This window comes from Engystomops pustulosus, chromosome 1, assembly GCF_040894005.1.
Source record: "Engystomops pustulosus chromosome 1, aEngPut4.maternal, whole genome shotgun sequence".
NCBI lineage: Eukaryota > Metazoa > Chordata > Amphibia > Anura > Leptodactylidae > Engystomops > Engystomops pustulosus.
In genome coordinates this window covers 264,347,227-264,491,405 of record NC_092411.1, presented here as the reverse complement: position 1 = coordinate 264,491,405, position 144,179 = coordinate 264,347,227, and the positions used below count along the sequence as shown (strand labels likewise).

Here is a 144,179-nt window from a genome sequence, read left to right as displayed (position 1 = left end):
TGCTTGTGTCTGTAGCACAAGGAGATTGGGTGACAGGCTCCCTATACACACAGGTCAGATGACTGGCCATTGTTCAGTAGCCGCTGTGCGAGGGAAACATGAGATGATCGCTCTTTCCACTATTTCGCAACGTTTTATAAAGTGTTGAGTAAGACATTGCTACATACAGAGTTCTACTAATCTGTTAGATGACTTGTACGACGGGAAGGGAAGAATAACAAATCACTTGTTTTGGTTTTATAAAGTGATGACACCAAGTCATGGGAGGAGGGAGCATGGGAAGGTCCTTATACAAGGAGATGATGGAAGTGGTAGACAGGAAAGGGTTACAGCTGCAGAGCAGAAAGGGTCTAGAGCAGTGGTGGCGAACCTATGGCACGGGTGCCAGAGGTGGCACTCAGAGCCATTTCTGTGGGCACTCAGGCCATCAGCCCAGGACAGAGTTCACCAAATAGGATCAAATCCACCAAATCTTCTTGCAGTCCCAGGCAACTTAAGAAATACTGTTCTCAGCGCTATTTTACAGCGACACTTGGCTGTCTGGAACTTCAGGAAAAGTGAGAACTGTTGAAAGAGCTGCAATATCTTTGCAGGTCCTCCTGCTGGACCAACCATTCTTCCTCTACAGAGAGGAAAGCCCAATACAGTTGAAATATGTTGAAGAACAGGTAGCAATAAGTTTCTAATTAAAATTCCATGTTGGCACTTCACGGTAAATCATGGAATTTGTCTGTAGTTTGGGCACTCGGTCTCATAAAGGTTCGCCATCACTGGTCTAGAGCATACAAGCCAAGCACAATAAGAAGAGAATCTGCACAGTCCTCACACTGCTGTGCTCTAAGTGACTGTAGTAAGCAGGCTTGTGGTTGAATACTACAGCAGACACTCCAGCAGTGTGAGGACAACCCCCCTGTGTGTATGGTGAAGCTACAATCCCGAAATATAATCCAATGTTTACAGTCCTCCTCCTGCTAACAACATGCTCAAATATGTGATTAAACCATAAGTTGTGGATCAGATTTCAGCCCAGATTTCCCTTTGGTGTAACATGGATTTGCTAAAATCCACCGCAAAAAAAAAAAGCATCATAATTGTCTTTCTGCTTATATTGCATAATTTTCTCCAGCCACATCAAACTTTCCACCAGGTAGGGGATAACTTGCTGACAGTGCACCACAGGGACCCCCAGCTATAAAGAGAATTGGGGTCATTGTACCACAAAAGAATGGCGTTGCAGGTAGGGCTGCTCCATTCTCTGAAGTATCTGAGTACTGCACTTGGCCATATCCGTAGAAATGAAAAGAGCGACAGCAAATATATTCAACCAGCTGCGCTATTCCCTTGGGGGTGCAAAGTGTCCCCATTCTTGTGATCTGTGGAAGTCGCAGCAATAATTAGCAAGTTATCCCCTAACTGGGGCACTTGACAAGGCCAGAGGACCCCTTTAATAAACCCTATAATAAGCCTTACCGTCCTCCGACTTTTCGTCCACAGAATACTTGAGCACCTTCTGGAGCTCCTCAGCCTCGGTCCAGAGACTCAGCCCTCTGAGAAGCTCGGTGGGGTCTTTCTGAGAGCAGTGCTGGGCGATCACCATCTTTTTAATGTCCTTGAGCTCATCGTATGTAAAGTATTCCATCAACATGGGCTGAAACACCTAAGAAAAGACTCCATTACTCTACACGTATACACATCATCGGGATACATAGTGATAGAAGAGAACCTCAGCGGCGAATGAGAAGTCGTAGTGACCAATAGCAAGATCATTAAGTCCATCCATCTATAGCAGGCGGATCACTTACCTCCTCCTCTTCCTTCATATGAGGGATGAAGTCACTGGTGAAAGCCTCCAACCTCTCCTTCAGTTGTTGGGCATAGTTCAGCTGTTCATATTCATCCTGCGAGTGCGGAATAAAAAGTGAGTGGCGGCGATTTATATATGTGGCACATAAACAGTTAAACCTTTAAAAGGACAAGGTTAGGAATCTTGTCAGCGAAGCAAAAAGTAGTTAACTTTTACAAGTGACACTTGCCCTCAGCAGATTTATTGTGAGGAAATCTCTTCCAGGATGACGGCGGCATCACATAATCTCTGTTCCTCAAAATGCTCCAGGAACAAGTAATGGCAATAACCCCTCGCTGCCCAGGCCGACTGGGAGGAAATTTACTTCTATTTTATCACAAAGTTCACATGCCCACAGCTCCAGATACTTTCCATGTTTTGTTTCTTTCAAATTCCATCTTGGAGATCCATAGCACACCCTCCATAGATGTCTATGGTGATCTGTCTAGGAGGTCCTGTACCTGGGTTTCTGTAAAGGCGAAAACACCCGCCTGTGTTTCACAGACTGATCACTGCGGAACATCAGCACCGCCATACCGAGATCACAATTACAGTTTGGCTCTGTTTTTGTATCGAGAAGCAGGGGCTCCTTGCATCATATTTAACTATGATGCTTGTAGTCCAGTCCTCTGCAATGTGCTCGGCCTATGACAGAACACAGTGGTGCGTTTTAGCCCTTAGGCCAGTTTCCCACTTACAGAATGTCAAATTATAAGATTTTAATCAGCATTTGGTCAGATTTCAGCCCTAGTTCTTTCCTAGTGCTATCTGACCATTTGCTTTTTTGTCACCCGAGAGTCAGATTATCACAAATCATTTGTGGCGAGTTTCATGGACAACTCGTAACATAGTAGTGTTTGATACGTTTTCCTCTAATAGGACGAGATCAATGGACTGTGAAATGACATCTGACATGTGCAGAGCACAATAGGCTATGAGTGCTAGGAGTTCTGTTCCTAGAACATTTTTAGGAACAGAGATTAGGTGCGAGTCGAGTTTGATTCTCAGGGAAATCCTTCATAGACAAGGTATAAAGGGGGTAAGTTGCTTATCTCTGGCAGAAAATTATGTGCATGGAATGAAAATGTGAATTGTAGGGGCAACGTTATGTGTTGCTACAAGGCTCTGAAGCATCAAGGGAATCATTCTTATAATTGAAGGGGGACAGATATCTGCATTGGGGGTCAGGAGCTTTAGAGGAAATCAACCATCAAAAACCATCATGATAAACCAGAGACACTTGCTCATAGATCCAGGCACCGTGACTGTGGTAATCTTCTTATACAGGCAGTCCCCGGGTTACATACAAGATAGGGTCCGGAGGTTTGTTCTTAAAATGAATTTGTATGTAAGTCGAAACTGTATATTTTATAATTGTAGATCCAGACAAAAAGATTTTTGGCCCCAGTGACAATTGGAGTTTAAACATTTTTGCTGTAATTGGACCAAGGATTATCTATAAAGCTTCATTACAGACACCTTACAGCTGATTACTGCAGTCTAGGACTATAGTAAAGCATCCAGAGAGCTTCACCAGAGGTTACAGTGGGCAGAGGGGTCCGTCTGTAACTATGGGTCGTCTGTAAGTCGGGTGTCCTTAAGTAGGGGACCGCCTGTATTTCTTATCTATAGACTCCTTACTTCTAAAAATTTACTTAAAAAATTATGATAATGAGCCAGAAGGGGCATTACCAGAGCCAATTTGTGCTGTAGCTTCACATGTTGTTACACTGTCTCCCCCCCCCCCAATGTAATTACACACAGTGGGAGGGGGAAGGGCTCATGCAAAGTGTAACAGCATGTGAAGCTATAGCACCGAGGGGCTCTGGTAACACTCCCCAGTAGCTCTTCTGGCTCATTAGCATAATTTTAAAGCTTGATTCTAGAAGGAACGAGGCCATGGATAACAAAAATAAGAATATTACCACAGTCATGGTGCCTGAGTCTATGAGTAAGTGTCATTTTGATTTCCTTTTAGCTACATCTCTGCTTATTTGAGGGAGAAATCCAATAGGTCAGCCATGATTTCTGCCATGATTTAAAATTCTACCCATTTAAAGAAAAGGTTACCTTTATTTGAAATTGTGGAACAAGCATCCTGTCCCATCGATGACACAGGATTGACACCCACCTTTACGTTTTTTAGCCCCTTTTCAAAGAGGACGAGCATCTCGGAGAGCTTGTTGTCTGAGTGCACGTTGTACACGGTCCGGCTGCGTTGCTGGAGAAGGCCGATGATGCATTCGTTCTCGATCTGCTCGTGCATCTTGAACTCCTTGAAGGTCTCGTACAGGGACTGCAGCAGTGCACGGAAGTCATTGTTATTGGAAAAGTTGGTCTTGGAAAGCTGGGGGGGGGGGAAACAGAGGCGACAGGTCAGAACAAAAACATTTAGAAAGACAAGACAAAAGAAGAATATGTAACTTATTTCCAGTATGCAAAACAGACCGGGGAACGCGAATGAAGGAAATATTCCAGAATCACAATCTATGGCACAGATAAATGGCCGCACGCTTCCTATGAGAAGAGCCAAGTCACCCTGAAGTGGCAGTCTGATGAAATGGAGGATTGCATCAGCCATATAACCAGTGACCTCCCAGGTCTGGGATCTGGAGCAGTCAGTGATCTGCTGCTATGGCCGCAGGGGGCACAGTCTTCTGTGTATGTGAATGGCATCTAACACACGGATGTAATAGTGATGGATACTTCCAGTCCCTCAATGGCCCCATCCCTCTCCATGTCCACCTGAGTGCACAGTCTGTGTGCCAGTAGATAGGATGAGGAGGACGCCAAGCTTAGAGATGTTACCTGCGCTGGCAGAGGTTTTCTTTCCGCTATTAAAGGTTTGGTGTTGCCTTTAGTCCATGCCCATATACAGCTGACATACCTGTATGCAGTGTGCCCGCGCTGGTCACATGTGGCATGCACTAATATGACAGGACACACCTGTAATTGCTTTTGTTTTATATAGCGGGTACAGGTGTGTCCCTGTAATTACTTTAATAGGACCATCATCATCATCATACCTGAATGGACACAGACAGATGGGTAGATAAAATTATACTTGGGTGTTGTCGAATTGGCCCAAATACCTCATAAAACATTGCCTGGCGTTGCCCCTTGCCCTGGGATTGATACCCCCAAACTATGCTGACAATTTCCATTCAACATAAAATTGAAAACAATCTGAATAATCTCCTTTCTGCCACTTCTTTATAGTCGGGCCACCAGGCTCCAGAGGGAATGTACCAGACCTGTTAATCCCCGGCGGTGACCACTGCTGAGTCAGACAGGTAATGGGTTACTACCTTTAGCACCTAGATGCACGCTATCATAAGCACACGGACACATCTGAGCCTGGAGGCTTTTCCACTATTTACGTGCTGCCATAAAGAAAGGCTCCTAACCTTGCAGCTTATGTAAAGGAAAGATTAATAGGTCACGTAGCAAACTAACTTTCTTATCTTTTTACTCATAAAAACCACAAACTGTAACTCGGTCCCTTTATCCTCTTAAAGGAATAGAGATACCTGGAGCCTAGAAGTAGTAGTACCTTGGCAAGGCGTCTGCTTTCACGTGGAAGACAGATTCCCTCCGTCTGGTTAGAAAGAGCCCCATGGGTGCAAAAACTGGCTCCTACATTATGTTCCATCCATGGATTTGCCTAAAGCATGTTGGGATGTTAAGTTATCCACATATAAGGTTCCACCAAAAAGAATCTAAAAAGTTGGGAGCACCATGGGGCACCCTCTCTTCTTTCACCCTTGATTAACTGGGGAAGCAGGAACCTGCCAATCTAAACAAGAAAGGGTGCGCCCATAATGCACCAAAATTCTGACTTTCATTCAACAAGGAAAGTATTCTTACAACGTAGTGGACTTTACCTACAAGGCCATAGGTTAAGCTTGTGTCTGACAGAGATGACAGACGTGCTGATTCAAGTATTTGGGAAAGTAATTTAGGAAACCAAAGCAAACACTGTGTGAAGAAAAACCCTTACAGATGTCGCCCTCGGTTGAACCCAGGTCCTAAACCCTGCAGGGTAACATTGCTTACCTGTTAGTCATGGAGATACACAGATCTGAAAACCTAAAGTACTAAGGTGTAAGAAGAACATACTGTATATTGCTAGTAATGGCACAGCTGGCTGCTGCCCACCTGGCTGCACAGAGATGTACAGATCATCATTATATCAGATAGGGGTGAGCCTGAGCACCCCCATGCACCCAGGTATAGTGTGCACCTAGTATGTGCGCTCATCACCCAACACGTCCATATTGGGATTTGTACAGACAATGCACCATGGACTCACACACTGAGGAGTCTTAAGAGCCGCATTTACAGGATCACAAGATGACGGCGTCTTCCTACCTGGAGGGCAAAAGCTGGAGCTATATTACACTGTATGAAAAGTCAGGGAGGTTTACTAGCAGCCAACCTCCGGCGTGTGAGGGAGAAGCGGCGCCTGCTTGTATACTTTATATGATGTATACACATAACATTTACTGCAGAGAAATCTCTGTGATTGCATCATCCGAGGAACGGGGTTAGTAAAATCCAAGGGAAGTGCACAATTACCGTGGCTATGTCAGGGTACTGCAGTTCACCTCCCAAATTAAAGGGAATCTGTCGTCTCAATAACCCCCTTTAATCCCACAAACAGTACCTTGTCCTGCTGTATGCAAGTCCACTAGAGGGTTTTTTATCTATTAAAAATCTACTTTTATTGCTGCCTAACATGCAGTCAGGGAGGTGAGGTAAAAGGACCAAGCAGTCAAGCTATCCCACCTCCTGACTATTGATCGCTCTGCCCACTCCACCTCCTGCTGGCATCTTCCTGCCCCTGCCTCCTATCACAATGGTCACTCTCCAGGTATCTGGAGGTATCACACATGGGCAGTGCACCTACTCTGCCAGCTTCACAATAGGCGCTCAGTGCAGTGCGCCAGCGCGACTCTCAGCTAGCCAGCCGTGCTCCCTCATGTACAAGCACACATACAGCTAGCATTACCGAGGAGCCTCTCCTGCTATTACAGCAAGGAGGTAATATAATGAGGTGGCAGGTTCCATGTAAACAAATAACAATAGCCTGACATTACCAGAGTCTTGTACAATGTGTAGCTTCTGCTGATATAAGATGATTAATGGGGGTACCAGGTATGAGACCCCCCACTAATGACTTGTTATGGAGGAAGCCATTTTTATCTAGTTGGTTGTGCTTGGTATTGGGACTATGAGTCACATGACAACTAACCTAAAGATGTGCTCTAACAAGTGCGTTACTGTCACCTTGAGCGTCTGATCAGTGGGGGGTACTGACAATTGTACAAGCAGAGGACGAATACCTTTACACGTCTCACTAATACCAGATAATCAGAGCCGCCAAACATGGGATCTGTGGATACATGACCATCGCTGAGCTGAACATCTGCAGTCACTACACTGGAGGCAGTGACATAAACATACACAGGAATGGGGGGTAGGGTGCGCTGCTGACAGGGGGATGGGTGCCCGGATTCTATTCACAAGCCTCACTGCAAGCAATGGCGGACAATGAAGTCCATTATCTAAACAGCAGCTCCATACAGAGCTCTCAGTATTCAAGGGGTTGTTTGACATCCTTAGTTTAGGTCATCAATATCAAATTAATGGGGGCGCAAAACCCCATCACCCCACCAATCAGATGCTTAGACATTATCACGGCTTCATCCTCTGTGTAGTGGCCGAGCCAGGTAACTGCAGCCCACTTCTCATGTACTTCGGGTATCAATCAGGCAGGGACACCAGATCTGATACCAATAAACTGTACTGCACTGTAAATGTATGGGGGCTTGTTTTTTGCGAGACAAAGATGTATTGTTGAATGACACCACTTTTTGTAATACAATGTTGTTTTCTATCTTTGCACTCCCATTTGCTCTCATGGTAACATGATGTATGTGTAATCTTGTGGTTTAGCCACTGATAAACATATCATTTCAGACTATGAGACTAAGAAAATATCACATTACATATGATAGAAAACAAATTGGGTGTTACTGGGATGCGATACAGACAAGAGTAACAATGTGACACTGTGTGGGTGACAACCAGCTGTCAATGGATCCGTAGATTTCTATACCTGGTACAATCACCGGGGACATTACTTTATAGCTTTCCCTGGGCCAAACAGAAAACCCTCCCCCCTACACTGCACACAGATGTAAAGCAGATCCCCCTTATGTATATACAATATAACACATTCCATATAATATTATGTGACAAATCAATCCCAGATGAATGTATATCACATATAAATATACACTAAAAACTAAGCGCATATGTAATTTACACAGTGCATTGTAACCTGTATGTAATATATCTATAAACTGTACCACACTGTCATTGATTTATGCAATAACACAGCTATAACACACTGTAGCACATAACCTACATGATATAAAATAACCTGTACATGTAATATAACAATCCGATTTATTGTAAAGTATGTTTTATAGCAAACAATGCTGGACACTCTAATATATAAAACAAATAATAATGTATATAACCTACGTGATAAATAACCAATGTATAGTAATATAGTACATCTATAAGCAATGCACAGTTATTAACCTATATGAAACCTCTGTATGTTATATCACCTGTATATGGTTATAGAACAAAGCAATGTAGTGTATACCATGTATCTATATGACGACAGGTTTTCTGTAATGTCTTTTATAGGATTGTGTGTGGTGTAATACAAAGTATCTATATACTATATAATGTGAGGATATAGGAGAAGGTGTAAAGAGTCTTATAACTTCAACATACTGTACAATATATGGCAATACCATTATGCAAAATAACGTATGAAAATGAAAGAACCTGTAGTTGGTGTAACACACAGTATACGGTGATGTGTTAATAACACTTTACTAATGTATACTGCATATAGGTGATCTTTACTGTATATAATAGTACACATATACTCTACATGGAATAACATCTAAAACAGTTCATTATATGTGATAACGGTGTGATATATAGTAGTATTCATATATTGTTATACAATTTATAGCGCAGAACATGCAATATAGATGTATAACTATATTGCATTGCGATACTATAGTTTATATATACACTGTATATAATACATAACAGCCTTTATATAATGGTACACGTTGTGCATATTATATGCCATACATTACATATCACTGCCCTATTTACTGTTATAGCTTTTATATTACACATCTACGGTACATAACACATTTTACATGTTATATACAGCACATTATATACTGTGCACTATACATTAGAGTGTATCCACATAATGCACAGGACATTCTATATAACACACCATAGCCTGTATATAGTTATATACATTTACTGTACATGGTAACGTAACTATTCTTACATATTACATACAAATAACACTGCCCTGTACACTATACATTAGTGTATCCATATAATAGAGTACATTATATGTATATACAGTGTACGGGTAGTGTAATGTATATCACATCAAGGCTTTTAGTTATATACATGCACTGGACACACAACATACATTACATTATATAACACATCACAGCTTTTATATAATAGTATAGTGTGCCCATGTAGTATCCACATTATATATGACACTACCTGTACACTGTATACATATCATAGTCTACATATCTTACATGGTATATACATGGCCCTGTACACTGTATATTATACATTACAGTGTATATAGCTGTACACATATACTGTACATTGTATACAACACACCATAGCCTGTATACATATACCATACACATAATAAAGAATGCAATATATATCTATATATATACATACACACACACACACGTGCTGTTTATGGCTGTATACTCAGTACATACAATATACAGCCCATTAAATATACCACATAACAGCCGGTAAATAGCTGTATAGCTATACAGTGCATATAATATAGAATACATGACATCACATCCTGTATACACAGTGACATTCTCCTGTACACCGGTATATGCAGCCTGCGGCCCGGTCACACCGTGCGGTCGGGCTATAATAACGCACCTTATCGCAGTAACGCCCCACCAGCTGCTTCATCCGCCAGTGCGGCCCTGTGAACACATCCACCTCGTCCGGGAAAGGAGCCATTCTCCCCTCTCCATACAGGAGCAGACTACCGCCAGCGCAAGCCTCCCGCACCAACAACACACCTCCTCATTACAAGTGCGCAACTCCGGCCTACCCCGCACTGCGCCTGCGCAACTCACTCCCCGGCAGCTGCTGAGCCTCCCGCGCGTGCGCGTTCCCCTCGGAGAGCAACCAGGGACGACGCGCATGCGCGCATTTGTGCTGTAATTGCTGTCGGCATTGTTGTTATGTCATGCAGGCTACTGATGCATGCTGGGAGTTGTAGTCCCACCAAACAATTCCTCCCTTACACAATCATGGGTCACTGTTCTTGATTTTTCTAACTGTGCACTTTTTTAATTTGAGTACAGGATCCCTGCAAGTAGTCTGGAAGTCTGGATGGCGGATATCATAGTCATTGGTCCATAGCCTCTTCTTGTAGGGCCACACGGCGACTCTAGTAGCCACACGTACCGTGGGTTAAAAGTCGCAATGTTGATATGTGAGGTCACAACTATTGCTCATAAATGGGGGTCACCTTCTATTCCAATGATTGTAGCGACCCTAAGAGGCGCAGCGCCATTCACTTTTATTAGGTGTGACTTACCCTAGCCTTCGTGTGTGTTCACACGGCTGATTTTGTCACCGATTTTCTGAAGGGGAAAATGTACGCCAAGAATATTGGGCATATTTAGGGGCGTAACAAGGAGAAGCAAGGTCCCATAGCAGACTTCTGAATGGGGCCCCCGCTCCCTCAGGAAATATACATATTTGTATACGCACATATTTGTACACTTATACACATTTATGTACTGATATATACAGTTATACACTTACACAGATCTGTCCCAGTAGCTGCTGACCACATGAGGGAGGTACACCGCCTGTCCTTCTGCTGTCTTCTCTCTCTCCCCTGACATTTCTTATCTGAGCTGCTGATTCATGCTGTGTACTGCGGAAGATGTGACCTATTATTTACATATTATGTTTATACACTCACCGGCCACTTTATTAGGTCCACCACGCTAGTAACGGGTTGGACCCCCTTTTGCCTTCAGAACTGCCTCAATTCTTCGTGGCATAGATTCAACAAGGTGCTGGAAGCTCCTCAGAGATTTTGGTCCATATTGACATGATGGCATCACACAGTTGCCGCAGATTTGTCGGCTGCACATCCATGATGCGAATCTCCCGTTCCACCACATCCCAAAGATGCTCTATTGTATTGAGATCTGGTGACTGTGGAGGCCATTTGAGTACAGTGAACTCATTGTCATGTTCAAGAAACCAGTCTGAGATGATTCCAGCTTTATGACATGGCGCATTATCCTGCTGAAAGTAGCCATCAGATGTTACAGGGTACATTGTGCTCATAAAGGGATGGACATGGTCAGCAACAATACTCAGGTAGGCTGTGGCGTTGCAACGATGCTCAATTGGTACCAAGGGGCCCAAAGAGTGCCAAGAAAATATTCCCCACACCATGACACCACCACCACCAGCCTGAACCGTTGATACAAGGCAGGATGGATCCATGCTTTCATATTGTTGACGCCAAATTCTGACCCTACCATCCGAATGTCGCAGCAGAAATCGAGACTCATCAGACCAGGCAACGTTTTTCCAATCTTCTACTGTGCAATTTCGATGAGCTTGTGCAAATTGTAGCCTCAGTTTCCTGTTCTTAGCTGAAAGGAGTGGCACCCGGTGTGGTCTTCTGCTGCTGTAGCCCATCTGCCTCAAAGTTCGACGTACTGTGCGTTCAGAGATGCTCTTCTGCCTACCTTGGTTGTAACGGGTGGCGATTTGAGTCACTGTTGCCTTTCTATCAGCTTGAACCAGTCTGCCCATTCTCCTCTGACCTCTGGCATTAACAAGGCATTTCCGCCCACAGAACTGCCGCTCACTGGATGTTTTTTCATTTTCGGACCATTCTCTGTAAACCCTAGAGATGGTTGTGCGTGAAAATCCCAGTAGATCAGCAGTTTCTGAAATACTTAGACCAGCCTTTCTGGCACCAACAACCATGCCACGTTCAAAGGCCTCAAATCACCTTTCTTCCCCATACTGATGCTCGGTTTGAACTGCAGGAGATTGTCTTGACCATGTCTACATGCCTAAATGCACTGAGTTTCCGCCATGTGATTGGCTGATTAGAAATTAAGTGTTAACGAGCAGTTGGACAGGTGTACCTAATAAAGGTACATAGTGTGTGAGGTCGGATGTCGGGGCCCAATGACATTGCAGCCCCCATAGCAGCTGCTATGTCTGCTACCCTTATAATGACATGAAATTTGGATGGAAATTTACACCCATGTCAAATTCCACAGTGCCAATGTACCCTTAGACTCCATTTCAATTAAATGCCTCCCACATTTAATACTGGAAAGATGATGGAACATCACGTTCGTGGTGGCATCTTCTGGGGAAAGGGGTTGCCAATTGACAAGTATATTCCCAGCCAGGTTTAAAAAACAGAAAACTTATACCTCCTCCAGCACTCCCATTCTCCATGTGGAGTTCACTTGCCTTATTATCACGGGCGCCTCTGCGATCCATGTCACGGATCACGGGCAAACCCGTACCCCTCTCTGTGGCGCTGCTCCCCCTGGCCCGCACTCACCTCTCCGCGCTCCTGCTCCCCTCCCGGCTAGGCCACACCTTCCTGCTACCTAGGGTGCGCGTGATGATTTAAAGGGCCAGCGCACCGCTTATTGCCGGTGGCACTTTTGGGTTTCCCATAAAGACCGTCGTCTCCCATCACTGCCCGACAGATCTTTGAGCTTATTAGCAATAAGAGAAAGCTTCCTATTCCTTGCTCCGTGTTCCTGTTTCCTATTCCCGTGCCGTTCCCTGTTTCTGCCCCGTGATCTCCTGTTCCTGACCCCGGACCCGAACTCTGACCGCTGTATCTCTGCCGCCAGCCCTGACAACCAGCCTGTCCCTTTACAAGACTGCCCGCTGAATCCATACCTCGATCTTGGCTGCCACCGCAGGCTAGTCGCATCTGTGGAACAACCTGGTGGTACCATACCGCAGGAAGACCATCCCGCTTTGCGGCGGGCTCTAGTGAAGACCAGGTGCCACTTAGATTCTGGTCCCAGGTGTCGGCTAGTACAATCTCCCGCGGTGGCCTGAACTCCTGTTTTATCAGGTGCTTGGCAGTGGTTGGGATTGCACCGCCAGCCTTTGTATATGCAACATCCTCACCAGGGGCCAACATTGTATGGGGAACAACTAAAGACTAGGAATGGAGTGAAGAGGGGGAGGTCATGTGACAGTAAGGCCGAATTCACACGTATGCGCCCCCCCCCCCCATGCGTAGCCGGGCGAGCTTATGTCCGCATTGCTGGAGAGCAGGAGGGGTGACTCCTCTTTATAGAGATGCACGACGCTCGGCCGTGCATACAATAAGACATGTTCTATCACTCTGTTTGGCCATTGCCCTCTATGGGGGACGTATGTACCCCCATACACTCGTGTGAATATGGCCTAAGGGTTCACCCTGGAGTATTTTCCGGTGTAGGTGACAGATCCCCTGCAGATGGTAAAAGGTAGACTTGAGGTGGTAGCGGATAACCAGGGATGCACACAGAAAGATGGAGATGCTGTAAACTCACGGTTACTTTACTAGGAAAACTTGATGAAACAGTCCGTCAGCAGCATGTAACATGCTGGTAGAACTCCTTTCTCTGAGGGAAAGCAGAGGTCTTGGGGTTATGAGCAGACTTCATGCTCAATACACCTTTGCTATGTATTTTTTGCTGGATACTTAATATATTGTAAAAGTTACGTTTTCAAAAGCTTATCAAGATAAACACATGTCACCAGCACCAGCCGACAGACTATAGGATGACTGAATCTACTGCGAACAATGGTATTCAGAATTTGCTTTTAAGGGAAAAATTGTATACAATCATGAACAAACATATATATTGACTAATTCCTTTGTATGTCTCGTTACTGTATACAAAACAACACAAAAGGGCATAAAAACGACAAAAAGGAAACAAACAAGACGGCCAGAATGGAATAGAGTATCATAGAGTAAATCAACCAAATTTGCCAGTTGTTTAGGTTTTTTTGTGCATACTGCTTGCACGTGTATTTATAACGTATCATATACATATCATATATCATATGCAACACATTTGTCTACTTTGCCCAATGCAACGCAAAATTTTGCACTGCGTCCCGCTGCACAGTCGGACTGTGCGCCACATCATTATCATGCTGTGTCCGATGGAAGTGTGTGACACGCTCTGTGTTAAAGGTGTATCAAAAAAAGGTTGGTGCACTCTGTCGGGGCAGATCCACGAAGATCGTGCAACACATTACATGAATCTGGCGCCCCCTGCGCACTACACAGGCAAACTGCCCCTATTACAGAGTGCTTTTTTCTTCGATAAATGAGGGCCAATGTGTGCAATAATCTTTTCGTAAAAAACGTTTTTCATTACTTTGTTGTGCATTTGCTATTTTTGCTGATGTTAGTACACCATAAATAGCATTTTCCAAATGATTAATACATTCAGATTCCTTAGAAGATATTGTGAAAGCTGAGAACCATTGGTTTTCTTTTATTTTTACTTTTAAAATACATTTACTGATAGACTGCCCTTACTCACTTGCTTGTTATGTCTGCTAAGGAGTGGAACAGCTTTTTTTATATCCTCGAACAGCAGAAACCTTCTGGAAAAAAGGTGTTTATGAAATTATGTAAATGAATCAGAGGTGCTTTGGACTTCCTCACTGGAGCGCCCACAGGTCATTTGCATAATTGTATAAACCCTGTTTTCAGAAGATTTCTGCCCTTCCAGGATATAATAAAGTGAATGAGTGCCAGCGTTTCCTTCAAAGCTGTTCTCCTGCTATCACCCCAGGCTCGGACTGCGTCTCCTGATCCCCTAGCTTGGCTGCCACCGCGGGCCTAGTCGCACCCATGGAACAACCTGATGGCACCCCGCCACAGCAAGACCATCCCGCTTTGCAGCAGGCTCTGGGGAAGACCAGGTGCCACTTAGACTCTGGTCCCGGGTGTCGGCTAGTACAATCATCTCCCGCGGTGGTCCACAGACTCCTCCTTACAGACTCTCCAGAGAGACCCCGATCTCGTGCGCCCTGACAGTCGTCCCAATGAACTGTGACAGTGCCCTAATGAGCCAGTGAGTCTCTGCAATCTACAATCAGTTAATTTGATGTTAGATTTCCTTTAAAGATGGCCTTTCAGGTCAATTTGAGAATTACCTGTGGTTTAGGGTCCCAAATTGACCTGTATGAGTTCTATCTGTCACTGTTAAAAAACAAACATTTATACTCACCTAGATGTGAGTCTGATGAGGTACATCACATCACATCTGAAGATCCTGGTGCCTGTGCTTCCTCTCACATTGCTTCAATAAAGCCAGGCTAATACCGCCGCTTCATTGTGCATGCACCATAACATGCATTTGCACATTGGACTTCCTGGTGCTTTCTTTGGCATCAGTCGGCATACATTTCATTATATTGTATGCTAATATCTGGCATAGTGTGTTTTTGTCACTTTTTAAAGGGTCTGTCCTGGTCTACCAGAAAGCACATCTGACCATGGTTACTGTGTGGTATTGCAGCTTGGTGTAGCTCCATTCATTTCTATACAGCTGAACTGCAATACTACCATAAACCACGCTCAGATGTGGTGCTGTTTTTGAAAGAAGCTGCCGTGTTTCTTAAACCCAAGACAAACCCTTTAATGCCATAAAACTGAAACAAAGCCCTTGATATTTGCCCCTGTTGACTCTGTTTAGAGAGAGCACATTGCTGATAGGTTTGGAGGTCATCCATTGGCCATTTTATGGCTGTTTCTTCCCTTTTTCTTTGCACCCGACAATGGGATCAAAGTGCAATGATAGTGGACGCAGACAGTAGCAGGAACCTAGTGAATATTAACCGCAAGGAGCTATCTGGAAAGGAGCCCGCTAAATAAGGAGTATAGTCGTCTGCTATCGGTCCTGTGGTCCGTCTGGAATCACAGACTCTACGAGGTAGGGATCGTCATTTCTGATCATCTATTCTGTATAGAAGACAGCGAGGTGTAATATTCCCATTCTGGATATCAGGCACGGCTCACATTTACACCTCAGCTTGGATGTCAGATAAGACTTAGGGACAAAACTAGAGGGAGATGAATAAGCAGAATGTGTTCAATAATGTATGACGGGGATGAGCTTGACACAATTAAACACTTGTTTACACTAAAACGCTTGCGATCTGGTAAGAGAACTACGTGTTTTGCCTGTAAACAATGGAAAATTTGTGGTGCTAGTTCTTGAAATTTATTTGATTGGGCCAAGCCTTTCTGGTTTTGAATTACATTTTCTTAGATTATATATTTAAAGGGTTCTGGTAAACATTAAAGGGAGGTTACTATTTGCTGTACCTCCTTTTATGTTCCCAAACTCCCTACTACTCCGGTGTCATGCCTCCGTTTCCTCCATACAAGATGTACTCCTGCGCATTCACTTTGTGATACATACACATGGTTCATCTCTGGACCTGCATCGCTATATACAACAACCTCTTTGGCTGTCAAAGATGGCAGTAAGTATGGCCCAGTGCAAACCCGCACATATGCAGTACAAACTAAATCGGACAGTGAGCGGAAGGCCCTTGCGGATTTCCATGGAGGATAGTGTAGTGCCCTATAATGTTCATTAGCATAAATAATAATTTTTAATAATAACATTTTTACCAAAGTGAAAAAAAAAAATTGTATGGATGGCATGAACATTCTTACCAACAATGGGGCTCATTTACTAAGGGTCCGAATCGCGCCGATTTGCCCCAGGATTTTGGAGCACGTGATCGGATTTTGGTGCATCAGCGCCGGCTTTCACGTGACAGAAATTGGAATGATGGGCCGTCGGAAAACCCGAGGGATTCGGAAAAACCACAGAATTCAAAAAAGAATTTATGTTGCAAGATCAGCACTCACATGCACTCCGGCGGACCTCGGCGCAGCAGCGACACCTGGTGGATATCGGGCGCAGGGACCTTAGTGAATCCTCGTCGGAGTTCCATAACTCAGACATGGTAGTAGGCTCCCTTTAATATTAATCATCAATTCTTATGAGATAAGAGGGGTTGTCCAGAGATTGAAAAACATGGCTGACTTCTTTCCAAAATAGCGTCACACTTGACCATGGTAAATGTGTGGTAATGCAACTTAGCTCCATTCATCTCTATACAGCTGAGATACAATAGCAGCACACACCACGGTCAGGTGTGGTGCTGTTTTTGGTAGATGAAGAATACGTGTTTTTGAACATCCAGACAACCCATTTAAGTATCTCCGATATGATATTTCATAGACACATTAAAAGATTGCGTCCAATATAGCAATTTAATGATGCCAAGGAGGGGAACTTTGTTAGATACCTGTCTGCCATTGGAACAGGGTGTCAGATGATACATGTAGACTGGATACTCCTGGATACATTTCACAGTGAGTAGCAGGAAGCGGGTGTAGACATGATGTGGCGCCTGCCGTGAGGCCAGGGGTGCAGCTGGTGTTTTCTGTCAACATTGTTAACCACTGTTCAGTCGACAATCCGTAATTTGTTTGAGTGCTCCTCTATCACCCTGTGTAATCTGAGCATCAATGACTGAGATATTAAATCATGGACACTCCTGGTTTTCCGGTGGTGGGGCAACAGGGAAGTGCGATTCGCACCATCTTAGAAGACTCTATAACTCCTATGGAACCATTGGAGAGAGACAATAAGTATCTGACACTTCTATACTGCACAACTAAGTGATTGCTACATGGAAGGATTGAGTCATCACAAGGAAAATTCTCATCATGTTGGAAAACTTGCTTGTGCAATATCTCCTAAACACCCATTAGGTCAAAAATATCTTTCTCAAGCAGAGGAGATTGTTGGCCAGTTATTAGACTGGGGCAGGGGAGTGTAAGCATTCATCATTGTGTTGGATCAGCAAAAGCAGTGTTTATTCAGTAGGTGTGAGAAGATAACAGGCACCGAATATACAAAGGTGGTAACAGCTAGCATGAAAGACCAGTGATTGTAGTGTTATAGTCTCTTACTTTACCCCTTGTTAATATCAGTAACTACAAGGAGCATAGCATAGAGCACTAAAGTCTACATGAGGAACCAGAACTGACATAGACTCATATCAAAAGATTGTACCATCAAAGCAAACTCTATGGTGTCCTCTGACCACAGGACATCAGAGGAAATGTCATCCAGTGGGCCATGGAGGCCACGTGGTATGTATGGCAATTAGTTGATGTTTCCAGGCACTTCCTTAACGCTTGGGATTCAGGGGGGCACAGGAAGTCAGAGTTGTCCACAAAAAACCCAACTATGGCACAACACTTGCCCAAAACCCTGCACTTCCCCCAGTAAAACAAGGCAATGTTAGCATGGTACTCTGCCACCCACATTCATTACATATAAGCCCGTTCAGTAACAGTTTTTATCGGGCCCGAAGTCAATCCAGGTAGAGTTTATATAACTGAGACACAGGCGTGGAAATTCATGGATAAAGAACAAACCAAGTTAAATATATATTTGTAATTGCCTACACACAGGAGAATATATGTACAGTTGACAGAGTACAAGTTACAAGTGGAATACAACAAGCAATCAAGTAAAATTGAATTACTGTGTGCAGCACCATTGGGGAGGGATTCTTCCTGATTTTTATTGTTGCAGCCAGTACTCCCCACAGAAAAAATACAATAGCCAAGGGTCTCATGTGCTTTTAAGGGTTGTATAAATACCTACACCCATCCCTTGGCTACTGCAGTAACCCCACCTTCCTGGACCAGATCCATAACCTCGAATGAGGTTCTTAATCGGAGGTCATAGGACTACAGTTTCAGCAGATCTGTAATGCTTGGGATCTAGGGGGCAAAGGAAGTGAGACAGAGTCGTCCACAAAACCCCAACTATGGCACAACACTTGCCCAAAACCTGCACTTCCCCCAGTAAAACAAGACCCTGTTGGCACGGTACTCTGCCACCAACATTCATTACATATAAGCCTGATCCGTAATAGTTTTTATCGGGCCAGAAGTCAATCCAGGTAGAGTTTATATAACTGAGACACAGGCGTGGGGATTCATGGATAAAGTACAAACCAAGTTAAATATATCTATTTGTAATTGCCTAAATGGCACACTAGACAATACAATACACACAGGAGAATATATGTACAGTTGACAGAGTACAAGTTACAAGTGGAATACAACAAGCAATCAAGTAAAATTGAATTACTGTGTGCAGCACCATTGGGGAGAGATTCTTCCTGATTTTTATTGTTGCAGCCAGTACTCCCCACAGAAAAAATACAATGGCCAGGGGGCTCAAGTGCTTTTAAGGGTTGTGTAAATACCTACACCCATCCCTAGGCTAGGGCAGTAACCCCACCTTCCTTGACCTCGGATGAGGTTCTTAATCGGAGGTCATAGGAGTACAGTTTCAGCAGATCCGTCCGGTTCTAGGAGCCCGTCCGGTTTTACAACTAGCTAGTAACCATTACATAGCATTATGGTGTGGCTACAGTGAATCAATACCTTGTATACAGTTAGTATGGCTTCTGTTTTTTTTTAGCTATTTCTTTTTCATTTTAATTTGGACTGAAAATCTGCAACAAACCCATGTCAAATGCCAGATATTGGGATCTGTCCATTTTCCACTGACCTCAGGTTTTTATTTTAGGCTGTATGTATACTATTTGTTACAGCTCCTTAGGTCAGTTCACATAGCAGTATTTTGTATCTGTATGTGTAACCCAAATTCAGATACATATCCTATGCACATACATGTAAGATGCACACATCTCTCCATTCTTGTTTCCTTCTCTACAGAATACACACCTGAATAGAGGTGGACAGATATTATGTAATGTTTTTGAGGCGAGGATACATCGCTTCTTCTGCCAACCTCTTGACTACACACAACATATCAGTTTTCTTAAGTAAGCTCGAAGGATCCTCAGATTACAAGCTGCAGCTTTGTCAGTGATTTGTAGACGCTCCTCGATGCAATTACATTTTTATACCTTAATTCCGCTTCATGATCAATTGTAATGTGCATAAAATCATTTTATCCAGATGAACACAGCTGAGCAGGAACTAACATGTCAATGATAGAAAATCCTCCCTGAGTCTCGGAACAAGAGCACGTCTGTTGTGATCATCCACGTAGTTGTTAGAAAGATGAAGACTATTTTTTTGTCATAGCTCTTACATTGCTCGGGCATGGTTTTGCATAAAAGCCCCTTCTATGATATCCCAAGTGTAGCTTCACAACAAATAATAGGATTACCGGCATTCCTGGGGATTAACCTCGGCTGAACTGCTGCCTCTTCCGACATTTGTTGTCTTTGCCGGTAAAGTACATGATTTCATTAGCGAAACCGACAATGTTTATTATGTTTAATCATCATTTCCGATAATAAAGTTGGGATGAGCGTCGTAAACCTTAACAAAATGAATTCTACAATGACTTGTCAAGATATTATGAGAACGCCTAGGGGTTTCGCTGGTTACAGTGCCAGACTGAAGAGCGTACAGAAAGGGTGGGTGTCACATTCTTCAGGATGTGGGTGTCACTTGTTCCTGGAGTAGGGCCTATGGAGCAGGCGTGTAACTTAACAGGACACTTGGTATTTTCTATAACTAAATCATCTCATAGTGATTAGAATGCCACATTATTAGTTTAGATCTCACTACTAACGATGTGAGATATTAAAAATTTTAAACTGTGCCCTTAGGAAAACGTAAAGATGTTTTAAAACAGGAAGTATCTTTAAATCCACCCTCCATAATCGGAGGGTTAAGTCAAAAACCAAGTCTCCTTGGATATGCAATGAAAGACCAATGAACAGGGTGTAAATTGGAGGGAATATATCAAAAATGCATTCCTAACAAGATGTTTTTTTGCAGGACTGTCCCACTTAGACCTTTAAGGGGCATGGTTTATCCTACTATTCCCCAAATTGGTAATTTATGGGAGGAATTATGAGCATTACCTCAAAAATGATTGTTTAGAGAAGTCCTGTTACTGTCCTGCCATGACCTTTCTCTTCAATGCAGTTACCACCCAACAAACACTTCCCTTCTTTCTTCTCCTTGACCTTCTCTACATACAATAAAGAACTGCAAACCAAATACAAAAGAGACAGGATGAACCATAAGCTGGAGCACAGCCTTACAAAAGATATTGGGATATTTGAGAAAGGAGGCCATGCCTAATGTGACTCTCCACTTCCTGGTGTCATTCACCATTTTGGATGAAGAAAGGATGAGGTTTGAAGGAAAACCTTTGTCCCATTTACTATACAAATTGATTAAAACTGAAAGTATTTAGAGGGAATATCTTTTTCTACAAGAAGATGGTTAACCAGGGTCATGGTCATGTCCCCGGACTTTAACTCCCAAGCTCTGTAGGGTTCAAAGATGATGGAGAGTACTAGGACATTGACTCTAAAGTTCCTTCATTGTTGACTCTAGACTTCCCAGTGTCGTTCACCTTTCTGGAAGAAGAAATAATGAACTTTGGAGGAAAGCTCTTGTCCCATTTACTGTACAAATTGATTCAAACTGAAGGTATTTAGAGGGAATAGCTTTTTGTAAAAGAAGAAGGTTGACCAGGGTCATGGTGACGACACCCAACTTTGACTCTCGTGCAATGTAAGATTCATAGGTGATGGAGAATACTAGGATATTGGGGCTTTGCACCGCTTTGTGCCGCACTTTAGTGGCTAAAGCGGCTGGCACAGGTATTTAAGAAGTGTCTGCGCTGCGATTGAGTCGCACACAACCCTTTTGTGGTGCAGCTGTGCTGGCTTCCATGCGACACAAATAAGGGGTCGTGCCGTTGGACAGTCAAACTGATTCGGAGTGTGCGCCATATTTAACTTTCATGTGCACCATAAAAAAGATGGTGAACTCTGTCGGACCAGTGCTGGACAGAGACACATTCGTGATTTCAGGCGCACGATCTTAGTGAATCACCACACACAGCATTATAGACGGACAATGCACTTTCAGTGAACTCGAGTGACGTAAGCAGGGCCAGATTAAGGGTCCCAGCGGTATGGAGCACCTCATTTAGGATGGGGCCCCCCCCAGCTCGGCAGCCAATGCGGGGCCCCCTCCCACAACAACATAAGTAAAAAAGGTACCACATAGTTATACTGTTAAAAAGCTCTAGAGATATTAGAAACCAAAAAATACTCCTGCCATACTATTATAAAATAATGATACCACAATACTGTTACCAATTAAAACTACCATAAGACCAATATTCCAAACAATAGCGCTACAATTTATAAATGATCCCTCCAAAATGCAGCACACAGCATCACCACAACATAAAGATAATACCAACATCCTGATAATGAAGACAAGCCTCTACACACAGACCAGAATTACCAATAATTTACCAAGTATGTACTCCATTTACTGATGATCTTTACCGCCATATTGTTATTATACAAACCCCAACCAGCACAGGACAATATCACTAACGACACCTCTGTACCAGGCCCATATAATAACATTACATCATGATTATCACCACTACATAATGACTGGATAATACTGCAATACTTTATGATAACCTACACACACAGACCAGTATGTACCAGCATATAGTAACCGTATAGTAGTAGATACCAGTCCTGCACAGAGGCCGCAGTGTAATATAATGACTTACCTATTGACGTCCCTCATGATGTCTCTTCCCTCCTGTCTGATCTTTCAGGAGACTTCTTCCATCCATGACTCTATCTCTGCAGGTTTATAAAACAAACATGGTTGACATCATCCTATGTACTCCTCACACCTGACGGTCACACCACAACTGACAACTTTGTGCCCCCACATATATCATATATACCCCTCACACCACAACTGACCACACTGTGCCCCCACATATATCATATATACCCCTCACACCACAACTGATCACAATGTACCCCACATATATCATATATACCCCTCACACCACAACTGACAACACTGTGCCCCCATATATATCATATACACCCCTGACACCACAACTGTCCACACTGTACCCCACATAAATCATATATACCCCTCACACCACAACTGCCCACACTGTGCCCCCACATATATCATATATATACCCCTCATACCACAACTGTCCACACTGTACCCCCACATATATCATATATACCCCTCACACCATAACTGACCACACTGTGCCCTCATATATCATATATACCCCTCACACCACAACTGATCACAATGTACCCCACATATATCATATATACCCCTCACACCACAACTGCCCACACTGTGCCCCCACATATATCATATATACCCCTCACACCACAACTGACCACACTGTGCCCCCACATATATCATATATACCCCTCAAATCACAACTGAGCACACTGTGCCCCCACATATATCATATATACCCCTCACACCACAACTGACCACACTGTGCCCTCATATATCATATATACCCCTCACACCACAACTGACCACACTGTGCGCTCACATATATCATATATACCCCTCACACCACAACTGACCACACTGTACCCCACATATACCATATATACCCCTCACACCACAACTGACCACACTGTACCCCTACATATATCATATATACCCCTCACACCACAACTGATCACAATGTACCCCACATATATCATATATACCCCTCACACCACAACTGCCCACACTGTGCCCCCACATATATCATATATACCCATCACACCACAACTGACCACACTGTGCCCCAACATATATCATATATACCCCTCACACCACAACTGACCACACTGTGCCCTCATATATCATATATACCCCTCACACCACAACTGATCACAATGTACCCCACATATATCATATATACCCCTCACACCACAACTGCCCACACTGTGCCCCCCACATATATCATATATACCCCTCACACCACAACTGCCCACACTGTGCCCCAACATATATCATATATACCCCTCACACAACTGACCACATTGTGCCCCCACATATATCATATATACCCCACACACCAAAACTGACCACACTGTACCCCCACATATATCATATATACCCCTCACACCACAACTGCCCACACTGTGCCCCCACATATATCATATATATACCCCTCATACCACAACTGTCCACACTGTACCCCCACATATATCATATATACCCCTCACACCACAACTGACCACACTGTGCCCTCATATATCATATATACCCCTCACACCACAACTGATCACAATGTACCCCACATATATCATATATACCCCTCACACCACAACTGCCCACACTGTGCCCCCACATATATCATATATACCCCTCACACCACAACTGACCACACTGTGCCCCCACATATATCATATATACCCCTCAAATCACAACTGAGCACACTGTGCCCCCACATATATCATATATACCCCTCACACCACAACTGACCACACTGTGCCCTCATATATCATATATACCCCTCACACCACAACTGACCACACTGTACCCCACATATACCATATATACCCCTCACACCACAACTGACCACACTGTACCCCTACATATATCATATATACCCCTCACACCACAACTGATCACAATGTACCCCACATATATCATATATACCCCTCACACCACAACTGCCCACACTGTGCCCCCACATATATCATATATACCCATCACACCACAACTGACCACACTGTGCCCCAACATATATCATATATACCCCTCACACCACAACTAACCACACTGTGCCCTCATATATCATATATACCCCTCACACCACAACTGATCACAATGTACCCCACATATATCATATATACCCCTCACACCACAACTGCCCACACTGTGCCCCCCACATATATCATATATACCCCTCACACCACAACTGCCCACACTGTGCCCCAACATATATCATATATACCCCTCACACAACTGACCACATTGTGCCCCCACATATATCATATATACCCCACACACCAAAACTGACCACACTGTACCCCCACATATATCATATATACCCCTCACACCACAACTGCCCACACTGTGCACCCACATATATCATATATACCCCTCACACCACAACTGACCACACTGTGCCCCAACATATATCATATATATCCCTCACATCACAACTGACCACATTGTGCACCCACATATATCATATATACCCCTCACACCACAACTGCCCACACTGTGCCCCCACATATATCATATATACCCCTCACACCACAACTGACTGCACTGTGCCCCCACATATATCATATATACCCCCAACATATATCATATATACCCCTCACACCACGACTGACCACACTGTACCCCCCACATATATCAAATATACCCCTCACACAAGTGATCACACTGTACCCCCCACATATATCATATATACCCCTCACACCACAACTGTCCACACTGTGCCCCCACATATATCATATATACCCCTCACACCACAACTGTCCACACTGTGCACCTATAATGCTACACAAAGAGTTCCCCATAGAGCTTCATTAGGTAGGTCTCTCACTTAGAAACAGCTCCATGCCGTAATGGTACAGCGTGGAGAGTTAAGAATTTAATATACCAGAATGACTGTTGGAATACTAATAATACATTATTTGATATGCTGCCCCCACACAATTAACCGGTTAAGGACCCTTTCCGGTATTTTTCATTTCCATTTTCCACTCCCCACCTTCAAAAATGTATAACTTTTTTTATTTTTACACGTAAACAGCTGTGTGACGGCTTGTTTTCTGCGTAACAAATTGCACTTCATGGTGATGGTATTTAATATTCCATGCCATGTACTCGGAAGCGGGAAAAAAATTCCAAATGCAGTGAAAATGGTGAAAACACGCATTTGTGCCGTATTCTTGTGGGCTTGGAAATTACAGCTGTGGGTGGTGTCATTTTTTGCGACATTTGATAATATTTTCAATTATATCATTTTTAGGACTGTGCGACCTTTTGATCACTTTTTATAGATTTTTTAAAATGTTTTTCAAAATGGAAAAAAGTGACATTTTCAATTTTGGGCACTATTTTCCGTTACGGGTTAAGCGCAGTGAAAAACCGTTAATATATTTTGATAGATCGGGCATTTTCTATATGTATATGATTTTTACTGTTTATATTTATATCAGTTCTAGGGAAAGCGGGGTGATTCGAATTTTTAGGGATTTTTGTTATAATTTTTTTAAAACTTTTTTTATTTTTACTATTTTTCAGACTCCCTAGGGTACTTTAACCCTAGGTTGTCTGATCGATCCTATCATATACTACCATAGGTGGGGATTTTCCTCCTCATTCATTACAATGTGCTATCAGCACATTGCAATGAAGGGGTTAAAACGAAACAGCCTCTTCATTCTTCGGAAGACCCGAGGCTGGCGACGGATCGCCGCTCCTCGATGGCGTCACGGGGAGCGACGATCCTAGGCATGGGCGCCGCCATCTTTTTGAAGCTGCTGGTTGCTTTGCCGGCAGCGATCACTGTGAAAACACCCACGATTGGTGTTAGCACAGATTGCGGGTGTTACTGGGAAGGGTGATGTCAGACGTGGCGCTTTGTCTGCGCTTGCAAACGCAGACAAAGCCGTGCCCTCCAGGGGCGGCCTGCGGCCCAATCGCATCTGCGTTTCTATTAAATTAACGCAAACCACCGGCGACTCATTCCCGATCGCATAGAAACGCCAATGCGATTGGTCCGCAGGCCGCCCCGGGGGGCACGGCTTTGTCTGCGTTTGCAAGCGCAGACAAAGCGCTACGTCTGACATCACCCTAAGTCTTTGCTGCAATATGCAGCAAAGACTTACCGGCTATGGAGAGGGTTCAGCCCGTAAGCCCTCTCCATGCAGTGGGACCAAGTTAATTATTTCATATGCTTCCCCCCCACAATGAATTATATACCCCTCACACCACAACTGACCACTTTGTGCCCCCACATATATCATATATACCCCCTCACACCACAACTGACCACTTTGTGCCCCCACAAATATCATATATACCCCCCACACAACTGACCACACTGTCCCCCACATATATCATATATATTTTATTATATCCTCCCCCACAATAAATTATATAATATGCTGCCCCCCACAATGAATTATATTACATCCCCCCCCCACAATGAATTATATTACATTCCCCCCCACAATGAATTATATTACACCCCCCCCCACAATGAATTATATATCCCCCCCACAATGAATTATATGATATACTCCCCCACAATGAATTATATAATATCCCCCCCACAATGAATTATATAATATGCTGCCCCCCACAATAAATTACTTCATGTTCTGCCCACCGATCCCCTCTCTCCACCAATGAATGATTTTATACAATAAGCCCCCACCATGTTTTTACTGCTGTTTGATGAAAAAAAAAAAAAAACCTCATACTCACCTCTGGCTCCCGCGCCTTCTTTCTTCGTCCTGCGTCCGGACAGGAAAGGGTGCGCAGCCGCGTGATGACGTCATCGCGCGGCCGCGCATCCTAGTGCATGGAGCGATGTGCGCCGGGGTGGTTTTCCGGCCACATCGCTCCAGTATTAGTGCTCGAGCGGCCGTTTCCGGCCGCACCGAGCACTATACAGTGACGGACAGGAGCTTCCTGTCCTGACGGACGGAGGCCCCTGCCCGACTGCCGAGGCGAGGTTCGGGGCCTGTCGGTGGGCCCAGCTGGATACTAAGCATTAGCGCTATTGGAGCGCCAGCCCGGGGCCCCTAACCTATAAATCCCGATCCGGGGACCCGGCGCTAGCGCTCCAATAGCGCCAATGATGATACGGCTCTGGACGTAAGTAAACGTGCCCCATTGACTCTAGACATACATGATCCACTGTAATGATTAAATCCACCTGTCTGATACTATCTTATACTGTCCTCATCATGGAAAATGCCATAACCAAGAAAAAAATTGACTAAGGGCATGGTCATGTCACCCAACTTTAACCCCCATGCGCTGAAGGGTTTATAGACGATGGAGAATGCGCTACAGATCCTTAATCGCTGACTCTAGACTTCCCTGTGACATTCACTATTCTAGACGAAGAAAGGATGAGCTTTGAAAGAAAGCCCTTGTCCCATTTACTATACATAATGATTCTAGGATGCTCTGTAATTTTTTATTTGGTAGCTAAGGGTCTTCAGGGGAAATAGTTTTTTTTACAAGAAGAAGGTTAACCAAGGTCATGGTGATGACACCCAACTTTGACTCTTTTGCACTGTAGGGTTTAAAGCTGATGGAGAATACTAGGACATTGGGGCACATTTACTAAGGGTTCATGGACTGCATTTCCATCGGGTTTCCCGACTATTTCCGCTTTGCGATGCAAAAACAGGGGTCTTTGGCGCACGCAATCAGATTTTGGCGCAATCGCACCAGCTGACCTCAGCGGAAAAGCGACACATGCAGGGAAATCGGCCGCACAATCTTAGTGAATCACTCCGAACTTCATCCTTGTCGGACTACGCAACTCAAGGATCACTACAGGACCGGGTAAGTAAATGTGCCCAATTGTCTCTAGACCTATATGATCCACTATAATAATTAAATCCACCTGTCTGATATTGTCCACATCGTGCCTTTAAAAATGCCATAACCCTACTGAACTATGGACTCTACAAGACCTTGTAAGATACAAGGTGGAGCCTCTAGAAATAAAATTGTTCTTCCAGCACATTTTGAAGTAGAGATTGAGAATTGATGATTTGAAGGCCAGGTTAAAGATTTTGCACCCCCTGCGATGTTCCTCAAACCAGTCCTGTAAAGATTTTTCATTTCGTTGGGACATGATCCTTCTGAATAGGTTGCTGTTTTTAGGGAACTCCTCTGCCATGAAACCATGACGAACTACGTATTAGATGGTTGGAATTTACAATGCTGAGCTATTGGGTTAGTATCAACATTTGATATTTTCTATAAGCAATGAATTTCTGCTTATGGGTCCTACCATGGATCATTTTCCCACTGTTTTTCTGTTTTGTTATTCCTTTGCCACGAAGATGATATCTAGGTAGATGGTATACATGAAGTAACCTCTACATTACTTGTCCCAGCATAGCATTACAATACCTCTGCTGGCTTGCCCTGTACCTATAGCATATTTCTGCATCAGGTAACAATAATTCCTGCTCCTAGCCATCCACATGTAACACTATACAACCAATCATCCACATTACTGCAACTTCTTACAGGTGAAGTAAGTTATTTATCTTGTAACTATGAAAACTGATTCTTAATGATTGATCTGGAACCTTATCCAAATGGAAATATACAATATGACAACTGACATGATAAAAAGTTCCTATAACAGATGAACTCTTTGACCGTTGATATGTGGACTTTTTGCCTCAAGCTATATACCAACAATACTATATAGCGTTTGCTAATGACAACTAGTTTGTGAATGCACTCAAAATACATATATAGAAAACTTGTATATTTATGGCAAACATCATTATTAAAATGTATCTATGGAGCAGTATCTATTCCATGGTGTTGTACATTTGATTGAGGGTTCACGCTCACTGCATTAATATCACAATCTATTAGGGGGGGGGGGGTAGATGGAGACACAAGGGAGAATACCAGTGCAGTTATTGCTTGTTGTAGGTGATCCTAAACAGATGGGTTTTCAGGTTACATTTGATGGTTTGGAAGGTGGAGGACACATTTTGGTATAAAATTCCAGAGAACTGGGGAAGCACTGGAGAAGTCCTAGAAATGTTTGTTAGAAGAACAAAGCATGTTTTTTTCTTTTTTCTAAATTTTAAAGGGAGCCTTGTTCTTCAAGACTATATTTCATCATCCTTAGGGTTATTAAGCTGATAGTGGTGATGAGGAATATACCTCTGTGATCTTAGTTATCATGTTACAAAAATCATCTCAGTTTGCAAATCTGTACCTTGATGCTGCCTGAACAACCCCATCATCCACCAGCACCACCCACTTCGTTCTAGAGTAGATCTGCCTTATTCTCTTTTCGTAAATCTGTAACCTAATAACGGGCATGGCCATGGCTCTGCGGCAGGCCCGGGCATACACTATGGAGAAGCCAGGTGGGTCTAGTAGACTAGACTTCGATAGAAGATAACTTCTCTACAGAAGTTGTCTCTTGGTGCTATGAGGCTATGAGGCTGCTGTAAAGCATATCACTAAATGCTGTCAAAAGAGAAGAGGAGGAGCTCAGGCAAGATGGCTGTAATTATGTAAGATAAAATACAATCCAAAACCAGCCTAAAATAAAATAGTACTCAATCTTCTGTTCCCCTGGCAATGCAGCACTGACTTGATTCGATGGCAGTCACAGCTTATTACCACACTAGTCACCTGCAGTCATGAGGTCAGTAGTATGGCACTTCATTGTATTTTTTTATTTGCACCCTTTTAGGGGTGTAGAAAATGCTTCCCTGGTGCACAGCAGACTAGTAAGGTGAATACATTGACATGCTCCCATGTAACAAGGGTGGAGAATCTTTCGTCAGTAGAATCCAAATCTAAATGGGAGGGTAAATAGCTAAAGTGAATATGACATCAGGAAGTCCACGCATGTCTGAACTAGCAGATGGCAGAAACGATGATCACCCGGCGCAGCCACCATGGATGATGTGACTGCCAAAGAAACGCAGATGCCAGCTAAACAGCAGAAGTAGGATCATTCAAGTGACGCTGTTGTATGCTGATTATAGAGGAGGTTACTAATAACTAGGGGTTATTAACATTACAGAAGGTGAGTGTGGCACTTAATATGTCAGAAGGTGACACTTCCTGGACTGAACAGGGCATAGCTCCTCCTCAGTGGATTGTCATTCTCATATATGGATGGGGAAACATATATTTATATCGAGGGCCTGAAATATTCAAACTATACCATATGGAAGACTTAGAATAGAGTAGGTGTGGAGTGGCTCGTGGTTTGGAAAACTAGATAACAATAGTTTAGAATAAAATCTGATATCCCCAGGAAATCCAGAATATACTACAAGTCAAGGTAAAGGAATGTAATTGTTAAATAAAAAGGGTTATAAAAGGGAAGAAGGGAGGTAAAAGAAAAGACAACAAAGGATTGACTGTATAGGATGTTATTGGGGAGATACATCAATACTGTCTTAGCTGAGAACTTCTTCCTTAACCAACAGTCCTTATCAGGGCTGGATAACAGGAGGGCTCCAGGGGCACGTGTCCTAGGGCCCCTACCACTTTACTCACAAGGGGGTCCTCACCATAAATGTTTGCTCTGTGAGTGGAGGAAAGAGAATTCTCAGGGAAACGGTAGTGCGTGGAACTGGCATGGCGACTAGGGCTAGTAGTCAGTACTACTGCCACTTTGCCAGCTATGTCGGCAGCTAGGATAACATATAAGGGGGAGAAAGTTTAGAATATTAATGATTATTTAGAATAGTAATGTGTACCAGTGTTTGGGTGACATTCAGTGGTCCACACCAGATTTTATGCCCAGGGTCCTCCACCTACCTTAATCCGGCACTGGTTCTTATTGTACCCTGCCTAGCTTCTCATATAGGGTTGTTAGTGATATATTTCTCTACAGTGGCCATTTTGGACCAAGCAAACCAAACAGATGCCATTTTGGAGATCAAGCGGACATTTTAGTTTTAGCCGGGGTGATATTGAGCTGTGTACAGACATGTCAGGATTCAGACTTCATTTTTGTGTAAAATTGTTTACAAATTACTGAGTCATCATTATAGCTCTTATCTTTTCAGTTTCTCTGCGTGAGGGCCTTGTTGTGACTTATACTGAGCTAACACAAGGGCGATTAGTACAAAAATGTTGTCTCCCTGGAGACGGTGCCCTGTGTGAGAAATAATATGTAAAGTTCACCTACATGTTTTGGGAAAGTGAATTTATGGGGATATATTCTTTATGGCCAATAGCATTGCAGTATTCTATCACCTTTTCACGCCCCCTTGAGCTGATGATGTTATGTGTTTGATATATGCTGCTGTGCACTAATAAACAGGGTAGTTTCTGCATTTTCTAAGAGACTGGTGTGTCTTACTTTGTGCTCTTGTCCCGGTACCGGGAGCCATGAAAGGGTTAATATGAAAGTCACCTTGCAGCTGAAGTAAGGGTGATTTAAGCCCTAGATAAAAATCTCTATCAAATGTAAACACTGAGGGATCAGTTTGATAATGCCCTGCACATTGTAAGTTTAGTGGCAGAGGGGGTCTATGCCTGCTGCATTACCACCATTACCACGCTACAGTTTCCTTAGTGTCTATTTATGTCAGGATTGGTGGTCCCACTGTACCGCGGCAAGCAGGGCCGGTTCTAGACATAGGGGGGCCCTGGGAAAACAAAAAGTGGGGACCCAAAATAAAACTATTTTATGACTAGTAACAGTCAGTAAGAGGCTCCCTTTAGTGTGGTAAAATAAACTAATATGGGAGAATTTTATAGGAGATAGATAGATGATAGGGAGATTGATGGTCAGCACGGTGACTCAGTGGTTAAAACTACAGCCTGGCAGCACTGGTCAACATCTGCAAAGAGTTTGTATGTTCTCTCCGTGTTTGCGTGGGTTTCCTCTGTTTCCTCCGATTTCTTCCCACACTCCAAAAAATGACTGGTAGGTTGAATAGATTGTGAGCCCCATTGGAGACAGGGACTGATGTGACAAGCTCTGTGCAGCGCTGTGTAATCTGTGTGCACTATATAAATAAAGGAATTATTATTATGATAGAAGATAAATATGAAATATGAAGAGAAATAGAAGATTGATTAATAAATAGAGAAAAAGTGAGATACATAAAAGGTCAGATTATATGAGATAGATAACTAGACACATAGATATGTAGACAGCAGATGGATGATAAGCATCTTCACCCGGGAATTCAACCTAGGGGTATTAACCCTTTCACCCCCGGCATTTCTGGATATTTTGACGCATTATTGACCAGAGAAATTTTTATAATTTTGACGTTTAAAAATAAAATCGCAAAAAAAATTAAAAGAAAGACCCAACAAATCACATAATTTCTGAAAGCAGACACTTGCCCCATTTTCAAAATTGCATTAAAGAGTTTATAGACATAGGCGCCTTCATGCAATTTTGATTCACACTGAAACATTTTATAAAAAATACATAAAATTTGACTTTGATGGCAGGAAATATTTACCTGCACGTCTCCTAAATGTAATAGATGGACACGTGTAGAGTTCACAAATGCCTCATATTGATATGTTCAAATGAATAAATCCACATAATATCACTAAAATTGTAATAACTAGATAACTGATTTTCAGCTAGACATTTTAAGACAGTCACAACCTGCAAAATATAGCAATAAAACAAATTAAAAAGTAAAGGCACACGTAAAAACCGATATAACTTTGAATGCAGACAACCAGGTGATGCATTTGGCAATTAACATTTAAAATATGTACAAATCCAGAATACTACTATTTTTTGCTGAGAATTGCACTGAGCATCACACAGATGTATCATTGTATGCTCCTTACACAATGGTAACCCAAATAATAACTACATATCCATAACCCAAGCTAATGAAATAACAAAAGTCACGTTTAGATGTGCGACAATGTATTAGCTGCACAATAACACAACCCTCCGTGAACCCTCATGAAATAAAAAATGAATATTAGTTGATATTATAGGTTATCACAATATAATAACATATATAGTGAATATTTCCATCATCTGGGAGGTGCAGCAGCTCCTATGTGCAGCAAATTCTCCCTGTAGCTGAGAATCAGGAGGAGGGGGGGTACATTTCAGGGGGCTGTATCTATGGCTCTATGACACATAGAACCTCATTTCTTTTTTCCTATGAAAGAAGAGAGTCTCCTCTTTTATATGAATATAAAGTTTTTCTAAGTCTCAGGAAAATGGAGATATTAACTGTTAAACTGCCGTCAGGAGTAATTTTTATATATTAAAATGGAACCTGATATTCTCACTTTAAACCTGAATATCTCTGGATCCATGGCACCTAGAAACACAATTCAAGATTCATTTGAAAGAAGAGATTCTTCCCTTTCAGGGGGCCTGGGCAATTGCCCACTTTGCCTACCCATAGCGCCGGCCCTGGCCGCAAGCGATGACACCTGGGAGCAGAGTCTAAATGGCACGTGGTGTCCACCAGAGCCCCCATCAGGTTGGACTTTCTGTGGCGGGATACCATCAGGTCACTCCGCTTGCGCGACTTGCTTGCGGTAGTGGCCAATGCGAGGTTCAGAGACAGCAGGCAGAGTCAGAGTTAAGGTCCGGCAGGAGGTCAGGACAGGCGGCACGGGATCGGAGTTGGAAACGTAGCACACAGTCAAGGCAGCCGGGAGAGAATCGAGGTCAGAAGACGAAGCAGAGGTCACAACAGATAAATCATAAGAGTGTTAATAACAATGATTTCTCGAAGGAAACTGAGCACAAAGATAGGAAGAGGCAAGCAATATAGCAGGATAGTGGCCGGTCAATGCCAATTAGTGGAGCACTGGCCCTTTAACCCCATACCGCAATAAGACGTACCCTTACGTCTTGTTGCACATGGGGGAGTATGAAGAGGGCTCAGCGTCTTCATACTTACGGGATGTTTGCTTCACATTGAAGCAAACGCTTGTCACTAACAACTAGCACCGATCGCAGGTGTTAACCCTTTGATCGCTCCTGGCAAAGCTGCCGGTGGCATTAACCAGCCAGCGGCGCATGAGTGCTCCATCTTGGCTCCGACCGCCTCTCCCCGTGGCGTCATCGGCGAGCGGCGATCCATTGCCATGACTGCCTCAGGTCACACAAAGATCCGGGGCTATCTATTACAATGTGCGATTTGCACATTATAATAGATGGCGTGTAAAATCCCCATATACTGCTATACTGTAGTATGACAGTATATGGTACGATCAATCAGACAACCTAGGGTTAAAGTACCCTAAGGAGTCTGAAAAATAGTAAAAAACTAAAATAAAAAAAGTTAAAGTGAAAAAAATATATTTATATATAAAAAACCCTAAAAATTCAAATCACCCCCATTTCTCAAAAGTCAAATAAATATAAATAAACAGTAAAAATCATAAACACATTAGGTATCGCTATGTTCGAAAATGCCCGATCTATCAAAATATAATAACTGTTTTTCACTGTGTTTAACTCCGTAACGGAAAATAGTGCCCAAATGGCTTTTTTGCCATTTTGAAAAACATAAAAATTCTATAAAAAGTGATCAAAAGGTCACACAGTCCTAAAAATAGAAGCATTAAAAATGTCATCAAAAGTTGCAAAAAAAAGACACCACCCACAGCTCTGTACACCAAAGTATGAAAAAGTTATTACCGTGCAAGAAGACGGCAAAATGAAGAATTTTTTTGTGTACAGGAGGTTTTAATTTTTGGAAATGTATGAAAACATTATAAAACCTATACAAATTTGGTATCTCCTTAATTGTACTGATCCAATAAACGAAGTAGACATTTCATTTGGGCTGCACAGTGAAAGCTGTAAAATCCAAGCACACAAGAAATGGCGCAAATGTGTTTTTTCATCATTTTCACTGCATTCAGAATTTTTTTCCCGCTTCCCAGTATACGGCATAGAATATTAAATACCGGCGCTATGAAGTATAAGTTGTTATGTAGAAAACAAACCCATACACAGCTCTCTACATGGAAAAATACAAAAGTTTTATGATAACATTTGAGTGCAATTTATATTTTTCAATCTGTGTCTCTAGGTTTTTTTTTATAATCCATAACACCTATATTTTTCAATATTTCTGGTAAAAATCAACGAAAGTTTGTATCCGCACTAGTACACATATACCTACTCTATGTAACCTGCATTTCCTCAGTCTTTGCAGTGCACACTTGGGGAGGTCTATTTGTAGCGCAATGTAATTCTAGCACACTATGCCAACACCGGAGTGGAGTGTTTTTGCAGTAAAAATTGGGACAACCCACAGAGTTGTAGTTGATGAAACAACCACAGTCACAGCATAACATCTGTGGGATAAATGGTCTTCAAAAGTAAAAAAGTCGTGTGTCACAAGTATGAGGTCCAGTTGCAATTGAGTTATAAAAATGCATATAAGGCCAAAAAAGCAGTAAAAAAGAGTACAAACCGTATATACTCAAGTATAAACCGAGGCACCTAATTCTACCACAAAAAACTGGGAAAACCGATTGTCTATAAGCCTAGGATGAGAAACGCATTGGTCACAGCCTTCCCCCAGTATATAGCCAGCCCCTAGCCCCAGTATATAGCCAGTCATCCCCATACAATATAGCCAGCCAGTCTTCAGTATATAGCAAGCCCTCAGTATATAGTCAGCCAGTCCCCAATATATGGCCAGCTAGTCTGCCCCCCTAGTATATAGCCAGTCCCAGAAAGCCCAGTACATCAAAAAAAGAAAGTCAATACTCACCTTTCCAAAGTGCAACCACTCGCCCCGCAGGTCCTGCAACGTTGTGGCGCACAGGCTCTGAAGTCAGCCGCTGCTGCTGGACGTAAAAAGAGAAAGGTGATTATCGACTTTCTTCTTTTTTTTACTCAAGTATAAACCGACTTTGGGGTTTTCAGCACATTTTTTGTATTTTAAAATACAAAGTCAGTGGTGGAGAACAGTGGTGTAACCAAGAGAGACAGGGCCCCCTAGCAGGCTACTGCATGGGGCCCCCGTTCCCACTTAAAAAATATCCATATTAGTATACTCACACATGCGAGTTACAATCACATATAAATACACTCATATGCATATACACACACATACAGTGCCATATGCAACATACTCACATACAGTGTAAACAGACACTGTATACACATCACAGATAATGCATATATACATCACAGTATATGTTATATACATATCATGCTGGACATGTGCAGTACAATATAGATATAATGGTGCACATCCTCCATTCTTTATTGTGTCAGGTCGGATGACGGGGCCCCCTGACACCCCCTGCTATGGCTGCTACCACTGTAGTTACGCCCCTGGTGGAGAAGAGATAAGCCCCTTCTATCTACTACATCATCCGTGAATTTGGGGCAGTACCAATATAAAGATGATACATTAATGAACATGAAGTTTGTATGTACCAGCCTGTCACAATAATGTTCACAGCTTCTCAGATACTTGTATAATATGCTAATAGGATTATTGTCTATGGCTTGGTTTTCGCATAAATGCAGTGAAATCCCTTTATGGTGCAAAAGCTTTCATGGTGTGTACTGTGCATATTGTAAATTCAAGAAGGAGGTCAGTTAGATCATCTTGACTGATGTCAAACAAGATGAACATCGGTGTTCACATGTGAGTTGGTGGCACTTTTTGGCTTTTCTATAATTCTATCTATATTCCATAATATTTTTGGGTAGGATTCACTGATATCTGTTGTTCAGAAGCCATAAACAGATCCTAAAGAAAATTGTACAGTAATGTGTGTATAAGCCATGTAGTACCTGCATTCAGCCTCTAGATGTCACTGTGTATACATATACTAGATGTACATTCAGCAAAGCATAAGACATAGGAATGACACTCACTGGCCAATAAAAGTTACTATAAACTGCCGCAGGTTATAGCCGAGATCTACACCAGGTGAGACCCACAAGTACCTTGCAAGAATCACTAGGAGCACGAAAGGTCTTAGTAATTCTGGCATGTCGCCAATGATTAAGATTGGATCACTACTCATACTACTACTACTAATTCTTTATTTATATAGTGCACACGGATTACACAGCGATGCACAGAGCTTGTCACATCAGTCCCTGTCCCCAATGGGACTCACAATCTAATCAACCTACCAGTATGATTGGAGTGTGGGAGGAAACCAGAGGAAACCCACGCAAGAGAACATATGAACTCTTTGCAGATGTTGACCCTGGGATGTGAACCCAGGACCCCAGCGCTGCAAGGCTGTAATGCTAACCATTAAGCCACCGTGCCACCCTAATACTCAAGTCTTAATACATTTGGCAAGCTCTGTGCTGTGCTGCGCAATCTGTGTGCGCTATATAAATAAAGGAATTATTATTAATACATTGGCCCCATAGACTTTAAACATCAGGCGATCTGGGAACATCATCTGCTGCTTCTGTTCTACATCGAAATCTACTTATCCTACATAGACACCAGGGTCTATGAAAATGAACCCTAAGACCGACATGTGTAGTCTCAGGCCAGGTGATTCCTGCCATAATAAAGGGTCTAAAGTCATGTGGGTGGTCCTGCCTAGGATAGATGTAAAGTTGAAGGTTCCTGGTCCTATATAGTAACTTGTGTTATTAATCTACATTGATGTGATGATTTATGTCCACTGGTAGTGAACAGAGAAGCTTTCTATAGAATGACAGCAAGCAGAGATCTAGAAAACCGTGAGGAATAGATACAGAAAGTATATTGGAGACTTATATAACTTTTTAAAATACAAAGAATAACCTTAATTTGTTGAAATCGAAACACCCCTTTAAGTTTTCCTGACATGTGAATGTATATTTCTTCCATTCTGCAGGGATACAAGCTTGGAATATACTTGGACTCATTATGCGACCCTCTCGTGTGACCCTGGATGGCCTGCTCTTTGCCTTGATTACTATAATAAATTTACAAAGGACCGATCAGTGGAGAGGTCCAGGCACAACCCCCAACTTGGAGGATATTGTAATTGGCAGATGTTATGACTACATAGAAACAGTGAATCCCTCTGTGGGGTAAGTGCCTGGATAATCAGTTTGACTATTAGGATATCCCATTAGGTTATGGCCACACCTTGCATTTAGAAGCGCAATTCAACCGCTCTTTTTTTTTTTTACGTAAACACAATGTTAACGAAATGAAAAAGCAATGCATTGACTTTGCATTAATGTTAATGCAATACAATTAGGCAAAGCTCTCCTCCGCTGTTCAATTGTGTTTCAAAACTCCATGTAAACGCCACGTGTGACCAGAAACTAGGGCCTGGTGGCATAAAGGGATTGGTGACTGTAACACATGTTTTTGTAAAGTGTGTGTTGGGGGGTATTATGTAATTTACCATTATACATCTATTACTAGTTCTGTACCACTTTCTTCATATGTAGAGTAAAGTCTCCTGTCTTTTCCCTCATCAGCCAGAGATTCCTGTTTATAAAATGGCCGCAGGTGGAGGATCATGTGATCTCTATCTGTCCATGAACAATCGCCCTGCCAGGACCTTATGATAGTATTCATGAATATAAGATCAAGGCCCTGGCAGGGTGATTGGTCAGGACAGGAGGCTTCACTTTACATATACAGAACTAGTAATAGATGTACAGGCGGTCCCCTACTTAAGGACACCCGACTTACAGACAACCCATATTTACAGACAGACCCCTCTGACCTCTGGTGAAGCTCTCTGAATGCTTTACTATAGACCCAGACTGCAATAATCATCTGTAATATGTCTGTAATGAAGCTTTATTGATAATCCTTGGTCCCATTACAGCAAAATATGTTTAAACTCCAATTGTCACTGGGGCCAAAATTCTTTTTGTCTGGATCTACAATTATAAAATATACAGTTTCGACTTACATACAAATTCAACTTAAGAACAAACCACCGGACCCTATCTTGTACGTAACCTGGGGACTGCCTGTATATTGGTCAATTATCTAATATCCTGCTCCTCGCATTACAAAATACATGGGGTAGAGTGGCAAACTCTTTTTAACGCAATGCCAATCACTTGTTACAAGCTGCCCAGAGAGATATAAGATCAGATATTTGTTGACCAAGTTTGCACCACAAGACCTTCTTCATTTTTCAATACTTGATATACTTAATTCTCCACCTTATGAGCTACATGCATATAATACTAACATTATCCATATCTTTGTATCATTACTGCAGGAAGAAGAACTGTACCGCTATATGGGAAGCCTTTCAAGGTGCTTTTATCAGCAAAGACCCTTGTTCTGTATTCCCATCTGATTACGAGCGCTATATCAACCTGACTCTCCATGACATCCCCATGAATAAGGTTCTGTATCAGATTTATTTTGTATGATGATACAATGGGGGTCATTTACTAAGGGCCCGATTCGCGGTTTCCCGACGTGTTACCCGAATATTTCCGATTTGCGTTGATTTTCCCTGTATTGCCCCTGGGTTTTTGGCGCAAGCGATCGGATTGTGGGGCATCAGCGCTGGCATTCACGCAACCGTACGAAACGGTCGTGGCTGTACGAAAACCCGACGGATTCGGAGAAACCGCCGCATCTTTTAAAAAAAATGTCGCGGGGCACGCACTTACCTTCACCAAGTATAGGATCGTGAACTCCGGCGGGCCTCGGCGGACTTCAGCGCAGCAGCGCCACCTGGTGGACATCGGAGGAACTGCCTTAGTGAATCGCCGGAAGACCCGCATCCACCGCAGAGAACGCGCCTCTGGATCGCGAATGGACCGGGTAAGTAAATCTGCCCCAATGTTTTCATACCTGAAGCTGTATGTGAGTTTTTGCTTCCTTATCTCTGCAGGTATTCCAATATACCATGCACTGCAAGGTGATACTAAAGAACAATCTGTTCAGGGTATCTGGCAAATTAACATCTCAGCTTCCCTGTAGAAAACCTAAGTGAGATCTCCCTTGTGATCAGACAACCCAGAGAGATCAATAAATGAAGCTGTCAGCAGCTATACAATACTCTTGCTTTGACCATCCCTGGGGAGTTGCAGTATTACCCTGTTTCCCCTAAAATAAGACATCCCCCGAAAATAAGACCTAGTAAATTTTTGTTCATTCTTAGAAATATAAGGCCTCCCCTGAAAATAAGACCCAGCGGCAGTCATTGCAGCAGCTCCCCCCGCGCTATACATTAGTATTAGTAAATCTTTTAGATGCTGCAGAAGGTTGTGACATGGGGAAGAATTCATGGAAGTAAATCACTGACTGTTGTGCTGCAAATGTGATCCCAGCAGCCACCAGGATAAGAAGGGTCATTTATGGATTCTAATAAAAAAGGAGTCACAAAAAATACAGCATGAAATTCAGAGTTTGGAGAGTCATAAGTATGTTAGAGAAGTAGTTTTTTTTGTTCAACAATAAATGTAAATTCTTGTTCATGGAAAAATTAAGACATCCCTTGAAAATAAGACCTAGTGCCTCTTTAGGAGCAAAAATTAATATAAGACATTGGGGGTCATTTACTAAGGGCCCGATTCGCGTTTTCCCGACGTGTTACCCGAATATTTCCGATTTGCGCCGATTTCCCCTGAATTGCCCAGGGATTTTGGCGCACGCAATCGGATTGTGGCGCATCGGCACTGGCATGCACGCGACGGAAAACGGGGGGGGCCTGGCCGACCGGATTCGGAAAAACCGCCGCATTTAAAAAAAAAATTGGTCGCACGGGCCATACTCACATGCACCACGATGAAGACGATGAACTCCGGGGCACCTCGGCGGACTTCGGCGCAGCAGCGCCACCTGGTGGACATCGGGCGCAGGACCTTCATGAATCGCCGGACGACCTGAACGTTCGTCAGAGAAGCCGCCGCTGGAACGCGAATGGACCGGGTAAGTAAATGTGCCCCACTGTCTTATTTTTGGGGACACAGGGATACATGAAGTCCATTGAAATGGGCATAGATGCTAATATTGTATGTGGTTGAGCAGGTTCTTCAGAGCAAGAATTGAGAAATGTACTAATATAGTATAGTTATGGTAAATAATATAAAGTACTGAATAAGTTCTCTATTATATACCTGTCTGCAGTCACTATTCTGGGAAAACAACAAACAACTAGTGCACCGACTCTCAGACCGTGGAAAGCGCTACATGGCTCTAGGTGACACTTTAATGGGATGGCTGGCGGATAACTTGCACTTTTGTGGATCAAGCAGTAACTCAGGTTAGTATATATGGTATGATAGGTGACAGGGGCGTTACTAGGAGATTCAGGGCCCCATAGAAGACTTCTGAATGGGGATCCCCTCCCTCTTTAAAAAAATATACATATTTGTATACTCACACATGCGAGTCACAATCACAAACAGTATATGCACACCATGTATACATACAGCATATACACACATACATACAATGTCATATACACTCATGCATCATATAAACAGAGATACAGCATATACACATCACACATGTGAGTAACAATCACAAACAGTATATACACACACCATGTATACATACATACAGCATATACACACATACATACAGTACCATGTACATTCATGCATCATATACACAGATAAACAGCATATACACATCACACATGCGAGTAAAAAAGTCTCAAAAAGAAGCCAAAATTTGCGCCTGCCGGGACAGGAAGAAACGGATCATGTATCACAAATAAAGAGCCATGATCATACATAAGGCGCTAAAAAAGAGCTACCGAATGTCTCAAAAATTCACCATAGAAAAAAAAATTGATACGTGTCCCCCAGTGACTCCATTTAAAAATGGGGGCGCAGGAAACGTGCTATCATTTTCAGTTGAATGTTAGTTTGTGGTGGTTATGGGGTTAATGATTTGGAGCGTGGACTAAAAGATTTAAAACTGACTCAAAATTCATGAAGGTAAATAGAATTCCCTAGATCAGCTTATAGCTGCTCTAATATTGCGCCAAAAATTTCACCCAAAAACGAGAAAGAAAAATAGATGCGCCAAAAAAGTGTCAGATTTACAAGTGGTTTCACGATATTGCACCGCAAAAAAGAACAAGTTGTGAGTGTCGGAAAAACACCAATACTATGGAGCCGACACTTCATAAATCAGGCGCAAGAGGCGCAGCAAGGAAAAAAAAAATGAAGCCAATTTTATCGAAACTTGAAAGGCGATGATAAATGACCCCCACTGTATCAAAACACAAGGATAATGTATAAGTATATGGTTTTGGCTTTAATGGGAATTTATTTTTTCCTATGTCCGAATATGGAATTCAGAATTACCGTATATACTCAAGTATAAGCCGACCCGAGTATAAGCCGAGGCCCCTAATTTTACCCAAAAAATGGGAAAATCTATTGACTCGAGTATAAGCTGGGGGTGGGAAATGCATTGGTCACAGCCTCCCCAGTATATAGCCTGCCAGCCCCTGCCCCAGTGTATATAGCCAGCCAGCCCCTGCCCCAGTGTATATAGCCTGATAGGCCCTGCCCCAGTGTATATAACCCCCCCCCCCCCCCCCCGTTGTGCAGCAAAACAATACTATTGTAGCGGATGGATCGCACAGAAGATCTACAGGGGCTGCCGGAAAGGTGAGTTTTGATTTATTTTTTTGACACGAGTATAAGACGAGTTTGGGTTTTTTCAGCACATTTTTTGTGCTGAAAAACTAGGCTTATACTCGAGTATATAAGGTAATATCTTGGATTCCATCTTAAAGGAAACCTACCACCACGGATTTACCTATTAAGGTAGATCCGGTGGTAGGTGTCTTTATAGTACATGAGGATAGTTCTTTTAAGGGCTAATCCTCACGTCCCCTGTATCTTTTTAGAACTTTTATTGCCCTTATATGATAATTTTCTAAAGAGGCTACTGGGGCGTGGAGTAGCCGGTGCTGAGATCCGAGGTGGTAGGTTTCCTTTAAGCTTTTATTTTCCAAGAAATGTAATATTTTGTTTCTCTCAGGAAAAGCATCAAGGCTTCTCAAATATCAGAGCCATGACTAGATCTAGTGGCAGCAAGTTCCATAATATCACTTCTATCACTTACAGTAAAGAATCCTTATTTTTCTCTCTGGCTTTAGGATTTGACTACAACTCTTGTCCTACTTCCTCTGAGTGTGAAAGCAATGCTCAGGAATCCTTCTGGAGGTCGGCCTCTGTTACTGTAAGTGGTAAGGGCTATAAGATGATGAGGTTAGGGTGATTATGTAAAGGACCATTCCATAAATTCTGTAGACATCTTCATATAAGAAATGTCATTCAATGCATTTATTTTTGCAAATGGTTATACTGTATATCCTTCCGGGCTAGTTGTAACTTCCTTATAAACTGTTATAACTTCCTTATAGACTACTGTTTCAATGTTTCTACTTCTGGAAATGTATCCATTAATAGGTAACTGGGCATTACCATTTTCCATGTCTGATATGTATCACCCAACTGCAGCATCTATTGGACACCATTGTGGTGTGTATGGACACGCCCCAGTCCTGAGAGAATGGTGACGCCCAATTGTCTATTTAGTGGTTCCTGTTTATAAATTTAGAATAAAACCTAATCTTTAGTTAATTATTTCTACAATGAACGAGATAAGCCTGACTTATTGTACGTATGTTTCAGGCAGTCTATTAGCATTTCTTTATGTTTTAGTATGCTAAGCACAGCTCTGGGGAGATACAGATCATGCTCAATGGCTCCACACCAGGAGGAGGATTCCCAATGCCTAGGTGAGAAATGATAGGATGTTATGTACTTATTGAAAATACTAATAAGTAAAGATTAATTTCTGGGATGTATCGGTTTTGACCACACGATTTGGTGCAGAAGAAAAATGGTGTAAATAATGACAGGGCTCCTAAGAGTCCTGATTGCACCGCCCATTTATAGGATGATTGAGAGCTCTCCCTATTTCAATGTGTGTACACATGAGACTGTCAATCACTGTGTGGGCAGGTTAATCAGGGGTAATGAAAACTCTCACTATTAGTAACAGTATGTGTATAGGGTAGTAAGAACCATCAGGTCCTCACTGTGTGTGGGCGGGGTAATCAGGACTCTCGCTATCAATCAGTGTGTGGACAGGGTAATCAGGACTCTCGCTATCAATCACTGTGTGTGGGCGGGGTGACCAGGACTCTCACTGTCAATCACAGTGTGTGGGTGGGGTTATCAGGACTCTCCGTGTCAATCATTGTGTGTGGGCGGGGTAATCAGGATTCTTATTGTGAATCACTGTATGTGGGTGGGGTTATCGTTTATCAAGACTCTCCGTGTCAATCACTGTGTGCGGACAGACTAATTTGGTCTCTCTGTGTCAATCACTGTGTGTGGGCGGAGTAATCAGGACTCTCACTTTTAATCACTGTGTGTGGGTGGGGTAATCAGGACTCTCACTGTTAATCACTGTGTGTGGGAGAAGTAATCAGGACTCTCACTGTCAATCACTGTGTGTGGGAGTAGTAATCAGGACTCTCACTGTCAATCACTGTGTGTGCGAGGAGTAATCAGGACTCTCACTGTCAATCACGGTGTGTGGGAGGAGTAATCAGGGCTCTCACTGTTAATCACTGTGTGTGGGAGGAGTTATCAGGATTCTCACTGTCAATCACGGTGTGTGGGAGGAGTAATCAGGACTCTCTCTGTCAATCACTGTGTGTGGGTGGAGTAATAAGGACTCTCACTTTTAATCACTGTGTGTGGGCCAGGTAATCAGGACTCTCACTGTCAATCACTGTCTGTGGGCCAGGTAATCAGGACTCTCACTGTTAATCACTGCGTGTGAGAGGAGTAATCAGGACTCTCACTGTCAATCACTGTGTGTGGGAGGAGTAATCAGGACTCTCACTGTCGATCACTGTGTGTGGGAGGAGTAATCAGGACTCTCACTGTCGATCACTGTGTGTGGGAAGTGTAATCAAGACTCTCACTGTCGATCACGGTGTGTGGGAGGAGTAATCAGGACTCTCTCTGTCAATCACTGCGTGTGGGTGGAGTAATCAGGACTCTCACTGTTAATCACATTGTGTGGGAGTAGTAATCAGGACTCTCACTGTTAATCACTGTGTGTGGGAGGAGTAATCAGGACTCTCACTGTCAATCACTGTGTGTGGGCCAGGTAATCAGGACTCTCACTTTTAATCACTGTGTGTGGGTGGGGTAATCAGGACTCTCACTGTTAATCACTGTGTGTGGGAGAAGTAATCAGGACTCTCACTGTCAATCACTGTGTGTGGGAGTAGTAATCAGGACTCTCACTGTCAATCACTGTGTGTGCGAGGAGTAATCAGGACTCTCACTGTCAATCACGGTGTGTGGGAGGAGTAATCAGGGCTCTCACTGTTAATCACTGTGTGTGGGAGGAGTTATCAGGATTCTCACTGTCAATCACGGTGTGTGGGAGGAGTAATCAGGACTCTCTCTGTCAATCACTGTGTGTGGGTGGAGTAATAAGGACTCTCACTTTTAATCACTGTGTGTGGGCCAGGTAATCAGGACTCTCAATGTCAATCACTGTCTGTGGGCCAGGTAATCAGGACTCTCACTGTTAATCACTGCGTGTGAGAGGAGTAATCAGGACTCTCACTGTCAATCACTGTGTGTGGGAGGAGTAATCAGGACTCTCACTGTCGATCACTGTGTGTGGGAGGAGTAATCAGGACTCTAACTGTCAATCACTGTGTGTGGGAAGTGTAATCAAGACTCTCACTGTCGATCACGGTGTGTGGGAGGAGTAATCAGGACTCTCTCTGTCAATCACTGCGTGTGGGTGGAGTAATCAGGACTCTCACTTTTAATCACATTGTGTGGGTTGGGTAATCAGGACTCTCACTGTTAATCACATTGTGTGGGAGTAGTAATCAGGACTCTCACTGTTAATCACTGTGTGTGGGAGGAGTAATCAGGACTCTCACTGTCAATCACTGTGTGTGGGCCAGGTAATCAGGACTCTCACTTTTAATCACTGTGTGTGGGTTGGGTAATCAGGATTCTCACTGTGAGTCACTGTATGTGTACGAGATAGTCAGAATCATCATTGTCTTTTCAGGAGTACTGCATTTACTATACTTTTTGCACAGACACTCGGCTCCATGTCATATAATCTGTATACAGCATTATTAAATATAAAGTAAATATACCTCGAGTGATGCCACCGACATTAAATTATCTCCAGATTTCAGTAAAAACCCATCCAATCTACATTGGCAAAGAAATAAAACGTTAGATGCACAGAGTCCTGTATGATAATAAAAACACCACGGTCTGGTGGTTCAGGATCATTGCCTTATAGGCTTCACCCATAGTAATGTTTCCATTATTTTACTTTGATTTTTGAGAAGTCTAACTTTGTCATTGCTTTACCACATTTATTATTCTTATTTTTCTTTCCTATAAAGTTTTTTATCAGACTTTGAAATTCCAAACTTTCAAAGAGACAAAGTTTCCAGAATAAACATCTGGGTGATGGATGAGATTAATGGAGTGAATGTGTAAGTACAAAGAGATCTTTGAGGAATTTACTTAAATATTCCTTTTTAAAGGGAAGCTAAGCTTTGACAATCTATTTTAGAAGAGAACCCTGACAATAAGCAAATCACAATGATCACTTGTAATCGGTGAACAACCAAACTTTTGTAAAATACTTAAAGAAGTATGTTTCTGTGTCCTTCTTTTTACCCTGCCTTTCTTCCTTATTGAAACAGTTTGTGCAAAATAACTTTGACACCCTTCTTTTAGCTTGTTGTTTCCCTTACACCCCATAAATCAACTTTATCTTATATTACCTGGCATCAGAGGGGGTGTACCCTGCTCAACCGGCCCCTCCCATCTACACATCACCTTGTCCCATGCCTTTTCTCCGCATGTCATGTGACAAAGCTGGCATCATTACAGGTCCTTTAGCCTCCCAACATTAGCAAACTGTATACTGTGCATATATTTAATCTCATGGCATGATCACAGCTTGCATCCTTGCACTCCTACTCCTACTCATCCTCCATAGAGGCTGCTGTTATTTCATGTGATCAGATACATACACGGGGTAGACTGTGGAAATGTAACAGGACCTTAGATGGTGTCACCCAGATCACAGGACATGAAGTGGCCAATGAGCTCTTACTCAATGTTCTCCATAGCAGCAGTTCTGTAACACTGAGACTTGTCAATCAGCAACAAGGAGGCAGGGCAATGCAAGCAACACATGAATATGCAGAGCTTCATTGGACTTATTGGAAATCAACCAAACAAAAAACAAAAAGTTACAAATACTCACCCCCGTTCCTCCTGATGGTGATCCAGGCGCTGTTTGTTGCTAGTCATGACACACCGGGATCACCTAGAAAATAAACTCTTAAGCAGCACGAAGCACGGAAACAAGATGTCTGGCGCACTGTTAATTAAGCATGACCCCGCATCTCCCTTTCCCATGCTGGGAGCATGGTAGAGTGAGGTGACATCACGCGAGAGGCATGAATTCATACGCCTAGTGTGACGTCACCTCCATGGGAGAGATAGGTTCAGGGGCAGGTGCAAAATCAGCAGACGGAGCGCTGGACATCTTGTCCCCGTGCTACTAATTATAACTTACTTTTCTAGGTGATCCCGGTGTGTCAAGACTAGCGGAGGACAGCCCCGGGATCAAGATGAAGAGGATTGGGGGTGAGTATTTATAGGGTTTTTTTTGGCTGGTTTCCTTTAAGCAATTACATTGGACACAAGTCAGGTGAGTTGTATATAAGTTTACAAACTGATCTTTTAACATTGCAGCCATGGAAATGAATCATTATGGGGCACTGCTTTTTAATCATAGTTTTTAATGAAGTATTTATTTTGGGTGGGTTCATTTGCATGACAGAATATTATAAAGATTGCTATCGTCACCTGCACTATTTATTTCTGAAATAAAAACCATAGATTCAACTTAATCACAATGCACTGGGACTGATTTATCAAGCAGTGCCACTCCGTGCATCAGCGCTTGATGTTGGACCCACCCCTCTGGCCACGGGGCTCTGGCTTCCTGATATATGTCCGGTGGGGTTGGCGCGCCTCAGTTCTGCTCCAGTTTCTGCCCTGCATAGTAATGAGCTGCAGCCTGAACCTTTCAGGCTCATTAGTATAATTTTAAAAGTTGATTTTAGAAGGAAGGAGACCATGGAGGCCAAATATAAGAAGATTACCGCAGTCACGGTGCCTGGATCTATCAGTAATGTCCCTGGTTTATCCATGCTTAATTTTGTGGGCAGATTTCCTTTAACAAGGTTTTTTTTACAGATTGTCCATTAATTGTCAGTCCCAGGCAACTGCTTTTATGAACAGAAATATTTAGTGTTGAGTGTAGTAATAGAGGTTATATACATGCACACCTTGTCCATTGATAACCCCAAATTAAAAAGAAATGTCAAATTTTGCTAAATTTAATTTAATATCCAGTTTATCATGTCGTCCGTGTTTTTCAGGGATTCCTGTGGAGAGAACAGCACTGCTAGGCTACAATCTGTCCTGTCACACAGAGGGTTTCCATACGACTGCTATGACAATTATAGGTCGGTAACAATACAGGGGTTATTAATAGAGCACCATTAATGTATGCATGTAATTACTGGAGGTGTCATAGAATTGTTAGGCTTCCGTTCTGTTGTCTTGGTAACCCGATTCACTTTGTATAACCAATGGTGCACAATCTAGGCACTACATTTATATTTATATTCCTTATTTTGCAGCCTTTATATATAAATTATATACATACCATGGATGCATGGCAGATTTCAAAGGTTGGATACTAACGCAAAACTTTATCAATTACCCTAATAGGGTCACCTATATTATGCTTGCCCTTTTTTTTCCCGCCAGGAGCCGTGGGTCATGTGACCCCTGGGCAGCAGGACTTACACTGACATGCTGTGTCTTGGTGGCTTGCGCCGGATGGATGGGGACTATGCAGTCATGCCTGTGTGCATGCCCCCTCTGTGATATCAGTGTTTGTAGGGGTGGAAGTAATTATGATGGAGGGGGCTTGTATACAGTAAAACTGCACAGCCCCTGCAACCACTGAAAGCCACCTGAAAAAGGGAGGCACAGGAAGTGCCAAGTCCTGCTCACCACTTTAAGTAGAATAAAAACTAGAGCTCTTCTTCTCCATGGTGGAAGTTTTCCACTGTTCCTATATCTAATTTCAAACAAACGGTCAGCTCCGCTTTCTCTACATTCCGCTTCCCCTGCAATCCGTGTCTGATGAAGGTCTTGATTAAGACTGAAACGTTACATGCATCTACTTTTTGTATTGCTTTTCACTTAATAATAAATTTCCACACTTTCATTCTGAAGGAAGAGTGGCAAGTTTTTACCTATTTATGGACTGGTTGCCCTACTTGAGCACCCTATTGACTCCAAGTGGAGTGACGTGCAACACTACTATTAATACTGCCAACCACTGTAAGGTATCCAATAATATAAACATAAGAATGTATACACATATACATTGGTGGCCAAAAGTATTGGCACCCCTGTCAGGCACCCCTGTCAGATAATACTCGTTTTCTTCCAGAAAAGGATTGCAAATTCTTTGATATTAATATCTTCATTTATTTAGCTTGCAATGAAAAAACACAAAAGAGAATGAAAAAAGGTCAAATCATTGATCATTTTACACAAAACTCCAAAAATGGGCCGGACAAAAGTATTGGCACCCTCAGCTTAATACTTGGTAGCACAAACTTTAGACAAAATAACTTTGAACAACCACTTCCCTGAGGTCCATGAGATTAGAAGGTGCCTTTTCCAGACTGCCATTGTAGATCTCTCCACAGGTGTTCTATGGGGTTCAGGTCTGGGCTCATTGCTGCCACTTTACAAGTCTCCAGTGCTTTCTCTCAAACCATTTTCAAGTGTGTTTTGGGTCATTGTCCTGCTGGAAGACCCATGACCTCTGAGGGAGACCCAGCTTTCTCTCACTGGTCCCTACATTATGCTGCAAAATTTGTTGGTAGTCCTCAGACTTCATAATGCCATGCACACGGTCACACAGTCCAGTGCCAGAGGCAGCAAAGCAGCCCCAAAACATCAGGGATCCTCCGCCATGTTTGACTGTAAGGACCGTGTTCTTTTCTTTGAAGGCCTCTTTTTTTTCCCTGTAAACTCTATGTTGATGCCTTTTCCCAAAAAGCTCTCCTTTGTCTCTTCTGACCACAGAACATTCTCCCAAAACGTTTTACACTTTCTAAGGTAAGTTTTGGCAAACTCCAGCCTTGATTTTTTATGTTTCTGTGTAAGAATTGGTGTCTTCCTGGGTATTCTACCATACAGTCCCTTTTCATTCAGACGCCGACGGATAGTACAGGTTGACACTATACCCTCGGTTTTTTATCCACCAACCGCACAATCTTGCAATGAAATTTCTTGTCAATTTTTCTTTTGCATCCACATCGAGGGAGATTAGCCACAGTGCCGGGGGCTTTACACTTCTGGATGACACTGCGCACGGTAGACACAGGTCTTGTAGCCTTGAGATTGTTTAGGCTTCCTCACAATTTTGATTCTCAAGTCCTCAGACTTGTCCTCAAACAGTGCCAATACTTTTGTCCACCCCCTTTTAATGTTTGGTGTGGAATTATATCCAATTTGGCTTTTTGTAGTTTTCCATTGAAGACAAATTAAATGAAGATAATAATACCAAAGAATTTCTGATTGCAATCATTTTTTGGAAAAAACTGAGTATTATCTGACTGTAGGAGCATTCTCATTTTATATTTTTGGCGGGATCACTGTAAAGAATCCAAAGATGCTAACACTTCTGGCTGGAACAGAAGTGCCAAGGAACTGGTGATCACTGCATCCAGTCACTGGCCTCAGCAGAAAGAGGGCTGGAAGAGATTAAAGTGAGGACATAAACCCCCTTTAAGTGAATGTTCAGTATCTTTGTATTGTATCAGTCAGTCAACTGGGAACATAAGCCTCTATACATGGGAGGAAACATCAATGTGATAAGATACATGAAACTAAGAATATTTATTACAGATGTAATACTAATGTCAGAATTTCTTGCTTGTCTCATGTAAACCCCTCTTCCTATCTTTACAGAGCAGTTCGTATCCTGCAGTGTGTGGACTTTCCTGGTAACCCTGAGTGCACCACAAATAGTGGAAGTGGATTTACATCAGTTTGGATAACTATGATTCCTGTATGGTTTACAATAATGAATAATTATGGAAATATGAATGATTGAATAAATGAGACAGTTACACTCCATAATAAATCTCGTATTTTTCTTCTTAAGGATGCTAAAAATGAAAACTTACTTAGAAGGATTATTGTGTAAGCCATATAGCCACATGAAACAGGAGTCATCTTTGTGATAAGTTTAATAACCAGAACATAAAGTGATATTCCAGGAATATAAATGTTTGATTCAAAAAACCCATAATGCTATAAATAAATGAATACAACTAAACTCAATGGAATACATCACAAAATGGAGCTTATATAGTTTGCTTTTATGAGTCTTTCTAAAGTAGGATGAGTTATGTCCAAAACGGCCGCCATCTACAACTACAAGTCCCATGATCCTTCAGCTCTAAGTAACTCCTCCTCCCTTTTTTGCTCTACTCCCAGTGATGATGTAACAGTCTGTCCTGCTCTGTTACCATAGTAATAATGTGTAACTGCTTTCACTGCACATTTCCTCACTGAGATGACGTCTCACCACAACACCGGCCATACTGGATGCACTGCAACCAACCAACTACAGGCAAACATAGTGGTGATCACATGACCTGCCCAGGCAGGTGCAGCACATGTGATGTGGACATGTGACCTGCGGCCATCTTCAGTCCTGTGGCATTTTAATTCTCCATTACAGTGTATGTAACAGCATTTTCTGCTAAGGGGAGCAACATTTTAAATAACATCTAATTACATATCAGCTTATATTTTAAGGTCCAATTTGTATATTAATTATGCTGATTCCTGGAATACCCCTTTAACAACTGAAGTCGTCTTCTACATGGGCACCGTAGCTGCCGCCTTGGTACTGCTGATGATGGCTCCGTTGCGGTCCCATTCAGGCTGCAGGTCTGCTTCCTGACTAGGCAGCGCACTCCAGCTGCTAGGCCGCGTGCACTGACTCTTCAAGAATTTAAAGGGTCAGCGTCCTACTAATTGGCGCTGGCATTCCCGGATCTGCTATATAGCCCAGCAACTCCCCGCATCCCCTGCCGGATCTTCAAGTCATTCTTCTGAAGAGAAAGCCCTCCGTGTTTCCTGAGCGTTTCCAGATGCCTCTGTATTCCTGTGCGTTTCCAGACGCCTCCGCGTTTCCCATATTCCTGTGGCGTTCCTGTACTCCTGTGGCGGTCCTGTGTTCCTGTGGCTGTCCTGTGTTCCTGTGGAGTTCCTGTATCCCAGTGGCCATCCTGAGGTCCTGCCTACCCTAGGTCCTGCCTATTCGTGGTCCTGCCTACTCATGGTCCTGCCTTCCCATGGTCCTGCCTTCCCGTGTCCCTGCCTTGGCTGCCACCGCAGGACTAGTAGCACCTGTGGAGCGAGCTGGTGGCTCCCCACCACAGCAAGACCATCCCGCAAGACCAACTCCACTCCCGGGTTGCGGCTAGTATCGTTATCCCCCGCGGTGGTCCAGGGAGTCCACACTTGTCCCACAGATACTCTCCCACACCCCCATGTGTGACAGTAGCAATGTAGTTATACTAATCCTCGTTCTTTACCCTATCATTATTTTATCATTATTTATCCAGTTGTTGTTGATCTTTGAGAAGGATACATGAGTGGAAAAGTTCTTCGAGGAATAGATTCATGAAAAAACATACTGTTTTAGTAAAACATTTGTGTTCTAACAATGACACATAAATAATGCACTGAGGATATGGGCCGGGGAGAACATAAACTTTTCAGTGTTGCTTTGCCCTGTAAAATCCATAGACACAGGGCGGCACAGTTCTACCTAATGAATGGCAGGGTATTTGTTATTCCGGACATGTGCTGTGAAAGTAATGTCTGCTCCTATGTGCACGCAGAATGCTAATCCTTCACATGGTAGAGGATGGGATGACTGACGCTCTACAGAACAATTACTGCAAAAAAAAACTGGAAAAACTTTAGAGGTGATTCATAACAGAACATGCAGAAATCCTGAAAACAATTTGATTTGTAGGGAAAGAACTAATCTGTGATCCAATATCAGGAGAAAGAAGAGACATGGAAGGTTCTGCAGGTTTGTTCTTTAAAAATATATAGAGCCATGCACCTATCTATACTCAATTGACGATTAAAGTGTGTATAGTATTAAACGTATTTAATATTAAAATGTCATGAAAACATTATATTTCAGATTTGCACAAAATATCATTCACATATGGCATAAAGATACAAAATATACTATAGATTTAGATCTCAGGTTGGGCTAAAAAAGAGGGGTAAGAAAAGTACTGTAGGGCCCAAGTGCACGATTCTTCCCAAAAATAATTGTATTTAAAAAGGTAAAAATATATAACAAATGAAGGTATATCAGTGGAGGACGCAGAAGAGTGCTAAAAGGACAATATTCGGTATACAGGCAGTCCCCGGGTTACATACAAGATAGGGTCTGGAGGTTTGTTCTTAAGTTGAATTTGTATGTAAGTCGAAACTCTATATTTTATAATTGAAGTTCTAGACAAATTTTTTTCTTTTGTCCCAGTGACAATTGGAGTTTCAAAATTTTTGCTGTAATGGGACCAAGGATTACCAATAAAGCTTCATTACAGACACCTTACAGCTGATCATTGCAGTCTGGGACTATAGTAAAGCATCCAGAGAGCTTCACCAGAGGTCACAGTGGGCAGAGGGGTCCGTCTGTAACTATGGGTTGTCTGTAAGTCGGGTGTCCTTAAGTAGGGGACTGCCTGTAGTTGTTAATATCCAAATGCGGAAAAAATGTTGATGGCAGTCTATGTGTGTCATAAAAGTGGGGACTGGTGGTTGAAGATTGGCGCAAGCTTGTATAGCGTGTGAGGTCAATACAATGTATTGGTGTAGCACTTGGTTTTAATCATAGATTTTTATGCAAGCTTGTACTTGCTGCTGAAAAGTAAACCTCAAATATTGCACTCACGGTTTCACACCGCTATTATGAAAAAAGGTTCATGAAGCCAGCCGCCACGGACGTTGCATGTGGGAGCGATCGTCTTGACTCAGCGTCCTGCAAGTCGTTGTGCACATGCGTGAGACCGCTGTGCTTGGTGGGATTATGTCTGCCATGTCCCAACCAATGTGTCTCCCAGTAGTTCAAATCCACAGCAAAACGGAGGTGATCCCGTAGATACAAATAAATATTAGCACCTGTTTAAAGTTGTCTTAGATGCTTCATATAATAGAATGTCCTCTTTTTCTGGCGTTGGTCTCCACGGTAACCATCCAAACAAGATATTTGAGATAAGATCGCTAAACGCGTTTCAAAGCCTCCTCTTGGCTTTTTCATCAGTAGCCGAAAGGTTTGTTCTTTAGTTGAATTTGTATGTAAGTCGGAACTGTATATTTTATCATTGTAACCCCAGACAGAATTTTTTTTTTTGGCCTCTGTGACAATTGGATTTTAAAAATGTTGGGTTGTCATAAGAACCAGGACTAACAATAAAGCTTCATTACAGACACCTGTGATAACTGTTATAGCTGTTTATTGTAGACTATGGCTAAAGTATAGTAAGTTGCCAATGATCAGAGGTCCGTTTGTAACTATGGGTCGTCAGGTTAGTCAGGTGTTCATAAGAAGGGGACAGCCTGTATCTTGAAAAGTTATCCTTCCGAATTAGCGAATTCGTTATTTAGCTGGGTGATCGCTGCAGGTCTGGAGATCCTACTGTGGTGCAGAGGAATGTAAGAAGTGGATATGTATTGGATTTCTCCTAAAGCAGACAAGACGCAGATCACAGTTCAGGATATCTTCATGTGAGATAACTAGAGATGAACGAGCACTAAAATGCTCGGTGCTCGTTATTCGAGACAAACTTTTCCCGATGCTCAAGTGCTCGTCTCGAATAACGAGCCCCATTGAAGTCAATGGGAGACTCGAGCATTTTTCAAGGGGACCAAGGGTCTGCACAGGGAAGCTTGGCCAAACACCTAGGAACCTCAGAAAAGGATGGAAACACCACGGAAATGGACAGGAAACAGCAGGGGCAGCATGCATGGATGCCTCTGAGGCTGCTTAATCGCACCATTATGCAAAAATTATGGGCAACAGCATGGCCATGACAGAGTGACCGAATGAGGCTAGATAGCATCTAAAACATGCAATAATTGACCCTGACACTATAGGGGACGGCATGCAGAGGCAGCGGCAGCAGTGGCAGGCTAGAGAGTGGCATGGCGACATACCCCAAATGGACTCAGGCTTCAAACCAATTTTAAAAAATCCTTTTGGCGAGGATAAGGTGTAGCACTGTATGTATCAGTATTTTGCCTGGTTAAGGCAGCAGAGAGGAACCAAAGGAGGTGAGTAAGAAGCGCTAAAAATGATTTCCTATGTGAACAAAAGGTTGACGGTATATTTAGTCGATAACACAGCATGGTGGCGATATAGTCACCAAGTTCCATAACGTATCTGGTGAAACACCCGAAAAATGAGCCTGACACAGCTCGTTTGATAAGGGGACGACATGTGGAGGCAGCCATGGAGACGACTTCCATGATTAAGAGCGACAGTATGGGGCATCCATATTGCGCTGCTATGATTGAAACTTCAGGTCTCCAGCATGGCGGCGACAGATGGGCCGAGTTCCATTATGTATCTGGTGAAACACCTGAAAATTCTGCCTGACACAGCTCGTTTGATAAGGGGACAATGTATGGAGGCAGTAAAGTAGTAGTAGATTAAAGGTGCTGCAGTTAAAACTATGTTAGTTGGATCTTGGGATGGAGCTGGCAGTCCGCTGCCAGGCGAGCTTTCTCCTGTCAAGCCCCTTAACAAGTTAACAAGTTAACAAGTTAACAAGTTTGATGTGGAAGCCATGAAAACAACCCAAAATTCTGCCTGACACAGCTCGTTTGCCAAGGGGACGACTTTTGGAGGCAGCTATGGAGATGATGGGGGTCATTTACTAAGGGCCTGATTCGCGTTTTTCCGACGTGTTACCCGAATATTTCCGATTTGCGCCGATTGTACTTGAATTGCCCCGGGATTTTGGCGCACGCAATCGGATTGTGGCGCATTGGCGCCGGCATGCGCGCAACGGAAATCGGGGGGCGTGGCCGAACAAAAACCTGACGTATTCGGAAAAACCGCCGCATTTAAAAACCGAAAATGTGTCGCTTGGGACGCGCTTACCTTCACCTGGTCCAGCTCGGTGTATTCCGGTGCGTTCAGATGCATTTCAGCGCAGCAGCGCCACCTGGTGGACGGCGGAGGAACTGCCATCAGTTCCCGGCCGGACCCGAATCCAGCGCAGGGAACGCGCCGCTGGATCGCAAATGGGCCGGGTAAGTAAATGTGCCCCGATGTGTGGAGGTAGCAATGGAGACAACGTGTGGAGGCAGCTATGGAGACAATTACATTTGGATAGTGCCTGTATGTGTCAGTCCAAAAAAGTTTTCAAACCATAGGAGCAGGTAGGTGGTCCTCCAGAAAAATTAAATAGATTGAGTACCTGTATGTGGCAGTCCAAAAAAGTTTTCAAACCAGAGGACCGGGTAGGTGGCCCTCCAGAAAAATTAAATACATAGAGTACCTGTATGTGGCACTCCCAAAAATTGTTTAAAACAGAGGACCGCATAGGTGGCCCTCCAGAAAAATTAAATACATAGAGTACTATAGCTAGAGCCAGTTGGCCCTGGCAAAAAATAGCCAGTTTTCTCTGCTTTAGTGTACAAAGAGGAGGAGAAGGAGGACAATGAGGAGGAGGAGTGCATACATTATTCAGGTTGAGCTTCTTTCACCTGGTGGAGAATGGAAATCCTGAGAAATCCAGGCTTTATTCATCTTGATAAGCGTCTGTCAGCACTGTCAGTTGACAGGCATGTACGCTTATCGGTGATGATGCCACCAGCTGCACTGAAAACCCGCTCGGACAACACGCTAGCGGCAGGGCAGGCAAGAACCTCCAAGGCGTACAGCGCCAGTTCGTGCCACATGTCCAGCTTTGAAACCCAGTAGTTGTAGGGAGCTGTGTGATCATTTAGGACGATGGTATGGTCAGCTACGTACTCCCTCACCATCTTTCTGTAAAAATCAGCCCTACTCTGCCGAGACTGGGGACAGGTGACAGTGTCTTGCTGGGGTGACATAAAACTGGCAAAGGCTTTGTAAAGCGTACCCCTGCCAGTGCTGTACAAGCTGCCTGCTCGCCTACTCTCCCTCGCTACTTGTCCCGCAGAAGTACGCCCTCTGCCGCTAGCGCTGTCAGAAGGGAAATACTGTTTCAGCTTGTGCACCAGGGCCTGCTGGTATTCATGCATTCTCACACTCCTTTCCTCTCCAGGGATGAGAGTGGAAAGATTTTGCTTGTACCGTGGGTCCAGGAGAGTGAATACCCAGTAATCGGTGCTGGAATAAATTCTTTGAACGCTCCTCCTCCAACTCCTCTTCTTCTGCCCATACACGCTGAACAGTGAAAGACTGAGCAATGGTCCCCTCTTCTGTCTCGCCAACATTCTCCTCCTCCTCTTCCTCCTCATCCTCCACCACCTCCTCCGATATGTGCTGAGAAACAGACCTGGGGGTGATTTGGCTATCAACAAGGGAATCTTGTGCCATGCCCACAGATGGTAATTCGGAGGAGGAGGTGGAGGAGGGGTGGGAGGAGGAGGAGGCATAGTAGGCCTGAGAGACCAGGACCGAGGTAGGCCCCGCAATCCTCGGCGTCGGCAGTATATGACCAGCCCCAGGGTCAGACTCGGTCCCAGCCTCCACCAAGTTAACCCACTGTGCCGCTAGCTATATATAGTGGCCCTGCCCGGCAGCACTCGTCCACGTGTCCGTGGTCAGGTAGACCTTGTCAGAAACGGTGTTGTTCAGGGCACGGATGATGTTGTCTGACACGTGCTGGTGCAGGGCTGGGACGGCACATCGGGAAAAGTAGTGGTGGCTGGGGACTGAATACCGAGGGGCGCCCGCCGCCATGAGGTTGCGAAAGGCCTCGGTCTCTACCAGCCTATAGGGCAGCATCTCCAGGCTGAGTAATTTGGAGATGTGGACGTTGAGGGCTTGGGCGTGTGGGTGGGTTGCACTGTATTTCCTCTTGGGCTCCAGCGTCTGGGGTAAAGACAGTTGAACGCTGCGCATGGAGACATTGGTGGATGCTGTGGAGGATCGTGAAGGCAAAGGTGTGGTTTTCGCACGGGAGGTGTTGGTGCCGGGGTCCTGGGCAGGGGGCTGACTAGCAGAGGCAGCAGATGACACAGGGGAAGGAGCAGTGGTGTGCCCGGCCAGAGGTGAACGGCATTGGTTCCATTGAGTGGGGTGTTTAGCATTTATATGCCTGTGCATACTGGTGGTGGTTAAGCTGGTAGTGGTGGAACCCCTGCTGATCCTGGTGTGGCACAGGTTGCACACCACAGTCTGTCGGTCATCCAGTGTTTCTTTAAAGAACCTCCAGACTTCCGAAAATCTAGCCCTCACCACGGGAGCTTCACTACGTGAAACATTTGGCGCTGATGCACCAGCTCTGGCCCTGCCTCTCCGTCTGGCCCCACCACTGCCTCTTCCAACCTGTTCTGCTATAGGACTCGCCTCCGTCTCAGAAGCACTGTGTTCACCCGGCCTATCAACGCAGCTTGGGTCTGTCACCTCATCATCCTCCGATCCCTCTTTCCTCCCCCCTCGGACTTCCTGCCCAGACAACAACTTCACCACTGTCTGACAACCGTGTCTCCTCATCGTCCGACACCTCTTTACAAACTTCATCCACTACGTCAATAATGTCATCATCACCCACAGACTGCGACTGGTGGAAAACCTGGGCATCGGGAAAGAGCTCAGCAGCAACCGGAAAAGTGGTTTGTGACTCTGGGAAGGGTCCAGAAAACAGTTCCTCAGAGTATGCCAGTTCAAATGCCAAATTTCCCTGGGAGGGAGTAGACTGGGGAGAAGGAGGCTGAGGTGGAGGAGCTGGAGGAGTACAGAGAAAGTTCGTGTCAGCTCTACTCACTCCAATACTGACAACCACAGAGTTGCGTGCACGGAACTGCCCAGGCAAGGGTAAACTTGAAGAGAAAACAAGAAAGTATTCCAGCGCAAATCTCCAGGTGGTTTAAAATCTTCTTTATTTGTGCATCAGCAGAATCGGGATACAGTGAAGAAACGATCAACGCGTTTCGGCTGTTACGCCTTAGTCATGATCTAAGTACTGGAAGCAGCTGGAGGAGATTTCGGTGACATGGGTGGACTGCGTGGAAGACTGACTGGTGGACAAATGGCTAGAAGCATTGTCCGCAATCCACAACATCACCTGTTCTCACTGTTCTGGCCACGAGGCCCAGTAACTTGAGACATGAACCTAGGGAGTGTAGCTCTGCGGCGTTCCCCTGCTCCCTCATCAGCAGGTGGTGTCTCCCCCCGCCCAGGACCACGGCCTCTGACCCCTGCAGTAGTTGGACGTCCACGCCCTCTTCCTCTACCCCTAGCCCTCGGGTTAAAAATTTTCAAAATTAAAGTGTAAACTGTAATTTTTTTTGTGGTTTTTGTGTTTTTTAATTTTTGGTGTTTTTTTTTTTTTTTTAACAAAACGATCAGAAGAAATCACACAGCAACCACAGAAAATAATGATGATTTCCATGGCTAGTTTCTAACCTACACTGACAGCACACATAACCTACTCAAAGAAAAAAACAGATTTGCACAGCAGCTTATTACCGTAAAGCTTTATTAAATATATACTAAAATTCATACAGAAATTAAAATGTACAAAACAGACATTAACACACTGGGAGGTGACCAGTTAACACTGGAAAGGAGGCAAAAAGCATCAAGGAGGCATAGATAGTAACAAGATATTTTGAAAATAAGTAGAATCAATCTAAAGTGCCAACATAAGCATTGTAAAGTAAAGGTAGTGGTAGATGATAAGATCATGTGTAACAATTACCTAGGCACTGAGAATGTACGGCCTCCAAGGTGGATAAACACCTAGGCACTAAGAATGTTCGGCCTCCATGGTGGATAAACACCCTTGGGGTGTTTATCCACCTTGGAGGCCGTACATTCTCAGTGCCTAGGTAATTGTTACACATGATCTTATCATCTACCACTACCTTTACTTTACAATGCTTATGTTGGCACTTTAGATTGATTCTACTTATTTTCAAAATATCTTGTTACTATCTATGCCTCCTTGATGCTTTTTGCCTCCTTTCCAGTGTTAACTGGTCACCTCCCAGTGTGTTAATGTCTGTTTTGTACATTTTAATTTCTGTATGAATTTTAGTATATATTTAATAAAGCTTTACGGTAATAAGCTGCTGTGCAAATCAGTTTTTTTCTTTGAGTAGGTTATGTATATTCAGTACCAGTTACAGGTTTACTTAAATTTTCACCCAGAGGAGTTTGGGATATTATTCCACCTCTGTTTCAATTGCTCTTTTGGAGATTGCTACTGACAGCACACAACAGGATTTTGTGCTGTGCCTGTGATGACTTTCAGTTTTGAAAAAAAAAGAAAAAATCGGCAGACTGTGCCTAATACAATCAAACCCCTAATAAATTGTCCCACTTAGGTGTTTGACATGGATATGTGTGTCACTAAGAGCTAAATAGAACGTTTGCAAATCTCCCTGCAAATTCACAAGCAAATAAAAAAGAAATAAAATATAACACTATTGTAGCCCTAACAAGGGCTGTTGGGTTCTTGTAGACTCACTAACAGTAAGCTACTATAACACCCTAACGCTATCCCTGCAGCAGACAGAGAATGATCCGAGCAGCGTGGGCAGGGGCTAGTCTATTCCAGGGTCACCTGATCTGGCCAGCCAACCACTGCTATCGACGTGTAAGGGTACCACGTCATGGTGGGTGGAGTGCAGAGTCTCCTGGCTTGTGATTGGCTCTGTTTCTGGCCGCCAAAAATGAAAACTGCGGGAGATGCCTTTTTCTCGAGCTGGCAAAGTATTCGTCCAAGCACCGAGCAGTTACGAGTACGCTAATGCTCGAACGAGCATCAAGCACGGACGAGTGTGTTCGCTCATCTCTAGAGATAACCCTTTTATTTCCTAAAGATTATGATGATTCTCTCTGTCATGCTTACCATTTTACGAGCCAAAATCTACACAATTCACACTTATCCTACCCATTTTATTTTATAAATTATGGTTTTAACCATTAATTCACACCATTCCTTTTGAACAAATATTTTAATTTAGCTCAATGGTTTGGTTTTTTTAATTTAATGAGGGACACTTATTTAGAGATCCAGGTACCGTGCCTGTGTTAACCTTTTTTTTTTTTATCGGTGGCCTTCTTACTCCTAAAATCAGCTGTTAAATTGGGGGTGTTACCAGAGCCCCTCAGTGTTGTAAATTCACAGGCTGTTACAATGAGTAGAACGTATATTACCCAAACCCCTGCTCTCTCCCTCCTCCCTCTGTCATTGTAATCTAGCAGCAGCAGGGAGTACAGGGGGAGGGGAGACTTGCTGAGAACTGGTTTATCATGGTGGGTTTTGATGGTAGAGTCCCTCTAAGAAACATGATATAAGATTATAGATGACATTATCATCTCAATAACTTTGTATCTATACATCTTCTTGAACAGATGGTTCAGTATTCATATATATTTATATGTATTTTAAAGAAACACTGTTACTATTGTGCCAACACCATAAGTGACGACAGTGATGTACCGTAAGAGATGTATTTTTACTACAGTACTACCACCAGAAGTGACGACACTGATGATAGCAATGTTGACATGTAATTTATGACTGACCTTATTTATTACTAGTTCCCTCACCAGAAATATTAGAACCAGGGCCGGCGCCAGCACTGGGCATACCTGGGCAAGTGCCTGGGCCCAGAGCTGCTTGGGGGAGGGGCACATAATGCTCTAAGTAAGCAATCCATGGGGTGAAAAGCTGTATCTAATGAAGCAATCTGGTATGAGGTGGCTGTATATGAAATAACCATAGAGGAGCTGTATATAAAATACCCATAAGGGGGCTGTGTATAAAATAACCATGAGGTGGCTGTATATAAAATACACATGAGGGGGCTGTATATAATATAACCATGAGGGGGCTGTATATAATATAACCATGAGGGGGCTGTATATAAAATAACCATGAGGTGGCTGTATATAAAATACACATAAGGGGGCTGTGTATAAATTAACCATGAGGGGGCTGTATATAAAATAACCATGAGAGGGCTGTACATAAAATTACCATGAGGGGGCTGTATATAAAATAACCATGAGGGGGCTGTATATAAAATAACCATGAGGGGCTGTATATAATGTAACCATGAGGGGGCTGTATATAAAATAACCATGAGGGGGCTGTACATAAAATAACCATGAGGGGGCTGTATATAAAATAACCATGAGGGGGCTGTATATAAAATACCCATAAGGGGGCTGTGTATAAAATAACCATGAGGTGGCTGTATATAAAATACACATGAGGGGGCTGTATATAATATAACCATGAGGGGGCTGTATATAAAATAACCATGAGGTGGCTGTATATAAAATACACATGAGGGGGCTGTGTATAAATTAACCATGAGGGGGCTGTATATAAAATAACCATGAGAGGGCTGTACATAAAATTACCATGAGGGGGTTGTATATAAAATAACCATGAGGGGGCTGTATTTAAAATAACCATGAGGGGGCTGTGTATAAAATAACCATGAGCAGACTGTATATAAAATAACCATGATGGGGCTGTATTTAAAATACCCATGAGGGGGCTGTGTATAAAATAACCATGAGCAGACTGTATATAGAATAACCATGAGGGGGCTGTATATGATATAACCATAATGGGGCTAAATATAAAATAACCATGAGGGGGCTGTATGTAAAATAACCACGAGGGGGCTGTATATAAAATACCCATGAGGGGGCTGTACATAAAATAACCATGAGGGGGCTGTATATAAAATAACCATGATCAGGGCTGTATATAAAATAACCATGATGGGGCTGTATATAAAATACCCATGAGGGGGCTGTGTATAAAATAACCATGAGGGGGCTATATATAAAATAACCATGAGGGGACTGTATGTAAAATAACCATGAAGGGGGCTCTACATAAAATAACCATAAAGGGGGCTGTACATAAGATAAGCATGAGGAGGCTGTGTATAAAATAACCATGAGCAAACTGTATATAAAATAACCATGAGGGGGCTGTGTATAAAATAACCATGAGCAGACTGTATATAAAATAACCATGAGGGGGCTGTATATAAAATAACCATGGTGGGGGCTGTATATTAAATAACCATGAGGGGGCTGTATATAAAATACCCATGAGGGGGCTGCGTATAAAATAACCATGAGCAGACTGTATATAAAATAACCATGATGGGGCTATGTATAAAATAACCATGAGCAGACTGTATATAAAATAACCATGAGGGGGCTGTATATACAATACCCATGAGGGGGTTGTTTATAAAATAACCATGAGGGGGCTGTATATAAAATACCCATGAGGGGGCTGTGTATAAAATAACCATGAGCAGACTGTATATAAAATAACCATGATGCGGCTATATATAAAATAACCATGAGGAGGCTGTATGTAAAATAACCATGAGGGGGCTGTATATAAAATACCCATGAGGGGGCTGTATATAAAATACCCATGAGGGGGCTGTATATAAAATAACCATGAGGGGGCTGTATATAAGATACCCATGAGGGGGCTGTATATAAGATACCCATGAGGGGGCTGTATATAAAATAACCATGATGGGGTGTATATAAAATAACCATGATGGGGCTGTAAATAAAATAACCATGAGGGGGCTATATATAAAATAACCATGAGGGGGCTGTATATAAAATAACCATGAGGGGGCTGTATGTAAAATAACCATGAGGGGGCTGTATATAAAATAACCATGAGGGGGCTGTATATAAAATAACCATGAGGGGGCTATATATAAAATAACCATGAGAGGGCTGTATATAAAATAACCATGAGGGGGCTGTATATAAAATAACCATGAGGGGGCTGTATGTAAAATAACCATGAGGGGCTGTACATAAAATAACCATAAGGGGGCTGTACATAAGATAAGCAGGAGAGGGCTGTATATAAAATAACCATGAGGGGGCTGTATATAAAATAACCATAAGGGGGCTGTATATAAAATAACCATGAGGAGGCTGTATATAAAATAACCATAAGGGGGCTGTATATAAAATAACCATGAGGAGGCTGTATATAAAATACCCATGAGGGGCTGTATATAAAATAAGCATGGTGGGGGCTGTATATAAAATAACCATGGTGGGGGCTGTATATAAAATACCCATGAGGGGACTGTGTATAAAATAACCATGAGCAGACTGTATATAAAATAACCATGAGGGGGCTGTATATAAAATAACCATGATGGGGCTGTATATAAAATACCCATGAGGGGGCTGTGTATAAAATAACCATGAGCAGACTGTATATAGAATAACCATGAAGAAGGCTGTATATAATATAACCATGATGCGGCTATATATAAAATAACCATGAGGAGGCTGTATATAAAATACCCATGAGGGGGCTGTATATAAAATACCCATGAGGGGGCTGTATATAAAATAACCATGAGGGGGCTGTATATAAGATACCCATGAGGGGGCTGTATATAAGATACCCATGAGGGGGCTGTATATAAAATAACCATGAGGGGCTGTATATAAAATAACCATGAGGGGGCTGTATATAAAATAACCATGAGGGGGCTGTATATAAAATACCCATGAGGGGGCTGTGTATAAAATAACTATGAGCAGACTGTATATAAAATAACCATGAGGGGGCTGTGTATAAAATAACCATGAGGGGACTGTATATAAAATAACCATGAGGGGGTTGTATATAAAATAACCATGATGGGGTGTATATAAAATAACCATGAGGGGACTGTATATAAAATAACCATGAGGGGGCTGTATATATAATAGCCATGAGGGGGCTGTATATAATATAACCATGAGGGGGCTGTATATAAAATAACCATGAGGGGGCTGTATATAAAATAACCATGAGGGGGCTATATATAAAATAACCATAAGGGGCTGTATATAAAATAACCATGAAGGGGCTGTATATAAAATAACCATGAGCAGACTGTATATAAAATAACCATGAGGGGGTTGTATATAATATAACCATGAGGAGGCTGTATATAAAATAACCATGAGGGGGCTGTATATAAAATAACTATGAGGGGGCTGTATATAAAATAACCATGAGGGGGCTGAATATAAAATAACCATGAGGGGGCTGTATATAAAATAACCATGAGGGGGATTGTATATAATATAACCATGAGGGGGCTGTATATAAAATAACCATGAGGGGGCTGAATATAAAATAACCATGAGGGGGTTGTATATAAAATAACCATGAGGGGGATTGTATATAATATAACCATGAGGGGGCTGTATATAAAATAACCATAAGGGGCTGTATATAAAATAACCATGAAGGGGCTGTATATAAAATAACCATGAGGGGGCTGTATATAAAATAACCATGAGGGGGTTGTATATAATATAACCATGAGCAGAATGTATATAAAATAACCATGAGGGGACTGTATATAAAATAACCATGAGCGGGCTGTATATAAAATAACCATGAGGGGGTTGTATATAATATAACCATGAGGAGGCTGTATATAAAATAACCATGAGGGGGCTGTATATATAATAGCCATGAGGGGGCTGTGTATAAAATAACCATGAGCGGGGCTGTATATAAAATAACCATGAGGGGTCTGTACATAAAATAACCATGAGAGGGCTGTATATAAAATATCCATGAGGGGGCTGTATATAAAATAACCATGAGGGGGCTGTATATAAAATAACCATGAGAGGGCTGTATATAAAATAACCATGAGGGGGCTGTGTATAAAATAACCATGAGGGGGGCTGTATATAAAATAACCATGAGGGGGGCTGTATATAAAATAACCATGATGGGGCTGTGTATAATATAACCATGAGGGGGCTGTATATAAAATAACCATGAGCAGACTGTATATAAAATAACCATGAGGGGGACTGTATATAAAATAACCATGAGGGGGCATATGGAGATAAAAAAAAACTAAGTGCATTGTGTAATATGCAGTCGGGGGAAGGGGGGGGGTGCAGCGAGGGAAAAATACAACTTAGCTTTAGGGCTTCTAGACCAATATGTGACTTTCTTCACGCTGCCAACCTGCATATATACACAGTTAAACTGTTTTAGTTGCTTAGCTACTTAGTCAGATTCTTTTCCTTTTCTTAGCTAGAACTTAAAAGTCAATGAACATCCTTACAATAGTTTTCCAAAGTATTTTTTTTTTTACATTTAAAGGGTCACCAGTGACCCCCCAAACCACACACAGTACCTTTTAGATGTCTTTATACATTTTCCACTGATACCTCATTTCATGGGATTAGAGCCACCATTCTTCTAAAAAATACTTTTATTGATGTTCTCTGTTCCAGTCATGGAGGCGGGAGCTGATGCTGACACTGCTGACCCTGCCCTCCTCATGAATGAGAGAGACATGTGACTCTCTGAAAAGAATTCCTGAGGGCAGCATGAGGTTGGTTTCTCTTTACAAATCTAGTTACTCTCACCCCCTCCAACCTGAGGGAGTGGTTAATAATGTAGGAGACGTGTCACACACAACCACTGTCTGTCTATCTCTCTCTCAATGATTCAGAAAGGCATTGTGTACAGTGGCGTAACTAGAAGAGGCTGGGCCTGTGCGAATACTGGGGGACACAGTGGGTATCGTGCAGGCCCCTTCCCTGGGGAGGAGGAGTGGCGTCTGCGTGAACTCCAGCGTCTGGATCGCCCCGTCGGACCTGTGCCTCCTCTGCTGCTCCATGCAGTACAATTGGTGGATCTTTGAAATGAAAATGCACCACAGTCCGGGCTTGGGAGCACGGGCCCCGTAGCAACCTCTACGGCTGCTACGGCGGTATTTACGCCACTGATTGTGTAGAATTTCCCAACCATGATAACTGCCCCTGAGAGAGTTCTAGTCCCATACAGGCAGCATGGTAGTAGACCTGTCAATCAGGAACAGGGCAGGAGGCAGTGCAGGGACAATGCATATGCAGGACTCACTTACTGTGATTGGATTAACTTCAAGTGAGTTGCATATCAATTCAGAAATTGATTTTTAACATTGCAGTTAATGCTTTTTAATAATGTTTTAATAATGTATTTATTTTAGGTGGGTTAATTTGAATGGCAGACTCCTTTTAAGTCCAAAAATTAACATAAATTTAACTTTTTTTCTCTGCAGGGGATCCGGAGTTGAACCTTTCGTGATGCTCCTGGTTTTTCTAATGAGGTGGAATGCCTGATTGGCTGTGTAATGGTTCTGGCAAAGCAATTTCATTACAAAATATTACTCCCATAAGATTGCATGTGTCCCATAGAGCCTGATAATATGCGCTATGTTGAGTAGAGAAAGAATACATGAGGAGACTGAGACACAAACAGGTTGTAGCTGCCCCTCCCCAGGGATGCTCCAGATGTTGCTAGCAAAGGTAATGTGAATTAAACTTGTATAAACTACTGAAACGATTTAGAATGCTGACAAAGACATTCTTAATATCAGCATAGCATAAGCTATTAGAAACTGACACCAACTGAAAATGACATTTCTGGTGATGACTTCACTAAGGGCACTGACTGCACTCGAAACACATCAAGTATGTGATTACATCAATTGGTGATGATGAAATAAGTCTTCTGAATATTGCAGGGGTTTGGCCATGAAAGAAAATTCTCAAATTTTAACCTAATGATAATGATGATAATGATAATGATAATTTTTAACCCCTTAACTTTACAATTTTATTGATGTTTTCATTCCTATTATTCAGTGACGGTCAGTGTAAAATTCCAGGATGTGGGTGGGGACTCCCTAAGCAGACACTTCATGATCCCTCTAGTTTTGTGTGCTGACAATGTGACTAGATTATCAGGGTACAGGTTTATATACACATTCCCTAGTTTCTGACACATAGAAAGAGAGATGAGACAGATCAAAGATGATGAGATCCATGAGATGCATATTACACATGACATACTCATCTCTATTACAGGCATAACATACACAGCTCTGCTGTATCTCACCTATAACACCATCTGATCTGCTGTGCCTCCCCTGGATAAAGAGCTTATCTGTCTGTTGCTTTACTCTCCTCTCTGTTGTTGATCTCGTCTTGGAATGCAACGGTGGGGGCCGCTGCAGAGAGCAGTTCAGTTCAGTCCAGTGTCAGACACAAGAGCAAGATGGCTGCCGACCCTAAAATCAGAAGATCCAGGGTCGGGTCAAGGGGCAACCAAAATTGTGTACACCAGGACTGATAGAGACAGGTTGGGATTATATCTGTGAAACGCTGTATTTTTGGTAATAACAGTGAATAAGAGAATTTGTTATCCTGAGTACATTTAAGAAACTTGTCTTTGTAGGAATACCCCTTTAAGTCCACGTGAGTGACTTGACTTTTGCTTTACCTGTTACATGGGCCTACCTTGCCTCTGCCGCACCCCCTGTCATCATCTTCGTCCTCTGATGTTAAATCCTTCTCCATCTCCCAAGTCTTATCAAATTTCAGACATTATATGACTAAGTCTGGCACCATCGACGCAATAAACAGAAAAAATATTTTTAGAAATGGGATCTGCAACAATCCTGCAGATGCATGGGGCGAATAGCCCCCTCTCCATGTTAGGAGAGGTCTAGGGAGACTGATCATCTTTCTCGAAGGTCTCCAAAAGTGGGGAACTTAGTAAATGCAGCTGGAATCACTGCCTGGGAGTGCAAGAGTTAACATATCGATTGTCAGAAACCAATAATATGATGTGTTCTTAGGTCAGAGCAGAGGTCCACTGTCCGGACCCGGCTCCATCTTAACCAGCCCTGCCTGAAGCTACTACCAGGCTGTGAGCAACCCTTCCGGCGCTCCAGCTTTTTCCTACTAGCTTTCCAGCCTGCTGAATCTGCTGCTGATATTAGGCCGTTGCCATTGATGTTCAAATAAAGAACTGTGAGCTGATTTGCACAACGTGCCTCCGTGTGCTTCACCATCACAGGCTCACCATCCTTCATCACCCAGGGAGTCCTACATACACCTCAGGGGTTGCCTCAGGGAGAACCAGTACATCAGCCTCTCCCTCCATATTCCTTGCACACACCTCCTGCTGGAGACCTGCCAGGCTGTAGGCCCGTTCTCCAGTCTCAATACCAAGCATCATGACCATAGTATGCCAAAGGCCTCATAAGCCAGCCACTCCGGTATTCTGGGCCCCGGCTGTCTACAACAACTGTAGAAAGGCTAAGCCCTGATGGGGGATGTTGCACAGCCATTTATTGTTTCCCAGCTGGCATACTGGCTAGAATACTGGGTGGTACTAAATGCCAGCAATCTCGTCTCATTTCCATTATGCAGCTGATTTTTTTTATCAGGAATTGCTCAGTACATTTGCCACTCATCCTTCCTTGCATCACATGAAGTGTTCCTGTGCTGTTGGATGAAAAAATCTCATCACAATGATGTCCCCACTTCCAAACTTCATTGTGTATTATGGCATCCAATGAGTTGAATTTTGGTCTCTGTATCTGAGCAGTCTATATTCTCCCAGTATTTCACAGGCTTTTCTAAATGTTGTTGAGCAAATAAAAGCTTTGAACATGCATTTTCAGCAATTGACTCCTGTATTGAGCTTCCATACAGGTCATGGAGGATAAAAGCATTGCTTATTGTATCTGCTGACTCCAGGTCTTTGTGTAGTTCTCCATCGGTGGTCATAGTCTCTTGGACAACTCTTCTGATAATTCTTTTCATTCCTCCATCTGAAATCTTGCAGGGAATACCTGTTCCTAGCGGGTTCATGGTGAGATTACAGTGTTTTTCTTTCCACTTCTGGATAATTGCCCCAACAGTGGTCACTGGCACCTGCAATGGTTCAGACATTCTGAAACCAATACATTTATTGTGTTTTGCAACAATAAGTTTGCGAAGGTTCAGAGACAGCTCACTGAAATTACCCATCATAATATATTTCTGGTGCGGCTCCTTGGTAATGAAACTCCTTTTTCTAGGTCCACAATTAAACCAGCTGATTTGTTTTTTCATTAAGTGGCATGATTGATTTCTAAATATTGATAGATTGCAGCTAGTGTGTCATGACTTTCCATGGCTTTTTGCACCTCTCTTTCTTCATGTATTCAATCATTACCTTTTCCCCCTTTTTTACATAAAATATTTTTGTAGACATTGATTTCCTCATTGCTTTGCTAGTGTGGAATGGAATGTTAATGATATCAGGTGAGAATTTCATGTCAATTGCATTGTTAAAAATATACTTAGAAAATTAGTGATGTGTTAACAATAAAATTCAATATATCGGATTTTTCAGACTATAAGGCGCAGAAATCAGAAATCAAAGGTGCTCCTCATATTCTAGTGCGCCTTATATATGAACCGCACTTACAGACAGTAGCTGCCTTGAACTGTGCACAGGTCTGCCACCTGCTGGTCATTCATCCTTATTATCAGGTGCGCCTTATAATCCGGAGCGCCTTATATATGAACCTAGACGTTTTAGCAGTCATTTATTGATGGTGCGCCTTATAATCTGGTGCGCCTTAAAGTCCGAAAAATAATGTACCCATTTTCCTATGCAACACTTTCAATTACTGTTACTCCTTATACAGGAGTCAACTGTAGGAAAACTTACAAGAAATGCTCTCTGGGAAAGATATGCAAATTCCAGAAGTAAGGAAATAGAGTCTCTATATGCCTAGTTATTTTTAAAGGTTTGATGAATTGGATGTCAATCTAAAGGGTCACTTTAATTTGTATATTATTATATGGGGTTAAATTCCAGACATTCCAATTTCCATTTCCTTTCTATCCCTTAATTCTTAGCCCTGTTTGTACAATTTAGTCAAAACAGGATAGTCCCTGCCTACTTGCCCACACTGCCATTACCTGCAGGTTCTTACCCTGGGGATGTGCACAGAACAGAAAAACAAATAGAGAGATAGACAGAAGGTCCAAGAAATGATTACAAAATACAGGATAAATTACAATAGAATTCAGACCCACAAGTGTCAGTCGACTACTTTAACCAGTACTGGAGTGAGGAGTGGGTATAAATGGAATTCCTGGAAACCGCCCCAGCAGCTTATTATTTTGGTTATCCGTCACTACAACTGCACTTAAAGGGGACCTACCACCACGATTCTACCTATAAAGGTAGATCGGGTGGTAGGTGGATGAATGGGACGTGAGGATAGCCCTTTTTTGGGCTAATCCTCACGTCCCGGCTATCCTTTGGTAAACTTTAATTACCATAATCAGACACCTACCATTCTACCCCCTACCTCGGGTATCTTCCAGCAGAACAGGGTAACAGAAGGCTAACAAGCTAATTCCTGCTCAGAGAGTTTGATGGTTATCAGGTGGTTATTCCCCCCTGGCTTGTCTAAAATTGTCCATTTATGATCCAGCAGGGTGTTGTCCGTCCTGTGACCTTCTTTCTGTTGTATGTTATTTAACAATCCCTGAAATGTATTCATGTTGATTTCAACATTGTGGTACTAGCCATGAGAAGTCCTGCAGAATTGCTCCAGCAGAGCTTTTCTCAATAGTAAATTGCCAGTACAGGGGCAGGACACAGATTCATGCGTATTGCATAGTATATGTCAGTGGAATACTTTATGAATGTATAAAGTACATTTCATAATGAATATATCAGGAATGTTTATAGAGAGTTTATCAGATGCATCTTAATAAGTCGATTATTCAATACGAAATTCCTTGCCTTCCTATGGTGAACCGGCCTTTCAAACCCTAACAAAGACCTGCATGTGTGTATAGGCTGGAAACAACAGGAGTGGGAGGGGACCAAGAGAATATAAAGTGCTGACTGCCGAGTAACGTGTCTGGTTGTGAGGGCTGGGGAGTGGGGAGCACATCCAGAGGCCAGTCCTGGAGCACTTAGTAATCAGCCTGGTCCTGCAGAGAAGAAGGCAGCAATGTCTTGTCCCCCTGTGAGCATGCTGGCCCTGCTACTAATGCTGCTAACATCCAGCCTAGTGAATGGGAATGTAACAGGTCAGCCGAAAAATCCAAAGTATAAGGGATCAGGTACAACATCCAACATCAGAAACATCGTCATCGGTCGCTGCTATCACTACATGTTCCTGCATCCAGGCATTGGGTGAGTAAGGATATCTCTTTGTGGTGTATATATATATATATATATATATATATATATATATATAATTGTCAAAATGTGTTACCTAAAGATTCTCAGGGGATGTAAAAAGTTGTTGTTTTTTGTCGCAATGGAATCTAAGCTTAATCATTGTCTAAGGGAAAAGTTCTAGAACCTTTACTTTACTTTCAATCCTTCCTGTTTATAGTTACATACATAGTTGGTGGATACATTGTACCGAGTCTCAATAATTCATTATGAGCCAAATACATCAGCTCGAATTTATTGTGTATGTACTTTGTCCACCGCAACACAAAACTCTGCACCTAAGAGGCTTTCTGGTGCGGAATCGCATAGAATGGCACATTTATGTCCCAACATAATTGTGACCAGAAAAAACTGATGCGCTCCGTATAAGCATGACCGACGCGCGCAGGGTGTGTCAGATTATTGATAAAAGTGGACCAATGTGTCAGCCTGTAGCTCACAGAGCATTGTCTTGTCTGATTACAGGCTGTCCCCAGGTTACATACAAGATAGGCTCTGTAGGTTTGTTCTTAAGTTGAATTTGTATGTAATTCAGAACTGTATATTTTATAATTATAGCTCCAGCCAAACTTTTTTTGGCCGCTGTGACGATTGGATTTTAACCCCTTAAGGACGCAGCCATTTTACAGCTTAAGGCTCAGCCCGATTTTTTGGATTCTGACCTGCGTCGCTTTATATGGTTATAACTTTTGAACACTGTTACTTATCAAAACGATTCTGAGATTGTTTTTTCCCCACATGTTGTACTTCATTTTAGTGGTAAATTTTGGCTGATAAGTTTTGCGTTTATTTACAAAAAAAAAGAAAATATGATAAATTTTTTGAAAAATTTGCCATTTTCGAAATTCAAAATCATTGCGTTTTCAGGCAGATAGATTTACCACCCAAATAACTTGCAGAATAACATTTCCCATTTGTCTACTTTACATTTTCATAATTTCTGAAATGTTTGGATAATTTATTTTGACGTCACGCGGCCTACAAATAGAATATCGCTTTTCCGGATTTTCAGAATTGACTATTTTGGGGATAAATACAGTTTTGAATGAAATTTTACATATTTAGCATCAAAACCCCCTATATAATCTACCCATTTTCAAATCTGCACCCCTCAAGCTATCAGAAACAGCTTTTACGAAGATTGTTAACCCCTTGAGATCTTCATAGTAATTGAATCAAAATGGAGGTGAAATTTAGAATGGTCATACTGTTCCCTTATACGTTCATTTAGCCCTAAAATTTACACATTTCCAAAATATAAAAAGAGAAAACCCACCATACAATTTGTTCTGCAATTTCTCCTGAGTGCAGCGACCCCCCACATGTGGCTGTGACTTGTTTTATGGGCGCACAGCAAGGCGCAGAAGGGAAGGAGGGCGCTGCAGCTGCCAGGATTTTAGTTTCCTCATTGGCCCCTTTTGAAGGCTATAAAATTTTCGCTTTTTCGTTATTGGGGCCATGTGACGGCATTTTTTTTGCGGGATGAGATGCTTTTTCCATTGTTACCATTTTGGGGTTGGTATCACCTATTGTTGAAAATTTAGGAACTTTTTTTGAGGGCAGGAGTAGAAAAGCATCAATTCTGTACTGGATTTTTGACTTTTTTTTTTTTTGGTGTTCACCGTATAGACTAATAATCCTGTTATCTTTATTCTATGGGTCGATACGATTACGGGGATACCAGACATGAATATATTTTCTTACGTTTTACTAAATTTGTCAAACAAAACCCTAATGTGGGGAAAAATCTATAATTTTTGTATTGCCATCTTCCAAGTGGCATAACTTTGTTACGTTTTTGGCTACGGAGCTGGTTGATGGCTTGTTTTTTGCGGGACATGTTGTACTTTGCACCAGTATCATGTCTGAGTACATATGGTTTTTTGGTCGCATTTTATAGCATTTTTTGTGGGATTGAAAAGGTAAAAATCATAATTTTTGGAGGGTTTATAACATTTTTTTTTTACGGCGTTTATCGTGGGGGTTCAATAATGATTTACTTTTATTCTACGGGTTGTTACGGACGCGGTGATACTATATATGTGGGGTTTGTGTTATGATTTAGACTTTTTTTTTGAGTTATATGTCTCTTTATATGTTTTGGGGGTTTGGGGCATTTTTAGTGATTTATGACTTTATTTTTTTATTGAATAACTTTTTTTTTTACTTTTTCACTTTTATACCATGGTACATGAAGAAGCAATCTTCTGATTGCTTCTTCATGATAATATTCTGCAATACTGATGTATTGCAGAGTATTATCAGTGTCAGCCTATGCACTTGCATAGGCTGGCACTTTGCCAGTAAGATGACGTCACAGACGCCATCTTACTGGCAATTCTTGCTAGTAACTCTGGGGACCAGATCGGACCCCAGAGTTACTATAGCAACGATCGGCGCCCCCCGAAAACGGTTCGGGGGGGCCGATCGTGGGGGAAAGACCCCCCAGATACTTGTTAGATGCCGCGGTCGCGCTGACCGCGGCATCTAAAGGGTTAAGCACCCGCGATCGGAGACAACTCCGATCGCGGGTGTTACACTGGGGTGCCGGCTATTAGTTACAGCCGGCACCCCGTGTTTCCCGATGCCGGTTCGGCTCTGATCCAGAGCCGAACCGGCATAAGCGCCGTGGCGGATATATCCGCCACTGAGCGCTAAGTCACTGCGCTCCGTGGCGGATATATCCGCCGCGGAGCGTGAAGGGGTTAAAAATGTTGGGTTGTCATAAGAACCAGGAGTAACAATACATCTTAATTACAGACACGCTTAATAACTGTTACAGCTGATTATTGTAGCCTAGGGATAAAGTACAGTAACTTACCAATATCCAGAGGTCCGTTTGTAACTAGGGGTCATCTGTAAGTGGGCTGTTCTTAAGTAGGGGACCGCCTGTATATTGTATGCACTTTTCAGATGTGAGTCGGACAAGCTATGTACAGGGCTTGGAGGCTGTGAATGGAAACAAGAGAATCGTCATTCACTGATAGAAAGCTAATATCTTGAAAAAGGGCAAAAAATTGGAATTTTACGAAGTTGCATGACTATTTTATGAGGAGTCTCTCACAAAACAATTAATAAATTAACAAACTCAGAACATATTTTTGAGCAAACTTTAAAGTAAGGACCTCTTCTTCCTGCTGAAGGGGTTCTTCATATTTCTACAGGACTGAGTCTGTATGATTGGCTACGACCTGAAGAACTTGTAGCTGCTTTTCAAAGTACTGTATATGCTCATTTACTCAAGGGGTATTGATTACTTTGGACTCACAGTAGACACATAAAGATTGGTTTTCTCTTCCTGGCTTTAGTGATTTGTCACGGATGCCTTACTGATCCATTCTTTTCAATGGGCTTTTTCACACTTCAGTTTTTTTTTTCACTGATCAGTGATGAGTTGTTATTGTGTTCAGTGATCAGTGGAAAAAACTGAAGTGTTAAAAAGCCCATTGAAAAGAATGGATCAGTAAGGCATCCGTGACAAATCACTAAAGCCAGGAAGAGAAAACCATGGGTTCAGTGAAAATTCACTGTTGTGAAAAATAGGTGATAGGTGATCAATTTGAGATTTTTGAGGGACCAAAACTGGGATCCCATTGATCATAGGTGAGAAGATACATCTTTCAGGAATGTAGTCTCTGCACTCCTTACCAATGCCATATATTGTGTAGTGGTTGTACTTGATCCTGCAGCACAGACCCATATATTTGATTGATAATGAGCTGCAAACAGTTCATGCCCCATGGTAATGATGTCACTGGCCTCTGCCAATCTGATATTGATCACTTATCCTAAGGTGATCGATAAAAAGTACTGAAAAACCCCGTGCCAGGCAACTATGAGAAACAAACACAACCATTCCCAGATGATCCTATCTCTACTTATTGACTAAGAATACACACAGTAAGGCTATATTCACACTGCCGTTGCCCGCCCGTACCGTACCGTAGCAGGCAACGGCAGTGTACGGGGAGAGGAGGTCACCCCCGCCCCTCTCCATAGCAACCTATGGCGCACGGCCCCGTATTACGGAAAAAGATAGGACATGTCCTATCTTTTTCCCGGGTACGGAACGGTACGGTGCCGCATGTGTGCTGCACCGTACCGCTCCCGTAGGGTGCCGTGCGCCCATAGGAGTGTATGGGGGACGTATATCGGCCGTATATACGTCGGCCGTATATACGTCCTCCATACGTTCGTGTGAATGTAGCCTAACAACCTGTTATTTGTAGTAACATCGCAGCACACAAAAATGTCACATTTTTTAGATTTTTTAAAACAATTTCCCAGTAATGTGATTTTACTTTAAATTACAAGTGAATGTGTGCTATTGGGTAGATAATCTTAATGTGCAATGGCAATTTTCACACATGTCATTCTACCAGCTGTCATGGAGAAGGAAGGTTATATAGACAGGCATAAGGTAGATCAGGTTAATTGGGTCCAAGTCCAAGATGGCGGCGAGGTGAGGCAAATAGAAATGGTCCAATCTAGGATCAGAAAACACCAAATGCACAGTAGAGATTGTAGAACTACAAGAGCCAGGAGACAAGTCTAACCAGCACTGTACGGAGTTCCTGGATGCCGCCCAAGCAGCTGATTGGTTTGGCCGTCCTTCACTCCAACTGCACCTGAGACACTGATCCAGCTCTGAGAAGTAGCAAGATGAACACTACACCCTCTGCAGAACAAAACACCTGGGTGTGGAACTAGTCATGAGAAGTTCCCAAGAGGTGCTCCAGTAGTTCTGACAACACCAGAATTATTATCCAGCATCAGGTTTGGTGATAAATCTGGTACAGTATGAAGCTGTCTGTTCTGATGTGTTCATTCAATATTTTGCAACAACATTTCCATTAGGGAATATCCTGGGATTGTTTCTATATATTTAAGGATATGCCCAAAAAATTATTCCCCCTGGTGGGCCTAAGTACTCTAGTTGGACACTGTATATGATATGTCTTCAGCATTTGCCTGGAACTCTCTGTGTGCTCTGTAGTAAATATCCTGTTATCTTTGATCTATGGAGATTTCTTGAACTTATGAACCTCACCAATGGACTCTGTATGTATTACTCACTACATTCCAATGTAATTGCTCAATTTTGTACATCATTTCAATATATATTTAACAATGTCAATAACAACTGAGATCATATATCTGTTCGTAATCGATATGTTTATGCAATTGTGTGAATGAGGCAGTGGAGACACCACAAAACATTACCAGGTTGTGAAAAAGTAATACCCCCAAAGTATTTGTGAATAAAAACTCCTGTATATGAATAAAAGTGATAAAAGGGGCTTGAATGTGTTTCTTCAGTGTGACCGGGTTATATGTAGGGAAGAGCAGATATGTTCATGTTTGGGTTCGGCCGAGTTTGTGTGAAGCCAAACCTGTATCTTGCATCTTAATCGGAAAATAAACTTATTTACCCCTGAAATGCTAAGGTGACACAACCCTCTGCCATATCTCATTAGATACAAGTATTGGGGTTATATGTTTATAAATACAACACACAATACGGTAGCCACAAAGAAATACCTAATTTTAAAGAGAATAAATAAAAGTTATGAGTTTTATGGGAAACAAAAAATTGCTCCCAAGTACTTGACCAATGGGTCTTAGTGAGGCTATTTCAAGGCCTTTTTGTGAATTATAAACATTGATGAGGACCCAGTCAAACACTCATCCAAAATTTGCCTTTCGATAAGCCAAACCTGAACACTTATCCTCACCGGTTACACCCACGATCATAGTGGCACCAGTTGCACGTGTAACCCTTTAAATGGCGCCAATCAGGGCCACAGCAGGGGAGCCAAAAATATAAAACAGAAAGAAAAAGTGATGTAAGAGGAAGTGATGTCCCATGATCTAAGGAGGCCACCGATTGGCCTAAGCTGGTCCAATGTCTACCAGCACTTCTGTCTGGGCCGGAGGTGCCAAAGATCAGGAGTTCATGGCACGGCATAGGAACAAGGAGCTGGAGCAGGATACGCTTTCTTTTTATGGGGCATCCATGCCCTGACCTCCACAGTGTCTCCAGAATTCCTGGAAAACCGCTTTAAAGCCTATTGATGACTGCTATGCCAATGAATAGTGGCAGTAATTAGAGGCCAAATATATGATGATCCATTCTTAGAATTCACAGAGGATGGAAGAGCTCCATTATGTGTGATGTGACCAAACTCAGTTAATGCAGCTTAGTTCCCGTTCAGTCTGCAATAATCTGGTCTGACCACTACAAAAGAGAATGGAGGTCCCTACTTTGTGTTCCACGATTTGTGTGTGGGCTGATCTGTGGGGGAGGGTGTTGGGGTATTGGGGGGTAGATCCCTACCAATCAGATATTGAGGGCCTTCTGTTTGCATAATATATTAATAGCATATGCCAGGGGACCCTCTTTAATGTAAATGTAATGATTTAAACACTTAATTCTCAAACTAAGGAATTGGTCACAGGTTTCTATGAGTGGGAATGAGAGTCAACGTTGGTTCCTGACATGACGTATACATCTGTATAGATTAGGGATCACTCTAATTTCCTTTTTTTTTTTCTTTTGAAGAGTTAGGAACTGCTCTGGAATATGGCAAGAGCTCATAGATGCAGTACAGAGAAAAGATCCATGTAAGATCACTCAAGAAGACTACAAGCGTCTGGCTCAGGTGGCTGCACAGACTGTACCATGTGATAAGGTAAGAAGATTATAACTGTGCTGCACATATATACGGCTTTACAAAAAATCAAGACGAAATGATGGAGAACTTGTTTAAAGGACCTACTCTGAGATGTGAAATGGAAGTTGTCACCAGATGATGACTTATCATGTCCCTGTCCATGCTCATAGCCTTCAATTGTCAGGCAGAGGCCAAAAGTAAGTCCCTTGGACTTCATCTTGAGAATTAGAGATGCAGAATGCAGAGGTAAAGGTAAAATTGCTAAAGAATGATTAATATTAGTTCATTTTTGATATGTAGAGTCCTGGATCCCTTGACCTCCATTACCTTTGCACAGCTCTTCTGAGAAGGTTGAATATTCAATGTATGGACTCCTATACTTTCTAAAGCTTTCTTGTAGAGAGCCGATCAGAAGATCTCCACCCTGGATATATTCTAGGATAGCCCATAACTTGTTGTTCGTTATGGTCAGATGCTTATGGGTGGCCAAGCTAAGATGTAACATCTGGTCTCTGTCCCTCCATTGTTGTAATTGTTGTGGGTACCTGTAATCCCAAACATCACCAAGTGATACTGAATTCTAGACATACGATCAGTTGCACGACTTGATATTGTTATATTTGTTCCTGAGTAAACCAATATGGCTCCTATTTTGTTCACAATTTGCCCCCCTCCTCCAGTATTTACTTTACTTCTCATCTTGGTATTGTATAATATTTTGTGTCTCCGCAGACCCTCCTATGGAGCAGGACAAATAATCTTGTACACCGATACACAAAAGCAACAGAAAATTTTGTGACCCTCGAAGACACTTTCCTGGGCTTCCTGTTCAATGGCCTTACGTGGTGTGGAAAGACTTTGAGGCCCGGTAAGACAAAAATCAGGCTGATATCTATCTATTTCTCTTTCTATTTCAAATGGAATCACAATTCCAAATCTCTTGTCTTTACTATCTTTTCCAAAAAACTGGACTGCACTCCAAAAATTTGAGAAAAAAACTAGTGGCTACTTTACTATCTAGTTTTTTGGAATAGGAGCACTGTCTTAATTATAGACTAATACTTCCTGTTCTGTGGAGATCACTTCTCAGCTGTCATATGCAGACCTGGCTATAGGAAGAAGCTAGAAGTCTAAAATTCAGCCCATAACATGAGTTTTTAGGTAAAGTAGCAAAGTTCTTTATATTTGCTATTTGGGGAGACTCCTTCTACCTAATGTACCAACAACTTAGAATTTGCAGATTGAACCCATCTTAAAAAAGCAATTATGTTTTTGGAACAATGGGGGTCATTTACTAAGGGTCCGATTCGCGTTTTCCCGACGTGTTACCCAAATATTTCCGATTTACGCCGATTGTACCTGAATTGCCCCGGGATTTTGGCGCACGCGATCGGATTGTGGCGCATCGGCGCTGGCATGCACGCAACGGAAATCGGGGGGCGTGGCCGAACGAAAACCCGACGGATTCGGAAATACACTTACCTTCACCAGGTATAGGCCGGTGAATTTCAGGGCATTCCAGTGCGCCTCCGGGGAACTTCAGCGCAGCAGCGACAACTGGTGGACGGCGGAGGAACTACCTCGCAGAGAACGCGCCGCTGGATCGCGAACGGACCGGGTAAGTAAATCTGCCCCAATCTGTCTAATTCTATCCTGGTTTGGTTCTTATCTCTGTGTTTCTTCTATCAGGCTTGAATCAAGGCCTCTGCAAGACAGGACAGACAAAACCAAATTCCAAGACTGTGGGTACGAGGTTACATAGGAGATATCTTGAAGTATTAAAGGGTTATATACATATTTACTAGAATACAATATATTAGCATTTTATTACTAGCAAAAAGCTATTCCAATGAGATCGCTTTATCAGTTCCCTCCTATTGTTTTTTACATAAAGACCTTCATCAACTCTAAACCATCTCGCTACTTACAACCCTGATGTGCATTGTATGCAGATACACATTAAGCCCCTTTTACACGAACATATGATTTCTCCAGTCCTGTATTTCGGCGCTGTATGAATACGTATATATGTGACATATTTCACCCGTACATGTATGTCGCTGTATCCATAATGTATGCATATAAAATACAATTGGCTGGCTGATGACTGGCTCACTATTAGCTGGCTGTCAGAACGCACCGCCCACTGGATACTGCAAGTACATACGACATACTGTATGGAGGAGATTTGTGTTATGATTGGGAGAAGGCTGGATGGTTCCTTTTGAGCCTTTATCAATCCTGCCCAACTAAGGGGAAGGCAAAAAGATGTTAAAGAGGCCTTATCACCCTTAAAAACTGCACTAGGAGCTTACTTTCTCAAAGCTGTCCAGCCTATTCATGAGGGGGTGATCTGAGGCCCTGACTCTTCCCCGGCAGCGGTGACTTCTGAGTTCAAGCGGCAGTCACCTCCCCTAATCCTGTCCCCCTAATGAATATGCCGGACCGCTTTGGCCCGGTGTTTCTAGTGTACATCGCGGCAGTGTCTGCCAGTGTTATAGGAGGTTTCCGATAACGCTAGTAGTGTAACACTGCAGGGACTGTTGTAGCACTAGGAGCTGCTTACTTTACTAGCTAGCATTTGCTATTATTTTAGTGGTGCAGGGTCCCTGATGAATATCCCCAATGTGTCAACTCAATTCAGTGCTCTCAAATCCTGCAATAACTGGTAAACAGTTTTACCTGGTTTCTTTGCGCCAGGATATATTTTTATGTAGTCTGATTCCCTCCTATTTAGGTTTCATCCCAGGATGAAGGTCTACCTTCAGCAATGGACAATATTTCAAAAACAAATTGTCTTAAAGGGAACATGTCAGCAGAAATTAACCTATTAAACCACCACAAGTATGTTGTCAAGCATCTAAACACCTTTCAGATCATGTTTCTGTCATGTCCCAGTTTTGTGGCATCATCTAGATAATCAACTTTGAAGTAAAACCTGGTTATATAAAGTCATGGATATGGAAAGGATAAGCCCTGAAGCCAAGCTCTCCTCGCCTCAAATCAGTTGTGCAGTAAAGGAGGTGTTTTTAGGTGGGAGAGCTTGACTACAGTGCTAAACTCTTTGGGGGTCCTTTACTAAGGGCCCGATTCGCGTTTTCCCGACGTGTTACCCGAATATTTCCGATTTGCGCTATTTTGGCGCACGCGATCGGATTGTGGCGCATCGGCGCTGGCATGCATGCGATAGAAATCGGGGGCGTGGTGGAATGAAAACCCGACGGATTCGGAAAAACAGCCGCATTTTTAAAAAAAAATGTGTCGCGGAGCTTGCACTTACCTTCATTCAGCCCGGCTCGGTGTATTCCAGTGTGTTCCGGGGAACTTCAGCGCAGCAGCGCCACCTGGTGGACGTTGGAGGAACTGCCTTAATAAATCCCGGCCAGACCCGAATCCAGCGCAGAGAACATGCCGCTGGATCGCGAATGGACCGGGTAAGTAAATCTGCCCCTCTGTCTCCTTGAATTTGAAATTTTAAAAAATGACTTCTAAGTTGATTCTCTGGATGATGTCTCCACACGGGACCATGAAATAACCATGATCTGGAGGATGTTTAGCTGCTTGACAATGTATTGGGAATGGTTTATTAGGTTAATTTCTGCCAACAAGTTCCCTTTAAGCACAATGTTTATATCAGTCCAATTAGGCTTATGACAGATTCATTACAGATTTTAGCTGTTCTGCAAAACTATAATGGTTTTGCTGGGAAGGAGGATTGTCCTTCATACTCCTCAGCTCCAGGGAACCCACTGATTCCGTCATAGCTGCACCTTATCCTCCAGTGTAGCAATTTTTACAGGAAATACGATAACTGGGGCCACCAATCTGTGGAAATAGTCCGAGGACAATCATCTTCCTCCCTTCCTTCCTCCTTGTGTTATGTTACTTGATATCGGGCTGTTATTCTAGCTGGAGCCTGGCTTCTTGATGCTGCAGCCTGATGTATCGTGTATGTGTCTAGTGTAATCTTCTCCTCCGTCCTTCTCAGTCGTCTGTTCACAAGCTTTTTGGTGATACATGGAAATATTGGCCTTAGTTCTAGAGCTACATCAACACTGACTTGTCCCAGACGTCTTACCCGAGCCTTTTAAATGTGCACGCAACCAAGACAGGGGGTCCTGCCGGCCTTCACTGACCTCCCAAAGGTTGTGTGCCAATTATTCCACTGGCATCCATGGCCAACTTATCCTAACACTCAACTATGTGAAACATAAGCTTGTTGCATCCTGAGGATTTCTTTTTGCTACATTATGCAGAGTAAATATCACATGTCTATGGTCTATTTCAGGATTAAACTATAAGTCGTGTCCTGCATGGGATGAATGTGAATACAACTCTGTTTCCTCATTCTGGAAGATGGCGTCTGCTGCAGTAAGTAACAACCAGGACTTTGTATTATACCCGGCATTTACATAGGATGAATATCAGTTATAAAAATAAATCCTTCAAAACTCTAGAGTATTTATTCTCTATCCTATTCGATCATGCAGCCCAACTATCAGCTGTTTGAAGAGGCTGCAGCATTCAGGTGATCGCTGCAGCCTCTGCACAGTCTCCCATACACAGTGCTGTACATAGTACAATAAAATCAGTAGAAGGATATATACGGGCACAATTAGCTATGTGGCTCGATCAGTGGCATACAGCAAGTAAGATGGAGGGGTAGGAAAACATCAGCGTTTACGGAGGTTTACAGTATAACAAGGTAAATCAAAGAAAAGGAAGTAAAGGAAGTGGTACTCACCAGCCCAAGTGAACAAACTTTCTTTATTCATGTATAGTGTACACAGGGAGGGATGCAGAGCCCCAAAGGTTGACTTTGATTTGAGATTTGAGCTTGGATTGTCATAAATACTTAAAGGAAATCTATCATCACATTTTAGGGCCCCACCCCAATTATAAAGTCGTATAGCTCTTTCTCTATAGAACCCATGCACACCTTTTAAATGAATATTTGCGAACAGTGCCTCATCCCCCCAAAAAATCTGTTTTTTAAAATATGTTAATGAGCCTGAGGTGCCCTTTACAGCACAGATACACCCATCTCCTCTCCTAAATCTCCTTTCATATCTGCACCTCACTGTCCTCTCTCAAAATCTCACACATGCGGGTTAGATGTTGTTGTCCGACTGCTCCTTTACTCCGTCGGGCCTGCGCTGGTTTTGTCCAGTTGTACAGAGTGAAGCCCCACTGGAGCAGAGGAGCCATCGGACAGTAACATCTAATGCACCTGTGCGAGATCTCACGAGAGGACAGAGAGATGCAGATATAAAAGGAGGTTCAGAATATGACGTGGGTGTATCTGAAGTCCTGTGTTCAGGCTAATAAGCATATACAGGCAGTCCCCGGGTTAGGTACAGGATAGGTTCCATAGGTTTGTTCTTAAGTTGAATTTGTATGCAAGCCTAAACTGTATATTTTATCATTGTAGATCCAGACGAATTTTTTTTTTTGCCCCAGTGACAATTGGAGTTTCAACATTTTTTGCTGTAATTGGAGCAAATATTATCAATAAAGCTTCATTACAGACACCTCACAGATGATCATTGCAGTCTGGGACTAAAGTAACATCCAGAGAACTTCAAAAGAGGAGAGGAGGCAGCAATCCAAAAATCTGTAGTGTGTCAGATATAAGGTGCATGTAGTCCGGGGTTCTGGTGCTCAACAAAACCTCGTGGAAACATAGTGATTGGAGAAGACCACAGCACCGGAAAGGTAAAGTTACAACGATTTCTTTATTTACAATTCATCCAGGTAAAAAAAGTTGCAACTTTTTTTACCTGGATGAATTGTAAATAAAGAAATCGTTGGAACTTTACCTTTCCGGTGCTGTGGTCTTCTCCAATCACTATGTATCCAGAGAACTTCACCAGAGGTCACAGTGGGCAGAAGGGGTCCGTCTTTAACTAGGGGTCATCTGTAAGCCGGGTGTCCTTATGTAGGGGACCGTCTGTATTGCAAAAACAAATTTTCAAAACCAAAACTAAAGGTGGGTGTTTCTGAAATGCTGTTGGGGGCATAGAAAAAGCACTGAAGCCAGAGCCCAGAGGAGCTCTGGTAATGCCCCCTGAAGCACCTCTGGCTCATTAGCATATTTTTAAAATCTGATTTTTGGGGAGACGCTGTTAAGGAACATTGGTATAAAAGGTATGCATGGGTTGTGCAGAGAGAGCGCTACACTAATGTTATATTTGTTTGGGGTCTTAAAAAATGATGATAGATTTCCTTTAAGCAATTAAGAGAATTTATATTGGATAAAAGTTGAAATATTAAAACAGTTCTTTAGTTATGTACTTGAAATGCCATTAACAACTACAGGGGGTTTAGCAGTATCTTCAGTTTTGAAATGTTTAAACACCAGGTAAGTCCTAAATTACCTTATATATATTTGTGTCCCGCACCTTTAATTACAGTATCCGCTTTGTTTTCCCAGTTTGCTCAAGCATCGTGTGGAATTGTAAATGTGATGTTAAACGGCTCAGCAGAAGGTGATATTTCCAGGAAACAAAGGTAATGTATCATCTGATGTATGGGAAATATAATAACACAAACGTTCAGGACATAAGTGGTAAATATAGCTGGATCTCATTATAAAACTCTACTGAACAACTCACATCGGGGCACATTTACTAAGGGTCCATTGGACGCATTTTCGTTGGGTTTCCCGACTATTTCTGATTTGCGCTGAATTGCCCCAGGTTTTTGGCACACGCAATCGGATTGTGGCGCATCGGTGCTGGCTTTCATGCGACACAAATCCGTGGGGCGTGGCCGTCGGACAACCCGACTAATTCGGACAAACCGCGGTATTTAAAACTCAAATTGTGTCGCCAGATCAGCACTCACATGCACCAGGAAAAAGAAGGTGAACTCCGGCGAACCTCAGCGGGGAGAAGCGACACATGCAGGAAATTGTACACACGATTTTAGTGAATCATGGCAGCTCCGAATCCTCGTCGGACATTCCATATCGGCGGCGTCAATGGGACGGGTAAGTAAATGTGCCCCATTATCTCAACTGCTGCACATAAAGACATAAAATAACAAGTCATGTAGGTACTGACCATCTTATCAATTTTGATGTTCTCATCTTTATGATGCTTTTCTTGGTATAAACATTGCTGATTCTATTAAGGTTGTGTTACCATTGACCTTTGCTGCACAGAATATCCTATGTATTAATGTTTTTAATTTCCAGCTGCTCCTTCCATGCGAAAACTTCATATTAAAAATATTCAAATGAAGATTAAACATTATGGAACCTCAGGGCTCCAGTTCCACAGCAATTACATCACCCTAACCCCCCCTCTACACTACCCAGGGACCAGTACGTGGCAGGGTGGCTAAACAGTATACTTGCGGGGTCGGCTCCAAGTTTCAGTGGGCCCCTTTGCAGTAAACTCACATGACAATATTAAAAATTCTGAAACTAAAACAGTCTCCTGTTCCCTAAAATATTCCCTAGTTTATTATCCCAAACAGCCCCCATCATGGTTATTTTATATACAGCCCCCTCATGGTTATTTTATATACAGCCCCCTCATGGTTATTTTATATACAGCCCCCTCATGGTTATTTTATATACAGCCCCCTCATGGTTATATTATATACAGCCCCCTCATGGTTATTTTATATACAGCCCCCTCATGGTTATTTTATATACAGCCCCCATCATGGTTATTTTATATACCGCCCCCATCATGGTTATTTTATGTACAGCCCCCTCATGGTTATTTTATATACAGCCCCTCATGGTTATTTTATATACAGCCCCCCTCATGGCTATTATATATACAGCTCCCTCATGGTTATTTTATATACAGCCCCCATCATGGTTATTTTATATACAGCCTCCTCACGGTTATTTTATATACAGCCCCCATCATGGTTATTTTATATACAGCCCCCTCATGGTTATTTTATATACAGCCCCCATCATGGTTATTTTATATACAGCCCCCATCATGGTTATTTTATATACAGCCCCCATCATGGTTATTTTATATACAGCCCCCATCATGGTTATTTTATATACAGCCCCCATCATGGTTATTTTATGTACAGCCCCCTCATGGTTATTTTATATACAGCCTCTCCTCACGGTTATTTTATATACAGCCCCCATCATGGTTATTTTATATACAGCCCCCTCATGGTTATTTTATACACAGCCCCCTCATGGTTATTTTATATACAGCCCCCTCATGGTTATTTTATATACAGCCCTCTCATGGTTATTTTATATACAGCCCCTTCATGGTTATTTTATATACAGCCCCCATCATGGTTATTTTATATACAGCCCCCATCATGGTTATTTTATATACAGCCCTTCATGGTTATTTTATATACAGCCCCATCATGGTTATTTTATATATAGCCCCCTCATGGTTATTTTATATACAGCCCCCCTCATGGTTATTTTATATACAGCCCCCTCATGGTTATTTTATATACAGCCCCCTCATGGTTATTTTATATACAGCCCTCTCATGGTTATTTTATATATAGCCCTTCATGGTTATTTTATATACAGCCCCCTCATGGTTATTTTATATACAGCCTCCTCACAACCTATGGATTAATTAGATACAGCCCCTCCTTGTCGCTCATGGATTTATGTAACAGCTCTGGGCCAAGGCACTTGCCCAGGTATGCCCTGTGCTGGTGCTGCCCCTGCTATACTGTATGGAGTGTGTAGAGTTCCTACTCTGCCTTCTGTACAGTCTCCAGCAGTTCAAGCAAACAACAACTCACCACATCCCAATAATATAAAATGATGACTCTGTGCATGCTGGTCCAGTCTATATTGCAAAGCTGAAATGTAAGCTCTCCAAATAAGGAGGTATCTGCTGATTAAAAAAACAAAATAAAATAGATGTTAAATCCCAAAATAAGCTATATAACATTTTCTGACTATATATTTCTGCTTTCTCTTTTAGTATTTTAAGGACTGTAGAAATTCCCAATCTGGACCCAAGCAGAGTCTCTGAAGTGAAAGTCTGGGTGATTGATGACATTGAAGGAGAGGACAAGTAAATACGGAATTTTAAATGATCACAATGTAATGTGGTGGAACTTGATGGACTTTTTTCTTGGTTTTTTTTTCATTAATGTAATTATATATGGTACATACTATACTGTATACATTTGGTTCCAAGGATCCTTAGAAAGAAGATATCAGTCTGTGTATACCTCGAATATATTTACAGGGAATTTATAATTTCCCTTTGCCAAAAGGTGGCATAAAAACTGTACACATGCCTGTTTTTGCACCAAATTTTAAACAGCTTAATGGTTTATGCAGCCGTTATTACTTTTGAGGGGAGGCCCTAGAAGGAAGAGGTCACACACACCCATAAATTCATAACTTACCCCCTAGAACTGCACCCCCTTGGTTCTAGTGATAAGTTATGGTTCACATTACACAGTTCATAGCTCGCAACCATCGAGGATTGAGCAGGACGGTCCTGGTTTTCAACCACAGTCGCGCTGTCCCAGGTGGTTGGGAGATTGTCCTGGGCTGCCCCAGTTTGTCCCGTTCTACTGTTCCTATACATTACCGCTGCAGAGCGGGGCCAGGAGGAGGCCTCTGTTACCTCCTCACATGTCGGCTTTTCTTTAGCACACCATTGTCCGGCCCCACCCCCTCTTTAAAGTCACATTCAAAACCCTGGTAGGAAGTAGGAATGCTGTGGGGGAATGAGGGTGAGGGAAGGTAAGTTTAATAACAGCAACAGGAGAAGTAGAGGTGCCACAGTAAGAGAAGGATGGAGGACAGGGGGCCACAGTAAGAGGAGAATGGGGGACAGGGGGCCACATTAAAAGGAGAATGCAGAATGGGGGACCAGAGGAAGAGGAGGATGGAGGACAGGGGGCCACAGTAAGAGGAGGATGGAGGACAGGAGGCCACAGTAAGAGGAGGATGGAGGACAGGAGGCCACAGTAAGAGGAGGATGGAGGACAGGAGGCCACAGTAAGAGGAGGATGGAGGACAGGAGGCCACAGTAAGAGGAGGATGGAGGACAGGAGGCCACAGTAAGAGGAGGATAGAGGGCAGGGGGTGACAGTAAAAGGAGGATGGATGTCAGGTGACCAGAGTAAGAGAAGAATGGAATAAAGGAGACCACAGTAAGAGGGGGATGGAGGACAGGGGACCACAGTAAGAGGGGGATGGAGGACAGGGGTCCACAGTAAGAGGGGGATGGAGGACAGGGGTCCACAGTAAGAGGGGGATGGAGGACAGGGGTCCACAGTAAGAGGGGGATGGAGGACAGGGGACCACAGTAAGAGGGGGATGGAGGACAGGGGACCACAGTAAGAGGGGGATGGAGGACAGGGGACCACAGTAAGAGGGGGATGGAGGACAGAGGACCACAGTAAGAGAGGGATGGAGGACAGGGGTCCACAGTCAGAAGGGGATTGAGGACAGGGGTCCACAGTCAGAAGGGGATTGAGGACAGGGGTCCACAGTCAGAAGGGGATGGAGGACAGGGGACCACAGTAAGAGGAGGATGGAGGACAGGGGGCCACATTATGAGGAGGACAGGGGCCACATTATGAGGAGGGGGCCACATTGTTGAAGAGAGGGGCCAAAATTCGAGGGGAGGAGGGACAGGAGTACAGAAAACTTGGGCATTATAAGTTTGGGGAGATAAATTTCAAGTTGGGGACCAAATGTAAAGGGAGAATAAACTTAAAGAGGGTCCATTATGTGTAGTGAGTTGCATTATGGGGTACTATGGGTCCATGGGAGGGGGGGTGGCCACAGGAAGGGGGCATTATACTATGCGGGGCCATTAAGGTTGATATTATACTATGCTTGCGGGTGTCACACTGGGCGTGGTTTAGAAATAAAGGGGAGGGATTTTTCGTCCCTCTTTCTCTAGCCCAAAAGTTTGGAGGCATACACTGTATGTAAGATGTGTACTTTGTGTATAGAGAAGGACAACCTGGAGTACAGAATGTATTCTTCATGAATAAGTTCCTAATCCGTAAATTTGACTCTTTTATTTCAGAAATTCCTGTGATAGCGCGTCCCTAATGGAGCTAGAAAATTACATTGAAGAGCACAAGTTGAAATATTCCTGCATTGACAATTACAGGTAAAATTTCCTGACTAGGACTCCTAAATAATGCATTAACCCCTTCCTGCAACTTCCCTTTTCCATTTTTGGGTATTTTTTTTCTTGCTCCACTCATTTTAAAATCCACAAACTTTTTTTTATTTTTGTGCATAATATATTGTACTTTAAAGTACAGTGAATATGATAACTTGCTTTTACGGTTGTCACTTTGCGCTACAAATGACACCTCTCCTTTATACTCCAGATCATGATAAACCAGGGACACTAACTCATAGATTCAGGCACTGTGACTGTGGTAATCTTCTTACACAGTATTTGTTACTCATGGTCTCCTTCCTTCTAAAATACATTTTTTATACTTATGCCAATGAGCCATAGGAGCTGTGGGGGCATAACTAAAGCCCCTCTGTGCTGTAGCTTCACAGGCTGTTACACTGTGTAAGAGCACATGCCCTCCCACTGTGTGAAATTACAGCAGGCAAAGGGAGGGGGGAAGTACTGCACAGGAGCTGGAGGGAGGATGAAACATTATATCAGCCTGTGTAGCTTCAGCATGGAAGGGCTCTGGGAATGCCCCCCCAGCACCCCTCAAGGTTCATTCACATAATTATAAATGTTGATCTTAGAAGGACGGAGACCATGCATAACAAATATAAGATTACCACAGTCACGGTGCCTGGATCTATGAGTAATGTCCCTGGTTTATCATGATGGTATATTTTCTTTAAATGTAGAATTGGTTTCATACTCTGTTTCATTTGTTTATCCCACAGGCCAGTCCAAGCTCTGCAATGTGCCGACAACCCTGATCACGCTGCCTGCAATAAGTGCACCTACCTGTAATAATAATAACCACTATTTATATATAGCGCCATTATATACTGCTCAGCTTTACAGATCATAGGGGACATATACAAATATAATATTACATTACAGAGTACAAACAGTCATATGGAACAATAGGAGTGAGGGCCCTGATCACAAGAGCTTACAGTCTATGAGGATGAGGGGGTGACACAAGAGCTTACAGTCTATGACAGTGGTAGCGAACCTATGGCACTGGTGCCAGAGGTGGCACTCAGAGCCCTATCTCTGGGCACCCAGGCCATCACCAGATAGGACTCCAGGTATCTTCCTACAGTCCCAGACCACCCAAGACAGCGCTACCTGGGACTACTGGAGCAGTGGGAAGGTGTAGACAGATCTGGATTGTCATTGTAGCTCCTGCTCTAGCCCTGACAATTCTTCCTGTTTATGGAACCCTGGAGAGAAGCTACAATCATCATCCATCATTTCTTAGAAGAGAAGGGAGTATAAATCACAAATTAAATTTCTGTGTTGGCACTTTGCGATAAATAAGTGGGTCTTGGTTGTAGTTTGGGCACTCAGGCTCTAAAAAGTTCGCCATCACTGGTCTATGAGGATGAGGGGGGTCACAAGAGTTTACAGTCTATGAGGATGAGGGGGTGACACAAGAGCTTACAGTCTATGAGGATGAGGTGTGACACAAGAGCTTACAGTCTATGAGGATAAGGGGTGACACAAGAGCTTACAGTCTATGAGGATGAGGGGGTGACACAAGAGCTTACAGTCTATGAGGATGAGGGGGTGACACAAGAGCTTACAGTCTATGAGGATGAGGGGATGACACAAGAACTTACAGTCTATGAGGATGAGGGGGTGACACAAGAGCTTACAGTCTATGAGGATGAGGGGATGACACAAGAGCTTAAAGTCTATGAGGATGAGGATGGGAATTGGTGCAGCTCTGAAAAGGGTTGTGGAGACGTGAATGAGAGATTCGGATTAAAGTTGAGATTAATTTAACATACACTGTAAACTACAGCACAGCGTTGTACACTGGGCGGGCATACGTTCGGCTCCATGGAGAGGAGGAGGGCTGACCCCTTCACTCTCCATAGAGGTACACAACGCCATAACACAGGGAAAGGTAGGACATGTCCTATCTTTTCCAAGTGTACAGAGTGGCACCGTATCGTTCCATGCGCCCATTACCGTCTATGGGGGACTTGCGTACATATATACGTCCCCCTATGGTCCTGTGACTATAGCCTTATTCATCTATCTGTTACCTGATGTACTTTGGCCTTTTTAAAATATTTAAGGAATATCTGGTTATTTAAGATCAGCAGCAGAGAATAATACCCGGGCTCCACCCTAGAAGATTCAGAGCCGATATTGGTACAAATAGTGTAGATCCTATATAGAGAATGGACAGCATCAAATGGATCTGTATGACAATTCTTATTAAATACGGAACCTATGAAATGTTACAATTTCTGTACAGCACATCAATAAATTTTGGTACAGCCATTTGTAGGCAAATGAACAGTTTAGAAGAAGGATAAGAGGGAATAAAGTAATAAGAATAATGTTGTTGCTACTTTGTATCATTGTTTTGAAACCAGTAGAAGGGGCAGAGATTTAACACTGACAACACTGATGAATATGATGCAATATACTTACTAATGGAGTTATTTGGAATATGATATTTATCTTTTATTTGGTCAAAGGAGAGAAAGGTATCCAGATATAAGTCTCCCAATAAGAGGCGTCCTGCAGATCTAATAAATATCCTTCCTGAGACCATGTTCTGTCTCAGATAGTCCTACCTCACCCCGGGCGTAGCTGTTGTGTTCGTCCACTTTGTTATCTTACATTATACTTCATGTCATGCAAAATTCAATAGAATAAGAATGTAGCCCTGTTACTTACCTCACCTTTATTATATGTGTCTACTGTAACTGCAATATCATTAATGTGATGTCATATTTTCTTATGTTAATAAACTAAGTAAAAAAAAAAATTGTGTATTGCAATATATGATTTGTCTACAATACATGACTACAGCTCCATATATATATATATATATATATATATATATATATATATATTCCAATATTCTATATATATACCCGAGTATAAGCAAAGGCCCCTAATTTTACCACAAAAAACTGGGAAAACCTATTGACTCGGATATAAGCCGTGGGTGGGAAATGCATTGGTCACAGCCCCCCCAGTATATAGCCAGCAAGCCCCAAGTAGTATATAGCCGGCAGCCCCACAGTAGTATATAGCCGGCAGCCCCCCAGTAGTATATAGCCGGCAGCCCCCCAGTAATATATAGCCGGCAGCCCCCCAGTAGTATACAGCCGGCAGCCCCCCAGTAGTGTATAGCCGGCAGCCCCCCAGTAGTGTATAGCCGGCAGCCCCCCAATAGTATACAGCCGGCAGCCCCCCAGTAGTGTATAGCAGGCAGCCCCCCAGTAGTATACAGCCGGCAGCCCCCCAGTAGTATGTGTCCGTCAGCCCCCCAGTAGTATATAGCCGGCAGCCCCCCAGTAGTGTATAGCCGGCAGCCCCCCAGTAGTGTATAGCCGGCAGCCCCCCAGTAGTATACAGCCGGCAGCCCCCCAGTAGTATACAGCCGGCAGCCCGCCAGTAGTATATAGCCGGCAGCCCCCCAGTAGTATACAGCCGGCAGCCCCCCAATAGTGTATAGCCGGCAGCCCCCCAGTAGTGTAAAGCCGGCAGCCCCCCAGTAGTATACAGCCGGCAGCCCCCCAGTAGTATATAGCCGGCAGCCCCCCAGTAGTATATAGCCGGCAGCCCCCCAGTAGTATACAGCCGGCAGCCCCCCAGTAGTATACAGCCGGTAGCCCCCCAGTAGTATACAGCCGGAACCCCCCCAGTAGTATACAGCCGGCAGCCCCCCAGTAGTATATAGCCGGCAGCCCCCCAGTAGTATACAGCCGGCAGCCCCCCAGTAGTATACAGCCGGCAGCCCCCCAGTAGTATATAGCCGGCAGCCCCCCAGTAGTATACAGCCGGCAGCCCCCCAGTAGTGTATAGCCGGCAGCCCCCCAGTAGTGTATACCCAGCAGCCCCCCAGTAGTATACAGCCGGCAGCCCCCCAGTAGTATATAGCCGGCAGCCCCCCAGTAGTATATAGCCGGCAGCCCCCCACTAGTATACAGCCGGCAGCCCCCCACTAGTATACAGCTGCCAGCCCCCCAGTAGTATATAGCCGGCATCCCCCCAGTAGTATATAGCCGGAAGCCCCCCACTAGTATATAACAACCAAATAAGAGAAAATGAGGAAAACAACTATTTCCTTTTCACATAATACATACAATCTTTATTAACATGTTCATTTAAAAATTACAAAAAGGCTCAGAAAGTTTATGAGCCTTTTTGTACTTTACTGACATTTGCTCCTATCTGTTGTATAGATTTGATATTTGTGACGTTTGTGATATGATGCAGCTACATTGAGAAGATTCAAACCAGTTGCTTCATTCAGTCATCAAAACCTAATCAAAATTTTTAAATGAACATGTTAATAAAGATTATATGTTTTATGTGAAAAGGAGAGAGTTGTTTTCCTCATTTTCTCTTATTTGGTTGTTCTTTGGCATTTGTGAGTGAACACTTCTATTTGAATAGACAGGACATCCCAGTGGTCATATGTTTTGTCTCCGTTTTGGTTATCCCTGTAGTATATAGCCACCAGCCACTGTAGTATATATAGCTAGCCAGCCCCCAGTAGTATATAGCCAGCCTGCCCCAGTAGTAGATAGCGAGCCTGCCCCTGGAGTATATATCCTGCCAGCCCCATGTAGTATACAACCAGCCTGCCCCCAGTAGTACAGAGCCAGACAGCCTCTGCCCCCCAGTATATAGCCTGCCAGCCCCTGCCCCAGTACATATCCAGCCAGCCCCTGCACCAATATATAGCCTGCCGGCCCCTGCCCCAGTATATACGCCGCCAGTCCCTGCCCCAGTATGTAGCATGCAAGCCCCTGCCCCAGTATATAGCCAGCCAGCCCCTGCCCCAGTATATACCCCACCAGTCCATGCCCCAGTACATAGCCTGCAAGCCCCCGCCCAAGTATATAGCCAGCAGCCCCTTTGCCGCAGTATATAGGCAACCCCTTGCCCTGTTATGGAGCCGGAGCAATGCTCCGTTATGCAGACAGTTGATTTTAAAAAATAATCTAAACTCACCTTTCCGGCGCCCCCGCAGGTCTTCTGTGCGATAGCAGCAGGTCTGTGCAGCGCACAGCTCTGACATCAGCCACAGCCGCTGACATTGGAGTGTGTGCCGGCTGCCAGCACACACATTACCATTGCACGGACCTGCTGCTGACCTCTGGATCACATAGAAGACCTGCGGGGGAGCCGGAAAGGTGAGTTTTGATTTTTTTTTGAGTCAAAGTTTGAGCCGAGTTTGTGTTTTTCAGCACATTTTTTTTGCTGAAAAGCGGGGCTTATACTCGAACTGTCAAACGTTGCAATTTCTTTAATGTCTAAACTGCTTGCACGTATATTTAAAAAGTGTCCGTGCCACATATGTGTCACCAGATTCGTGATGAACGTTCGTCACGCTTCCTGCACACTACTAGTGCGGTTTGCACTGTTTTTGATAAATGTGGCCCACTGTATTTACCCCATTGTCTGCTACACCTCTGTGTGACTTTATATTTATGTATATTTCTCATAATTCCATCCATTTCATGCACATGTATCTATAGCCATGACACGGAGTATATAACACTGTGTAATATAAGCTAGATCCAAAAGATTGGTCGTCTTTTTCTGCTAGGTGTAAACCACCAAAAAGTAGTTTAGTCTTTGATACAAGGAAAAGGGGTAATACAAGAGACTAGATGGCAGATAAAATATAACTTATTGGTATATGTTAAACGTAAACATGAAAATAAAGAAAAGTGTGATTAAAAACTTATAGGGCAAGGACTGGAGGTATTATCCTGCATGCAGATGTAGACCCCTGTTTTTTGGCGAACCTATGGCATGGGTGCCTGAGGTGGCACTAAGGGCCCTCTCTATGGGCACCCGCACCTTCACCCCAGCGCAAAGTTTGCCAAATAGGACTCAAGGCCTCCTGCAGTCCCAGGAAGACCAGGACCCTGCAAGGAAGCTACATTGATAATCTGTCTGTTAAAACATCATTGATACAATGTTGCACACGGTTTCTAATTTGTGTGTGCACACTGCCTCAATGAAGAAATGTATTAATATTGAAATCTCTGTTCTGATTGTAGCATCGTGTCCTATTATATATTTAGACTCAACAATGCTCAGGAATACTTAGCAATGCTAAATATATTAAAGGACATGAGACGACCAGTGGTCCTTTCCCTGCCCCCATAACATGATGCTGCCACCACCATGTTTCAGTGTTGGCATTGTATTTGGCAGGTGATGAGCAGCGCCTAGTTTTCTTCTCACATACTGTTTAGATTTAACACAAAAAAGTTCAATATTTGTCTCATCGGACCAGAGAATCTTATTTCTCATAGTCTGGGAGTTCTTCATGTGTATTTTTTGCACAATGTATGTGCCTTTCATATGTCTTGCACTAAGGAGAGGCTTCTGTCGGCAGACTCTGCCATAAAGCCCCAAATGATGGATGCTGCAGTGATGACTTTGTGGAACTTTCTCCTACTGCATCTCCGGAGCTCAGCCACGGTGATCTTGGGGTTCTTTACTTCTCTTTAACCATGGCTTTTCTCCCTCGACTGCTTAGTTTGGTTGGACAAACTACTTCAACTTAAGGATTATGGGGGTCACTGTGCTCTCAGGAACCTTCAGCGCTGCAGAAATTATTTTGTAACCTTGGCCAGATCTTTGTCTTGCCACAATTCTGTCTCTAAACTCCTTGGGCAGTTTCTTAGACCTCATGATTCTCATGCACTCTGAGGTCTTATATAGACAGGTGTGTGTCTTTCCTAATCAAGTCCCATCATTTTAATTAAACACAGCTGGACTCCAATAAAGGAGTAGAACCATCTCAAGGAGGTTTAGAAGGAAATGGACATCATGTGAGTTGAATATGAGTGTCACGGCAAAGAGTTTGAATACGACCATGTGATATTTCAGTTTTTCTTGTTTAATAACTTAGCAAAAATATCTACATTTCTGTTTTTTTCTGTCACAATGGAGAGTGTAATGAGCATAAAAAATATTTTTTTATCTTACTAATTGGCTGCAATACAACCATAAGTGAAAAAATTTAAAGGGGTCTGAATACTTTCCATACGCTCTATACAGTCTGGTGGGAAGTTGCAGACATGGAAAGTTGCATTTCAGCTTAAGGGCTTCTAGTGTCACCAACATGGGACTTGTCACATGCTGCCAACCTGCATATATACACAGTTAAAATAATAATAATCTAGGCAAATAAAACATCTTAGAAGCAATGTACACACCAGGGACCCAAAAGTCATTTAACCTCCTAACAAAAATCATGCTAAAGGGGTTTTTGCATGATACTTTTTTGCCCAGGGTCCAAAAATGACATAATAAGACTTACTTTATTTCGCTACAGGTGACTTGAGCTGGACCTGTCATGGTAATCCTAGTTTCTGTAATGAGACAGAATGTCTGATTGGCTGTAGCGGGCACTTACCTGTCTGATTGGCTGTAGAGGTCCAGTGCTGGATCGCCTACGGGAATATTTTGTACTTTGTCTTCTAGGTACAGAACTTGTCCTGCTACTTTAGCTGGAGCTTCTTATCCTTCTCCTCCAGCTTCAACACACCGGAATGAACAAAAGGTATTTTTTAATGAAAAAAATTAGTTTGTTTCAAAGTATGTGAAGCCTCACCTTGGAAGTGGAACCCTTTTGCTTTCCAAACATTGGGCTTTATTAACGCACTTGCGCCCCAATTCTGGTTGTTTTGCTCCAAAAAAACGGTCTAAAATGCCTTTCACCTCATTTATCAAGGCTTTTAAACCCTTTTTTTGGCACTTTTCCGACTCGTGCGACCATTGGGGTGTGGCCTGCAGAAAATGGGCGTCTAGGAAGAAATGGGGCTTAGCTTACAGGAAATCGTCCGTGCACCCGAAATTCTGGCGCACAGTTTAGACCAACTAAAAGTAGTTCTAAAGTAGGAACCGCCAGTCTTATCCTGCACCAGAATTCATCATCAAGGTAATAAATCTGGCGCAGCAAAAGACCAGTGTTTTCCAGCTAGAGACTAGCAGATAACTGACACACAGGGGCTTATTTACTAAGGGTCCCGCGACCACATTTCCTTCGAGTTTCCCAACTTTCAGGGGATTGTGCCGGGGATTGTGTCGCAAACGCGCTAGCTTGCACGCGAAACAAATCATGGGGCATGCGGTTGGACGATCTGACGGATTCGGGCTAAGCGCGGGATTTAACATTTACATTTTTGTCGCAAGCCAAGCACTTGCATGCATCGGGAAGAAGAAGGTGAACTCCGGCGGACCTGAGCAGGGGAGCGACACATGCAGGATATTGGGCGCACGATCTACGTGGATTGCGGCACAGTGCATCATCGTTGGAGAGTTCAGATCAGGGATCGCGACTGGGACGGGTAAGTAAATGTGCCCCAGATTGTTAAATCCTGTCATTATATGACTAAGACTGGCAGCCACTGTACAATAAACAGAAAAAAAATTATTTTATTTTTGGTTTGAAATGGCAGCCATTTTTTTGTTGCCTGGTTGGCAGTGCTGACAAAACACTAGAAATGACGATTATCAACTAGTGCACTGTGTACTACTAACTGGAACCCTGCACCAACTTCACGTATTTTTTAGACCTATAAATGTCAGCACTTTCCTCCTACCTGCTCACAGGTTACTACTCACTGGAGACGCTGTAGTGTTTTCTGTTTTATTTAGCAGTCAGAGAGCCAAATGAATTGAATAATAGTCAGATCAGAACGAGTGGCTGTAATACATGAGAGTGTATGTGTATGAGAGACTGGTATGTGCTTTGGCACATGAACAAATAATTGGAAGTGAGTGGTGTTCTGTAGTGATTCAATCCAGATACAGAATAAGGCTACATGCACACTGCCGTTGCCCGTCGCACCGTAGCACGGCGGGCACATGGCTGCGCGCGTGGAGAGGAGGAGGAGGTGAGCGCAGCTCACCCCTGCCCCTCTCCATAGGAACATATGAGCCACGGCGCCGTAATACGGGATAAGACATGTCCTATCTTTTCCCGGCCTACGGAGCGGTATGGTGCCGCACGTGCTGTACGATGCCGTGAGCCCATAGAAGTGTATGGGGGATGTATATAGGCCGTATATACATCCCCCATACATGTTTGTGAATGCAGCCTAAGTTTGTTAAGGACTCCTATCGGATGGACACATATACAGTATCATTTGACTAATAAATACGAGTGAAGAAGGTTACTCTATTAATTCTAAGAACTACAAATGATTACTCACTAGTGACACCTAGTGTCCAAACTATACAGTGTCCCCCATTCAGCTTACAGTGAACGGAGATACTGAATGAAAACAATAAACAAACACCACACCATTTCTACGCCAATTAGATGTATACAAAGAAACCAGTACAACACACAACACTCCAGCCACGATTATATAACTTTAATAAGTAAATCTCACATTGTGGGCTCTACTGACTGTAGATTTTTAAGAATTCTTGTGTAGTGTTGTCTTTACCAATTTCCCTTTTAAAATACATACAAATAAAGATATTTGTTTTAACACACATTTTTCTTTTGACCAGTGGGTCTTAGTGAGGCTGTCTTTAGGCCTGATAATAACTAGAGTCGCGGCACCAATGCAATAAACTGGAATTTTTTTTTAAGGACCGATCTGACAAGGTCTTGTGCAGTGCTGTGTAATCTGTGTGCACTATATTAATAAAGGAATTATTATTATTATTATCAAGCAATAACACCAGCAATTTCCACTAGAAATCTTTACTGATCATCTAGGGAGGTCCTGACTCCAACTGTCCCTTATAAAAAGAAAAAACTTACTACCTAAATAACTCCCTGACCCCTAACCCCAAAGTGCAGTTTACAGACGGATGAGATATGTCCCACTCGCTCTCCTCTAGAGACACAGGTCAGGTTATTTTAAGAGCTACAGACAGAAAGGCAATCTCCTTTTTTCCTGACGCTCATTCAGAGGGACTTGTCCGTTGTGTGTCCACAAAAAATTTGGATGTGTGACATATCCATGTGCAGTCTATATTGTATCTGCATCCATTTTTTTTCACATCCGTAGGTAACCAAATGGGCAGGGGAAAAAAATACATTAGTAAGCCATCCATTATTTTTTTTTTACTGATGAGAAAATAGGTTGTTTTACTATTGTCTCCCCTGCCCAGATGGTTGACTAGTGCAAAATGAAAAAACAAGAACAAAAAACATAACGAATATGGATGTCATGTGATTTGAAAAAAAAAATCACACTACATTTTTTTTCTCACAGTCTGCACATCAGTGGGAAAAAAAAAAGATAGAAATAGAACAGGCCCATTGAAATCATTGGGTCAGTATGCTATCTATTGCTCTTACTCGCAGTAGTTCACACTGATGCAAAAAAAAATCACATCACATAGACAGGACAAAAGATCAAAACACATAAAAATACACCTGAAGATGTAAGAAGCAAGCCAAGGCTACAATGTGAATACAGAAACCCCTCCTCATCTAGATGTTCACCCCAAAATGTTACGAATAATTTGTCCTATTATTTGGATAAAACATTATAAGATATGTAACACCTCCGGTGCAGACGGATACATCCAGAGGCTCCGGCCTCTCCCCTGCCGGATGCGCCCCCTGCTGGCGTGGAGGTGGCAGAAAGGGGCTAATAATCGCCAGAAATATGGTAGCATTTGTGATTATTTCAGGGCTTCTACGCCAGTGTTGCCCCGATGTGTGCAACGATAACATCATAAGATGAAATACAAATAGAAGTCATAGTACAAAGTGTGTGTCTAAGGTCTAAGAGCATATGAGCACAGCTAGTCATGTGTGTTTGCTGTGTGACTATAAATCATGGTATCAACAGATAACTTTAAATAGAGTATAAAACACATAGGATATGAGTATATAGTCACAGCACCGCACATGATCCGAGAAACGCAAATAGTGAGACAACTGCAAAGAATAAAAAAAAATGTAACCCTCTATGTGCGTTTCACCTACGGACGCTACATCAGGAGGGATCAAAATAAAAAAAAAAAAATAGGGTGTATTTTAAGGACTACTGATGATCTGGAAACTGTGTCACATGTGCGTGTCTGGGATGACATCAAATGTAGTGTCACAAAAGGCCGTACTAATAGTGTATGTATGGCTCTACAAACACATAGAGGCTTAGTTACTAAGGGTCCGTGGCCGCATTATTGACAGTTTTTCTAACATTTTCAGGGATTGCACGGCCAGGACAGGTATTTAACTGGGGATTGTGTCACACAAAATCAGATTTCAGATCGTCGGACTATCCGACTGATTCGGACTGAGTGCGGGATATAACCTGCAAATTGTGTCGTAAGCCCAAGCACTTACATGCACCAGGAAGAAGGAGGAGAACTCCGGCGGACCTGAGCGGGGAAGCGACACATGCAGGATATCGGGTGCACGATCTTAGTGAATCGCGGCACAGTGCATTCCGGTTGGACAATACACTTTTGGGAACTCCTCCGGGCCCAAATTGCTTTTTTTTGTCGGGTTTCCAAAATTTTTCTGATTTACCCCGGTTTTTTGGCGCACGCGATCGGATTGTGGCACATCGGCGCCGGCATGCACGCGACGGAAATCGGGGGGGTTTTCCGATGGATTTGGAAAAAACACAGAAATAAAAGTGTCGCTTGACACGTGCTTACCTGCACCCAGCAACGGATGGTGAACTCCAGTGAACTCCGACGGACTTCAGCGCAGCAGCGACACCTGGTGGACATCAGGTGCACTACCTTAGTGAATCACCGGAAGACCCCAATCCTCGACAGAGAACGCGCCACTGGATCGCGACAGGACCGGGTAAGTGCCCCAGTCTCCCCCTACCTCTCCTTGGTCTGTATTTTCATCACCACAGGTAGATACCTTTCTGATCCATTATAGTGCTTTACAGAGAGTTACATGATCTTATTTTGATTTACTGCATCACAATTTGGATCAACCTATGTTTGGTTTCTACCATATTCTAGTATTTCCACCTGTTTCAATTTTCGTCATTTACCTGGTCAGGAGAGGCTTTGCTCATTGGGGGGAGCTGGTGTTGGTCAGGTTGACTGGTTTTATCATATGCCAGGTCTCCCTGTTGGTTTACATTTGTGTGTAGTCCACACTTTTAAATGTTTTTAATATTTCTGTGTTGTGGTGTACTATGGTACAAATAAAATTTGTTTACTTTTTACTTTTGGGTGCACGGACAATTTTCCATAAGTCACGCCCCTTTCTCGTGTGGTCACGCCCTTTTCCCCCCGAAGGCCATGCCCCATATCCGGACGAGTTGGAAAAGTGCCAAAAAATGGTCCAAAAGCATTGATAAGTGTGGTGCAAGGCATTTTAAACAGTGTTTTAGGTGCAAAATCACCAGAATTGTGGCGCAAGTGCGTTAATACATCCCCCGCAATATCACAGTAAAAAAGGTTAGAAAAAGACATCAGTCCATCAAGTCCAAACTTTACATTATATTGAATTGATCCATAAGAAGTCAAAAACCCTGCAAGGCAGATGCCAAAGTGGGGGCCGTTGCCACATCCGCACACCCCTCGTCTCTTGTGCTTGTATACAGTACGTTCGTGTGCAAGGGGTTTTGGGAGGGTGTTCTGTGTCCCTTAGTACCATTTCCATCTGTTTTTTAATCTCTTTGTACCTCATTATGCTATTATGTTGTAGTAAAATTTTACTAATTTGTCTTTGTAAAAAGATTTATATTTTTATCCTTTTGGGTCAGTTGAGTTGTTGTGTTTAATCGCAGGAATCATATGCAGAAGGAAGAAAACTATCGCTTTTTTATGAATAGAATGCTGATTTAGAGGGACACTGGGGCACATTTACTAAGGGTCCTGCGGCTGCGATTCCATCAGGTTTTCCTGAATATTTCCGATTTGCACCGTTTTGCGCTGAATTGCTCCGGGTTTTGGCGCACGCGATCGGATTGTGGCACATCGGTGCCGCGACAGAAATGGGGTGGGGGTGTGGCCGCCGGAAACCCAACAGATTCCGACAAACCGCGGAATTTAAAAAAAAGAATTGTGACGCAAGATCAGCACTCACATGCACCGGGAAGAAGAAGGTGAACTCCGGCGGACCTCAGAGCAGCAGCAACACCTGGTGGATATCAGGCGCACGACCGCAGACCCGAATCAGCGCCGGACAACGCACCGCGGGATCGCGACTGGACCGGGTAAGTAAATGTGCCCCACTATGTTTTGCATATTATTAGATGGGGTGAAAAGACGTTCTAGTTTTCCATGACTTTCTAAAGGTAACTTATTACTCTTGTTTGTACAATGTAGTATAGATTTATGGCATGAACGGCAGATTTATACATACGTGTTTTAATTGAGTTTTGAATCCAATATAATCCTTGTTTTATTAAAAAGCGTATATAAATGGAATACTTTCTGAATGTATTTTGTACATTGAATATTCAGGTATGTTTCCCTGCAATCGAAGGACTGATGATAACTGATCGGTCTATTCTATAAATGTGTACAGGGTTCAAAGTGCATCAGATAGATTTTAATAAGTCAATTTATTCAATATGAAATTCCTTGCCTTCCTATGGTGGACCGGCCTTTCAAACTCTAACATAGACCTGCATGTGTGTATAGGCTGGAAACAGCAGGAGTGGGAGGGGACCAAGAGAATATAAAGTGCTGACTGCCGAGTAACGTGTCTGGTTGTGAGGGCTGAAGGCTTAGTAAGCAGCCTTGTCCTGCAGAGAAGGAGGCAGCGATGTCTTGTCACCCTGTGACTGCACACCTGTTGCTGGGGTGCGTGCTGGCCCTGGTACCAATAGTGCTTACTTCCAATATATGGGACTTATTTGCAACAGGTTACCAGGAAACCCCGTTTGAAGCTCCAGGTACAACATCCAACATCAGAACAATCGTGATTGATCGCTGCCGTCAATATTGGTCCCTGCATCCAGAGATTGGGTGAGTAAGAATGATATTTGTGTGCGGGGACCAAGATATCAAATTTTGGGAATCATGTGACCTGAGGATTCAAAACTTCATTTGCTTTAATGGAATTAGAGCTTGATCACTGTATATTCCCATGAAGACAAGATTCTTATATATTCCGTATATACTCGACTATAAGCCGACCCGAGTATAAGCCGAGACCCCTAATTTTACCACCAAAAACTAGGAAAAATTACTGACTCGAGTATAAACCGAGGGTGGGAAATGCATTGGTCACAGCCCCCCCCCCAGTATATAGCCAACCAGCCCCCTATAGTATACAGCCAGCCCAGCCTGCTCCCAGTAGTATACAGCTTGCCCCCAGTAGTATACAGCCTGCCCATAGTAGTATACAGCCTGCCCCCAGTAGTATACAGCCTGCCCATAGTAGTATACAGCCTGCCCATAGTAGTATACAGCCTGCCCCCAGTAGTATACAGCCTGCCCATAGTAGTATACAGCCTGCCCCCAGTAGTATACAGCCTGCCCATAGTAGTATACAGCCTGCCCATAGTAGTATACAGCCTGCCCATAGTAGTATACAGCCTGCCCCCAGTAGTATACAGCCTGCCCATAGTAGTATACAGCCTGCCCCCAGTAGTATACAGCCTGCCCCCAGTAGTATACAGCACAGCCCCCAGTAGTATACAGCTTGCCCCCAGTAGTATACAGCACCTTCCCCAGTGGTATACAGCCCTGCCCCCAGTGGTATACAGCCTGCCCCCAGTGGTATACAGCCCTGCCCTCAGTGGTATACAGCTTGCCCCCAGTGGTATACAGCCCTGCCCCCAGTGGTATACAGCCTGCCCCCAGTGGTATACAGCCTGCCCCCAGTGGTATACAGCTTGCCCCCAGCATTAAAAAAAATAAACTTATGTACTCACCCTCCGGTGGCCCCGATGTGCAGTGCTGCTCCCCCGATGTCCCCGCCGCTTGTCTTCAGGCTTCCGCACCGTCTTCTCTCTTCTGCTGGGCGCCGCCATTGCTCTCTCCCTGCCGGCGCCTAGTATGACGCGCCGCTGCTGACGTCATACTACCGGGGGAAAGACATGGCGGCGCCCAGCAAAAGAAAGAAGACGGACGCGGAAGCCTGAAGACAAGCGGCGCGGACATCGAGGGAGCAGCGCTGCAGGTCGGGGCCACTGGAGGGTAAGTTTATACGTTTATTATTTTTTAAGTATTTTTTACTTAATATTGACTCGTGTATAAGCCGAGGGGACGTTTTTCAGCACATTTTTTGTGCTGAAAAACTCGGCTTATACACAAGTATATACGGTACTCAGGATAACAAAATAACATATTGGGCCATATTTACTAAGTGCTCTGCCCGTGTTTAATGCTCGGTGCAACAGATTCATTAAGATCGTGCTACAGAAATCATGAATCGGTCGCTTCCTGCACTTGCCCGACAGAGTTCACCATCTAGTTTTGTGGTGCACCTTTAATATAGGGCTTGTGACAGACTTTGCATGTAAAATCCGGCGCACGGTCCGACTGAGCACTGGAAAGCCCCCTAATTTGTGACGCATGGAGGCTAGCGTAGCTGTGCCACAAAAGGGTCGCGCATGAAACAATAGTGGCGCGGATAATACCTGTACAAACAGTTTACACCTAAAAGAATGTGCAAAGTCTGACAGAAAACTGGCACAAATCCCTTAGTAAACATGCCCAAATCTCTAATTCAATGGGGCACACTTACTTACCCGTCCCTGTGCGTTCCCCGAGATGCGTTGTCCTACGAGAATGCACATCCGCCGCGATTCACTTACATCATGTGTTGCTCCCCACTAAGGTCCGCCGGAGTTCACCTTCTTCTTCCTGGTGCATGTAAGTGCATGGCTTGCGACACAATTTAAATGTTAAATCCCGCCCCTAGTCTGAATCAGATCGTCCAACGGCCTGAAGCCCCCCCCCCAGATTTGTGTCGCATGAAAGCCAGTGTCGATGCAACGAAATCCAATCGCGTGTGCCAAAAACCCCTGCTAAATGCGTTGCAAATCAGAAATTGTTGGAATATCCGACGATAGTGCGGTCTGCGGACCCTAAATAAATGAGCCTTAATGTTATTAACAAGAATACATCATTTCACGTATAGAATTCTAACCTGTCTCTATTAGTCCTAGTGTATACAATTTTGGTTGACCCGGGATCCAACCATAAATCAAAAGTCTAGGGTCGGGGAGGACAGATTCTTCTTCTGTCTGATGCTACAGTGAGCTTCTCTCTGCATCGGCCACCACCATTGCATTACAAAACAAGCTCATTCACACACACAGACTTCCTGCTGGCAAGCAACAACGTGAAGAGAGTAAATCTACAAGCAACAGGCAGATAAGGTCTTTATCCAGAGGAGGGAGGCATATAGCAGAGCTGACCGTGTATGTTATAGCTGAGATAGCAGAGTTGAAAATGTGACTCAATGTTATATACATCTCATGGATCTCATCATCTCTGATCTTTGAGCTCTCATTCTATGTGTCGGATACTAGTCAATGTTCAGAAGATAAATAAAAGTGTAGATAAACCTGGACCCTGATAATCTAAGCACATTGTCAGCACACATCATCTCACAGCACAGATGGATCATGAAGTGTCTGCTTAGAGTGTCCATGCTCACACTCCGGAATTTTGCACTGACCATCGCAAGTGATAGGAGCTAAAACAGCAATAAAACTAAGTAAAATTGTAAAGTAAAGGTTAAAAATTATCTTTATTGTGTAAACATCACAAGGGGGTTGAAATTTTAGATTTTCTTTTATGTGCAAACCACTTTTAGGGAAAAGTTCATAACTTTTTAGTTTAGTTTCTGTTTCAATTCTTCTAAAGTGAGATGTTTGCTGTCAATGAATGTGGTCAGTGATGAGCATAGGCTTGGGAAGCAGAGCAACTGAATTGTTGCTGTATTATCCAACATGAAGTAAATCATATTAAGAAGTCCAGTTGTAAACCTGGAACAGGTGAATGATCAATCCAAGTTGCGATCTTGCCCTCATACAGCTCTGTACATGGAAAATATTTAAAGTTTTGGATTTTTGAAGGTGGGCAGGGAAAAATGGAAACTCAAAATGGCATGTTAATGCATATTCACAGTCATTATAGTGACCAAGCTTAAGGCACATTTACACGAACATATGCCCGCACGACTACGGCCGGCGCCATAGAGAGGAGGAGGAGGGGTCTTCCCCTCTCCATAGCGATACATTGCGCACGGTGCCGTAATAGGACATGTCATATCTTTTCCCTGTGTATGTAGTGGTACGGTGCAGTGCGCCCATTGCTTTCTATGGGACACAAGCAAGCTTGCCGCCGTACATACGCCCCCCACCCCCCATACGATCATGTGAATGTGGCCTTTACACAAAGAATGGAACTGTCTTCTTTATGTTCCATGATCTGTGCACTGGCGGAAGCGAACAGCTGATTTTTTATAGTAAAAAGTTGTTGGTCACAGGTTTCTTTGAGTGGGATTTGGGGCACGAGGAATGTATGAGATTCATCGCTGGTTCTTGACGTATATCCGTATACATTATGGGATTAGTCAAACTCTTTTCCTAATTTATTTCCTCACAAAGGGAAAGGGACTGCAACGCAATATGGGAAGAACTCCTAAATGCTGTACAAGGGAAAGATCCATGTGGAATCACTGAAGAAGACTACAGGCACCTCACTGAAATGACTGCAGAGCGTATCCCGTGCGATAAGGTGAGAGGCGTCTAATTATAACATTAAAGGGTCAAGATAAAAAAGATGGAGGAGTTTGTAGAGGGTCTCTTTCAGAGATACTATAGGGAACGTCTCACAACCTAACGAGCAACTCAAACATGGCCATAAGGTTCACTCATCTGGGGAGTGTGACCCGGTGCTGTGCTGAGCAGACATGTGGGTGCCAAACTGACCTCCATCCTGTAGTTTCCACTATCATCCTGCTCTGAAACCCTGTAATTTTGTCCCCGGGGCCTCTCATGATCCTTGTTGCCCTTCTCATTGCCCTTCTGTAGGCACTGCTGCACTTAGCTAGGCCTATTTTTTGTCTGGGCCTGGTCGCATGTAGCACCCACTTTGCTGAGCGGTGGGTCCGCCCGAGACAACAGATGCAGGCTTCACTCTGTACTCCCCATACAGTGGGGTAATGAGCTGGATCATTAGGCTCCGCTCAGTAAAAAGAGCCGGCTCTTTTCCCTCTTGCACAGCTCCCTTTTAATTGTATAATGAGAAGCCTCAGTCAAGTCAATTACCCATCTCCACATCACTTTTAAACCGATTTTAAACCGATCGGGTGAAAGGGGGTGTGGTTACCTGGATGGGGCCGGCTCGTTCTCAAACGATGCATCCCAACTGTGGGGCATTGTAGCGACACTGCTCCCCCACAGTTTCCACCCTGTGCCCTGCTCCCATTGCTGGTTCTTCCTGCTTTGCAGCATAACTCCTAGCCGGCTTCCTCTATGTTCCTCTGATCAACACTGGACTTTTCTGCAGCCCCTCGCCTGCTGGGTGCTGGTGTCTTTCCACAGTCTACATTGCCCTATCTGCCCTTCTCTACTCTAGACTGCTAAGCGTTCCTTTGTGAGAGCACAGTCGGGCAGATATACTATCACATCAGCACTAGTATTTTGCACTGGTTTGCATATAAAAAAAGTGTCTTTGGTGCTTTCATGTATTTATTATGTCCCCACAACACAATTTTGCTGTGGTTGCATTTTGTCCGACACTTCCTACTCGGTTGGCTTGTCTTGTTCTAGTAACTCCATGTTTTTTTTGCACCATTTGGCTTGAAATCTTTGGAGGTGGGCTTTTCTAAGTTAGAGGACTTACTGTGGACCCCTGACTGACCCAATCCAGACTCAATCCTATGTGTTCTTGCAGAATATGGGGCTGAGACCCGTTGCTAAAGCCTTTCTGAAATGGGAAAGAGATATTCCTGGACTTATGTAGGAGGAATAGAAAGAGATTGAGGGTTCCTTTTTTGTTACTAGGGTCTGTGATTTCCTTATCCAATTTAAGTTTGTGCACAGGACATGCCACACTCCTGCTACAAGCAAGCAAACGAAGCAAACAACAAGCAAAGTAAAAAAAATAAATTCACCTGTCCAACATACAGTGCTACCTATAAGACAGGCAGGTGTAGGACATGTGATGTGGACAAATTTTAAACAACAAATTACATATTAGCTTGTATCTTTTATGATCCTTTTGAATACTAATTATGCTTATTGCTGGAAAACCCCTTTAATTACTGGTTTATCTGTTCCTGAGAAAACCAATATGGCTGCTATTTTGACAGTTTTGCATTTACGTTATTATCCCCTTCCTATATTAATTTTCCTTCTTGTCTCAGTGTTTTTGTCAAATATTTTGTGTCTCCCCAGACTCTTCTATGGAGCAGGACAAATAAACTTGTACTCCAATACGCAACAGAATCAGACCATTTTTTGACCCTTGCAGAAACTCTCCTGGGCTTTATGTTCAATGAACTTATATGGTGTGGAACGACTCTAGGGCCAGGTAACAATATATTCTAGGCCGATAAGTAAATTGCTTATCTATATATAAATATATATACATTGGGACTTATTTACGAAGGGTCCAACGGCCGCATTTTCGGCAGTTTTCCCGACTTTTCGGGGATCGCGCCGGGGATTGTGTCGCGCGCGATCGTTTTGTGTCACCATCGCGCCGGCTTTCACGCGGCACAAATCAGGTGGCGGGCCGTCGGACGATCCAACGTATTTGGACTACACGCGGGATTTAACATTTAAAGACAGCACTTACACGCATTTCCGCCTGGGATATCTCTAGGCTGGTTTTGAAACATAAGCTCATAGCATCCTGAGAATGTCTTTTGGTACATTCTATACAGTAAATATCCAATGTCTATTGTCTATTTTAGGATTTAACTTTACGGCTTGTCCTGCGTGGGATGAATGTGAATACAACTCCATTCAATCATTCTGGAAGATGGCATCTGCTGCAGTAAGTAACAACCAGGACTCTGTATCAATCCTAGAAATCAGTTCATTTATGGGGGATACATTTCAATTATAAAAATACCTCTTGAATGTTCTAAAACAATGAAAGATTTATTTATTGGCAGCCTATCCTTAGGACAAGATCAGATCTGAGTGGTCCAACACCGAGTTGCCCAACTATCAGCTGTTTGAAGAGACCATAGCTTTCAGGTGATCGCTGCAGCCTCTGCACATAGTGCCATACATAGTGCTCTACATTGTACAATGGCTGTACCACTATTTGGAACTCAGCCTCATTCATTTAATGACTTGACAAATGGAAATGACACCAAAGTAGCACTCATTGGCGAGTTGGGACTGCTTCAAACAGGTGATCAGAGGGGTGTCTTATGTAACTTTGGAATACCCTTTTAACAGCTTTGTGTTATCCTTTTCCCTAGCTATACAAGAGCTGTCTGCTCTACTTGTCTCAGGGAGTGACGAGGGGTCTGACGGAGGTAACTGGGACCCCAGCAAACCCCCTGTTCACGTGATCTGTGGGGGTCTCACCACTGAGACCCCCGCGGAACAGCAATTTCAGCCCCATCCAGTGGATAGGGCCTAACTTGTTTAGTGGGAAAACCCCATTAAGTACTTAAATGATTTAATATGGGGGCTTAACAGTATCTGCAGTGTTCAAACAACAGGTAAGTCCTAAACTACCTTGAGCGAAGACACTTACGTGTTCCTTCCCTTTAATTACCTGATTTGTTTTCCCAGTTTGCTCAAGAATCTTGTGGAATTGTAAATGTGATGTTAAACGGCTCCGCAGAAGGTGATCTAGTCAAGAAACAAAGGTAATGTATCATCTGATGTATAACATGAAAGATCAGGACATAAGTAGTAAATGTAGCCACACTATCTCAGCTATTGCACATGTGGTTACTGATCATCATATCTATTTAGAGTTTATCTTTATGATGTTTTTCTTGCTCTATTAACACTTGTCAACTTGTCACCTTTGCTACACAAATGGAACGTTGCTTGTGCGCCGGCGTATGATAGCCACGCTGCCCATGAGGTGCAGCCGTATACATCAAGAGGCTACCTGGAGTAGAAATAGGAACAGGCAGTGACTTTTCACGTATGCGGCCCCTTTGTGCCCCTCCACTCCCCCTCCCCGGAGAGGAGGTGGCATAAAGGAGAAAATAATCTAGCATTTGCGATTATTTCAGAGCTGTATACTGTATGGAGAGTACATGGTTTCTATCCTACCTGAGACAGCTGATCTAATCTCAAATTATGAATCCGCGCAACCTGTCCCAGTCTGTACTGTAAAGCTGAATTGTAAATCAGGAGGTATCTGCTGACTGTGACGTCTTCAATGAAAATACAGCTCAAAAACCTTAGGTGTAGCAATCTGATTACTTGAATAATATATTACATTTTATGGCTATATATTTATGTTTTATCTTTCAGTATTTTAAGGACTGTGGAAATTCCTAACTTGGACCCAAGCAGAGTCTCTGAAGTAAAGGTCTTTGTGATCATTGACAAAGAAGAAGAGGACAAGTAAATACTAAATATGACAATACACAATCATAAGTAATTTCAAGGGGTTTTCCATATTCAGAGAATTGGGTTTAAGGTTACTGGATGTCACTGCAGTTTTCCAGGGGATTTCAATTCCTGTCCAAAGTGGCCAATGACCTTTGGGTTTTACTTTAAGCCATAATCACCAAAATTAACATAAATAAACACTTGAAAAAGTTCGCTCTGCTTGTAATGTCGCTATATAACATAAACGTTTCACTTTATTTGAATGGCTGGAAAAAAAATGTTTTAATTTATATTTGTATTCTAATTTATAGACTAGCGCTTGTATATTCTGTGTATTTGTATACTTTCTATTTCTTAGCAGGAAATATGACTCTTTTTTTTATTTCAGAAATTCCTGTGGTAGCAAGTCCCTAATGGAGCTAAAGAATGAGGTTGAAGAGCACCATATGACATATTCCTGCATTGACAATTTCAGGTAACTTTTCCTGGATCATGAATAATGCATTAAAGGGCATCTACCACCAAGATGAAGGATTATATGCAAATGCGCCTGAGGGGCTTCAACATCTTGGTGGTAGATATTCTTTAATGACCTGGGATTGCCAGATATACTGTATGACCTATGTATCAGCTTGTGAGGACATTACTTTTAAGGCAGAGCTGAATAATATATACATAGTTTCTCTCATTTGAACTCTGAAAATCTGTAGTCCAAAGTGTGTACAGAATAAGCAATTTTTTTGTGATTTTGCAATCATTTTCCAGGAGATCTTCTCTTCAGCAGTCACCCCACTCCCAAAAGTAAATAAAATAAATAACTTAAATAAAACATTTCAAATTGGGGGTCAATAGTGATAATTGGACCTGACTGTCCCCAGTGAATATGTATCCATCACACTGCCACAGTATATAGGTATCCAGCATACTTCCCCCCAGTATATAGCTATCCAGCACACTGCCCCCCCCCAGTATATAGGTATCCAGCTCACTTCCCCCCAGTATATAGCTATCCAGCACACTTCCCCCCAGTATATAGCTATCCAGCACACTTCCCCCCAGTATACAGCTATCCAGCACACTTCCCCCCAGTATACAGCTATCCAGCACACTTCCCCCCAGTATATAGCTATCCAGCACACTTCCCCCCAGTATATAGCTATCCAGCACACTTCCCCCCAGTATATAGCTATCCAGCACACTTCCCCCCCAGTATATAGCTATCCAGCACACTTCCCCCCCAGTATATAGCTATCCAGCACACTTCCCCCCAGTATATAGCTATCCAGCACACTGCCTGGACTATATAGGTATCCAGCACACTGCCCCCCCCCCAGTATATAGGTATCCAGCTCACTTCCCCCCAGTATATAGCTATCCAGCACACTTCCCCCCAGTATATAGCTATCCAGCACACTTCCCCCCCAGTATATAGCTATCCAGCACACTTCCCCCCCAGTATATAGCTATCCAGCACACTGCCTGGACCATATAGGTATCCAGCACACTGCCCCCCCCCCCAGTATATAGGTATCCAGCTCACTTCCCCCAGTATATAGGTATCCAGCACACTTCCCCCAGTATATAGGTATCCAGCACACTTCCCTCCCAGTATATAGCTATCCAGCACACTTCCCTCCCAGTATATAGCTATCCAGCACACTGCCCCCCCAGTATATAGGTATCCAGCAAACTGCCCCCCAGTATATAGGTATCCAGCACTTTGCCCTCAGTATATAAGTATCCAGCACACTGGCCCCCCGGATATAGGTATCCAGCACACTTTCACCCAAGTATACAGCTATCCAGCACACTGCCCCCAGTATATATGTGGCGCCTCAACAACATGAGTCAGTACAGTCATTCCTAAATCATTGTTACTGCTGTCCCCATGTATGTAGGTGTGTGGGACATTATGAAGGAGGACATGATTTTAAGACCAAGTTTGTAGGCAATTAAAGATATCTTCATCCAAAGATTTTGAGGCAAAAAGGTGCTATAAAACGCATCACTATAATAAGAGTCTTCTTGTGTTCTGACGATTCCCTGAACACAGAAGAGGTATTACCTTGATTTATTGTTTAACCTAATAAATGTTGTAGTGTAGTGGGCATTGAAATATGCAAGGTGTCTCACTAGTCACATATGACGAGTCGTGGCGGCTAAAATCTCTTAGGTTTGGAGGATGCAGAGCAGTCAGAGGACAGGCCAGTGTGAGCCAGCAGGCTCTCTTCCTGAACCTCGCTCCATGATCCTGACAATATATGGCACAGTTTCTTGTATTCATGCAAATCTTGTTAAAAAAAGGAATGACCACTTAATCTCTTTGGGACAGTTTGGTTGCTCATTCAAAGCCTATTTTCTAGGAATGTTTTAGTTAGGATTTGGCTTTATTCTGAGAAGGTTTTGGTCTAGTAGCAATTCTTTCTGATCCGCTTGAACGGGCTAAAGGGTTTTTCCTCCATTTGTGATGGTGGGAACATTTGCAGTGCAGGTAACTTACTGTCAACCTTCTTGAAGAAGGTTTGATAACATTTTCTTTAGCTCGGAGGTGTAGATTAAGAAATGTAATGCTTGTTTCAGAGAGAGGTTTGGGTGCATGTAAGGACCAAGCCATTAGTATTGATGTGGGAGACAAATGTCTGGAATAAATCATCAATATACCCCTTATAGGTAATGATGTGATTTTTCCACTTTTGGTTGTCTGAGATGTAGACTGGTTTACTGGTGCCCATGGCGGTGCCACGGCTTTGCCTGAGGAAACTGTTCTGGAAAGTAAAAATGTTTTGACTAAGGTTAAAGCAATTAAAATGAGTGTTTAGAAAGCATCAAAGGGTCTTGGCTGTGGCATTTTTTAAACATCTGGATTCCTTTTTCATGCAGGATATTTGACTAAAGCACTGAGATGTCGAGTGTGAGCCACCGGTAAGTAGATTTCTATTTTTTAAATTGGATAGCACACTATCTACACTATCTTCTCCATAGCGGCAAGTGCGGGAGCAGTAGAAAACAGCAGCGATGTCTAAAGACATTGCTGCAGACTCCGGACCTGCACCCGCTGACGTCTAGCTAAAGTCAGCAGGCGGTCCAAAGAGAGTTAAGGTAGATCTAATGGTAGGTTCCTATCAGCCTACCCTAATATATGTTTAGCTAACCTTATAATGCTTTCTAAGCTTGGCTAAATTTTATCTACCTAACATGTTAATTTTTCTGAGAGGCTACTGGAGTAAAGGCTACTCTACACCTCTGCAGCCTCTGTGATCCCTCCCTATCTGCACATTCTCAGAACGCTCCTGCAGATCACTGCTTTGTCAGTCCTCTGTGCATGCGCAGTAACTCTGGCATATGGCAGCGCTCCCGTCGGTACTGATGCCAGAGCTACTGCTCATGTGCAGTTCTCCAGTAGAGCAGTGAGCATCAGGAACAGTGTGAACGGTGCACCGTGTATGCGCAGGTAGAGAAAGCTAGATTAGGGCCTAGTACGCTAATAGGAACCTACCATCAGAACTACCTTTACAGTTAGATTTCTGAAGGTAGGTTTCAGTTAATAAAGTGTCATTTCTCTCTGTAACGTTTCTTCAATGTAGAATTGGTTTATTACATTTACATTTCATTTCTTCATCTAACAGACCAGTCCAAGCTCTGCAATGTGCCGACAATCCTGATCCTGTACCTGCAATAAGTGCACCTACCTGTAAAATAACGTGTTCAATTAAAGAATGCAAAATAAATAAGGATTATTAATTAGCTGCTGTTACCTGATACAATGTGATTTTTAAACATGTTTAAGGAATGTATCTTGTTAATAAAGATCAGCGGATCACATTAATTTCCCTATTGTAAAAGAATCAGAGCTGCTATTGGTGCTAATAAACTGTTGGAATGAGTAGTTGGAATAAAGTAATGCTAATTTTGTCACCACTTTGTCTCTTGGGATTATTGCATTAAAGAAATGCACCAGTAGAGGGCGCTAGAGTTTTAATTAGTACAACTTCGGTAAATGTGTAGCAATATATAATTTGGCCAGTAGATGGTGATATAAGCTGGTGTGTGGCCAATACATGACACAGAACCTTAGTACACATATTACACACAGTACTGTACATACACACAAGGGTACTAAAGGGACACAGATTCAAACAGCAGTTTCTTCACCTGACAAAATTTGCCATGTAATACTGGTAAGTCCAATGCAGACAAAGTAAAATATTCCAAAACTACCCTAAACTGCCAGGCATGGTATGAAAAGTAAAGTATGCTTAGCCAGCTCCAGCTCCTGGGTTTTTTAAACTTTAACTCAAGGGTTGCCCAAGAGTTCCAAAAAAATCAGGAGCTGGGCTCGAGCTGGCTTTTAAAAAAAATAAACAGGTGCTCACCTCCTCGATTGCTCCTGATGTCCCGCGCTGCTGTCCGTCTGATCCGTGCTCGTTTGTTTACAGGGGCACGGAATCTATGCTCGGGGAGATTCCGGCTGGCCAAAGCTCCCCAAGCACAGCTTCTTTTCCCCTGTTACCCAGTTTATCAGACTGCAGATTGGCGCGGGACATCAGGAGCGACAGAGGAGGATGAGTACACATTTATTTTTTTTTTAAAGTCTGCCCCAGCTTGGCTACTAATTTTTTGGAACTCTCGGACAACTCCTTTAAAGGGGTTATCCGGGACTATAAAAATTCACCAGATGTTCCCAGTAGTCACCAATCATCACCCTAATGACCATACCTTACCTTGATTCAAACTTTGAATCCTCCCTGCATATGGGGTTAAACATCAGCCTGCAAATGTTTACAATCTCAGCTTCCTGTATGGACGTTTTTGTGCTGCAGAAACTACACTCCCCACAGTGCATTGTGCTGTAAACACAGCAGGGAGTGTATCCACCCATTCCAGCCTACACGGTGCTGGCAACCCCGCCCACTACACCTTCCAGGCTCTGCTGGATTGTGCTGGATCTGCTGTGATTGGCCGAGGATGTGCCATACACATCCCGACATGGCAGAGTATTATAAATTCCGGGCATGCGCAGTGGCCGCATCGAAGCGCTTCCTCTACTGCGCATGCGCCGGATAGATGCCGACTTCCCAGCCCATCGAGTGACGAGGAGGAGAAGACCCCACCTATCCGTCCCGAGGGCGGCAACGTGTAGAAGATAGACCTGTGGACGTGACGTCAGTGGAAGTGAAGAGAGAAGAAGACGCGATGTCACGTGACCGGCTCTGGACCGAGGGGAACCAGCCACTTCAGGAACGGTAAGTATATTAGAAAGTTAGTCAATTTACACATAGCTTTAGATTAGTCAGGGGAACCTAGGTCCTGGACAACCCCTTTAAAGCTTAGGGGACCTGCTTTAGCCAATCGCATTTATGTGAGGGGTCTACTGTTTACAATACGTTTGGCTGCTTTGAACCTGTTAATCTTAATAGGTAAACAGGTTTAAAGCAGCCAGACACACGGTAAACTGTAAAAACGGATGTGTATTAAAAACAGACCAAAAACGCCACGTGTGGCATCGCCCTAAATCTCACCTTAGTTCTATTTTGATGTTTGAGAACTAGGAAAGACTATCTACACATAGTACAGTATAACAGCATCAAAACTACTACAAAGGAGACAGAGGGTGGATCACATAAATCGATCAAATCCAATGTTTCCCACATTGTTGTTTCTTAAGACCTCAGTACCTGGAATAGACACGCGCCACTTGCTTCTTACTCGAGAGTGTAAGATTATTCGCAATCCAGTCAGTAACAATTTACGTTTAGATTAAATCCTTTCACCTTGTTGCATAGGGAATGATTGCTCCAAGACAGCAGACAGTAGCTTAGTAATAGCTCCATTACAATCAGGGCAGTTACTTGGTCATTTAGGTCATGTCACATGATGTCACTTTCTGCTGATTCTTCTATAATGTAGAAATAAAAGGCAGTATACTACCTTATCAGTACTGTGGTACTCCTTAAAGGGAACCTGTCATCGGAAATTGGCCTAATAAACCACTACCCGTATGTTGTCAAGCAGCTGAACAGCTTCTAGATCACGTTTCTTTCATGGCCAAGCTTGACTTCAGTGTTAAACTCTCCGCCTCCTTGACTTTATACATCTTACTTACATCTAACTTCAAAGTTGATTTTCTGGATGATGCCACCGCACTGGGTCATGAAAGAAACATCATCTAGAAACTGTTCAGCTGCGAGTAAACATACTGATAGTGGTTTATTAAGCCAATTTCTGATGACAGGTTCCCTTTAAGTAATGGTTCCCCATGGTCTTATCATTGGTCCAGACCCAGCACATCATCATTAGTGGTTGGGACAGAGACTTGCAGGGGAGCAGAACATTTACCAGGGCTTGTTCGCCAGATTTCCCCTTTACGCTACCTCCAGGCCAAGTGGGTGTGAGGGGGATGAGGCCGGTAGCCTGCATACCTTCAAGCCTGAAAGCTTGCTGGTGATAGCACATTCTACATTAGCATAGGTTTAAAAAAAATTTAGGAAAAGGAGTCCATTAAAAAATAAATCATAAGGTCAGATCCTGCATCAGGATGCAAAGTGGATTCAATTAGTGATGCTGCTTTTTACACATGCATGTGTTAACATGTTAACACATGTTTACATTGCGTAAACACATGCATTTTGTAAATGGTATGTTAATAGCGGGGTAAGGAGGCAAATCTCCTCTTCTCAGCTGTTCTCATGTGAATATGTTACTGCCACGTGTGAACGCACCCTTTCAGATGCAGTTTTTGATGTCCTAACCAGGATTGGAGAAGCATTGGCCATTTTCAATGATGTTCTTGCCCTTTATCATCTGCACCTGCTTTTGGCTTTACAAATTGCATCTGAAAAACTGAACATGTGAACGCACCCTGAATCAGACAGTAGATTTCCCTTAAAGGGTTTTTCCCACAAAAGAAAATTCTCACATCTCAATCCACTAGTGATGTTAACACAATAAAGATAATTTTAACCCTGTACTTTACAATGTTACTCAGTGCTATAGCTGTTTTAGCTCCTATCACTTTTCTGGCTACTCAGTGCAAAATTCCAGGGTGTGGGTGGGACCTCACTAAGCAGACAGATTACTGTATTATCCATCTAGTTCTGTGGGGTGACAACGTGGTTACATTATCAGGGTAAAGGTGTATATACACTTTCATCTGGCTTCTGACATTGCACTAATACACTGACACATAGAAGGAGAGATGAGACACATCAGAGATGCGTGAGATTACACAGAGGCTGACAAACTTTTACACTGTTACACTATGAGCTCTGCTACATCTCACAGACATGTGCCTGCCCCCCCCCCCCCCTCTCCTTCCCCTGGATCACTTATCTCCTTGTAGTTTGCAGCCCCTCTCTCTCCTCAGGATGTGCTGGCAGGAAATCATCAGTGCATGTGTCTGAGCTCCATGCAGGGGGCGTGGCTACAGGCTCAGAGCAGAGAGACGCAGGTATCTCATCTGCACACTGTCACATGCAAATCCAAGATGGCGGCCACCCGGCCTAACTCAGAAGTTACAGGGTCGTGTCTAGGGGCAACTGAAATTGTGTACAGCAGGACTGATAGAGACAGGTTGGAATTATATCTGGGAAATTCAGTATTTTTGTTCATAACAGTGAATTAGAGAATGTTTTATTGTGTTATCCTGAGTACATATAAGAAACTTGTCTTTGTTGTCAAGTTCATTATTTGTGTGAATTATAATTCAGTCAGTCATTATTATGACACTTAAAATTCCAGGAAAAAAACTCCTAGTAGCTCTTGTGACAAGCTACATCCTGCAACCTGGGATATTACTAACCTCTTGATGTCAGTGCTGTTGTTGTACATTGTGCAAACCTTGTAAAAACGTGCTTGTAGGTTACAACATGTGGCCAAATTACCTCCGGCCTGTGTGCCAGAGAACTAATAGATTTTATTTGGACATATCTCCTCCTATCATTGATCTAAAATGTGACTCTGGAAGTTCACATCCTGATCGGAGTGTCAGTGTTTTGTTCCAATGGACCATATTCATAATGCAGTGGTCTGCAGGGTTTCCATTACTAAGCAGGATGCAACTTAACACTTAATGGGATTTTATGTTTTGTGATGTTTAATGCATAGCTCCCAACCGTCCCGATTTTGACGGGACTTTCCCGTTTTTCGTACCTCTGCCCCGCGTCACGGGCAGCTATGAGATTGTCACGGGTCCCGCTGTGTCCCCATAGTAGAAAGCCTGAACTCACAGTACAGAATGGCTTCTACAGACATCAGGAGGGAATCCTTTTCAGGAAGTGTCGGGCTTAGCGGAGAGCAGGGACCACGTCATCAGGTCAGATCAGCATCTGTCCATATATGGTCACTGCATCTCCTAGGGTTCCCCAGAGCAGACATCGGGAGGGAATCCTTTTCAGAGAAGTGTCGGCTTAGCGGAGAGAGCAGGGACCACGTCATCAGCTTCAGATCTCTGTCTATATATGGTCACTGCATCTCCTAGGGTTCCCCAGAGCAGACATCGGGAGGGAATCCTTTTCAGAGAAGTGTCGGGCTTAGCGGAGAGAGCAGGGACCACGTCATCAGCTTCAGATCAGCATCTGTCCATATATGGTCACTGCATCTCCTAGGGTTCCCCAGAGCAGACATCGGGAGGGAATCCTTTTCAGAGAAGTGCCGGCTTAGTGGAGAGAGCAGGGACCACGTCATCAGGTCAGATCAGTATCTGTCCATATGGTCTCCAGGGCTTCCCCAGACACAAGCTATTTATATAATTAAATTACATAAAGTTTTGGCCTGGCTGAGATTCAAACCTGGGACCCTCTGCACCATAGACAGGTGCTTAACTAACTGAGCTATAAGCCCAGTGATACAGAGCTGAGGATTTCTGGTAACTAAGACATGTTATCAGCCAGTGTTACATTGTGATACAGACTAATGCACTGATATATAGAGAGGGATCTTCTCAGAGATTATTATTGTAATTATTCAGACTATTATTATTATTATTATTATTATGGAGATGATTATTAATAATGGTAAAAATAATAATAATCATCTCAATAATAATAATAATAATCTCCATAATAATAATAATAATAGTCTCAATAATTACAATAATCTGAGAAGATCCCTCCCTATATACCAAGGCAGTATATAGTCATAGTTCTTAGTTACCAAAATTCTCCACCTTGTTAATCACAGAGGTTATAGCTCAGTTGGTTGGGGTGCTGTGTCATTGTTGTACATGGACACTGCAGGTTCTGGGTTCAAATCCCAATGAGGATAATTTTTTTTTTTTTTTATTGAGATGATTTTTATTATTTTAATATGGCTAAAATTTGGGGCGTGGCCAGGGAGTGATTGGGGGTGTGGCTTAGGGGGATCTTTCCTTTTCACAAATGTTGGGAGGTATGTTTAATGATCTACAAGACAGAGGACATAGCCTTGAATGTAGTTTGTGGAAAGGGAATTTTTTTAACACAAGATGCTGAAATGACTTTGAAGGTGATTTTTTTTTTGTATACATCACTGTGTTTATGATTTCTGTACTGTGACATCACTGTGTGTATTATATCTGCACTGTGACATCACTGTGTGTATTATCCCTGTACTGTGACATCACTGTGTGCATTATCCCTGTACTGTGACATCACTGTGTATATTGTCCCTGTACTGTGACATCACTGTGTGTATTATCCCTGTAATGTGACATCACTGTGTGTATTATCACTGTACTGTGACATCACTGTGTATATTGTCCCTGTACTGTGACATCACTGTGTGTATTATCCCTTTACTGTGACATCATTGTTTGTATTATTTCTGTTCTGTGACATCACAGTGTGTATTATTTCTGTTCTGTGACATCACTGTGTGTATTACCCCTGTACTGTGACATCACTGTGTGTATTATCCCTGTACTGTGACATCACTGTGTGTATTATGCCTGTACTGTGACATCACTGTGTGTATTATCCCTGTACTGTGACATCACTGTGTGTATTATGCCTGTACTGTGACATCACTGTGTGTATTATCCCTGTACTGTGACATCACTGTGTGTATTATCCCTGAACTGTGACATCACTGTGTGTATTATCCCTGTACTGTGACATCACTGTGTGTGTTATCCCTGTACTGTAACATCACTGTGTGTATTATCCCTGTACTGTGACATCACTGTGTGTATTACCCCTGTACTGTGACATCACTGTGTGTATTATCCCTGTACTGTGGCATCACTGTGTGTATTATCCCCGTACTGTGACATCACTGTGTGTACAATGCCTGTACTGTGGCATCACTGCGTCTATTATCCCTGTACTGTGACATCACTGTATGTATTATACCTGTAATGTTACATCACTGTGTATTATCTCTTTACAGTGACATCACTGTGTGTAGTTTCTCACACTGTGATATCAATGTTTATCAATGTTGTGATATCAATGTTTATTATTCCTGCGCTGTGCCATTACTGTGAGAATGACTCCTATAATATGACATAATTGTGTGAATAATTCCTAAGTTGTGACATCACTTTGAGCATTCTCTGAATTGTTAAACAATAGTGTTATATCTATACTGTGATATCACTATGCATATTATCTTATTAATGTAACATTACTGTGTGCATTATTCCACTGCTGTTATATCACTGTGTACAAGGTGCTTGCATTGTAGTGTGACTGTTTGCATTGTTCTCTTTTGTAAAAACTAAAAGAAAAGCAGATCCTGCAGGGAGGGGGGTACACACCTGTATGTAAGTGTGCTTGGTTTATAATCCTTCATCCTGATGAGTGTAGATTTCCTTTAATGACATTGTGTTCTGTTATATTTATTTATTTACGGCATTATGAGTTTTTGTATCATAACTTCATTTTCCTGATACACCCCTTTAACCTTTCCACACTTTTCCCAGATGCTCCACACGTTATATGCCCAATGATGCTAGTACTATGCCGACATTTTATAAGATGGGAATTGGACAAGCTGCCAGGAATTGTCAAAATCTGCTCCAGGAATCATGTAGGGTTTGTCAGTGTTCTGTTTGTCCCCAGATCAGAGCACAAAGCCGTGACATACATACAGCATCTCCTGCTACACCTCTGTGTGACTTCATATATATGTATATTTCTCATGATTCCATCCATAGCATGCACATGTATCCATAGCAATGACACAGAGTATACAAGACTGTGTGCAATGCCCTGAGCCAGCCCACCTACTGAGCTCACTCTCATTGTTGTCTCTCCCGCCCAGGTAATGTTAGTCTACCGGGATAAGGACACTCTTATGAGGGATTATAGTGATTTTTTAAGGATTGGACAAGAATGTAACATATTTAGGTATATTTTTACTAATTGTGCTGAATGCGGCTGATCAATACCCACTACAGTTGTGTGATTTCATATTTTATATTGTTTGCGTAATGAAAAGTTGTACAATTTTTGGTCCCTGGTCATGTGATGTCACACAGGTCCACAGCTCGTTATATTCCTAGTCATATGATGTCACACAGGTGCACGGCTCGTTATATCCCTAGTCATGTGATGTCACACAGGTGCACGGCTCGTTATATCCCTGGTTATGTGATGTGACACAGGTGCACGGCTCGTTATATCCCTAGTCACATGTGATGTCACACAGGTGCACGGCTCGTTATATCCCTGGTCATGTGATGTGACACAGGTGCACGGCTCGTTATATCCCTGGTCATGTGATGTGACACAGGTGCACGGCTCGTTATATCCCTGGTCATGTGATGTGACACAGGTGCACGGCTCGTTATATCCCTAGTCATGTGATGTCACACAGGTAGACGGCTTGTTATATCCATAGTCATGTGATGTCACACAGGTGCCCGGGTCATTATATTCCTAGTCAGGTGATATCACACAGGCGCACGGCTCGTTATATCCCTAGTCATGTGATGTCACACAGACGCACGGCTCATTATATCCCTGGTCATGTGATGTCACACAGGTGCAAGGCCTGTTATATCACACAGCTCTGATTACTCTCTACACCTGTGTGACCTCACATGTCTATGCACAGAATTCTGTCCATTTGAAGTAAACGTAGAAGCTTTATACTAATGATATATAGCATTCTAAAGCATTTGGTCAGAGTATTAGGGTCCGTTATACCATATATATATATATTTACTTCTTTTATGGACAAAGACGCCATTCACTTTGTTACCTGGTTATGTGGTATTAACCCCTTAAGGACGGAGGGTTTTCCGGCTCATTTCTCGCTCTCCAACTTCAAAAATCCATAACTTTTTCATTTTTCCGTGTACAGACCTGTGTGAGGGCTTATTTTGTGCGTAACAAATTTTACTTTCCCGTAATGTTATTTATTTTAACATGCCGTGTACTGCGAAGCTGAAAAAAAATTCCAAATGTGGAAAAATTGAAAAAAAAAACGTCACGTTCTTGTGGGCTCAGTTTTTACGACTTTCACTCTTCGCTCCAAATAATACGCCTACTTTATTCTTTGGTTCGGTGCGATCGCGGTGATACCAAATTTATATAGGTTTTATTGTGTTTTAATACATTTTCAAAAATTAAACGAATGTGTACAAAAAAGAAAAAAAATTTTTTGCCATCTTCTGACGCTAATAACTTTTTCATACTTTGGCGCACAGAGATGTGTGAGGGGTCAGTTTTTGCGAAATGAGACGAAGTTTTCATTGCTACCATTTTGAGGTCTGTGCGACATTTTGATCATTTTTTATTTCATTTTTTATGTTATGTAAAAAGGTGTAAAAGTCGCATTTCGGACATTTGGGCGCCATTTCCCACCTCGGAGGTCACCGCCGCCTGTAACCGTTTTTATATTTTGATAGATCGGGCATTTTGGGACGCGGTGATACCTAATATGTTTGTGATTTTTACTGTTTATTATGTTTTATATCCGTTCTAGGGAAAGGGGGGTGATTTGAACTTTTAATATTTTATTAATTTTTTTTATTTTTTAAACTTTTTTTTTTATTTTTTTTTTCACTATCTTTTAGACCATCTAGGGTACATTAACCCTAGATGGTCAGATCGCTCCTACCATATACTGCAATACTACAGTATTGCAATATATGGCATTTTTGCAGCACATTCATTACAATGAGCCACTGGCTCATTGTAACGAATCTGCAGCTGCCAGATAGCCTCGTGTCAAAAGAAGACACGAGGCTACCATGGCAACCGATCGCCGCCCCCCGATGACGTTCGGGGGCGTGGCGATCGGAAAAAAGATGGCAGCGCCCGCGCGCCGCCGTCTTTTAAACGCCGCCGGCGACTTTGCCGGCGGCATTGAAGGGGTTAATAGCCGCGATCGGTGCAAGCACCGACCGCGGTTATTAGCGGTGGGGGTTTTGTGCAATATGCAAAAACCCCCACCTTTGTATGAAGAGGACTCAGCCCGTGAGCCCTCTTCATACATCCCTTATACCTCTGCGCCGTAGAGCTACGGCGCAGAGCGTTAAGGGGTTAAATACCGCTACACAAATATATGTTATTTGCACCTTATGTAGCATGCTGTAACAGGGGTAATCTACTGTCTGCCTCTGTTTGATCTGCTGTTTTACATCAATGTCATAAAATAGGCATAAGATACCCGTGCAACGAGATCTGCTCTATGGCAGTTCTGATAAATCAGAATCTATATCTTTTATTTTGAAAAATCTATGATCTGAAAGAAGAGAAATATTTGACTGTTTATGCATAGCTACCTTTTTAGTGCAAAAAGGGCTGTGGCTATAGGTCCAGTGCAACCAACTTTGCCCTGTCCTACTGCCGAGTTCTTTCTATCCACCATTAACCCTTTCCCGACGATGCCCTTTTCCAGTTTCGCATTTTGAAAACTAAAAAATTATGGATCTCCTTTAAAGATCCATAACTTTTTAGTTTTCTGTTTAGAGCTTTATGAGAGCTTGTTTGCTGTTTAGAAATTGCACTTCCATTCCATTTTATAGGTCTTATGAGTTTGAATAGATTTTAAAAATTAAAACCTTTTGCTCAAAATGTTATTTGTTTCACCATATGCGGATTCTAATAACATATGGAGAGAGCTCAACCCCTGAGCCTTCTCCATACCCCTTTAATAACATTGGGGCACATTTACTTACCCGTCCGGAGGAGTTCACCGAAAGTGCATTGTCCTTGTATCATACACTGTGCTGTTATTCACTAAGATCGTGTGCTCGATATCCTGCATGTGTCGCTTCCCCGCTCAGGTCCGCCGGAGTTCACCTTCCTGGTGCATATAAGTGCATTGTCTTGCAACACAATTTGAAAGTCAAATCCAGCGCTCAGCCCGATGGTACGCCCCCGATTTCTGTCACATGAAAGCCAGTGCAGCTGCACCACAATCCGATCACGTGCGACACTATCCCCTGTTAAATATCCGTCACAGCTTTGCAAAACCCGAAACCGTTGGAAAATCCGACGAAAGTGCGTCTGCGGACCCTTAGTAAATAAGCCCCAGTGTGACCTACTAGTGCAACACATGTCATTAAATGGTTAATCTAGCAGAGATTGGTCTAGACTGAACAATAATGCACATATCTGCATCTTCATACAAATGAAATATAGATTTTTCAGATTTTCCATACAAGTACATGTATAGGTTATTATTCTTTTGGGGAATGATGACATTAGTTATATCAGTACAGGCAGTCCCCGGGTTACATACAAGATAGGGTCTGGAGGTTTGTTCTTAAGTTGAATTTGTATGTAAGTCGAAACTGTATATTTTATAATGGAAGTTCTAGACAATTTTTTTTCTTTTGCCCCAGTGACAATAGGAGTTTCAAAATTTTTGGTTTAATTGGACCAAGAATTATCAATAAAGCTTCATTACAGACACCTTACAGCTGATCATTGCAGTCTGGGACTATAGTAAAGCATCCAGAGAGCTTCACCAGAGGTCACAGTGGGCAGAGGGGTCCGTCTGTAACTATGGGTTGTCTGTAAGTCGGGTGTCCTTAAGTAGGGGACCGCCTGTATTCAAATACTGAACTAATGAAGAAGTCTGAAAAGGGTTTAATGACGAATTTGTGGACAAAGTGGTTTACTTCATTTGTTGTTGCGTTACCTTAAACATTTTTAACAGCGTTTTTTTTCTTCCTTGACACAACAAATGTTGAAGGATTTTTTCCTTTGTAGCTTTATTTGTAATGTATAGTTTTTTTTTAGATTTTTCAAATCAACTGAAAATGACCGTTTTAAATGTATTATTGTGCGCTGGCCGTTTATACATATTCTTTATGTATAGTCTCGGGCAAACAAGGCAGCTATGGCAATCTTTTTTTATAGTGTGGCTGGGGGGGGGATATTTAACTAATTTATAGGAAAATATTAATGTGCATTTCTATATACTTTTTATATATTATGTGTGTGTTTTTTTTATATTTTATGTGTCCCCCACGAAGTAAAAAAATACCATTTGGAAAAAAATTTTTTTACAAGTTTATAAAAGCTTCAGTTACATGGGGAAACAACCCCTCTGGAGGCAGATGTATTGATCAGTCCTATACTGGGTGTCATAAGACCCAGCAGCTCTCAGACTTGGCAATCACGTGTGTAAGCGGTCTACAAAATTTGCCGCTTATTCCATGCATTACATAGCGATACTTCAGCATTATGTAGTGAAGAAAGGTGAATGCAGAAGTGGTAATAAACCATTTCTATCTTTCCCACAGATCCAATCTTTGCAGGAGAAGGAGAAACTGCAGTGGCACCAAAAGACGAGATGTCAAAAGGCAGTGTCCAGTTATCTTTGCATTTCACATCTGTGCTGGCATTGGTGGGTGAATGTAACATCAATGAGCTCACAGGCTACACACACCAGTGGTCGGTCTGTGAATAATGGACAGAGCACTGGCATTGATAGCAGTGCAGAGGATGGGACTCCAATCATCATGGTGATGTATGATTACAGTTCAATGATGCTTTTCCATGGGGAAGAAATGACTTCTTGTACCGTATATCACTATGAGATCCTATCCTCTGCACTGGGGTCAGTCTCTAAAATCTAGCCAGAGCACACCCAAATGTTTCACAGATCGACCACGTGCAGCCGGCCTTAGAAAGCTCAATATTTTGTTATCATATTTTTTGGATATGGGATTGAATAAGCTTCCAACATCCTCGCTAATCTACAATACTGCCCTGGATGATGGGGATGATGGGAACAGGTCATTTACATGCAGTCCTTCAAGTTCTACAAAACGCACTGTAAATTTCTGAATGGAGCAAGATAACAAAGCAAATAGATCACATTACATCTACATTTCCATAAAAAGAAAATGACATTACAAAAAGAAAATGGAACCAGTCATGTGAAATAAAAGTAGAACTGATATCCAATAATCTATGATATTTATCAAGACAACAAGTTTCCAGATTCAACATCATAGAGTCAGGTCTCCTGCTGGAAACCCCCTGTATGAACCTCAGGAGTTTGGATAATTTAGAGGGACTCCGCTCTGACAGACCGAGCCTGTTCTTGTCGTCATGTTACTAAACATAATATCCTCTTTGTTCCTGATCCTATAGCAACGGCCAGACTGGATGTGGGGCCGGTAGACCTGCCATTACTTATAATCTGACTAATACTTCTCAACTAAGCTCTTTACTTGTAAGGAAAATGTAACCAAAATGTTGATCATGTATATACTATGTATATCATACGGTTTAGTGTATATATACGATGGGCTTTACTTGTGACATTCCTATGAATGTTTCCTGTAAGCAGGTTGAAACATGATACTAATGACTATGTTATTAACTGGTAGCCCTGCCCTGCGCAGTAATTGTCGTATTAAGATTGATATTTTACCTACTCTTTATATACTTAGTGAGTGTCTGTTAGACTCTATAAAAGTGCAATGTTTGTGTGTATGGCAGAACCCACTGATACGGGACTGACAGCTTAAAGGTGCAGGAGGTCATCTGGAGACCCAACCACAGAAACCAGGCATTTGTAGCAGCTATGTGACATCTCCACTTGTAGCAAGGGGATACGTTTGGAATAACAAGTTGAGTGGGAAGTGTTATTAAAGTTTAAAACTTCAGGAAAAACAGTTTCTTGGGGCCACAAGCGCATAAAGAGCGTCAATACTACTTAAAGAGGACCGGTCACCCAAAATTTCGGCACTAGTAAGCAGCTCCTAGTGCTTAAACAAACGCGCAGTGTTAGAAGGATAGCGTTACCGGAAACCTCCGGTAATGCTATCTAACACTGCAGCGGGGTACAATGTAATCATCGGACCGCTAGCAAAGTGGTCCACTGTATTCATGAGGGGGGGCGGTCCGAGGTGCCGCCTCTTCCCTGTACCGCCCCGCTCGCTCCATAGGTCAGTGGTGACTGCTGAGCATCATGCGTCAGTCACCGCCCCTAACCACGCCCATGCTTTGCGAGCGGTCCGATGTTAGATAACATTACTGGAGGTTTCCGGTAACGCTATCCTTCTAACACTGCGGCGTTTGTTTAAGCACTAGGAGCTGCTTACTTGCCGAAATTTTAGGTGACTGGTCCTCTTCAACTCTATGGGTTGCCTCTACAACTGCAGTTTAGCTCTACTGAAGTGAATTGGGCTGAGCAGCAATGTAAGAGACAACATGAGGACCGTTTTTATTATTAAAATGGGTAAATATTTCCATTCCTGTACATCCTCTTTTCTAACATTTACTGGCATTTCAAAAAATCCACATCCATGTCTCCCAAAACTAATTTCTAATAACTACAATTGGCACAATTAGCTATTCATTCTATGAAAACCATTTACTGCCAAATGCCACACCTGGTAACCAGGTTACAACTACTGTAGGAGACGCACATTATGTAAGCATAATGGATTGTTACATAGTGCCAGCACATTTACACTGACACAAGACAGAAGATGGATTCCTCAGCAATCGTACCTCGCCCAAAGCCACTAGTGTTCTGCAAAATTACCAGTCATACCAGAACATTATCTGTAATCTCAAACAGCAAAAGATGGCAATTTACTTTTTACAAATATTTAGTTATAGGGTTCATATACAGCAGGAGCAGATTATGTATATTATATTGTCCTATCTACAGGTAGCATAATATAGAGCAGGAGGAGCTGAGCAGATTGTACATAATGTCCTATCTGCAGGAAGCATGTTATAAAGCAGGAGGAGCTGAGTAGATTGTACATAGTGTCCTGTCTGCAGGCAGCATGTTATAGAGCAGGATGAGCTGAGCAGAATGTACATAGTGTCCTATCTGCAGGAAGCATGTTATAAAACAGGAGGAGCTGAGCAGATTGTACATAGTGTCCTATCTGCATGCAGCATCTTATAGAGCAGCAGGAGCTGAGAAGATTGTACAGTGTCATATGCCCTCAAGGTGATATATATTCCCCTCCCTGATTAAAAGCTCATTACGACACATAATATTCCTGATCAGACTGATGAGAAGTCTTCCCTCCTCTGACAAGCTTTAATCAATATCACAGATAATCTCCTGGACCGTGCCTAGTGCATTAGTCATACTCCATTCATTGCTACTTTACCTATGAGACAATCAGCAAACAGACTCTAACATGAACTTTAAATACCATGCAAGTCTTCAGTCACAGACATGTCACAGTACAGAAGATCAAAGGAAAAGAAACCAATACACAAACACAATCCCACACATACAGCCTGACAATAGCGTGTGATGAGTCATGTACTGTGTGTATACATGTAAGGTGCACTACAAACACAATCAGCTGTGTGCAGAGGACCAGACTATTCTGCAAAACAGTGCAACAGGGAATGGAGAGTAACAGCCCAGGCATGGAGTGGTCTTGGTGCTGATGTAATGGCCCACAGGACGGGTTCCTTGTGAACCTTTACACTTCAGGAATCCTTAGATACGTAGGTGAAGTACGGCCGACTAGTTCCCATAATCTAAATGGTTCTATAAGAACTTGCCTTTAATGATATATTCATTCCCTTTAATGAAATGTTTATTCCATCTACTGGCCATAACTGGTAATGCAGCTGTAATGTTATCTGCCTGGGAAGGGAGGGTTGTTTTATGCTTTGTCAGTCCTGTTCTGCCCGTAGGTTCCTTATTGGTGGATGACTGGAAACCCAACCCAGAAAGGTCTTAACTTATACACCCTCTAGATTCTAAGTTCCTGAACTTTCTGAGACCTCCATGAGTGCGGACGAAAGGCCGGCAGACACCAGCCTGCTGTCTCTCCTCAATGGGAATCTCAATGGACCATGACCTCTCCTTTGCACTGTATGTATATTCAATCACTTGAAGTTTCTGCCACATGCAGCTCAAAAATTTTCCAGAATCCGCCATTTTCTTCCAATTGAAACCTGTTGAAAATTGTCACTCTGATCCATCCTGTCACAGACTGTAACTCCCAACTAGTTAATACTCCACTTACTAAACTATCTCCTCTATAATGTATTCCTAATACAGCAGCCAGACTTGTTTTTCAGTCCAGACACTACACGGATGCCTCCAGTCTGTGCCAAAGAGTGCACTGGTTGCCCATCGCCTCCAACTACAATTCAAACTAATCATCCACAATGTTCTCCATAGTGCTGAAACTCCCTACCTCTCCTCCCTCATTTCAGTCTATCACCCAGCCCGTGCTCTTCAATCTGATAAATCAATTTTTGATCGGCTAGAATGACGGGCGCTAACCATCGGTGTGTGGAGTGACAACAGCAGTGAATACTGACTTGACTCCAAAAAGATTTTTTTTTAAAAAAAAGTAATTACTTATTTATTAATAAAATAATCAACTAAAGAATAAAAATTAAATAGTAAAAAGAATGTATGAAATTCCTACTAACACGTTTCGGGTCGGACGATCCTTTCCCAAAGACAGGAATAATGACAATGATAGGCAGAAGACATTTATAGAGGTATACTAATAGCTGACAAGTATGAAGCCAATCAAATGATTAGAAACCAGCCAATCGGCTGAAATGCCCTAATTTACATATATCCATAGTTGACTAAGGTATAGAGCATAGATTATATTGGTTTATTTGTCCAATTACTTTTGAGCTCCTAAATGTGGAGTGTTTGTAAAGAAAGGTGTACAATTCCTACATTTTCTATCAGATATTTTTGTTCAACCCTTCAAATTAAACGTTACAATCTGCACTTGAATTCTGTTGTAGAGGTTTCATTTCAAATCCAATGTGGTGGCATGCAGAGCCCAACTCGCAAAAATTGTGTCACTGTCCAAATATTTCTGGCCCTAACTGTAGCTGCATGACGGGAAAATCTTTCTCTGAGGGGCATTATGGTCCGTCCAATGTATTGTAATCCACATGTACATTCAAATAAATAGATCACATAATTGGAACTGCAGTTGAGAAAATCCTTGATCACGTATTGTACCTTTGTGTTTTCGGACATAAAAGTACACCTCTTATGTGTTATGCTCTCACAACATTTACATTTCGTGTGACCACAACAGTAACTCCCCACTGTTTTGGGAAAAAGAGATAGTGTGGGTACTGGTTTGCGTTTTTTTAGGCGACTTGGAGCTAGAATGTTTTTGAGGGATCTTGATCTCCTGTAGGTAAGTACTGGGTTCTGAGGAATGAGGTCTCTTAAATAAGGTTCATGCCTGAGTATGTTCCAGTGTTTCTGTAGGATCTTTTTTATGGCATTACCTTCTTCAGAGTATGTTGTTATGAAGTTAAGGGGAAAATCATTTGTTTTTGGTCACCCTGCAACCTAGGGGCAAGACATTCTTGTTGACTTGAGGACCCTGCTCTATGACAGGCCGCATTAACAAGACTCTGGGGATAACCTTTGGACCTGAATCTCGTGATGAGGGCAGTACTCTGATTCTCATAATCACTATCTAGAGTACAGTTACGTCTAATGCGCTTATATTGTCCATAGGGGATATTCAACAACCATTTTTTATAATGGCTACTTTTGAACTCTAGATAGCTATTGCTGTCGACTTTTTTAAAATAAGTCCTAGTGTTAATTTTGTTATCAGGAGTATGGAAAATGGTGATGTCCAGAAACTATGCATCATTAACTGTAATATTGTCGGTAAAGTGTAGTCCCCAGGTGTTATGGTTGATGTCAGCTATGAATTTTTTCACACTTTCCATGTCACCTTTCCAGATAATAAAGATACCATCGATGAATCTTTTGTACAATATACAGTTGGTGAAGAGTGAGTGTTGGTATATCACATCTTCTTCAAAGGAGCCTACAAACAGATTTGCAAAGCTGGGAGCAAATTTGCTCCCCATTGCAGTCCCTTTACATTGTAAATAAATCTTGTTCAAGAATGAAAAAAAGTTATGTTGCAGTATGAACAGGATGGACTCAGTGATGAATGTCTGCTGAGCAGCAGTAATATCATGGTCTCTAGATAGAAATTCTGCAACTGCTTGTGTGCCTAGATCATGGGCAATGTTAGTGTATAAAGACGATATATCCATGGTGATAAAGATATATTCTGGTGACCATGTGATAGGGCAGTAATGGCCAACCTATGACACGCGTGTCAGCACTGACACACGTAGCCATTTTCAGTGACACACGGCTGCTGGAGAAAAATTGCTGTAGTGCAGTTGTCTGGGGCCGGTCAGGCCGTCGGTCGGTGATGTGGTCTGCAGTGAGCGGCTGCATCTCAGTCAGAGAGATCGCAGCTGCTGCTCCTGTGCTCCAGTCCTGCTCTGCGGAGGCCGCGCAATGACTCCAGAGTGGAGCAGTCCCAGCTTGCAAAGACGAAACCTATGCTGTGCCTCCGCGGGAACATCTACACAGGAGCTGAAGCGGCCTGAAGAGGAGTAACGGAGGTCCGTGGTGTCATTGGAGCCTGTGCCAGTTAGGTAAGTTAATTTATTGAGTTGAGCTCTGCTGGGCTGGGCTGTGATGTACACTGCTTTGCGGGGCACTTCTCAGGACACAAATGTCCTTAAAACTAGCTGTTGCTGGACTGCCACAGGTTCGCCATCACTGGAAGAATTCCCCCTCCCCCTCACTTATCTTAGTTCATGGCACCCCACACAAGTTAAATAACAGCAAGACCAACAAAAGAAACCAACTGACCAATTAACAAAGAAGTCACTAAGCAGGTAAGTTAAATAACTATACATATTTGTTATTTAAACTCTAAATATCACAAAATAAGGTTTTTTTTTCTAAAGGTGACACACCACCCGAGTTATGGATGGTTTTTTGGCGAATTTTGACACACCAAGTTCAAAAGGTTGCCCATCACTGTGATAGGGAGAATTTTTCTTATTAGGTCTGCTGTATCCAGAATACAGTGCCACCCTCCGTTGTCTCTTTTCGTGCTCTTCGATCTGTCAGTGATCCTAGATTATTCTCTTCTTTAACTCAAACCCGACTTATGTCTTCAGAATTTATCCCGAGCTGCATAATATCTATGGAATGCCTAACTCCAGAGCTTTCAGACTAAACCTGCAACCACCAAAGCTTCACACATGCTCCTAAAACGCATCTCTTCAGGCAGGCCTATCACATTCCTATCTCTAGATAACAAGCTCCAGACTTCACTACAGTCCTATTCACCCTGGACACCCTGGTATATGAGATGGCGGCTGATGACTAGTTCATGCAGCAGCAGCATTATTTATCTGTTAAATTTATTCCGATCCCTTATAAAGAATGGCTGGTACCATTATACAAGCTCTTATATCTATTGTGCCCCCCTTTCCTCCTTATAGACTGTAAGCTCTTGCGATCAGGGCCCTTACTCCTATAGTTTTACATGACTGTGTTTTAATAATTTCCAATTTTATAATGTCTGTAATGTCTTTCTATAAGTACCCCATGATCTGTAAAGTCCTGCGGAATATCATGGCACTATTTAAATAAAGATTTATTATTTTAAGTATAGCATACTTATTAGTATATTATTATTAGTATTTTATTATTTTTAGTATACTATACTGGTCTCCAGCCAGAATAGGGCATGCTTTGGGACCACTGCCTCCAACAAACTCATCAGTTGCACATCCTCCTTCGACTTCACCTAGCCAGAGAGAGGCATTTAAAGAAGTGCCTATTCCACTGCCACTAAACCACTCCATTTACGTCACACCACAGGACCGATTTATGTCAAAACTAGGACAACATTTGACTTTTTTAAAATATAAATTTGCATTATATTTCCAACAGTCCGGGATATACAACATATGTGGATAAGATTTATTGGACCCATATAATACTATATTTACGAATGTATATACCTATAGCAGTGGTGGCGGACCTATGGCACGCGTGCCAGAGGCGGCACTCAGAGCCCTTTCTGTGGGCACCTGAGCCATTGCCCCAGCACACCAGACAAGACTCAAAGAATCTTCCTGCAGTTCAAAGCAACTTAGAAGATGCTGCTTTCAGTCATATTTTGATACTTCCTTCGCTACTTGGGACTGTCGGAAGAGGTAGAATGTGTAGACATGGGCGAATTATCTTTGGAGAACCTTCTGCTGGCCCCTTGATTCTCTTTGTATTGAGGGACACTGGAAAGAAGCTAAAATGATTAAAATTTTCCATCTTTCTACTGTGTTGCTGCCCTCAGGAGGCCAATATAATTGAAAGTTGTTGAACAGGGAGCAATAAGTTACTGCTTATTGCACCTCGTGATAAATAAGGGGGGTTTTGGGTTGCAGTTTGGGCACTCGGCCGCTAAAAGGTTCACCATCACTGACCTATAGTATCAGACATTTCCATGGTACATACTGTGGGGCACAGTCACTAACATATTGTGCATTTTATAGAACAGATATTTGAACTGTTGCCAGAAACCATTCCCCCTCCCCGAGTGGTTGGGAGGGCCCCACTTTCAAAATACATATTTCATTGTATTTTTATGAATTTGTAAACAATTTTATCTTATTTTAACAATTAATATTATAAATTATAAGCTTTACAAATACAATTGCTGACAATCTAAAGTAGTTAAGAAGCTGAACTATTTTTCCATAACTTTTCCTTAATAACTTTTACATTTTTTTCAGTTGAAGTAACTATATGAGGTAAAAATTCCACTACAGATTTTCATCCACAGCATATAAGTGACTGTTCTGCCCGCTCAGCTGCAGCAGATGAGTGGTAGTGTACATATCATAATCAAGTCAATTGCAGTTTCATTGTGATACTTACAGAATAGCTGTGGGACTGCAGCTGCTGAAAATCCTGCAACCACTGACGTGTGCAGTTACCCTTAGAACTGGTACATTCTGTAAGTGTAATTCTAGACAAAGCATTTTTTTGCATCCCTGTGACAGTTTGGTATTGCTGTGATCGTAGTGACCCATTGGATAAAGATGACGTATACTGGGAACACCAAGAAAAATAGCAAAAATCTATTACAGAAATTTCTACTCGTTAATTAATCATCAATAGAACATAGCCATGCCATAAGGCCCCTTCCACACTTGTGTTGCAGATCACGTCAGAGTCTGATCAGGGTGCGATCAGGGTTTGGTCAGTGAAAAACTGACATTTTTCATCGGAGTTCAATCGGTTTTCAGTCAGAGTTAGTTTAGTGTCTCAGTTTTTCACTCACCTTTTTTTTGGCGTTTTCAATGTGTTTTTCACATGTAGATAAGGAGTGTGAAAAAAACTCAGGACTGAGGTCTATCTTTTCTATGGCAATTGATACGTGAAAAACGCATTGCACTTGCATGTGTCTCAGAGTGTAATGCGTTTACACCGTAGACTTGTATGGTGCATTTTTCAGGTGCGTGACTTGAAAAAGTAGAGCATGCTGAGATTTAAACATGTGTGCGTGAAAAAAAAATGCAAGTCTGAAAAAGCCCATTGATCACAATGGTTCAGAGTTTCAAGCTCTGCGTGAAGAAGAGAACATGCGTGAAAAACACAAGTGTAGAAGGGGCCTAATAGAATCACTGAAAAATGTATCTCATCCCACAAAAAATAATCCCTCGTATGGCAACATTAACAGAAAAACAAATATTTTATAGCTCACAAAAGTGCATCAATGTGCCAAGTAAAAAGCGTTACATCCTATGGGGCAAAACTGGCTGCTGCATTGCCCTCTTTCAGTGCCTGCAGTGAGCCCATACACACAAAGATAAAATCCATATGTAGGGTATCTTCCTACTCTGAAAATATTACATAACAAATTTTAAGATGAGATTTCCCTTTTTATCTTTTGTGAACGTGTAAATTTTATGGCTAAATGAACGCATTACCAATAAATTTACACCATTCTAAATTTCACCTCCATTTATAAAAATTATTATTACAGTCTTACTAAAAGCCGTTTTTAATATTTTGACGAGCGCAGATTTGAAAATGGGGCGATTCATAGGGGTTTTCTAATACTATAGATTTCACAGCTCATAAAAAAAAAAAAAAAAAAAGTAAATTCTGAAATCATTCTTGATAATATGGAAAACCGATGTTTATCAAAATAAAATATAATATGAAAAATGATGAAAACATAAAGCAGACATGGGAAATGTTATTTAGTTACTAATTTGGGTGGTAATGTCTAAAAGGAGTTACAGGCGGTCCCCTACTTAAGAACACCTGACTTCCATACGACCCCTAGTTACAAACGGACCTCTGGATTTTGGTAATTTGCTGTACTTTAGTCCTAGGCTACAATAAACAGCTGTAACAGGTATCACAGGTGTCTGTAATGAAGCTTTATTGTTACTCCTGGTTCTTATGACAATCCAACATTTTTGAAATCCAATTGTCACAGAGACCAAAAAAATTTGACTGGGGGTTACAATTATAAAATATACAGTTCCGACTTACATACAAACGGGGACTGCCTGTAATTTAGAGTTTTGAAAAAGGCAGATTTTACAAGAAGTACAACATGTGACGAGAAAACAATCTCAAAATCACTTAAACACCTTAAAGGGGTATCCCTCCCACGAAGACAAGTTTCTTATATGTACTCAGGATAACAAAATAACACATTCTCTAATTCACTGTAAGTAACAAAAATGCAGCATTTCACAGATATAAGTCCAACCCGTCTCTATCAGTCCTGCTGTACACAATTTCAGTTGCCCCTAGAAACAACCCTGTAACTTCTCACTTAGGGTCATGCCGCCATCTTGGATTTGCATGTGACAGTGTGGAGCTGAGATTTCTGTGGCTCGCTGCTGTCTGCCTGTAGCCACGCCCCCTGCACAGAGCTCAGAGACACGCACTGATTACTTCCTGCCAGGAGATCATGAGCAGAGACAAGCTGCAAACTACAAGGAAATGCGAGATGTAGCAGAGCTCACAGTGTAAAAGTCTGTCAGCCTCTGTGTAATAGGCATCTCATATCTGTCTCATCTTTCTGTGTCAAATACTAGTACAATGCCAGAAGCCAGATGAAAGTGTATATAAACCTGTATGCTGATAATCTAACCACATTGTCACCCCACAGAACTAGATGGATTATAATGTGTCTGCTTATAAAGTCCCCACCCACACCCTGGGATTTTGCACTGAGCAGCCTAGAGAGTGATAGGAACTAAAACAGCAATAAAACTGAGTAACATTGTAAAATAAGGGGTTAAAATGATCTTTTTTGTTTTATCATCACTAGGGGATGGAAATTTGAGAATTTTCTTTTGTGGGAAAACCCCTTTAACCCCTTAAGGACGCAGGGTATTTTGCTCATTTCTCGCTCTTCATCTTCATAAAATCCATAACTTTTTCATTTTTCCGTGAACATACCTGTGTGAGGGCTTATTTTGTGCGTAACAAATTTTACTTTCCTGTGATGTCATTTATTGTTCCCTTCCATGCAGTGGGAAGCCGGAAAAAAAATCCCAAATGTGGAAAAATGTAAAAAAAAAAACGTGTGTACGTCACCTTCTTGTGGGCTCAGTTTTTATGACTTTCACTATTCGCTCCAAATAACACCTCTACTTTATTCTTTAGTTCGGTACAATCGCGGTGATACCATATTTATATAGGTTTTATTGCGTTTTAATACATTTTCAAAAATTAAACGAATGTGTACAAAAAAGAAAAATTTTTTTTGCAGTATATGGCATTTCTGCACAGTATACGTTACAACGAGCCGGTACTCAGAAACCAGATAGCCTTGGGTCTCACGAAGAACCAGTTGCACCAACCACGGGTGTTAGCCACGAGTTTTTGCTGCGATATGCAGCAAAGCCCATCTCTGTATGAAGAGGGCTCAGCTCGTGAGCCCTCTTCATACACCCTGCATAGTGTGAAGGGGTTAAGGACATGTCTGGAAATGGCCATCAGGACAACACCCTTTTTTTTATTTTTCCCCGCTCAAATTCCAAGAGACGTAATTTTAAAAAAATTTTTTATCCAACATGGGCATATGCAGACTTGTTTTTTGTGGTAAGATTTTTATTTTCCAATGGGTAAATTTTTATGTAAAAAGAGCATATTTATTCCAATTTATTAACTTTTTCCTGCAGTGTAATGGAATAAAACAGCTGTTTTGCCACTTGTTTTTTATTTAAAACTCCTACCCAGTCACCTAACAGTATAGCAAGCATAATAAAATTATTCTGTAGTTTCCTACGCCATCTGGGCGTGGAGACCAGTGGAGTGGGTGGGCACAGAGCATTCCCGCCTTGTGCCTGTGTTCTTTTGCAAAATCAGCAAACGTTCGCTGGTTTTTACGTAAAACTATGCCAGGTCCGACCAGATACAGAAACAGGCCTGAGGCCGCGTTCACACGTTGCGTTTTGAACCGCATTACTACAGCTGAGGAGAGTTGATTTGCTCAATTACTGATTACATTTGCGTTTACAAAACTCATCGTAAATGCAATGTTATGTCTTGTTAACCCATGCGTTAAAGAAGACCTGTCACCGCGGAAAACCCACAGACCAAATGTGCCCCCCATAATCCTCCCCCCAGCCCCTTTTACCCTAACCATTTTTTTTTTAAATTTATGTGCAGTAAATTGATTTAAAACAATCCGACCTCTTACCAAATAAAAGGTTGGATCGTGTATCTGGCGCGCTGGCAGTCGGCGTTATTCATTAGGGGGCGTGCTGACAAACCCCCGCCAGCGGACACATTGGGGCAGATTTACTTACCCGGCCCATTCGCGATCCAGCAGCGCGTTCTCTGAACAGGATTCGGGTCCGGACGGGATTTATGAAGGTAGTTCCTCCGCCGTCCACCAGGTGGCGCTGCTGCCCTGAAAATCAACTGAACGCACCGGAATACACCGAGCTGGACCAGGTGAAGGTAAGCGCGTCCCAAGCAACACAATTTCGGTTTTTAAATGCGGCGGTTTTTCCGAATACGTCGGGTTTTCTTTCGGCCACGCCCCCCGATTTCCGTCGCGTGCATGCCAGGGCCGATGCGTCACAATCCGATCGCGCGTGCCAAAATCCCGGGGCGATTCAGGTACAATCGGCGCAAATCGGAAATATTCGGGTAACACGTCGGGAAACGCGAATCGGGCATGCTTGACCGCGGCGTGTAAGGGGTTAACACCCGCGATCGGAGCCGGCTCCGATCGCGGGTGTTAGCGCAGGCTGTCAGCTGTACTAGACAGCTGACAGCCGCTGCTTCTGGTACCGGCTCCGTTCGTGAGCCGGTGCCAGAAGCAGGACGTTATAGAACGTCCCTGTGCGCTAAGCATCTAGCCCCGGGGACGTACTATAACGTCCTGGTGCGCCTAGGGGTTAAAAAAAACAAACGGCTAGGGAGAAAGGGGCTGGGGGGAGGGTTATGGGGGGCACATTTGGTCTGTAGGTTTTCCGCGGTGACAGGTTCTCTTTAACATCACGTCAATAATTTTCAGCAGTAATGTAATTGGGCAAATCGCCTCTCCTCAGCTGTTCAAATGCGATTCAAAACGAAATGTAAACGCAAACAAAACGCAACATGTGAACACGGCTTAAGTCTCATTTGATTTATCTGGCGTGACGAGGGCGATGTGGCTGGCGTGGGGGGACCGGCAAACGATAAATCTCCACCATACATTTTTGAAAACGGCGAGCGGAAACTAAACGGAAAAAATATGCATCCTTCAGGTTACGCTACAAAATGGCGGCACTGTTAAAAGGATAAGCTACAAAATGGTAGTGTCCTTAAGGGTGATGCCACATGTGGCGTTTTGAACCCGTTTTTGGTCCGTTTTTAAGCAGTCCGTTAAAAAAAACGCATCCGTTTTTGACAGGTTTTACCAATTACCTTAATTAAAACTGGTCAAAAAAGGATGCGTTTTTGAAAAACGCATGCGTATTTGAACGGACTGCTAAAAACGGACCAAAAATGGTTCAAAACGCCATGTGTGGCATTACCCGAAAGGGTTAAAATAGTTTTTTATGGAAAAACTCCTCACTAATCGAATGCGTTTCACTTGAAACGCAAACGACATTGTACCTCGGCCTGTCCCGCCCCATGCGCTAATGTTTAGCTTATAAAGGCAGCGCTAGCGGCATGTGTGACCGCACCCTGTGGGGAGAAGGACCCCAGTAGTTACCCACTGGTATACAAGATTTGTGGGAAGCAGAAAATATTCGGATCCCACTTGCTGTTCTGATTGGGTGATTTTCTAGAGGCTTTTCCATCCAGTATTATAACGTCTGGGTCTCCAATTTCCCAGAAGCCATCGGGGCTGAGTATTCCTGACACAAGTATGGCAGGAGAGCAGGACCGGCTCTGCCTCACCTCCTCCATACAGCCCTGTGCCGTGCTCCGGGTGGCGGCACTATGTTGCGGCAGGTGCGGGCAGGGCTCGCTACACCCGGTATTTTGGCAGCGGCTCAGGCGGAAGCGCAGGGCAGGTATCAGCCAAATCCTGTCACTGACGAAGGTGTGAAGCCGGGAACATCCGACCGCACGCAGCGAGCGCCCATTGGCTACCGGGGCTGGGGAGATCATCAGGTGCGCGCTGTGATTGGAGTACTATCGGAGGGGGCGGGGCCACGGCTGTTGGATGGCGCCATTATACAACGATGAGTCACCTGGATACAACACCACAGAGGTGACTGGCGGCCCGCGGCGCAGTGTCCTCTCCCTGTGTGTACTGTGCTCTATCCCCCGCCCCAAATACTACCAGAAATAATAACAATATAGGGGACATTTACCTCAGAATAGACATATAACCATAGCCAATCACAGCTCTCCTGGGATAACTAGAGAGCTGATAGGTGGTGGTAAGTGATAACTAGAGAGCTGATAGGTGGTAAGTGATAACTAGAGAGCTGATAGGTGGTGGTAAGTGATAACTAGAGAGCTGATAGGTGGTAAGTGATAACTAGAGCTGATAGGTAGTAAGTGATAACTAGAGAGCTGATCGGTGGTAAGTGATAACTAGAGAGCTGATAGGTGGCGGTAAGTGATAACTAGAGAGCTGATAGGTGGTGATAACTAGAGAGCTGATAGGTGGTGGTAAGTGATAACTAGAGAGCTGATAGGTGGTAAGTGATAACTAGAGAGCTGATAGGTGGTGGTAAGTGATAACTAGAGAGCTGATAGGTGGTAAGTGATAACTAGAGCTGATAGGTAGTAAGTGATAACTAGAGAGCTGATCGGTGGTAAGTGATAACTAGAGAGCTGATAGGTGGCGGTAAGTGATAACTAGAGAGCTGATAGGTGGTGATAACTAGAGAGCTGATAGGTGGTGGTAAGTGATAACTAGAGAGCTGATAGGTGGTAAGTGATAACTAGAGCTGATAGGTAGTAAGTGATAACTAGAGAGCTGATAGGTGGTGATAACTAGAGAGCTGATCGGTGGTAAGTGATAACTAGAGAGCATATCGGTGGTGGTAAGTGATAACTAGAGAGCTGATAGGTGGTGGTAAGTGATAACTAGAAAGCTGATAGGTAGTAAGTGATAACTAGAGAGCTGATAGGTGGTAAGTGATAACTAGAGAGCTGATAGGTGGTGGTAAGTGATAACTAGAGAGCTGATAGGTGGTGATAACTAGAGCTGATAGGTGGTGATAACTAGAGAGCTGATAGGTGGCAAGTGATAACTAGAGAGTTGATAGGTGTTAAGTAATAGCTAGAGAGCTGATAGGGTGTAAAGCAGTGATGGCGAACCTTTTAGAGCCTGAGTGCCCAAACTTCAACCAAAAGCCACTTATTTATAGCAAAGTGCCAGCGCAGCAATTTAAGCAGTAATTTATTTCTCCTTGTTCTTTGACAACTTTCAATCGTTCAGCCTCCTAAAGACACCAACGCAGATGAAAGGAGGAGGGCAAATTCGCCCATCATTGTAGGAAGATTCTGTAGGAAGATTCTTTGAGTCCTGTCTGGTGAACTTCATGCTGGGGTGGTGGCCTGGGTGCCCACAGAAAGGGCTCCGAGTACCGCCTCTGGCACCAGTGCCATAGGTTTGCCACCACTGGTGTAAGGGATAACTAGAGAGCTGATAGGTAGTGACAACTAGAGAGCTGATAGGTGGCAAGTGATAACTAGAGAGCTGATAGGGTGTAAGTGATAACTGGAGAGCTGATAAGGTGTAAGTGATAACTAGAGAGCTGATAGGGTGTAAGGGACAACTAGAGAGCTGATAGGAGGTAAGTGACAACTAGAGAGCTGATAGGTGGCAAGTGATAACTAGAGAGCTGATAGGGTGTAAGGGACAACTAGAGAGCGGATAGGTGGTAAGTGATAACTGGAGTGCTGTTAGGTGGTTAGTGATAACTAGATAGGTGGTAAGTGATAACTGGAGTGCTGTTAGGTGGTTAGTGATAACTAGAGAGTTGATAGGTGTTAAGTAATAGCTAGAGAGCTGATAGGGTGTAAGGGATAACTAGAGAGCTCATAGGGTGTGAATGATAACTAGAGAGCTGATAGGATGTTAGTGATAACTAGAGAGCTGATAGGGTGTAAGTGATAACTAGAGAGCTGATAGGTGGTAAGTGATGACTAGAGAGCTGATAGGGTGTTAGTGATAACTAGAGAGCTGTT

At 42.8% G+C, this 144,179-nt stretch overlaps 4 protein-coding genes and 1 long non-coding RNA gene across 9 annotated transcripts in view; 3 read left to right on the top strand and 2 right to left on the bottom strand.

Annotated features, from left to right (window-relative positions):
- FBXL5 (F-box and leucine rich repeat protein 5) overlaps nt 1–10,103 on the bottom strand; it is a 16,331-nt gene extending 6,228 nt beyond the window's left edge. The window contains exons 1-4 of the mRNA XM_072126061.1: nt 9,884–10,103; nt 3,975–4,190; nt 1,803–1,898; nt 1,471–1,657 (exon numbers count right to left, since the gene is read on the bottom strand). Of these exons, the coding sequence (XP_071982162.1) occupies nt 1,471–1,657; nt 1,803–1,898; nt 3,975–4,190; nt 9,884–9,967 (583 nt within the window). The 5' untranslated portion in view covers nt 9,968–10,103. The remainder of the gene's footprint in view (nt 1–1,470; nt 1,658–1,802; nt 1,899–3,974; nt 4,191–9,883) is intronic.
- A 5,737-nt stretch (nt 10,104–15,840) lies between these two features.
- On the top strand, nt 15,841–51,826 carry LOC140079048 (ADP-ribosyl cyclase/cyclic ADP-ribose hydrolase 2-like). Of its 5 annotated transcripts, none has more exons than XM_072126057.1 (9): nt 15,841–15,972; nt 38,472–38,670; nt 39,831–39,960; nt 41,696–41,831; nt 43,689–43,771; nt 44,257–44,333; nt 47,001–47,093; nt 49,062–49,148; nt 51,682–51,826. In XM_072126057.1, the coding sequence occupies exons 2-9, from the start codon at nt 38,504–38,506 to the stop codon at nt 51,824–51,826; spliced, it is 918 nt and encodes a 305-aa protein (XP_071982158.1). In that variant the 5' UTR covers nt 15,841–15,972; nt 38,472–38,503. The 5 variants fall into 5 exon arrangements, with proteins under 5 accessions (XP_071982158.1, XP_071982156.1, XP_071982159.1 ...); XM_072126055.1 differs by lacking the exon at nt 15,841–15,972 and adding an exon at nt 30,525–30,714; XM_072126056.1 differs by lacking the exon at nt 15,841–15,972 and adding an exon at nt 37,141–37,267.
- Nucleotides 51,827–72,716: 20,890 nt separating this feature from the next.
- LOC140079105 (ADP-ribosyl cyclase/cyclic ADP-ribose hydrolase 1-like) lies at nt 72,717–93,615 on the top strand. Its single transcript, XM_072126060.1, has 8 exons — nt 72,717–73,004; nt 79,612–79,741; nt 80,456–80,591; nt 84,012–84,094; nt 86,157–86,233; nt 88,666–88,758; nt 90,742–90,828; nt 91,584–93,615. Exons 1-8 carry the CDS (start codon nt 72,820–72,822, stop codon nt 91,651–91,653), a joined length of 861 nt encoding a protein of 286 aa, XP_071982161.1. The 5' UTR covers nt 72,717–72,819; the 3' UTR covers nt 91,654–93,615.
- Nucleotides 93,616–98,167: 4,552 nt separating this feature from the next.
- Nucleotides 98,168–136,567, bottom strand: LOC140112791 (uncharacterized). The gene is made up of 3 exons (XR_011852706.1): nt 136,437–136,567; nt 111,505–111,581; nt 98,168–98,219 (listed from the first exon to the last, which is right to left on the bottom strand). It is a non-coding gene; the product is annotated as an uncharacterized lncRNA (long non-coding RNA).
- LOC140112775 (ADP-ribosyl cyclase/cyclic ADP-ribose hydrolase 1-like) lies at nt 104,505–116,201 on the top strand. Its single transcript, XM_072132606.1, has 9 exons — nt 104,505–104,769; nt 108,369–108,498; nt 110,163–110,298; nt 110,684–110,766; nt 111,522–111,598; nt 112,221–112,313; nt 112,690–112,776; nt 115,182–115,223; nt 115,928–116,201. Exons 1-8 carry the CDS (start codon nt 104,567–104,569, stop codon nt 115,192–115,194), a joined length of 822 nt encoding a protein of 273 aa, XP_071988707.1. The 5' UTR covers nt 104,505–104,566; the 3' UTR covers nt 115,195–115,223; nt 115,928–116,201.
- Nucleotides 136,568–144,179: the final 7,612 nt, after the last annotated feature.

Coding starts and splice junctions, on each gene's coding strand:
- LOC140112775 (XM_072132606.1), top strand. CDS start 104,567: ATGTCTTGTCACCCTGTGACTGCACACCTGTTGCTGGGGTGCGTGCTG. Junction 104,770..108,368: donor TCCCTGCATCCAGAGATTGG/GTGAGTAAGAAT, acceptor TTCCTCACAAAG/GGAAAGGGACTGCAACGCAA. Junction 111,599..112,220: donor GATCTAGTCAAGAAACAAAG/GTAATGTATCAT, acceptor TTTATCTTTCAG/TATTTTAAGGACTGTGGAAA.
- LOC140079048 (XM_072126057.1), top strand. CDS start 38,504: ATGCGACCCTCTCGTGTGACCCTGGATGGCCTGCTCTTTGCCTTGATT. Junction 38,671..39,830: donor ACAGTGAATCCCTCTGTGGG/GTAAGTGCCTGG, acceptor TCATTACTGCAG/GAAGAAGAACTGTACCGCTA. Junction 41,832..43,688: donor TGGATCAAGCAGTAACTCAG/GTTAGTATATAT, acceptor CTCTGGCTTTAG/GATTTGACTACAACTCTTGT.
- LOC140079105 (XM_072126060.1), top strand. CDS start 72,820: ATGTCTTGTCCCCCTGTGAGCATGCTGGCCCTGCTACTAATGCTGCTA. Junction 80,592..84,011: donor TGGAAAGACTTTGAGGCCCG/GTAAGACAAAAA, acceptor GGTCTATTTCAG/GATTAAACTATAAGTCGTGT. Junction 84,095..86,156: donor GGAAGATGGCGTCTGCTGCA/GTAAGTAACAAC, acceptor TTGTTTTCCCAG/TTTGCTCAAGCATCGTGTGG.